The 136,856-nt window shown below is 67.6% G+C and overlaps 2 protein-coding genes and 1 long non-coding RNA gene across 4 annotated transcripts in view; 1 reads left to right on the forward strand and 2 right to left on the reverse strand.

Annotated features, from left to right (window-relative positions):
- The first annotated feature begins 3,600 nt into the window (after positions 1 to 3,600).
- On the forward strand, positions 3,601 to 8,911 carry LOC119232313 (ficolin-1-like). The gene is made up of 9 exons (XM_037494303.2): positions 3,601 to 3,900; positions 4,815 to 4,919; positions 5,484 to 5,537; positions 5,904 to 5,939; positions 6,460 to 6,492; positions 6,794 to 6,921; positions 7,254 to 7,383; positions 7,731 to 7,865; positions 8,664 to 8,911. The coding sequence occupies exons 1-9, from the start codon at positions 3,798 to 3,800 to the stop codon at positions 8,909 to 8,911; spliced, it is 972 nt and encodes a 323-aa protein (XP_037350200.1). The 5' UTR covers positions 3,601 to 3,797.
- Positions 8,912 to 15,081: 6,170 nt separating this feature from the next.
- On the reverse strand, positions 15,082 to 95,572 carry COL5A1 (collagen type V alpha 1 chain). The gene is given in 68 exon segments (XM_037494723.2): positions 15,082 to 17,112; positions 18,668 to 18,901; positions 21,325 to 21,393; positions 23,247 to 23,359; positions 24,072 to 24,327; positions 25,101 to 25,157; positions 25,420 to 25,455; positions 25,933 to 25,986; positions 26,442 to 26,521; positions 26,524 to 26,548; positions 26,787 to 26,840; positions 26,931 to 26,984; positions 27,087 to 27,194; positions 27,793 to 27,846; positions 28,299 to 28,352; positions 29,122 to 29,175; positions 29,421 to 29,477; positions 29,795 to 29,902; positions 30,352 to 30,405; positions 31,060 to 31,103; positions 31,106 to 31,166; positions 31,237 to 31,290; positions 31,941 to 32,048; positions 32,155 to 32,208; positions 32,880 to 32,933; positions 33,506 to 33,613; positions 33,946 to 34,053; positions 34,736 to 34,789; positions 34,882 to 34,971; positions 35,640 to 35,747; positions 36,305 to 36,358; positions 38,161 to 38,214; positions 38,611 to 38,664; positions 39,008 to 39,052; positions 39,829 to 39,882; positions 40,010 to 40,054; positions 43,164 to 43,217; positions 44,906 to 44,959; positions 45,462 to 45,569; positions 46,632 to 46,685; positions 46,817 to 46,861; positions 48,429 to 48,482; positions 49,368 to 49,412; positions 51,456 to 51,509; positions 52,039 to 52,083; positions 52,280 to 52,333; positions 52,712 to 52,756; positions 53,260 to 53,313; positions 54,462 to 54,506; positions 55,100 to 55,153; positions 55,793 to 55,846; positions 56,412 to 56,465; positions 56,899 to 56,952; positions 57,150 to 57,203; positions 57,581 to 57,637; positions 58,112 to 58,204; positions 58,602 to 58,676; positions 60,213 to 60,275; positions 60,457 to 60,498; positions 63,081 to 63,137; positions 63,277 to 63,438; positions 64,022 to 64,252; positions 64,610 to 64,747; positions 65,435 to 65,566; positions 73,738 to 73,900; positions 74,563 to 74,776; positions 77,722 to 77,889; positions 95,446 to 95,572. Coding segments are annotated over 68 exon segments (5,520 nt in total). The 3' UTR covers positions 15,082 to 16,965.
- A 19,779-nt stretch (positions 95,573 to 115,351) lies between these two features.
- Positions 115,352 to 136,856, reverse strand: part of LOC119231264 (uncharacterized) — a 25,465-nt gene continuing 3,960 nt past the window's right edge. The window contains exons 1-3 of one of the 2 annotated variants that reach the window (XR_008549622.1): positions 134,613 to 134,639; positions 120,957 to 121,125; positions 115,352 to 115,414 (exon numbers count right to left, since the gene is read on the reverse strand). This is a non-coding gene — a long non-coding RNA (uncharacterized LOC119231264). Of the gene's footprint in view, positions 115,415 to 120,956; positions 121,126 to 134,612; positions 134,640 to 136,856 lie in introns of those variants that run through there. The other variant, XR_005121894.2, reaches the window with a different exon arrangement.

Consider the following 136,856-nt stretch of genomic DNA (forward strand, 5'->3'; position numbering starts at 1 on the left):
GGGGGCAGGATTGACACACAGCAGGGGCTGGGCCCCTTCTGAGGACCCGGCCCGAGCGCAGGCCAAGCGCTTTCTCGAGCAGGAAGTCTGTGGCTCGGGAGCCAGCCCGGGCGGCTCTGCAGCGAGGGGGTCTAGCTAAGTCCACGGGGCAGCTGAGTGAGTGGTGGCCGCCCGGGGCCACTGGAAGGGCTTCAGGGTCAGAGAGGACGCCCTGGATTGCACGCCGGGAGAGCCGTGCCGGCCTGCGGGCAGCTGGAAGCCTGGCCTCCTGGGCTGCTTGCCCCGGGCATTCCCTCCACGTGGCCAGGCCTGACCAAGCAGTCCGCTGGCGCCAGGGCGGGGCTGGGTGGGCACAGCCCAGGGAGAACGGTCACTCACCTCTCATTCTCCGTCACAGCACCCGTGGACAAGGCGAGGCTGGGGGGGTCACATGGCAGCCGGGCCTACCGCCCAGAGGCTGGGGCTGCAGGGCCCCACGCGGCGGTCAGTTTAGCCACAGCAAGGGGACACGGGGGCTGCATCTTGCCAGAGGGAACCGCAGGCCGCCCTGACCTTGTTTCACTTCCTATTGGTCGTCACTTTTGAATGTCCCTTCTGGACACGGTCTGTGGGGAAGTCGCCGAAACGGGGTGCTTGAGAAACAAGATCCGCACTCCCGGGGCTACGGCTGGGTGCTGGGCGCTGGGCGGGCCCGCGCTGCGAGTGGCCGGCATCTGGTGGCCCCGCGCCCAAGGGTGTCTGGGCTGGGCGTGGCCTCTGCTGGGCAGACGTGGGCAACCAGCCTCCGGGCGCTGCTCAGTGTCCCCGGAGATGGCCGTGTCTGCCCAGCTCGCCCTTCCCACCACCGTGAAGGTTGGTCAGCGACCAGCCGGTCGGGGCTTCCCTGGGCTCCTCCTCCTGGAGACGCGGGGCCTGGCGGGTCACGGGAGGATGGGGGCCGCCCGCCTCGACGGCCAGGTTCTGTGGAAGGAGAGCACCGCGGGCCCAGCGTGTGAGCACGCGCCAGCTCGGGCCTGCACGTCCGGCTCGGCTCCGGTCACCGGGATGCCCAGGACGGGGGCGGGGGGATGGAAGGCGGAGCCATGTGTGTGGCCCGAGCCTCAGCCCTGCCTCCCGACGGCAGGGAGCCGGCGCCCAGAGGCCAGCCCGGGGCTCCCGCGCAGCCACCTCCGTCCCCCAGTGCGTCCCCGGGGTGGCGTGTGCCCAGGGTCACCACGAGGCCCTCGGCAGGGCAAGTTTAAGCATTCAATCCACTGCAACGAGTGGACGTTGGGGGGCCGCTCCAAGCAGAGGGGATCGCGTGCGCCCTGTCGCGGCCCCACCGCCCCTGCACCGCAGAAGACGGCGCGTGACCCCGACCCGTCTCGCCACGGCCGGCGAGCGGCAGCAGCTGGTCCGCAACTGAGCCAGGGCCACGCGTGCCGGCCCCGCAGCTGGGGTGTGGGTTCCCGCCCTCGCGCCCGACTGGCCTGTCCACACACACCCAGCTGAGCCTCCACGCACACCCCCGGCACCCGCCCCCCGTGTCTCTCCAGCACAGACCAGTGGCCGCTGGGGGGCTGCCTCCGCCCGGAGCTAAGATGGTAAGACCAGGAGTGGGGAGCAGAGCTCTCCGGGGGTGCTGCCTGCCGTGCCGTCAGCTGCCGCGCCGCGAGTCTGAGGGGTGATTATCTCCTGAGAGGGAAAGTCCAGTCAGGCTGACGCAGACCATCTCGCGCGAGCGGTCCTCGGGCTGCGGTCCTGGCGGCTTCTCCGGGGCCTCCTCTCGGGGAAGTCGGGGAGGCCGAGGCCAGTCTTCCCGGCCTGTGCCCTGTGCCCCGCCGCCGGCTGGCCTCCGGGCAGGCCAGGGTGGTTCTCTTCCCTGGCCCTGGCCCTTGCTCTCGAGGGCCCTGAGCCCCAGGGGCCGTTCTGTAGCAGGAAGGGCCCTGGAAGGTGGGGTGCCTGGGGCCAGGCGGGGGTGGGGTGGGGAGAGGGAGCCCTGGTGACGGGGGGGGGGGGGGGGGGCTGCATTTTGCCAGAGAGAAACCTTGCAGGGCCGGGAGGCCGCGGCTATGGAGAACCACCCCTGGAGCTGGCCTCCGGCCCGGCCCGACCACACCCACTGCTCTCCTCCCTGGGGGCGGGGGGCAGCTGGGGCACCATCCTCACACGGGCCACCATAGAGCATCGGCACCTGCTCCCCATCCTCGTCACCGCCCGGCCTCACCAGCCACTTCCGCACGGTTCAGAGCCTGCGCAGATGCCCACGCACGCCGGGCTGAGCTGGCGCTGATCTGGGGGTGGCTGCGGGGGTCGGGGGACTCTCAGGTGTGCTGGGCAGCCCAGCGAGCCTCCTGCATGGAGGGGCGTGAGGCCAGCACTGGGCCTTGGCACAACGCCAGCGGGTCCCCTAACGGGGCCGGGCAGGCAGCCCCTGGCCCGGCGCAGGCCCACGCGTCCCCCACTCCCCGTCACGTCAAAGTCCGGCTCATTCCGGACATGCGGTCAGGAAGGGAGGAGACGCCTTCCACCTGCACACCCTCAGCCCCCAGACAGGCCTTGGGGATTGTCTGGGGAAAGAGCGGGGCCGGGCCTGGGCTGCCCTGAAGCCGCAGCGGGCAGACCCTTGGCGCAGACCCTTGGGGCCGGGAGGTCCCTGGGCAGGGCACGCGCTGGCCCAGGCCACGGAGTGGCCGGCAGAAAGGAGCGGCCTGCCCTGCCTCTTGAAAAAAATACTTTCCTTGTGCTGACCACAAGCTGAGGTGACCTCAGCAGAGGCAACTTAGAAAATTCAGGGGCTGGGGCTGCGCGCGCCGGGGAGGGAGCCGTGCTCGGGGGCGGCGGGGGGGGGCCTGCCTGGCGGAAGGGGCCTCTGGACTGTCTCCTCCCTCCGCTGGCGCAACCAGAGGGCCTGTGGGAAGTGGGCGTCCCTGCGGGAGTGGGGAGGCCATCGCTGTGGCGGCTCCTGCTCCCCCAGAGAGCAAAGTTACCATTGCCACAATTTATCGTTAATATAAGAGTGGCGGTACTATGAAAGTACTTTAGTCCCTCTTCCCCTGTGTGCTGGACTGGACAGTCAATGACGGGTAAGATCAGAAAAGATTTCTCACGACCTAAGACAGGCGCAGTCCCCAAGGGGATTTTAATGGTTCCCACCTTTTACCTATGGAAAATAACTGATGGAAAACAAGTCTGGGAAATGTTGAGACACAACCAAGGCATGGTGTTAATCATTAATAGTCTAGGTCTTGTGCTGAAGAAATTCAATTATGGTGAGAGAAACTGGTTCTATGACTTCTCGCAAGTGTGTAACCAAGTAGAACTATAGGAATAATAAATAGTACTAGAAAGAATAAAAATATGATGTTAAAGATATGACAAAAATGTATAATCAAAGTAAGAAATCATAATGTTAAAGAAAGCCTCCACTGGGGGTGTTACGATGAGTTCTTGATTCCTTGATAAATAATCACAATATGTTATGTTATTCATGTTTCACTGCATTTACGATAAATCTGACGTATGATTAACCACATACTGTGAAAAACATATTGAGGTAATGACTTTGGAAATGTATAAAAAGAGAAGGCTGATTCCAATAAAGCGCACTCAGATTTTCACTCTCCCTTGAGTGTGTCCGTGTGTCATTTCTTTCGTCCCTCGCCCGAATTCCTTCGACCACCTTCTGCTCGTTCTCACTCAACCCCTGAGATTGTCTCAATCTCCCGCCGCCGCTGGGCTGGTCCGCGGCACATCGCCCAGGCTCAGCTTCCCCTGCCCTGCCCGAGCGGACGCGCTGCAGTCACAGAACACAGGCCATGAAGCTGGGGGCCGTCGCTGTAGCCCTGGGGCCTGCTGGCCAGCTGCTCCTGGGCCTGTGTGTCCACACTCTGGCCGCCCAGTCTGCTGACACCTGTCCAGGTGAGACGCCCGAGTGTTCTGCCCCACGGAGCGCCCGGCGGCCCGCGTCACAGCCGTGCGTTACCCGCAGGCGGCGGGCACCTGGCCGGGCGGGAGGGTGGGGGTGCGGGGGCCCGTCTAGGGCTGACCGAGAGCCAGGCCCCGTCGGGCTCTGTCTGTGCCGGGGAGAGCTGGGTGCCTTTGCCGCCTGGCCCCCCACCGGCTCCGCGAGGGCCTGGGTCCCCTAGCCGGGGCTCCCGTCCCACTCGGGGGCTCGACGGTGCAGAGTCCGGCGCCACGGCGAGCCGGGTGCAGGCACAGGGCTCTGAAGACAGCGAGGGGCCTGGGGGCAGGCGGGGGGGCCGGGTCGGGCCACCCGGGCCAGCGCGCTCGGAGGGGCAGCCGGAGCTGTGAGCCCGAGGGGAGGCCGCGGCCTGGGTGGTCCTGCGGGGCTGGGCGGAGGGGACACCAGCCCCGCGGCCCGCGCCTCCCCGAGAGCCCACGAGGCCTGAATTTTCTCAGTTGTCTCTGCTGAGGTCACCTCAGTTTGTGGTCAGCACAAGGAAAGTATTTTTTCAAGAAGCAGGGCAGGCCGCTCCTTTCTGCCGGCCACTCGGTGGCCTGGGCCAGCGCGTGCCCTGCCCAGGGACCTCCTGGCCCCTAGTCGGGTGAGGGGCCCTAACCAGACCCCCAGGGCCGACCCCCGGGGCACCTGGAAGTCTACGTGACCTGCTCAAACCCTCCCTCAGCCCCGCCCGCCCCAGGGCACAGGCGCCCCGAGGGCTGAGTGACCCCCAGGACGAGCGGCCCTGGAGCCCGGGCCACCTCCCACCCCATGCCCGGGGGCAGCCTCTTCCCAGCGGCCCTCAGCCGAGAGAGGTGCTGCTGGCCGCAGCACTGCCCCGTCCTGGTGCCCACGGGCTCTGTCTCCCCAGAGGTGAAGGTGCTGGGCGTGGAGGGCACCAACAAGCTGGCCATTCTGCGGGGCTGCCCTGGAGCTGCAGGGCCCAAGGGAGAGGCGGGAGCCACTGGAGCACAAGGTGGGTGCCTGTGCGGGCAGGCGGCTGAGCTCCGCTCTTCTCGGGGGTCCCTACAGCCCCCGGGCTTGTCCCCGGGGCTCCTCACAGCCCCGCCCAGGTCAGGGAGGGAGGCCTTCTCTGGGCTTGGCACGACCGAGCTGGCCCTGCGGACCACGGCCGGTGGGCCTGGAGGCCACGGCCACTGTGTCTCTCTGCAGCTGGGTCAGACCTGCACGGAGGCCGTGGGGGCGCCCCGCCAGGCTCCTCCATCCGGCACAGGCCGTGCCCAGGGCCGGCCCCCGCGGGGCCCGGGGCTGACCCCCAGAGGCTGCTCTCGCTGAGCCCGCGCGGGTACGGACCCTGGCCCGCCCTGTGAGGGTCAGCCGGGACCCCGCTGTGCCCGCCTGGGCTCGGGGTCCTGACCCGTCTGCACCCCTGGCGCCACGTCAGCTGTCCCCCCAGGCCGGGTCCCGGGGACGGCACTCCTGGGGTCGCTGAGCGGCGCGGGGAGGGACAGGCTGGGCCGCGGGCAGAGCGGGGCTGCGTGGGGCTGCTCCTCCCACCAGGATTCTTTGGAATTTGCAGGAGAACGAGGTTCCCCTGGCGCCCCAGGGATGGCAGGACCCCCTGGGCCTAAAGGTAACCACCTGGCACAGCCCGTGGCCGCCGAGCCAGCCTGGGTCTGTGGAGACAGGGTCCCGCACAGGCCACGCAGAGCTAGAGACGGGAGGGAGATGGGGGATGAGGGACCGGCCAGGGCTTCCGATTTGTCTCCAGAGTTCCTGACCCCACGGAGTCTGCGCCCTGGTCAGGGGCTCTCCTCACCTGGGGAAGGTGGGGGGCCCCTCCCGGAGAGCCTGGCACCTAAGCCCTTCCCTAAGGAGCAGTGCCTGGGCCTGAGGCTCCACCAGGGGAACCCGGACCCTCCCACCAGCCCCTCGGGGCGCGGGCCCTGGCTGCCCCGGGACCACCTGGACGCCCCCTGACCCGCTGTCTCTCCCGCAGGGGGCCGAGGGGAGGATGGTGCGCCTGGAGAGAGAGGTGAGCCCGGCCTCCTGGGATGGGGGCACCCTGCAGGCTTTGGGGGGTCTCTCGGGGCCTCGGGCAGCCCACCCCCGCCCAGGGGAGGAACCCGACTGGTGTGCGAGTCCCGCAGGGGCGGAGCCTCTCAGCCGGCGGGTCCCAGGCTGGACGCCGGGCCTGGGCCGTGACCCCGGGGCTGGCCAGGCAGGCCGTGGCGTCAACGTGGCCAATTTACTTACTTTTCCTGATTGATGCTCTAAAGACGCGTCGATCAGAAGAGGCCGAGCTCGCGAGGTCGAGGACAGGTCCGTCCGCGAGGGAAGCCCAGGCGGGCCCCACCCGAGCAGGGCCGCGGGGGGCCGGCAGAGGCAGAGCCCCATGGGCCGGCACAGGGGCCGCCACTCGCCCCGCCAGGGGAGGCCGCCGGGGCCGTCTGCGCGTTGCCGAGAGGGCGGGCGCCGGCGCCCGGGTTGTGACGCGAGTCCTCCGTCCGCACCCACAGGACCGCCTGGGCCCCCAGGACCGCCTGGGCCCCCAGGAGCGCCTGGGTTTGCTCCGTCGTGCGCCACAGGTGACTGACCGCCGCGGGAGGGTGGCCCAGAAGGCCCCCGTGACTCGCCACCAGACCCGGGACCCGGCCGCTCTCACCCTCGGCGCCTTTTCGGACACCACAACGTCCTCTAGGCCGGCGCCCGAGGCTGAGTGGGTCCTGGGGTGGCAGCAGCAGGTGGACAGGGCAGGGCTTCACAGTGGTGGCCGGGGCAGCTTGCCTGGCCAGACCCGGGGCCCCCCCTCCCTCCTGGCTCCCCGCCCCTCCGCCCCAGACTGCCCGGGGCGCCGGCCCTGAGGTCCACTTCCGGCCCCTTTCCCAGGTCCTCGCTCCTGCAAGGAGCTGCGTGCCAAGGGGCACTCTCTGAGCGGCTGGTACACCATCTACCTGCCCGACTGCCGGCCCCTGGCCGTGCTGTGCGACATGGACACGGACGGCGGGGGCTGGGCCGTGAGTGTGCAGAGCTGGGTGGGGCGGCGGGGCCTGAGGGGGGACGCCATGGCTGAGAACCAACCCTCGGCCTCAGGCGCCCCTCCCTGAGGCCCGGAGCGCCAGGGCAGGCGCGTGGCGGGGCCCCTCAGGGGTCCTGGGGTGAACCGCCCCTCTCAGCCGAGTGGCTCTGGCCACTGCCCTCCCTCGCGGAGCCTGCGTTTCCTCGTGCCCGCCGGGTCCACGCTGGCCCTGGGTCGGGGCGAGGGTCTTGGCCGCCTCAGGCGGCCCCGCGTGGCCCTGGCTGGCTGGCCGAGCTCGGCCCACCCTCCTCCCGCCCGCCGACCCTCCAGGTCTTCCAGCGACGGCGCGACGGCTCCGTGGACTTCTACCGGGACTGGGCGGCCTACAAGGGGGGCTTCGGCTCGCAGCTGGGGGAGTTCTGGCTCGGCAACGACAACCTCCACGCCCTCACCGCCCAGGGTAGGCGCCGCGGCCGAGACCGCCCCTGGCCGGCGACAGGAAGACCCTGCGGCAGGAGGCCTGGGACCCCAGGATGGCGGGAGGCCCCTGGGCCAGGGCCCCTCCCGCAGCTGCTGGCCTCTGGCCCCGAGGGAGGGGGGCCGAGCCGCTCTGCCCGCCCCCGCCCCGTATTTAATAGCTGGGCTTCTGGGTCCAAGGTGGCCCCTTTGCCTCCCCGCCCCCACTGTGTCAGATGCCTGGCGGGCGCCGGCTGCAGAGGTCATGCCCTCCCTCTGGGCCAGTGCCCCAGGAGCCCGCTGGCCCCCCTCTGTCAGGGCTGGGTTAACGGCGGGGCTTTCCTCCCACAGGAGCCAGCGAGCTGCGGGTGGACCTGGTGGACTTCAAGGGCAAACACCAGTTTGCCCGCTACGGGTCGTTCCGGGTGCTGAGCGAGGCTGAGCAGTACAAGCTGGTCCTGGGGGCCTTCCTGGGGGGCAGTGCAGGTGCGGGCTGTGGGCGCAGGGGTGGGGTGGGGAGCGGAGCACGCGCTCGGCCAGCTGTGGCCAGCTGTGTCTCCCGGTGACCCGGGCAGGCCCGGCCAGTCCTGCTTCTGTCAGCGCCGATGCACGTCCGGCCTCTGCCGCGGGCACCCAGCTGGTGGGGGCCCAGGTCGGCCGCCCGCCCCCTCAGACACCTGCTGGGGCAGGTCCCCGGAGCGGAGCTCTGGTGGCCAAGCTCTGCAGCAAGGACTTGCCGGCCACGGGTCTGGGCGTCCCTGGGGAGCCCCAGCACGCATCGTCAGGAGGGGCCAGGACGGGGGCCCTGAGCTGGGAGCAGAGCTGCAGCCAGCCGGCCCTCGGGGCCAGGGCCGTGGGCGTGTGGCCTTTGTGCCCTCTGCCCGCCTCTGCCGCCCAGGGAGGGCCCGGAAGGGCAGCTGCCCAGGCAGGATTGCAGCCGGGTTGCAGCTTCCTGCCAGGCGGCTGGGTGCGGCCGCAGGAGTGGCCCGGCGGAGGGCTGAGCTGGACCTGCAGAGAAGCCCCAGGGTGGGGTGGGGTGGGGTGGGGGAGAGGCCTGGATCTGGGAGGGCACCACAGGGGAGAAGTGGTCCAGGGGGAGGTCGCTGACCCCGGTGGCGAGAGGCCGCGCTGGCGGGGGGCGGGGGCCGAGTCTGCGCCAGCAGGTGCCGTGTCCCCCCTCCCCGCCCGGCCACCCCCACGGCCATGGCTCTCCGCGGCCAGAGCGTGGGCGGCGCTGGACACGGCTCGGGGCCGAATGGCCAGCACCCACTTCCCTCCGAGCAGGCGACTCCATGGAGTGGCACAGGGACCGGCCCTTCTCCACCAAGGACCGCGACCACGACGACATCGGTTCCAACTGCGCCGAGGTGTACAAGGGGGCCTGGTGGTACTCGGGCTGCCACACGGCCAACCTCAACGGCCGCTACCTGGGCGGCGCCCACAAGAGCTACGCCGACGGCATCAACTGGAGCACCGGCCGAGGCTACAAGTACAGCTACAAGGTGTCGGAGATGAAGCTGCGGCCCACCTAGCGCCGCCCCGCGCCCCGCCCTGCCCTCCACCAGCCCGCCCGCGCCCCTGGGCCACCCTGGGCCCTCCTGTACCAGCCGCTGGTACAGGAAAGAACGATGATGCTTTCTCGAGCGCTGGCTCCCGTGGTTCCTTGCGCCCTGACCCGCGCAGATCAGGAGCGTTGGTGCGCCCGGTGCAGACAAAGTCAGCAGTGGCCAAGGAGGCCAGCACTGTCCACAGCCGCCAGCCCCTTCCCACCGCTGCCCGCTGGGCACGGGCCCAGACCATCCTCAGACACGGGGGCAGCCGTCAGAAGCCGTCTCTGGGCACGGTGATGGCCACGGGAGGCTTTGGGCCAGCGGGTGACCCCCCCATCCCGCTGAGAGGCCGTGAGGGGCGCTGCTTCCTGTGTCCGTCCCGGGGCTTCCCGAGGAGCCCAGCCCTGGGCCCCCCTCACAGCACCAGCCCCACTCCGGGGACTGGGTGCAGGCCCGAAGGCGTGAGCGGAGCCCCCCGGAGAGGGCGGGCATCTCCCAGCGCTCGGGCCAGGGAGGGGCTTCGCAGAGGGACGTTAACGGGAGACCCGCTGCTCCCAGGGAGGGTCACAGCAACCGGCGTGGGCTTCCTGCCGCCCCAGCGTCTGAACGCCCCGGTGCGCTGGGCCAGTCCTCCGGAGCCCCGAGGAGCGTCTGTGTTCCGGCCTTTTGCAGCCTCTGCAGTCCCTGGCATCCTTGTCTGGGGTCCCACTCCCACCCCAAAGCTCATGAGCGCCCCGGCCGCGTCTCCCCCGAGCCCGGCAGCAGGCCCTGCACTCACAGCCCTGGCGGCCGGTGGGCGGCCCCCGCGGTCCAGGCGCTCTGCCCCTACCCCTCGTTTAATTGCACCCACGCCGTCAGCAGTTCTGGGGGGCAGCCTCTCCGGCGGGGTCATAGCGCTCTGCCCCAGGGAGAGGTGTCCGTGCGCCCCTGACCGGCAGGGTGGGGCGAGGGTGCCCCCCCACACACTGCAGGCTAGGTCGGGACGGGCAGCCTCGGGCCGGGAATGCCTGAAGTTTCCCAAGCAGGGGGGATGGGAGTGCCCCGAAACCCTGGAGTCACGGTGACAGCGATGCGCTCTCCCGAGTGACTGGCTCAGCCTGGGCAGTCAGCTCCCGGCCAGTCACCTGCTCACTTGACACCCCGACTCTCCGCCAGCATCATCAGGGACCCCCATGGCGCAGGCCCGCCCAGGGTGGGGCTCTGGGGCCCGGGCGGGCCCCCGCGGCTGTGCTGGCCCGAGCTCAGTCAGGCTCCGGGGCCGTGGCATGCGGGGCCAGGGGTCGTGCCAGCTGCAGGCGGCCGCCAGAGGTCCTGGGAGCCGGGCCCGCCAGAGCCCTGGGTCTCGGCAACTCCTGCAGGTGCTGGGGCTGGTTCCAGAGCCGCGGGCCCGGCCCAGAGGGTGCTCTGGCCTCTCCCGTCCCGTTTGTTTTGGAGACGGTGTGTCCTTGACGCCCGTCAGCAGCCCCCAGAGCCCTTTCCGAGGAGATCGGGGAGCAACTTTGGACTTGGGGGCACAGTGGGCTCCGCCACCCTGAGCACGAGCCCTGCGGAGGAGCCAGGAGGGCGCCTCTGCGGCCCTGCCCAGGCGACCGGAGGGTCAGGACGGGTCTCCGGCCCGGGAGCCTGGCTCACCCGGGTGCCTGTCCGCACGGCAGCTCGTGGGGCCGCCGCAGCCTGTTTCCGGCTCGCGCGCTGGGTGACCTACACCGCCACCCCGGCGACAACCTGGACACCCTCTTCTCGTGGCCCGCGCCGGACTCCCGGAGGGTCCTATTTGCTGCTTTGGGACAGATGGACGTTGCGGATGGCCCCTGGCTCTCGTGGCTCCTGGCCGGGGCTTCTGCCACGTACCGGGTGGGCGGGTGGGGCCTCCAACCTCGAGGAACCAGATCATTGACCCCCGCCCCATATGGCCCTAGGCCGAGTCCTCAGCCGTGGTGACGATCATGTGGAGAGGCAGAGATCGTGGGCGGCGAAGCCGCTCACAGCCGGAGGCTTTAGGCCGAGGCTGGGGACGCCTGTCCCACTCCCTCCCCTGCCCGCTCTGCCCAGGCCTCCCTTCTAGGCAAGGTCTGGCCACCATCCTCCCACCCGCCCTTGCCTGTGGCCCAGGCGTGGCCCATGGGGCCGGGGCTGAGGGTCAAGGCCACCGGCCTGTGGGAAACCAGACCCTCCCGTGCCTGCCCTCCCTAGACCCGCCCTTCGTGCTTGTCACTGTCTCCAGGCCCCCCACACCCCTCATCTCTGGAGCAGCCAGTCTGGACACGGGGCCCTGCACCCCCAGGCTGAGCCGCTCACTCTGGAGAAAGTGTCATGTCACTGTGACTTGAGGGTTTGGGAAAACTCCCTTCCCTCCCCGTTTGGGAATGTTTAGGCATTTCCCACCCCCAAGGCTGGGGGTCCCGGCCTCCAGTCCAACTGTCTCTGCCTGTGGGCCGCTCCGTGAGGCCCCCTTCTCTCCTGCCTTCCATCTCTTCTCTGTTCTCACTCCAGGCAGTCTCCACCTGAGGCTTTAGAACACAAAACTCAGAACCCAAGGCACAGGCATGTTCTGACGTGTGCAGAGAGGAGCATGGCTGTCTCCTCCCTTGCTCTACACACTATATCTTCATTAATGCAACCTAACACAGATCCATGTCAGCACCACGTTCAACTAGACCCAACTGAAGTCATCCAGCGGGTCCCCTTCAAGCCTCTTTTTGTCAGTTGCGCTTGAGGCACGGATCCCAGGAGGACAGGCAGCCTGTGGTGGGAGGCACCAGAGGCCATTGGGGCTGGTGGGCTGGTCAAGAACGGGAAGCCTGTGGCAGGGTGGGCCCGTCCAGCCTCCAAAGGCCAGCTTATTTGGAGGGTGGGGCGATGCTCCCTAGGTCGGGGAGGGAAGCAGATGTCCTAGCGGCCTTTAGGGTGAGAGCAGTGGCCTGATTGCCGCCCTGACCCACAGACCACATCCCAGGCAAGAGGACAGACCATGGACGGGCAGGGCCCCGCTCCCATGGGGTCCATGCACCACAGAGCCAGCCCACACGGCACAGCCCTGACCCCAGGGTGGAACAGCTGACCCAGCCCAGGTGCCAGGGCCGGAAGCCTCCCAGATTGAGGAACCCCAGGACGGAAGTCCAGGCCCGACCCAACAGCCCTGGGGCCAGGCCTTGGGGGGGGGGGTTGCTGGGGAGGTGGGGCGGAGAGCACAGTGTGGAGACAGAACCCAGGAGAGGGGGCCCGGCCCAGCATGGACAGAGCCCCCGGAGGAGCCGGGAGGGCCAGAGAGGTTCAGGAAGGGGGGACAGCCACAGGTGATCTCAGCCCCCTCCTGGGGGGCTCTGGCCAGGGCCAGGGCAGGCCCCACAGCTCCCAGGTGTCTCCAGGGCCAGCTGGTCCTCGGAGCCCAGGGATGCCCAGCCGGTCACACCCCCCAGCCCATGTGCACACGCGTGTGCCCGCACGAGCACGAGTAACAGCATGTTCACCGTCGCGGGGCGGCCACGCCTGCTGTCCAGAGCCTCCCTGCGTGTCTCTAAGTGCTTTTTTTTTTTTTAAGATTTATTTATTTATTTATTTACACAAGCACTGGGCACAGTCAGAAGCGCGGGCGGGCGAGAAAATCCACCAGAGCCAGAGCGGGGAGCAGAGCAGGCAGAAGGACCGAAGGACACTGCTGAGGGGAGCAGCGGGCGGCAGGAGAGGTCTGCGCGCCATGTGGGACCCTCCTCCGGGGGCCGGGGAGCAGCCGGGGATCGAACCAGCGCTGCAGAGGCTGCGGGCAGCTTCGCAACCCAGCGCTCAACCGCTGTGCCCCCGGGGAGGCCCCTCTAAGTGCTTTTGATTTCAGCTTGATCAAGCTGCAAAAGCAGGAGTCTCCAGGCGTCACGGTCATGGTCCCATAAGACGTTCATCGACATGACTTTTTCGCTCTTGACCCAGCTCTCGAGTACGCAGGCTCCGCTCCCAGCCGCTTCCTCGGGGGGCCTCGGCTCATCTTCCACACAGTGTTGGGGACGCCCGGCCGGCCCTCTGGAAAGCGCCCTGGGGTTCACCGTTTCACTTTCGGCTTCCAGGATGATGACGTGGCCCCTCGGAAGTGATTTCTCAAGGGAGTTTCTCAAGATTCGATTTCACAAGCGCGATCAGCCCGGCACAGCTGCTCCGGAAGGGGAGGGACACGTGCCGGGGCGGGGGAGGGGTGTCCCGCCAGCGACATGGACAGGCCCGGCAGGAGGCCGGTCTCCCAGAGGCCCCGGCAGGCCCCCATCTTGACCTCAGCCGACTCTCGGGGGGACGTGGAAGGGGCAAGGCCCTCCCGCCCTGGGTAGCGAGCTCCGCCTTTGGCATCAGAGGGTTCTGTCCTGGGGCGGGTGGGGTCCCGGTGGGGCCCGGGCACAGACTCAGAAATGAGCGGTGTTAGCTGACCGGGAGGGGCAGGACGTCCAGTGCCCAGGGCAGGTGATGATGAAGCAGGGGGCCGTCGGGTGGGGCGCCGCGGCTCGCTCTGGCTCCCAGGGCTGCCTGCCACGCTCTGCAGCTCGGCCGAGGGGACAGCCTGCCTGCAGGTTTGTAGCCGGGACACTGCAGACACACCCAGGGCGACGCGGGCCTCGGGGCCAGCCAGCCCAGCACTGCCCTCCAGACGGCGAGAAGGCCAGGGCCTCCCGTGGAAGCCCAGCCCGCATGTTCGCCGCGGTTCGGCCTGCTTCTGAGAAGTCAAGACTCGCCTTGGGCCCCTAGCGTGGGGAGGTGCCAGGAAGGGGACCCCAGACTCACAAACCAAGAGGCAAGGGGTTGCCACCTCAGACCCTTCTAGAGTCTCTGCAGATGGCAAGGCAGCCAGGTAAGGGCTCAGCGCTGGCCACGGATGGGCAGGCAGAGGGCAGGGCCCAGTGCCAGTGCAGGTGCCGCTCTCCTCCTTCCAGGGGCCTCGCCTGCAGGGCTGGGCGGAAGGGACGTCCTCCCTGGCCACGTGCTATGGGCTCCCTGGGCGCTGTCCCAGGGCACTCAGGACAGCCGCATGGCTGGCTGGCTTCATCGTGGTGTCCCTGGGTGGGGATCCCGCATACGAGCCCCTCCAGCCAGACTCAGAGGAGGTCTGGGTGCCCCTGGGAGCCCAGGCACATGGTGAGGGGGTGAGGGAGCTGGGAAGCCCCTCGAACTCCAAGTGCCGACCCCCCAGGACAGCAGAACAGCCCCTCCCCTGGCCCCGGCGGAAGGGAAGGCTCAACCAGTCCTGGGGAGGGCTCTGGGGAAGGATGCGTGGGGCGGGTGTGCAGGGCCTCGCTCAGGGGACCCCATGCAGGGCCCAGGAGCCCATGTCGCCTTCCCCGAAGCTCAGGGCCCCCGAGTTCTTGCCCTGAGGTGTGAGCGTCACTGTAACCCCTGGCCGCCGGCTCTTCCGTCCTGGCCGGGCCCGTCCAATCTGCAGGGCAGTGCGGAGGGCGCCGGCCTCCCGACCACCCAGACCAGCCCCCGTGTGCCCTGTGTCCCCGCCTCCCCGCCGCTCTCTCCACTCCCCTCGGCACTGGAGGGGGCGCCCGGCCCACCGTGGCTTCCCGAGCCACGTCTCCGGCCTCCTGGAGCCAGGGAGCCTGGCCTGCCGCTGACAACACTGCGTCTGGGGCCCGTGGGGCGCTCGATCAGGCCCGGCAGCCCCGCTGTCCGTCCCACCCCTGGGGCCTGGGAGTAAAAGGCCCTGGGGGGAGGACGGGGCCGGGAGCCGGGGTCCAGCCAGCCCGGGACGCTGACGCCAGGGGGACGGGAGGCCCCACGCTGTTGGACGCCCGAGGCTGTGGACACAGCACAAGTGACCCCGGGCCCGGCTTCCCAGCCACCGTCGCCGACAGCTGCTGCGGTCTGGTCCTCGGCGACACGCAGACACGGCCACGCCGAGGAAGACGCCGGTCGCCTCTGCTCGCGGGGAGCAGGGCGCGCGATCCAGTGAGAAGCGCCGCGACGGCTCCTGGCAGCGGATCTGAGATCTCCCGGAACAGCCTTCCGTGGGCAGCTCAGCGGTGCCAGCTCGCGTGCCAGCTCGCGTGCCAGCTTCGGGGCCTGCTGGTGTCGCCGGCGTCGCGCTCGCGAGCCCGCCCCGGCCTCTTCCCGCTGGCTGCTCCCTTTCTCGCGTGTCCACGCTTGTGCAAGACAGGTGTTAGGAGGGAGAAATAAAATTACGCCAAAAGAACTTCTGCAAATATAAGAAGCAATTTTATTGCAATACACCGTAGGTACGTGGTTGGGGGAAGGGACACTTTGGACTTCGATGCAAATTAAACAGCTTTGAAGGGAACCGGAGGGAGAAAACGATAGCAAAACAGGCGGGCGGGCGGGGTGGGCGAGAAGTCCAAACAGAATCACATGACCTAGACGCGGGGCGCTGGCCGGGAGAGGCGCGGAAGTCGCTGGGCCTGCGCTCCCCCGCCCCGGGCGCCAGACTCTCCAAGTCAGATCTTCCTCTGGCAAGAGCAAGACTCGATAGGCATGGTGGTTGGTGGTCGGGAGAGGCTGGCGGGCGCTCCCGTCCCCGGGGCCGCGTCGGGCCGGGCCAGGCGGCCCCGAGGGTGTGCAGGGCGGAAGGCACGGGCAGGCGACAGCAGCTTTTCACAGTAAGCTCGGTCCGTGCCCACAGGGTGGCCTCTCTGGCCTCGAGGGTGTTCGCAGGCGGGGCCTCGACGGCTCTGGGGGAGGGGCCCGCTGGCCGCCTGGGGGGACTCACAGTACATTGCACATTCCCCGCCTGCCCAGGTCATGGCGGGCCCGGCACGCGGCGCGGGGCCCACGGCACCTTCCACTCAGTTCTCGGAACAAACACAGGAATTAGCACCACAAACGTTCGGCAAAGGGTACGGTCTGCCGTCCTCACGCCACGCTCAGCCGGGATGGGCCTTTGTAGTGTGTGTGCGTGCATGCGTGCATGTGTGCACGTGTGTGCACGTGTGTTTCCAAAGCGCAGCCGTGCCGCGTCCCCCTGGTGTCAGACCTCGGGACGCTCACTTATCCCTGCGTCCTTGGCCAAAACTCGGATCTGGGGGGCAGAGCCAGGCTCGAGCAAGGTGGGAGCATGAGGCACGGCCGGGCACCCCCAGGGCTGCCTTCAAGGAGATCTTAAAACAGATAGCACCACAAAAGGGAAGGGGACGGGGAAGCACCGGTTTTCATTAACATCTACGGAAAATGTGGCTGCCCTGCCCGGGCCCTCCCACCAGGCTCTGCAGGAAGAAGGGAAAAAGCAAGCAATTAAAATTAATTTAACCCTGCGCTGGAATCCAAGTGCACGCAGAAAGGCAAGGTACGAAATTCTTTGTTTCCTCCCCACTGAAACAAAATCCAGAGCTGCTGGGCGCCCGCTTTCTGGAAGGCGGCAGGAGTTCTCGCTGCCCTGGGCAATGGCCAGGTCAGCACGTGCTCTTGGGGGGGCATTTCTCACCGGAGTCGGGGTGCATCCCGGAACGGACGCCCGCCGTCCCCCACCGTCCCGGGGGCGAGGCTGGGCTCACCTGCCCGCTTGAGAGGCGTGGACTGGACACGTAGGACAACACAACACGAGTATCGACTGAACACTCACAGAAACGAGAGCACCTTGATCCTTCGAGAGGCCCGTGCAGAGGGCGTCCGGCCCGTGACGGCTGCTGAGCCCGGAGGCTCTGGCGGGCGGTGACCTTCACGAGGCTGGCCTCGAGCGTTGTGAAGGTCGGGGAGACGCACATCTTCAAGTCAAATTAAAACAAGGTGGTTTCCGATGCTGCGCCCGCCCGCCGGGCCTCTCCCTGAGCACCGGGGGCAGCGGGCAGGCAGCGTGCGGAGGGGCTGCCCCGAGGAGGGGGGTGTCGACCACCGGGCTGGAGGCGGCGCTGGGGTCTAGGTCATGTGATTCGGCTCTGGGGTGGGGCACACGCTGGCTCTTCCCTTCACTCTCTCTGGGTTTGGGGTCCGGCACGGCCTGGGGCCGGGGCGCAGACGAGGTCAGGGGAGGGGCGAGGGCCTTCACTGTCCAGGACCCCCGCAGACGTGCTGAGGTCACGAGGTTGCTCTGGGGCCGGGGCTGGCTCCTAGCCCAGGAAGCAAGCCGGCCCCACTTCGAATCCGAACTTCTGGGATGCCTCGCCGAAGTCGTTGAACATGATGTCCACGATGGGGACCTGCTCCACCCGGGGGGTGTCGATCTCCAGGACGGTCTTCTGGTAGCCCTTCTTGGTCTGCAGCGGAAGAGGGCGCCGGTGAGGGGGCTCCGGGAGCCACGGCCACTCACGCTGGCTGGAGACACTGAGGCAGGCGGGCGGGGGGCTGGGGGAGGGGGCGGCAGAGGGGCTCGCCCGGGACCACCGCCCATAGCTGTCCAGGGGCGCACCCCAGGGAGCCCACCAGAGCAGCTGTGGGGTTCAGGGTCCCATACGTGCACATCCTGGCCGCCTCGGTCAAGCATAGTGACCTGCGTGGAGGCTCCAAAGACACCCCTCTCCTGGAGGCCCTGGCAGGCTCACCCCGCCCTGCTCTCTCACGGCCGCTGCGGGTGCTCCTGGCACCTCAGGAGTGCAGGCCAGGGGTGCTGGCTCCCTCTGCGAGGCACAGGATGCCCCTCCTTCCCCCACTGGCTCATCACGAAGAGCCACCTGGCCCCAAAGGCCGAGAAGCTCTGGCCTGGCCAGGTCCCGGCCACTTAAGGGAGCAGACCCGGGGGTGACTGGTGGGAACTGCGGCCCCTGGTGCCTCTGCGCCGTGGATTTAAGACACTGCCAGTGGGCAGGCTCCGAGGGCAGCGCTGCTGGGGGCTGGCAGCAAGGAATGAGTAGGGGAAGGGCTTGAAGACAAGCAGGCGGAGAGCCTGGCCCTCCCCCCACGAGCCCATGGAGGGCGCGTCAGAGCGATGGCTCCTCCGAGGGCCCCTCATGAGGCACGTTTTCCAGGGACTGCCCCTTGCCTCCGGAAGGCCAGCCCACCCGGGGAGTGAGCAGCCCACGGGCGTGCTTCCCTGTGCCGTGGACGCCGGCAGCTCCAAGGCAGACGCGGGCACCGGCTCCAGGCCCGGCCGCTCCTCCGGCCCCCTGCTCATGCCCTTCGCGGCTCCCAGGCCGCTCCTGCTCGGGCCCAAGGGCCCAAACAGCCCGAGACATTTTCCTCCTGGCTCCTTGCCGAGCGGACCTCTCGGCCGGCCAGCGTGCGGCGGGCTCTCTCGTCCGCACGCAGGAGGCAGAGGTGAGCTTGCTGCTCACGACCTACTGGGTGCTACTGGGAGCAGGTGCGGGATAGACCTGGACGCCGGATGACCGGGCCGGTGCTCCCGGAAACATCCCGGGACCCAGGCCTCTGACCTCGCAGAGGCCAGTCTCTGCACTGCCGCGTCCACGGAGTGGCCCTCGCGGCCCCAGAGGGGTGCAGGCAGCAGCCTCGCCCAGGCTCCCTGAGCTCAGTGGAACCCGGGCGTGGCTGGGGCGGCTGGCTCAGATCCCGGGCAGGGGCAGGGCACAGTGAAGACCAGGGCCGGGTGGTTTTGACCCGGGGGCCTGAGCCCGCTCTCTGTGGCTCCATTGGCACAGCTGCCCACCCGGGGTAGCACCACCTGTGGCTCCTGTGCACCAGTCCGCCCCGCAGAGCCACCAGGCCGCCCCAACCGTGGAGGGCGCACCCTCCCCACACGCTGGCGGTGGCCGGGCCGGGCCTCCTCCAGGCCGGGGTCCCCATGCTGAGCCAGCCCAGCACTCCAGGCAGAGGCCGCGGGGCGGTGGAGGGCTGGGCTGGACCTGGGGAACTCACCGCGCAGCCGTCCACCAGGGCGCGGATGTAGGGGCTGTTGTCGTGGGACATCTCCTCGTCGTTGGAGCCCAGGAAGCGGATGGCCTTGTCATAGCCGCCCGTGGTGGCGTCCTGCCAGGCCACCGACTGGTAGCAGTTGTAGGTGATGTTCTGCTGGGCAGAGGCGCTGAGCAGCCGCAGGAAGGTCATCTGCACCACGCCCACGGGGCTGCCCTCGGCGTCCACGTAGGAGAGCTGTGGGGACAGGGCGCTCAGCGTGGGGGTGGAGCCCGGTCCCTGGAGCCTGTGCATGCCGAGGCCCACCTGCAGGGAGGGCAGCCTCGCAGCTGCCGCTCTCCTGGGGGCCCCGGCCTCATGTCCTCTGGCCATGTCCTCATGTCCTTTCCTGGCTGCCCCTCTCATCCTGCGGGCTCATTTCACATGCCTCCTCTTCCAGGAAGCCCACCGGGAAAGTGCCCTCATCTACCCAGGCCTGGCTGAGAGTCTCCTGCCTGCCAGCCCAGGCTGCCGGCCCCACCCCTGCTGCAGCCTGGTCTCAGGCCCCCGTGAGCACCGTGGCAGGGCCTGCGTGGACATCCCTGTCATGGGGGCTGGATTATGCTAACAAACACAAACTGTCCGCTGAGCAGTGGGGCAGGCCCACCTGACCTGTGAGACAGCGAGGTCACCCCAGGCAGGAAGCCTCCCAGGGGCCAGGCCGTGTTGCCAAGGGCCAGAGGGCTGGGGTGACCGATGCCCTCCTGGTCAGCATCGGCTGGGCCGTTCCTGCCACTTCTCAGGTGAGCAACCAGGAGACAGAGGGGCCTTCTTGTGGCCTGGGGCTCGGCCTGGCCCGCTTCGGGGGCAGCCTGGCCTGGCTGTGACAGGGCCCTCAATGCAAGGTCCCTTACTGTCCCACAGCAAACCCTGGGCAGTGGGGCGGGGCTCACCAAGTGTCCACACCAGGCCCTTCAGCTGATGCAGGGCACCCAGGGGCTCAGGTTGTTCTGCACCTCTTGGCAAACACCCTCTTGCTGACCCCTCAATGTGGCAGCCCCCAAAGGCCCTCTCCTCTCGGTCAGACACCCATTGGCCTGGGGGACCGCTGTGTGTCCGGGAAACGGAGCAGACCGACATAGGGCCTGAGACCGGCCTTCTACCTGCCCAGCCCGTCCCCAAAAGCCGCGCTGGCACAAGAATTGCCGCTGCCCGCTCTGGGTGCTGCAGGCGGGGGGGGCGGGTCCTGCGCCTCGGCCCGGTGGGCGGACCGGGCGGCTCCTGCGGAGGAAGGGGGTACCCACCGGCTGTGTCGGGCGCTCCTCTGGAGGGAGGTGACTGACTCGAGGAAGGAAGCATGCGCAGGGAGAGGCCAGCGGGTGGCGCTGGACACAGAAGGACCTGAGGCCGGCCCGGGGGGTCCAGAGCAAGGGTAGGGGACCCAGAACCCTGGGGAGACCCTGGTCCCCGAGAGGAAGGGTCCCTGAGGCTATCTTCATGTGGTCTGCTGGGCAGAGCCTATTTCTTCCAGAGGGACTGCCACCCCCGCCCCGTCCCTCCACGCTTCATCAAGGGCAGGACCCAACGAGTGGGAGTGTCCGTCCGAGGCAAGAGGCCGCCTGCCCCACAGCACCCCACCCAGGCCGGCCAACCCAGACAGGACAGTGGGAGGGGGCGGCTGGAGGGTCTCCCAGCCTTTCTCAGTGAGGTGCACAGGCTTGGGGCGGGCCTGTGGCCACTGTCCTCCTGGCCACGCCTGTCCACTCAGCCCGAGCACCCGCCCAGGCCCCTCCCTCAAGGGGGCCCTCAGGTCCTTCTGTGTGCCAGCGCGCTTTCCGGGAGGGAGCGGGAAGAGGCCAGGGCGAGGGCAGACAGCAGGAGGCAGAGGCGAGGGGCCCACGTCCAGCCTCCAAAGTCAGGGCCCAGGTGGGTGCAGCCTTCGGCAAGCTGGGAGAGTGGGTGCTTGGGGTCGAGGGCAGGGAGGGCGTGAGGTGTTAACGCAGCTGCCAAGCCTCAAGGTAAAGCTCGGCCTCGGGTGTGGCAGGGCCAGGGCGGCAGGCACATGGCTGGGGACCGGCGGCCGGTACCGGGGGTCACGAGCCCAGAGCCGGTGCAGCCAGGAGGGACGGCCCTCCCTGGGCCACAGAGGACAAGTAGAGCTGACGAGGGGAGTCGGGGTTTGGGGCCGCACGCAGGGGCCAGCCTGCTCCATCTGGGAAGATCGCACAGGGCGGCTCCTCGCCCGGGGACGCTGGGGACAGCAGTCCACACTGGCGCTGTGGCGTAGGCTCTCGGGCTGACCGGCCTCAGGGACACCCTACTTCCCTCTCGCCGGGGAGACCAAGCTCCTCTGGGATGGGTGTGGCAGGACCAGCGCGGTGGGAGAGGCCGGGACCCGGCCTGGGCACTCCCCGCGGCCTTGGCCCTGTGAGCCTGCGGGGCGGGGAGACTGGGGTCCTGGAGGAGGCGGGAGGGCGAGTGGCCTGGGTTCCGGTCCGCCTGACCGCCTGCTAGGCCCTGGCGCCCGCTGTGGCTCCAGGCGCCCTGGATGCCGTCCGGAGTGCCCGGCGGGTGTGGGTGCGGGCGGGCGCTGGGCGCGGCCCGAGCAATGGGGCCGGCGCTGACAGGCGTTAGTCATGCAGAGCTGAGCGGCCGCGCGGCCGGCGGGCCGCGCCACTTACCAGGGCCCCTCGCTTGTACTGGCTATACCAGGTGGAGGGCCGCTCTTTGGGCCAGCGGGCCATCTTACTCTGCAAGATAGGAACGGGCGGGCTGAGGGCGCCGCGGGGGCCCCGGGCGCCTTACCAGTTTACCACGCTTGAATTCACTGAACCAGGAGCCCGGGGTCTCTTTGGGCCAGGAAGTGATTCTGGCCTAGACACGGCGCAGGCGGGAGAGGGAGAGAAACAGAGACAAGGGTTACTGCCCCTGCCCCGGACGCCGTCCCGCCAGCTCGCCCCGCCGCCCGCTCCCCCACCCTGCCCCGGAGGGACGCCGCCACGCCAGCGCGCCCCGCCCGCCCGCTCCCCAACCCTGCTCCGGAGGCCCAGCCCGCACAGGTCAGCCTCGGGCAGAAGCCGCCACCACCGTGAAGAACCGCAGCTGGAGCGGCCGGCAGGTCCCAGAGGGTCTGGGTGATGCTGAGGGTGACGCTGGGGGTGGCGGGGAGCAGGGAAGGGGGTGAGGGGGCGTCCTCTCACCTGACCCTGACTGCTCTGGGGGGGTGTGTGTGTGGGGTGCCCTCCTGGGGACAAGTGGCCCGGGGGGTGCCCCCTGGGAGCACCAGGAGAGCCTAGGGTGTCGCAGCAGCAGACTCGTCAAACGAAGGTGCTGCTGCCCCCTGGGAGGGGGACCCCCTTGGCGTCTGCTCTCTGCAGGGCCCAGGCTGCAGGCCCAGGACGGCCTAGCTCAGAGTAAGCTGTGGAGTGAGTGGGGGTGAGGGGGACGAGCGGGGGGTGAGCGGGGTGCCTGTCGCTGGGCCTGCGAGTCCCCCGCTCCGAGCGCAGAAGCCGGGGTGACTGTCCGAGTGGAGGGCCCACTCCCAGCAGTGCTGAGGAGACTGGGCCGGACTCGAGCCGGGAAAGCAGATGAGGGGTCCCCGGGAGGGGGCAGGCATCTGCCCCAACAGCCCCTTACTGTGCGCTAGGTCCCGAGAGCCCACTGGGGCACAGCCCACCTTCTGCTGCCCGCGGTGGGCTCGGTGTCAGGGGCACTTGCGGCTCCACCCCCTCGGCCGCCCGGGAAGGGCTCTGTTTGCCGAGGGCAGTGGCCATGGCGGCCCGAGCCCCAGGCTCCAGCACCCGGACCAGAGCCTGCCCTGCAGGGCGACAGGACCGAGGCCCCAGGGACCCGCTGCCCCCGGTGAGGATCATGGCATGTCACAGAGGGCCGGGACGGGGCCTGCTGGGCCGGAGACTGTGGACCCCGGCTAAAGGGTCCAGTTAGACCTGGTCCCCCTGCTGGGTCCAGGGCCAGTACAGCCCGGCCTCCATGCACATGCCCACCACGCACGCCCACCACGCGGTCACGTGCCGTCACACCCCATCGCACGTGCTGTCCACACCCCGCTGCACACGCCATCCACACCTCCTGCACATGCTGCCTACACCCCCGCCGCACACACTGTCCACACCCGCTGCACACGCCGTCCACACAGTCACCACGGCAGCGAGCGCTTCAACGAGCACAGCCAGCAGCGTCTATGGCAGTGTCCCGGGCCAGTCTCGATGAACGAGACCCTCCCTCAGCATAGCCCTGCACGGACAGCTTTATGGAGCAGGCCTTTGCGGGGAGACTCGGGAGGGCCTCGGGAGGGGGCGGCTATGGAGACGCAGGAAAGCCGCCTGGGGCCGGGGCGCCGTCCTCTCTGCTGCCCCCAATCTCACCAAAGGGCCTCAGGTGGCCTGGGCGGGACCCCGGTCACGTAGGGAGGACCTGGGCAGGCAGGGCGGAGATGCCCGCTGGGAACATCTTCTTAAGGTCGGTCTCTGGGGGAGAGCCCTCAGCTTTGAAGCTGAGCAGCCTCTGGTTTTCATTCTCCCCGGGCAACGCCAGCGCTGGCCGGCCTGTGAGAGGGCCCCGGCCGTGAGGGGTGCGGACTCACCCCCTCCGACTTCTTGTCGGGGAAGACGCAGGTGGCCCCGCCGCCCGTGAAGTTGCAGTAGACTTTGAAGGAGTCCCCGGAGCAGCCTTGGTTGGGGTCGACCCAGTATTCACCTGCACCGCCGAGATGGGGGACCGGTTAGTGGGACTGCCCGGACACCCTGTCCAGCCGAGGGCATGCGAGGGAAGGGCCACCAGAGGGCAGCCAGGCCCAATGAAGCCTGGACGTCCATGCACGGGGTGGGGGGCAATGGCCAGAGCCACGGTGACCCCCCTCCCACAGGGGAGGCCTTCACGCTCCCCTGGGGAACCGGGAAGGCCGGTGGCTTCAACCCCGTAGGGGCAGCGCCCCTAACCGGGACGGCAGAGTCTGTGTCTCAGTGATGTCGAGCCAAGGCCTGCGCTTCTGGCCCCCCAACCCCAGCAGGGCGCTGGGCCCCAGCGGGCAGCGCCTCCCGGGCTTGCCTGAGGGCTCACCCTCTCTGCCCTCCCGGCTCGGGGCTGGGGCCTCACACCCTTCAAGATGGGGATCGGGCTCAGGGGAAAGCAGCTACTGGCCAGGTGGCAGCTGGGTCCAGACCAGACCCACCTCTGAGCAACCTCAAAGCCTTGACCTCACCCTGATCTGCCAGCACCACGTCACCTCCCACGCCAAAGCCCTCTCGGCTTAGAGGGGGAGAGGCCCGTGGCCCCTGTGCAGACCGAGCACGGAGGCCCAGTGAGGCTGGCCTACCTGCCCCCTCCCCTGTCCTGGGACTCCATTCTGGGCCCTGTCGCAGGGCCCCCACGCTGTCCCCTCCACCCGCCCTGGGCCCCAGGCCCCCACCGTCTGGGAAGTCGGGGTGGCAGAGCTGCAGGTCCTTGCAGGTGCGGGCGGGGTTCTGCTGGGTGCCCAGCGGCCGCTTCATCTGCTCGATCTCTAGCTTCAGGGAGTTGAGCGAGCCGAACACCTCCTCCATGCCGTCCGCGTAGTCCACGTAGCTCTCGCTCTCCGCCTCGTCCAGCAGCTGGCTGGCGTCAATGTTCCGCCGCGTCCGGGACGCCTGGATCGGCAGGGGCTGGATGACCTCGCCCGGGGGGCCCTGCAGAGAGGAGGCGGTGCGGAGGAGGGATGGGCGACAGGGCAGACGCAGCTCTGCAGCCCGGCCGAGTCTCCCGGGCCCAGCTTCCTGGGCTGGCGACGCCCGTCCACCCAGCACGGGTTCTTCTCTTTCCCGCCTCTGGGCCTTCCACGCTTGGCCACCGCCAGGCCCGGGGCACCAGCCTCAGGACCAGCTGTCGTGGTGCCCGCCCCGGCCCTCCCGCCTCCCAGCCTCTGGTGGGCCCGATGTCACCTCTCTGCACCTCTGCAGCCGAGCCCGGGGCTGCACACAGTGGGGCCGCGGCAAAGCCACGGACGTTGTGTCAGGAGGTGCCAGCCAAGGGCAGCACGGAGGGGAGGGGCTGGCCGCAAGGCGCCCCAGCTCCACCTGCACCGCAGGGCGAGCCCCCAGACACACACACTGCACACACACACGAGCACACGTGCAATACACCCCACACTGCAACAAGACACACGCATGTGAGTACACACATGCACACGTGTACACACAAACTCATGCACACACGAGTACACACAGACCACCCACCCCAGCTGTGCCTGCTCCCTGCCACAAACCGACCTTGCGGGCACAAGGTCAGCAGCCACAGGCGGGCAGGCTAACACCCCCCCCCCCCGCCCCCTCCGCCTCCCCGCACAGGCCCCGCCCCCCGAGACACCAGGCTGGGAAGGTCTGGACGCCACCTTCACAATCAGGCTTCCCAGGGCCCCCTGGCGCCAGCAGGACCCACCCTACTTGCCAGTCTTCAAGCCCACTTACCGGGGGACCGGGGGTCCTGGGTGGCCTGCCTCACCCTTGGGGCCGGTTGGACCCTGGGGACAAAGAACAGCCCTGGTCACGCGGCGCGAGGTGACCGAAACCCGCCGGGGCTAGAGTGTCCGGGCCTCTGTGCAGAGGCGGGGCGCACGGGCAGATGCCCCAAGACGGGACAGGAAGGCAGGGGCCAGGCAGGAGCAGAGACCCCAGAGCCGTGTCCCAGACGGCCCGGGCAGGGGCTGGGGGCAGCTGCCAGCGCAGGGGAGGAAGGGCCAGGGCGGGCGTCATCCCGGAGGCCACCCAGGCCACACCACTTACCGAGGAGCCCTTAGCACCTTTGGGGCCAGGAGGACCCTGTGGGGGCAGAGGGCAGAGCATCAGCCACGGGCGATCCCACCCGGCACCCCCTCTGACCCACACCCTCGGCCAGCCGCTCCCACAAGTCTCTCCGGGACCTCGGCGGCCGCAGACCCGGGAAGGGCGAGGGACTCAGGCTGGGGGGTCTTTGGTGTCGTGGGTCCCCTTCTCGCTAGGGCCAGCCTGACCTGGCTCGTGTGGAACCAGGGTTGGGAGCTGGGTGCCCCCCAAATGCCTGCTGTCAAATGTCAGTACCCAGAGAGGCGTCTCCCCGCCTCTCCTGCCCCCTCAGGAAACCAGGACCCGGGACCCCACTCTCAGCCCTGAGGCTGAGAACCCCGAGGCCCAGCTGGCAGCGAGTCCACCTGGAGGCGCTCGCCTTGACTCCGCCCGACTCTGCAGCCGCGGGCTGGGCCCAGGCCAGCTGCACCCCCCGCCGCCGGGACGCCCTGACCCAACTCCGCAGATACGCACCGGCAAGCCTGGGAAGCCCGGGGGGCCGATGGGGCCCGAGGGACCAGCGATGCCCTGCGGGGACAGAAAGCAGGGGTGGGTGGCAGCGTCCGACCACCTCACTCTCCTCCCTGTCCCTCCCCACGCCCCAGCTCTGCCGCCCCACCCCACACCCCCGCCGGGGATGCGCATGGAGACCCCCTTCCAGGGCCCGGACTTGGAACTAAGAGGCAAAGGCCTGGCGTGGCCCCTCTGGCCATTTTCCGCTGTTGGTGGGACCCGCAGAACAGCCCTGGGGCGAGTGCGCGGATGCCGCCGCGCGTCCGTCCTGCCGGCCTCGACACGGGCTGTGCACACGGGCCGCACTCGAGCCCCTGGGGTCTCGGCCAGCTGGGGGCACAGGCCCGCCTGCCCCCACCAGCGCCCGGGCCCGCTCAGAGTCAGGGAGTCCTGGTCCGTGCGGGCAGCTCTTGGGTGTGGGGTCTCCAGGGCCCCCGCCGGGAGGGGCCGAGCGGGGCCGACTCACGTACCTGCTCTCCCTTGGGGCCGGAGGAGCCCTGGGGGCCGGGGAGCCCGCGGTCGCCCTTTTCGCCCTGTTCGCCTGGGGGCCGATGAGTCCGATCAAGCCGGGGTGGCCCTGTGGGACAGGAAGTGCGCGGAGGCGCGTGTGGGTCCTCACGGCAGCCACCGGGCCACGGCGGGCAGCGCACCCACGCCCCGGCAGCAGCCAGACAGGACAGGCCCGAGCCACAGGCGGGAGGGCTCCCGAGGCCCGGCACGTCCCGCCCGGCCCCTGGCGCCCCGAGTACGGCTGGGCGTGAAGCCGGCGTGAGCAGGGCCCGAGCCACAGCTGAGGCACCCGAGGCCCATCTTACCTTTTCTCCTTTGGGGCCAGAATCTCCTTTGAGGCCAGGGAGCCCTGGGGGGCCCTGTGGGTGGCGGGGAGCAGGATCAGAGTTCTCACCCCCATATCTACCCTCCCTAGCCCCCAGGAGAAGCTTGGGGAGAACATTACTCACCAGGGGGCCGGGGGGCCCATCGGGGCCTGGAGATCCCGGGAGGCCTTGTTCACCCTGAAACATGGTCGACCCTCAGGGTGAGCCCCACTGCAGCCCGCCCCGGCCCCACACCCAGTCCCCCCCTCAGCTGCCCCCCAGGCCTCCCGGTCCACTCACCACGGGGCCGGGGATGCCTCTCAGGCCATCGGGGCCCGGCTTGCCAGGGGCCCCCTGGGGGCCGATGGGGCCAGTCTTCCCAGGAGGGCCTTCCAAGCCAGCTTCTCCCTGCGGGAGGACAGAGCGGGGTCCAGTCACCCTGGCCCAGGACCACTGCTCAGAAGCCCCAGATGCCCCCAGATATCTGGGGTCTGCCCAGAATGCTCCCACTGTCCTTAGGGAAACTGCCCACCAGTTCTCCATCCTGCTCACGGCCGCGGCCACTAGACTCCCAGGAGCCACGATTCCACCACCAGGCGGGTCACAGGCAGCACAGGCACATGGTGCAGGGGGCCCGGCCAGCCCCACCTGAGCGGGCAGAGGCGCCTGGCGCCGCCGGGCTCCCCCATCAACCCCGGGAGAACGCCCAGGTGCCAGCTGCTCCCCCAGTGTCCCTTCTCCTCTGTGCCCCTTCTCCCCACTCCCCAGGTGGGGCAGCCAAGGGGTGGCCAGGTCCAACACCAGGCCCTCAGGCCGGCGGACGGTGGCACTGAACCAGGGGCCCTGGTGCCCGAGGGCCAGGCCACGCTGCCTGCCTTCCGGGGACAGTGCCCAGGTCCAGGCTAGAGGCTGCCCTCCGCCTGCTGGCTTCCCTGTGCCCACCCTTCCCGCCCAGCGCTCACCACGCCGCTCTGCACTGGGAGAGCCACGCAGGCCAGGGCCCTACCTTGGCGCCTTTCTCCCCCTGTCTGCCTTCAGGGCCTGCGGGGCCGGGGGGACCCTGCGACAGACGAGAGAATAGGGTGAGTTGGTGCAGCTGGGGGAGATGGGTGGGCGGGGGGGGGCGCGGCCAGCGAGGCATCCCCGCCATTCTGGACCCCTGGAGATGCCCAAGGCCCCTTTCCTGGGCTGCCTACCAAGCAGCCCGCTTACTGGGGAGCAACAGAGCGCTGTCATTCCGTGCCAAGAACCCCCCGAGTCTGGCTGGCTGGCCAGAAGGGGGCCCAGGGGAAAGGATCTCTGGCCCGTGTTCTCCCCACGAGAGCCTTTCGACAGCCGCTCCCCCAAGTGGACCCGCAGGGCTGCCATGTGACATGTGACGACGCGGAGGATGGGCTTCAAACACGGAAGTGGCTGCGAGCCCGGGGGTCCCCCGTGAGGGAGGGGGCAGAGCAGGCGCCACAGAAAGGGCGTGAGGCTGAAGCCAGGCAGAAAGCCGGCAGGACAACTCACCCTTTTTCCTGGAGGCCCAGAGGGACCCGGCTCACCGGTCGGGCCCGGGGACCCCTGGAGTGGGAGAAAGAAGGGGGGCCGGTGTCAGGGCTGGCAGGTCGGCCCGTGGGCCTGTTTCCATCCATCCCCGCCAGCCCTGATGCGCCCCTGGTGGAGCTGGCGGGAAGGCCTCTGGGGAGGGCAGTGGCACCTGCCTAGGCCCCCACACTCGAGAACGCTTGCCCCAGGTGGAGGGAACGCCCTGCCAGTCTCCACAACCTGCCACTCGACACCGGCTCAGCCTGTGGCCTGCACGCCCCCAGGGGTGGACCCCGGGCCCGGAGGGCACATGCAGTCCAGGTGATGGGCCTGACAGCTCCCCGGGGGCCTGGCCAGAGCCGGTGCCCCCGAGCCGGCGTCCCTGAGCCTTCTCTGCTCACCAAAGCAGGGAAGCCGGCCACGCCTGGGCCAGAGCCCGCAGCCGGCAGCCTCTGCAGGGTTGGGGCAGGACAGGTCAGGCAGGGACGCGAGGACGCAAGGGTCATCCCCACAGGCAGTCCCACCCTGGCCCGGTCCACCCCAGAGTGCCCTCTTGACTTGAAGTAGCATGCCCTAATCCCAAGGTCAAGGGTAAGGCCAGGTCTGCTGCGAAGGGGCCTCCGGGGGAAGAGCCGAGGCAGCATGAGCTGGTCAGGCAGGAACACAGGGAACCCCATGGCCTGGGGGCCGCGGACACCCCGGGGCTCGGGGCACCCCTCCTCCCGGAGGAGCACTGGCTTCCAGCAGCCCCCAGGGAGCGCTCCCGCTCTGCTGTGTCAGGACCCCCAGAGGTCAGGGGACTCACCGTTTGCCCGGCTTCACCATCATCTCCTTTGTCACCAGGGGGACCATCTTGACCCTGTGGGGACAAAAGCGGGGTCCTTCTGCCACCGGATGGCACCCCAAGATGACAGGTGCCCAGTGTGTCCGTCCCCAGCCCCTTGCCAAAATCAAGACCCAGCCAGTGGGAGGCGCCCTCAAAGCCTTTCTCCATCTGATCTCAGCTCGGGGCTACCGGGACCCCACGGCACCCAGGGAGGATCCACACAAAGGACAGCGGAGCCAGACAGGCTGGCAGGGACAGGTGGGGCGAGGGCCTGGCACCTACCGCGGGGCCGGGTTCTCCGGGGGGCCGGGATCTCCAGGGAAACCGACCGGGCCCTGAAAGAAGAGGCACGCCTGAGCCTGCACACCCCGGCGCTGCCGCGCGGCTTCCTTCCACCTTCCAGAACGTTCTGACCACCCCATGCCACGGTGTGCCCTGCAGCCGGGGCGTCCTTCAGGCCGCACAGCCAGCCGGGGGCAGCGGCTGGGGCCAGCCCTGTCCTCTGCAGCTGGAGCTGAGGCCAGACCCGGAGCTTCTAGGAGGTGCTGCCCGGGAGCCTCTCCAGACCCCACCCCGCACACGGCCCCCTCAGGTGCCCCCCCACCCCCCGCGGCGCAGCCGTGCGCCCAGCATGACACCTCAGGCTACTCACGGGGCTGCCTTTGGGCCCGTCGTCTCCGGGAGGGCCTTTGGGTCCAGGGGGTCCAGCAGCACCCGAAGGTCCCGACTCGCCCTTCTCTCCCCTCTCTCCTTTGGGTCCCTGGAGGGCACAGGCTGCGTCCTCAGAGCCAGCCTCCGAGGCTGGCCCTCACATGCAGGGCGTGCTGCCCTCCTCAGGCGAGTGACTGGATGAGGGGCCTTCACCCAGCCGCCCGCTGTGGCCCTCGGGCAGGGAGCAGCCTCCTGGCCCCAAGTACCCGGGGCCTGTGGTGTGCCCACCAAGGCTGCTCTCCTGCTGACCAGCCCCCTGGACAGTGGCCTGGGCAGAGCCCACAACCCGACAGAGGAGCACCCTTCGGCCACGATGGGCACTCACACATCTGCACACACGCACACATCTGCGCGCACACACACACACCCCTGCCACGGCCCTTCCTCGAGTGACATGGGCACAGGGTCCTGACTCCCATTTCCAGGGAGGGAGAGCGAGGCCGAGCGGGGGCCTCCAGCCCAGCATCCTCACTTGCACAGCCCCCACGCCGCACTCACCGGGGGGCCCCCTTCTCCGGGAAGGCCAGGGTCTCCAGCTTCGCCAGGCTCTCCCTGAGGAGGAGACAGGTGGTCACGTCAGGGGACACGTGGCCGCGCCAGCACTAGTGCATCCTCCTTGACCTCAGGCCCGGGTATGGAGCCACCGCCTCTGACCACTCAGGGCAGCAATGGACACATGAGGTGTTTGGTGTCCCTGGGGGCTCCAGGCGAGGCTGGTGGGGGGCATGGGGAGGCAATGCAGGGGGAGAGCGCCCTGGCGGGTGGTGGGGATGGGGGCTGGGGCAGCCCCTGGGTGTTAGGGACAGGGGCTGGGGCAGGTCACGCGGGGCCAGCGAGGGGGGACCCTGCAGCACCCCAGTGCCTGCCCTTGGCTGAGTGTTTTCATTTTCATGCCGTGAAACATGAACAGTGACAGAAGATTTCTTTCAAGTTAGTGGACTGACGTTATAAAGAAAGTTCCAGAAACGGCGTGTGGGGGATGCTAGTGAGGGGTGCACACCCCAGTCCCTCCTTTCATCCTGAGGCACCAGGGTGCATCACAGGGGTGCAGGCGGCAGGGGTCAGGGCACCCCCGCAGGGTCTCCCCTCAGTGCACACCCAGACGGCAGCCCCGCCCCACCCCACAGGCTCCATGGACGCAGCTGGACAGATGGACACCCTGGGGCCCCTCGCACGCACCCTCGCCCTGGAGCACAGGGGCCTCACCTTCTCTCCCACAGCACCAGGATTGCCTATGCCACCGGGGGGCCTTGAGGCCCGTCAGCACCTGGAGAGCCCGAGGGTCCTCGGGGGCCAGGGGGGCCGGGGGGGCCCTACAAGATGGAGAGCATGAGCACAGAGCAGCAGCTACCACCGCCAGCCCGGCTCCCCGGGCACACTTACCATCTGGCCCACGTCCCCCGTCTCCCCCTTCTCGCCTGGGGGGCCCGGCAGGCCCTGTGGGGAGGGAAGCGGAGAAGATCATGGGTACACGCTGCCCACCGTCTCCGCCCATGCCCCGGCAGGGCACCCAGGGCTGGCACCGCTGCCTGGGCACACGAGGGCGAGGCCACCCCCCACGCACCCAGACTCAGCCCATGGGGTGACCAGGCTTGCGCAGAGGAGGGCAGTGCCCCTGCGTCCCCCACATGGGCCGGGCAGCCAGCATCTGGTGAGGCCCCGGAAGGGACGTCATGCTTCCCACAGCGACGAGGGAAAGGAGGGCATGTCACAGAGTCGGGGTGTGGGAGGAGGAGGGGAGCTGGTCGCACCCCGCAGGGCGGTGTGATCCCGACTTTGCAAAAAATAACATGGCACATGGGCGTGAAGGCGGGGTGTGGAAATGCACAGCTGAGGCGGGCGCTGGGGGGCACGGAGGGCCCCTCTGATTTGTTTTCTCCTGAGTAATCAGGTTTCCCCAGCATTTCTGACAAGCGGGGGTCTGCACCACCGGTCAGGGTGATGTGCAGCGAGGCCAGGCTGGGGGGTCCCCTGGAGGCCCTGGGGCCTGGCCTTCACGCCTCCGTCTCAGAAAGGCGGGAGGGAGGGGAGACGTGGGGAGCACAGGAGGCTCACCCCATCGATGCCACCCACCCGCCCATCCTTACCTGCAGCCCCACAGGCCCAGGGGGCCCAGGGAAGCCTCTGGAGCCTTCATCCCCTTTCTGCCCAAAAAGGCCCTGCTGGCCCCGAGGGCCCGGCTCCCCGTCCGCTCCCTGCAGGAGACATGAGGTGGGTGCGGGCCCCTGACTGGAACCCCCAGAGGAACCCCCCAGCTCGGGGACCAGGCCTCGCTGAGGGCCGTGAACCGCAGGTACTCACAGAGGGGCCGGGCTGTCCAATGGGGCCCTGCGGCCCTGTGGGCCCGGGCGGACCCTGTGGGAGACACAAACGCCGCGTCCCGAGTCACAGTGAGGCCAGCGGGGCAGACACGCACGCGCCCCCTCTGCCCTCGTGTGCCTCCACGGACCCTGCGCCCTGGCATCCTGTGGGTGCACTGCAGGCTGGGTCACTGGCCCCCGGCATCCTCCTAGCCCCCCAAAACCTTGACGCGGGCCGAGGGGCCCTACTGGTAAAACAGGCTCAAGGTCAGGTAGTTGGTCCTGGCTGGGCTCCCACAGGGGGACAGCATGGGGGGTGGGAGGGCACGGGAGTACGGGGGGCAGACGGGAGGAACGTGGGACCCGGAGCCCCAGGAGGGCCTGATGTGCAGAGACGGGGGACAGGGCGCTCGCGAGAGCAGGTGTGTCTTTAAGAGAGGGAAACTCTGGCTGAGCCGCGCCTGTCACCGTCTGCCTTCTGCGCCGGAAGCCTGGTGTCTGCGGACCAGGCCTCGGGGACCAGAGTGCCTGCCTGACTGGACATACCTGTGACGGCGCCTGCCCACGTGTGACCACCACGGAGCCACATGTGGGCAGACACACACACACACACACACACACACACACACACACGGTCACACGCACACAGGAGGGAGAGCCCGAGGTCCCGTGACTCCTGGGACGGCCCGTGGCAGTGCCCCCGCCCTCCCCCGCCACCCCGCTCACCTGTTCGCCTTTGTCCCCTTTGCTGCCCTTCTGTCCAGGCTCCCCGATCTCTCCCTGCGGAAGGTGGGGGCCATCAGTCCCGCCCCGGCCAGCCCTCCAAGAAGGCCATCCCATCTGCCGCCGGGTGCCGCCGACACCGGCCTACGAGACAGCCCGTGACGCGAGACGGGCCTCGGCACCGATCACGTGGTAAGGACCACAGTGGAAATGTCACGTGACAGACTGGACGCCCTGACGCCAGAGCGACAGCCCAGCCCTGTGCTCTGAGGCCGGGGGTCGGGCTCCGCAGGCCACGAGGTGACAGTCACCAGGTGACAGTGGGACGTGTCGCACGATCACCGCGAGAGCTCGTGAGGCGCGGCTGCGCCATCTCCCTTGCTGAAGTCCCGGGCGGCAGCTGGAGTCAGTGCCCCTCTGGGGGAAGGGCACCCAAGCGCGAGGCCACGCGCAAAGCCTCTTAGGGCAACTCGGGGAGCAGCACCAGAGCCTCACGGGCAGGCGCAGTGTCCCGAGCAGGCGGGGATGCTCAGCCAGCGGCTGGGACCCCACAGCCAGGCGCAGGTGGGCAGGGCTGCTGTCCCTGCTGTCCCACCTGCCCACCTGCCAGCCGCGCTCCGCCCTCTCACCTTGTCTCCGTCTTCTCCAGGGGGACCCACGGGGCCGGCTGGACCCGGGAGCCCCACGGGTCCCTGCAGGCCATCACGGCCAGCTGGGCCCTGGGGGCCCTTCTCGCCCTGCAGGAGAGAGAGGACCAGGTCAAACCGCTGCCTGTGGGAGCAGCCACGTCAAGGGGCCGGGGGAGGCGGGAAGGACCTGAGGGGCGGGAACCGAGGAGGGGAGCGAGCGGGTGGGCAGGAGGAGGTGCGTCCCTCTCCTGTGGCCGTCCACCGTGGCACCCCAAGTCTGGCCCAGATCAAGTCCACAGCCACGTCTCCAGGGCCCCTGACCCGCCCGCACACGTGGAACATGGCAGAGGGACAGGCTGGCCTTGCTGCCACTCCCTGGCCAGCAGAGGGGCAGGGCCAGCTGGGCAGACACGGGACCCAGCGCCTCCAGCCGTACTCACAGGTGCTCCTTTCTCCCCGGCCGGCCCTGGGGGTCCCTGGGGTCCGGGTCTCCCTGGAATTCCGATGGGCCCAGCGGCACCAGCCGGGCCTCTCTCCCCCGGAGAGCCCTGGGCGGGGCGAGAAAAGGTCAGAGGCTGGGATGTGGCTCCCCAGGGCCTTCCTCAGCAGAAGCGATGGGTCTGGCCTCTGGGGGCCGTGTCGGGTCCTCTAGATTTCCCACTCCCGTAATCCCAAGCACACCTCCGTGCCCCCGAGCACCCGGAGGAAGCCTCTCAGGGGCTCGTCTGGGCAGCCTCCTGAGGCCTCGCCCTTGCCCCTGGGGTGCCCTGCCCAGAGAGCGCTGTCCTCTGCGGGCTCGTGGCCTGCCCTGCCCTGCCCTGCCCTGCGGGCGACACGCGCCAGCCTCCTGCGGCTCCCGGCCCCAGTGCCGAGGCTTCAGGCCTCTCTCGGCCGGAATGTTCCCATCGGGAGGGGTCACTTCATTTAGTGGACAGCAGGTGAGACCCACAGGCCACCCCACAGGGGACAGCCACCACCATGCAGCCCATGGGCCCGGGCGGCCTGGATGTAAGTTTGAGCTCGGAGTGGCAGGGCCCAGTGCTCCCAGCACAGACCGCCCCCCAACCCCACATCCCTCACAGGCCTGCCCTGTTACCAGTGGGTGGCCAGTGGGACCCGCTGCCCACACCCCTCACACGGCCACCTCCACCACAACCTCCACACACCCACGGGCCCTAGGAGGGCTCTGGGGGCGATGGGACTAGGGTCCCCGGGGCCTGCACCACTCACCGCGGGGCCTGGTGGGCCAGGGGGGCCCTCGCTGCCCTTCAGTCCAAGTGCTCCCTGCAAGGCAACAAGAATGCAGTGAGGGGCAGCGTGAGGGGGCACTGGGCCTTGCTGGGCCTTGCCCGGGCCTCCCCGCTGGCCCCACTCACCACTGGGCCCGGGAGCCCGCGATCCCCAGGGAAGCCGCGTAGCCCGGGAGGACCGTCTTTCCCCGGGATGCCGGCGGGGCCTGGGTCACCCTGAAATCAGAACCAGCTCAGGCTGTCTGGGTCCAGCACCAGACCCAGGGAGCTCCTCAGCGAGGCCCGAGCAGGGGCTGGGGCGCCGGCGGGAGCATCTGGGTGTCTGGGGTGTCGGCTGGGGTGGGCTGGGTGTCTGGGCCTCAGCCACACACGCGTGTTACCACCTGGCGAGGCAGGGGGCCCCACGGGTGCCCTTTGTGGCGTTTGCCTCTATCAGGCTGCTCTCGTGCGTGGCCCTTCAAAGGCTGAGAGCCTGTGTTTCTCGCCTACGGCGGAACGAGATTCCGTGGGAATTCCCACCAGTCCCAGCCCCCGCCTGGTGAGCCAGGCCTCCCACAAACAAAGGGGCGCAGCCAGGGGGGGGGCGGGGCCGCTCCAAGAGGCGCCTTCTGCTCAGTCCATGTGGACGGGTGCAACATCTATTTCCTGGGCAGCTGGGGTCAGCAGGTCACAGCCCCAAGCAGAAAGTCAAGGGCGGTTTGACCCCGCCCCCATTGACCCCCCAGCAGGTCAGCTTAGGTCCCCCTCACACTGGGCGAAAGTGGGGTGAGGCGTGCGGCTGGGGAGCGGGTGGGCCCTGGGCCCGCCATCAGAAGGCCAAAGGAGCACAGCCCCTGCCGGCATGACCCCTAGGAAGCCGACCCGCCTGGAGGCTGGCCACTCACCTTCGTCCCTTCCTTTCCAGCAGCGCCCGGGAGCCCCTGCTCACCGGGGGGCCCCGGAGGCCCTGGGTGGCCACGCTCGCCCATTGGGCCAGTTTCCCCCGTGGGGCCCTACGGGAAAATCAGTGTCACTCGGGAGCCAGTGACCCTGGCCTCCACCTAGGGACAGCCCTGGCCACAGGCAGAGGCCCTCGCTTGCCCCCCAAACCTCCACGCTCCTCTGTGAGTCCTCTCCTTTTGGAAACATCCAGAAAGCACAAGATTGGAGTGAGCTGGGTGTGGCCACTGCTCAGTCCCTGCCTGCCCAGTGCTTCCCCTGTGGCGAGCGGATGGATGTGATGGGGGACGCAAGGGCCGGGCCCGCGGCACAGAGCCGGGCGGACAGAGGCCACGTTTCCAGACCCCACGGCAGCTTAGGGTCGGCACCACGTCAGGGCCAGGTTTCCCATGACACGGCCATCACCGGGGCCACCCTGGTCTGGCCCTCGTGAGCCCAGGCGGTCTCTCCTTTTTCCCGAATGAAGGAAACTCCCAAATGTCCATGAGCTTCGTGTGACCTTGGGCACCATGGTGGTGCCCACACCCTCAGATCCTAGGGATCTGCCCTTCCAGGCTCCTCTCTGCCATGTGGGTGGTGGCACAGGTGCCGTGAGCAGGGGCTGTCTCACCTGAGGGCCGACCACGCCGGGGGGCCCTGGAGGGCCGGTCTTGCCTTGAAAGCCCTGTGAAGAGAGAGTGGCCTGTGAGAGCCAGGCAGTCCTGGGCCAGGCCCCCGAGCGCGGACGCTCCAGCTCCGACCCGGGGCCCTCTCCCTCTGCACTAATGTCAGGAGGGTGAGGGAGCTGGGCAGTGAGTTCCAGAGGCCACTGGCCAGTGCGGGGTCCGTGCTGAGAGACAGATTTCAAAACCGTTCCTCTCTGCAGTCGCCGAGCGCTTGCTGAGCCGCGGACATTGCGCAGGAGCCACTGGGCTGTTCCCAGAGCCACTAGGCGCAGGGCCCGGCTGAGGCAGATGGTGTGGAAGGCAGGTCCCAGCGTCCACCCCACCAGGACAGCTGCCCGCTGCTTCAGGACAGCAGCTCCCAGGGGTCCGGGCGGGGTGCCCTGGCTGCCGGGGTCACACCGGAGCAGCCCCTGGCACTGAGCCAGTTGGCCTCGCTGTTTCACAGAACTGCTCGCCCTTCTGAGCACGTGACCAGGGCTTGGTGCAGGCACAATCTGCAGGCCACGGCCGCCGGGTGATGTCCCTCCAGGGTGTTGGGGGACTCGAGTCTGGGGAGCGTGAGGTTGCTCCGAGGCCACGGCGGTGCGGGGAAGAGCACGCAGACCTGCCTGCAGGGCTGATGGGCGGGCGGCGCTGATGGGCCGGCGGCATCCTCTCAGCCCAGCTGGGTCACACACAGCGTGACCACACAGTGTTCTCTGCAGATGGCGCGGGCTTGGCTCGGTGCGCCAGGGCGGCGGAGCTCGGGGGGAGCCAGGGGAGAGGCAGGAAAGGCCCCTGTTTGGTGCATGGCTGAGGGACCCAGCACGGCTGTGGACGGACTCGCCTCCAGCCCTTGCCGGGACCAGCGCTCTGGGCCCCGCCTCGGAGAACGGCTGTGCTCCGACTTTCAGCCTCCCAGGGAGGCCCTTTCCAGAGGAGGCGCCGCCCTGGCGGCCTGGACAGGCTCCCGGGAGGGGCATCTGCGTGGGGGAGGCGCAAGCCCTGCACGCGCAGGCACGGCCAGTCGGCCTCTGCAAGTCTGGCAGGGGAGGGGGCGCGTGGGAGCCTCCACCTTGTCTCCTCAGGAAGTTGCTCGGAGAGACAGGCAGCGTGGAGACGAAGGGTCTTCATTTTTCTCTATAGATAAAAGAGCGAAGTGACCTCCATCCTCAGGCCCGTGCTCCAGCCCAGTGCACCGGGCGGGCGTAGTTAAGAGGCTTCACCATGACGGGCCACAGGGGACGAGGGCTCCGGAGTGGCAGGTTCGGCGAGCCGGGCTGCGAGTGTCCTCCGTCGGGGTCCCCGGGGCCCTGTGGGGCTGGCCGCTCACCCAGGGCTCCGGCTGGCCGCTTGGGGTGACGAGGAGGTCGCCAGGCCATCCAGGCCGTCAGTGTCCAGGCCTGAGCCTCGAGCCCACAGGACAGGAGGCAGGGAGCGACCATATTTGGTGAGATTTTTCCTTCTGCCAAGAGCCACTGTCCATGCCATGCCGACAGGCGGGCACAGCTGCATGGCCACAAGGCTGGCTGGAACCCACGTTGCCCGCACCCCTTGTCCTCACAGCACCGAGGCCAGAGGGTGGGGACAGGCTCGGCGGGCAGTGCCAGCGCGTCCTGAGGTCACGAGGCAGCTGGGGACGACACTGGCTTTCTGGAGGAAGGAGAGGCCGCGCGGTGTCCGGGGCCCTGGCCCTGGCTTTGCATCACCAAGGTTATAAGTGTGACCTGGAGGACCCAAGCTGCCCTCTGCCCCCCTGGCCAGCCGGGCTCTGGACAGGCAGGCTGACCTGCAGAGGGGACAGCGTCCCCGACATACTCACCGTCTCGCCTCTCTGTCCAGGGTGTCCCGGGAGCCCATCCTTGCCCGGAGGACCCTGAGGGAGAAGCACAAGAGACGGTCCCTTCGGGCCTGAGGAGCGGGTGCTTTCCCACCCACGGCCGCACCGGCCCCGAGACTGATCTCACTACGACTGGGGCCGGGTCCAGCCATGGGATCTTTCCAAAAGACAGGGACTGAGGACGTGGGGGGCAGGGGCCAGCAGCTCAGGTGGAGCTCACCCCGGCCCGCCCCCGACCCCACGCCGGCCGGCCTCGTGTGGCTCTTCACCCCGGCAGCCAGGACACGCACGGGCACCGGCCTGGAGCTCCGTATCGGCCTGATCGAGCTCCCCTCCGGGCGATGGACCGGGGTCTGTGCCCCACCTAACCAGGCCAGAGTGGGCTCAGGCCTCCCTCTCCCGCTGGCCGGCGGGGAAAGAGGCATTACTCACCGGGGGGCCCTTTGGTCCAGGAAAGCCTGTGGGTCCTTGGGGTCCATTGGGTCCCTGGGGGCATAGAGGGATGGCTGAGAGACAGGCACCCCCTCCCCGGCGGGTGGGCTGGCACAGCCTCTCCTGCCCCAGGGCTTCTCCCCATTTCTTCCGGCCCCCAGAGAGGAGGCAACCAAGGCAGCCCCGAGGAGGCAGAGCTGGCCCCTCGTCAGGGGTGACAGCCCAGTTTCCCAGTCTCAGCCCCCCAAACTCTGAGACCAGGCCCAGGTGCATGGCGCCACTGCCTTCAACTGGCAGAAGGGAGGCTGTGCTGGGGAGCAGCACCCACCGCCCCAGGCAGGAATCCCACAGCCAGCCCCGCGGTGGGCGCCCTCTCCCGGCCCGGTCAGGAGCTCACCCGTTCTCCAGGGGGGCCGGCGGGACCGTCACCTCCGGAGTTGCCCTGGGGAGGGGGCAGAGAAGGCTTGTTATCGCTGTTCTTATGATGCTGTTTAATGAAAGTCCTGGCCTGATGCCTGGAACCTCACAGCCTCACCCTGCGGCCCCCGAGGGCCACGCGCGCCTGGCTGACCCTGGTCCCAAGGCCGCCGTGCTCCTGCCTCTGCACCCCGCCGCCAGGAGTGCACCGCCTGGGACAGCGTCCTGCTGCAGACGGGGCCCAGCAACAGTCCGTGGAGATAGGACGAGGGGCACCCCCACCCCAGGACTCATGCAGGGTCCAGGGGGAGACCGACAGGCCTCTGGTTCCTGGGGGCTCAACTCAGCGGGCTGGGAGGGCCCTCTCTGAGGGCCTGGCCGGGCAGCAGGGGCATCAGGGCCCTGGGCTGAGGTCCTTCTCCCCAGGGACCCCAGAGAAGAGGGAGCAGGGCTCCAGCACAGGCTGGGACAGGTAGGTCCAGGCTCTCAGCAGGCCAGAAAGAACTTTCTGTAGATTCCTGGCAACAGTTTCATATCCCTGTTCCTGAGAAGCAGGAAAAGCCGTGTCCCTAGCACCGCGTGGGCTTTGTCCACAGGCAGCCGGGCCCTGGGGCCTGCTGGGAGCTGCCCGGCCCTTGGTGTGGGCCTGCTCTGCTCTGCCTCACCTGCAGCCGCCGCTCACGTTCACCTAATTTATCTTGAGGGGACTGCGGGGGGCCAGCTCCTTCTTAAATACCCCACAAATATCTTTTTTTTCTTTTTCCCAGAAGCATCGCAGCAACAGAGAAGACCAAAGCGTACCTTGGGGCCAGGCTTCCCAGTAATGCCCCGGGGGCCTCGCTCACCCCGCGGACCCTGGACAGGCGGAGAGAAGAGAGGTCAGCTCCAACCCTCCAGATGCCAGCGGCCGCCCCCCCACCCGCGTCCCCTATGGCGTGCTCCCGACTCTGGGGACGGCGCCTCGCGCCCCAAGGGTGGTTACCGTGGGTCCTCGCTGTCCCCGGGGTCCCGGCTTGCCAGGCGTGCCCTGGAACCAGAGAAGAGGGCTGGTCAGTGCCCGGACATGCGGTCACCGCCCTGCTGGGTAGGGCAGGCTGTGAGGCAAGGAAGCAGGACACCCCCCTCCCCCCAGCGCTTCTAGGACATCTCTCGGGGCGAGGGCCCCACGCACGCAGTCACAGGCCCAGGGCCCTGCACAAGGCGGTGCAAACCTGATGCTCTCCCTGGCGGGGGTTTCCTGCTCAGCTGGTCTCCCACCTCCGTCCTCCCTCCTCCCCCACACCTGCCTGCCTCGCTCCCCTCCTCTGGGGCGGGGGGCGGGGATCGTTATTGCAAGAAGAGAAGAGAGTCAACCCCTTTCATCCATAATTTACTTTTGCTACAGTTAAGAATATTAGCCATTAAATTTTCAACAGGCTCTGCAGACGCGCGAACTTGCAATTTAACGCATAAATCACACATCCGAGAGCCATTTGCTGCTCTAATAGAATTTAGACGCCTTTTGCTGTGGTGCTTTGCATTTTCCAAGCCACGGCGAGCAAACCCGCTGGATTTCCTCCGGCGCAGAGCCCCAGCGGCTGCCCGGGGAGCCCCCGCCGGCCCCGCCAGGCTCCCACACCCACAGCGGGGGCGGCCCCGGGGTCCTGGCCAGAGGCCTGGGGTGGGTCGTCCCTCCCCCTCCGACCTTCCCGCGGGCACTGCCAGGCCCGAACCACCTCCCAGAGCCCCACTTTGAAATGCTTTAATGAAAGCGTCCCTGGTGGTGAGGGACGGGGCCGCTCTAAGACACAGCGGCGGCCTCCCGCGGACCGCACGGCGACACCCGCCGGCCCCTGGCGATACACGGACGGAACACCCGCTTTCCTGGAGTGCCAGGCTGGCCGCCGGCGGAGACGCCTGGGCTTTGGCGGGTGCGCTCACCGCCACGTCCTCACTCCTGCCCCGCGGACCCACGCCCTGGCCCTGACCAGCCCCACCGCGGGGGCCCCTCCCGCCCCGGCCCGCACCCCAGCCCGCCCCTGACCCTCGGCAGCCTCTGCGGATGCTCCGCCCTGCATCTGCCGCCCCCTGCTGCCCCCACCTAACATTCGGGGTGGGTCACCCCAAACCCCGCCCGCGCCGTCCTTTCCCCACGGCAGCGCCACCATCACTGCTCTCTGGCCCCCAGGAAGGGGCTCCCAAGGACAGGACTGGGGCTGTCCCTGCTGAGCCCTCAGGTGGTGCAGTCACCGCCCCTGGTGCCCCAGCATGCCCCCTTCAGCTTGCAGCCCCGGCGAAGCCCCAGGGAGACCTGGAGCGGAGAGCCCCCCCCCCCCCCCGCCCCACTCCGCTGCCCCGGGACGCACACTTGCGCTCCAGGGCAAACTGGGACCGCCTTCCTTCCCCGGGGAGATTCCCGAGTGAAGGCCCCTCACTCCCGTTCTCTCTCTCTGGGTGGGGAGGGCAGTGTGCCATCCGCCCAGGCCCCGCTCGGGGGTTTCTCCCTGCACACGCAGTGCACGGCAGGACACGGGCTCCGTCAGGTCCCTGCGGGGCCTGGCCAAGCGGGAGGGTCTGGGCTCAGCTCAGGAACAGGACATGCATACAACATAGGCGCGCAGACTTGGAGGTGGGCAGACAGAGGACACATATGCCCGCACGTACACAAAAGAACTAGGTGGGTGGGTGAGTGGGTAGATAAGGGGGGTGGCAAGAAACACACAGTGGTGGGTGGGTCAGTGATGTGTGGATGATGGATGGATAGATGGTGGATGGGTGGATGATGGAGGGATGGTGGATGGATGATGGATGGATGGATGGATGGATGGATGATGGATGGATGGATGATGGATGGATGATGGATGGATGGATGATGGATGGATGATGGACGGATGATGGATGGATGGATGATAGATGTTGGATGATAGTTGGATGATGGATGGATGATGGATGGACGGATGATGGATGGATGGATGATGGATGATGGATGGATGATGGACGGATGATGGATGATGGATGATGGATGGATGATGGACGGATGATGGATGGATGGATGATGGATGATGGATGGACGGATGATGGATGGATGGATGATGGATGATGGATGGACGGATGATGGATGGATGGATGATGGATGATGGATGGACGGATGATGGATGGATGGATGATGGATGATGGATGGATGATGGACGGATGATGGATGGATGGATGATGGAGGGATGGTGGGTGGGAGGGCAGAGAGAAGAACTAGGTGGGCAGAGAGCAGACAGCTGCCCACATGGAGAGCCGCACGCAGCCACAGCGAGGATGCAGGGGAGCATACGCGGGAGCTGTGGAGACAGAGCCCCAGGTGCCCGGAGAGCTGGAGGATGGTCCTATGCTGCCCACTGGCGCTCAGACACGCCCTTCCTTCTGTTGTGTGAAGCTGGCAGACACGCTGCTCGCAGGGACCAGCTGAGAGTCCCCTGCTTGAGGAGAGCTCAGCCCCAAGTGGCAGTGATGGCCTAAGCTTGTCCTCTGAGGAGGCCCAGCCCATGGGTGGGGGAGCCGCAGGGGCCAGGAGAGTGGGCAGACCTCCTCCCCAGCTGGCCCCCCCAGGAGGCTCTGCAGGCTGTCCTGCAAGCACCCGACCGTGTGCCGTCCCCCACCCGCGCCTGTGCACAGGCCAGCGCAGCGCCAAGCCCGGGGGCCATCAGGACCCGCCATCCCGAGAGGCGGTGCCCAGGCACCATGGCCGTCTCCTGAGGAGCTTCCAGGGCGAGCAGAGCTGCCCCAGCTGGCCCCGCCGCCCGTGTCCCCATAACCACACGCAGGGCGGCTGCGGCTCCCCAGTGGGTGCTCGGGGCGGTGGCAGCTGGAAAGGCAAGAGTGAATCTGGGCTGGCAGGGGCGGGAGAACGTGGGTAAGACGTCCGTCTCCGCGCCTTTCAAAACTGGCCCGGAGAGCAGCCCTCGGGCAGAGAGAGCAGTGCCCGTGGCCCCGGGGCCGCGCGGCCTCTCCCAGCACCCCCACCGCCAGGGTTTGGGAAGACTCGTCGCCCTGGTGCTGCTGGCCATCGTCCACGAGGCTCTTGGCAGCACAGTGGGTGAGAAATACACGAAGCAGCCTGGAGACTGTGCCCGCGACGCCCAGACACAGAGCGAGGCCGCCGTCCTTACCCTGCCACCCTTCTCTCCATTGGCGCCCGGGAAGCCAGGGAATCCAATCGAGCCCTGCAAGAGAGTGAGGGATGGGAGGGGGTGAGAGCTGGGCAGGCGGGGGCAGCTGCACAGCATGTGCCGGCGGGGGTCTGCCTCTGGCACAAGCTCCACCCACCCACACACCTACACACCACACACCCACACACCTACACACCCACCCACCATCCACCTGCCCACCGCCACCACCCACCCAATCACCCCAACACGCCTCATCCACCCACCCATCCACCTGCTCATCCAGTCAGCCACCCACCCACCCACCTACCCCTCCCACCCCATCGCACCCACCCCTCCCTCCACTCACTACATCCACCCTCCACCCACCCGCAGCATGACGATCTCCCGAGCACCTCACAGATCCTGGATCCAAACCCAAAGCTGAGTCGGGCCCTCCCTCCCCGCCCTCCACAGTGCTCTCACACCCGCGTCCGTGGGGCGCCAGTGCCCGCGTGCAGCCAGGATGCACGGGATGACAGGTGAGTGCGCTCACACCTGCGAGGCTGAGCCTCCCGCGCTGGTTCTCATGCCGCTCTCTCTCCCGAACACCCACAAACAAAGCCCCGAAGCTTGGAATTCAGATGCGGATGGAAATGGGGCTGTAGGGTCTGGCAGCGATTTAGTTCCAGAGAGCAGTGAAGCCCCCCCAGGGGAGGGTGGGCGTGGCTGCGGGTCTGCCCGGCACCCGCACGCCTGCTGCGTGGACGCCCCGTGCTGTCACGGCGCCCCTTGCCCTCAGGAAGTCACATCCAGGCGGGCCCCGCACTGTGGCTAGATCCTCCCCCGAGTGTGCGCTGGGGCCTCTAAGCCTCGTCTTTCCCTTCCAGGGCAGAGCGCGGCCACCCTGCCGTGCCCACAGACAGGGCCGGGAAGCGACCATCAGGCACAGCCGGGCGCCGGCCCGGAGCTCAGTCTCAGCCCGGGTGCAGGGGACCACGCAGGGGACCACCCGCGCGTCCAGCCACCGCCAGCGACTTACACCGACCGGCAGCTTAAAACCCTGCCCTGGCCTTTCCAAAGCCGCCTGAACTTGGTCTCCCATCCCGGTCTCTCCCAGTTACTCTGTCCTGTCTCCCCAAAGGCTCAAGGGCTTGGAGGGCGAACACGCCACCCCCCAGGGCAGGGCCCCGAGTAGCCTGGACACACAGGCGCAGTGCCAGCGTCCACAGGAGGCCGCACAGCCTAGACGGACACACCAAGGGGTGCCCACGAGCCAGAGGGGGGCGGCGGGCGGCCCAGCCAGCGGGATGGCGTTAAGCACGCCCGCGAGGCTGCTGCTGAGGGAAGAGGCAAGAACAATGGCGAGATTTGAACGAAACATGACGTTTCAGTGATCGGGGCCCAGGGCTGCGGCCGACGGCAGGCACGACTTCCGGGGGAAGTCCTCGCGTCCCCCACGCTTGGGGGCCATCACGCCTCTTCACGCCGCCAGGCTGACGCAGAGCCGAGAGGCGTCCGCACGCTGGAGGGGCAGCCGGTGGGCACGGCCCCGGGTGCCAGGGTGAGGGCCAGCCCTGGGGGCTGCGTGTGTCCCCTCTTGTAAAGACTGCTTAGCCTGCAAGCGCCTCTTTCCCACCCGCGTGGCCACGTGAATGGCAGCCGCGGATGCCAGAGCCAGGAGATGGGCAGCGCCCGCTGTCCGTCCCGCCGTCCAAGGGTGGGGCCCGGTGTGGGCCCCTCCGCAGCCAGCAGGCGGCACGTACCTTCGGCCCTTGTCTTCCTGGGTAGCCCGGCAGCCCCGGCACTCCAAGCTTTCCCTGCGGAAGAGGGCTGCAGTGAGGCCGTGTTCTGCCGCCCACCACCCACCGCCCGCGGTGCCAGGGCTGCGGTGCCAGCGGCCGGAGGAGCGCGGGACCCTGGGAGGCGTCCCGTGCTCCAGAATCAGGTCGGGCCGTAACTCGGCTTAGCCGGAGGCAGAGGCCCCGGCGGGGCAGGAGAGCCCTTGGCTGCGACACCGCCCTTGGCCCCTTCCTGGCAGAGTTCCGGCCTCAGGACAAGGCGGGAGGGCTGGGCCGACCTGGCCACCCCAATGCACAGCTTCGGGGAGTGCCATGGGGCATAGATGGGTGCGGGGCGCCGGGGGCAGCCTCCTGCGCTGGAAGGACGGCTGTGTGTCGGGAGACCCCCACCCTGGCTGCGGCTGGAGGAAGGAGCTCTGCCGGGGGCCCCAGCACCCAAAGACCAAACTCAGGACAAGGAAGTGCCCCTTCCACAAGCGCAGCGGCTGGGGCGGCAGGGGGGGCCTGGCCAGCCTTGTACCTTCTCCCCGGGGGGGCCCAGGGGCCCGGGGTCGCCGTTGGGGCCCCCACGCCCCTTCGGGCCCTCGGGGCCGTCTTCTCCTCTGGGCCCAGGTGGGCCGACCTCCCCCTGCAAGTTCAAAAGAAGGAGTGAGGGGCGCCCCAGTCTCCAGCCCCACATGACCCCCGCCTCTGTCTGGAGGGAGACGCGGGACCCAGGCCTCTGGAGCGGAGACCCCGGGGCTCACTCAGTGGACAGAGCGCCCCGGCGTCCCCGCCCAGAGGAGCGCCGACCCCCGGCGCGGCTCTGGTGCAGAGTGGGGCTGTTTCCTCGAGGCCGCACCCGGACACCTCCCGCGACCTCGGTGTCCAGGCCTCTCACTGAAATGTGGGCCTTTGGCTCACAGAAGTGGCTCAGAATCGCTACCCTCACCCCCCAATAGAACAGAACCCCTGAGCCCCCTGGGCTTCACCTCTGACCTGGGTACGCGGGGTCCTGGGCCTTGGCCGGGCACCAGGCACCCAGGACACCCCAGAAACGGAAAAGCGGGGAGCTTCCCCAAGCCACGGGAGGAGCCCCAGCCCCAGCAGGGAGGGGCTCAGGGGCAGACGGCGTCCCCCAGCGGCCCAGGAGCGCAGCGTGCAGGAGCAGCCGCCGGGGCTGGTGAAGAGGAGCCAATGGCTTCCTGGTCTTGAGCCCTGTTTGTCTGCCGTGAGGTGCGTGTCCCCGAGAAGGGCTTTGCAGATCAGCCACGGAGGCCAGGCCGGACAGACGCGGCCTCGTCCCCACAGGTGCGCTCTGGGGCTGGGGGGCGCCGAGTGGTCTTCCTGCCCACTCCTAGCACGTGTGCCCTCCTGGGGGCCCAGCGTGAGCACTGAGCGTCAGGCCAGCGGAGGAGGCCCTCCCACCAGGGAGAAAGTCCAAGCACAGCAGGCCCTCCCAGCAGCGTGGCTGGACGGCTTGTGAAGTGTCCGCCGGCTGTGGAGGTGCTAACGGCGCTGCCCCTCGAGGCGGGGCAAGGCGCAAAGCTTGCTGGGCTCCAGGGTTGGCACCTTCCAGGCACCTGTGCGGTTGGGAGTAACCACGGCGGCGGCAGCCGTGGCCAACGACCCTGTGCAGGGTGCGTGCAGTGGCCGCTGCAGCCTCCCACAGCCTCCCGGGGGCTTCCGCCTCCCTGCCGTGGGCACTCACCCTGTCACCCTTGATGCCCATGTCGCCCTTGAATCCAGGAAAGCCATCTTCACCCTGGACGGGGGACAGGAGAGCATGTGGGACAGTGAGGGCACCCCACCCCGGCCCCTCTGCCCTCTGCGTCCGCGGAGTCAGCTCTGTGTCCCGGGGCTCGGCAGCGGCTGCTGGGAGGCCAGAACACCCACCTTCTCGCCCTTGGTGCCCTTCAGGCCGCGGATGCCATCTGCGCCCTGTGCAGATGAGAGAAGGAGAGTCAGCAGCCGCACAGGCAAGCCCCCAGCTCTGGCCGCACCCCAGATGTTGCGGTCGGGGTTCAGAGTTTCCCGCTGGTCCGGTGAGTAGAGCCAGTAGAGCTCCGACAAGCCCCTCCCCGTCCTGCCAGGGCAGAACATGCTGAGCAGGACTGGCTGCCTCTGAAGGGGCAGACCCATAGGCTGGGGGGCAAAGCCCAAGCATGGGAGCCCTTCCAGGGAGGGGCTGCGGGCCAGGCCTTCCCTACCAGGGTTCTCTGTCTTATTACCAGGAGCCACCCGGGAGGCTGGGCAGCCTGGGGCAAACCTATAAGTACGTTGGATCCCGAGAGCAGGGAGATGTGGGGTCCAACCTCCTGTCCTTGATGGGGCCCCGGGAGGCACAGATCTGGGGTCTCTTCTCCCCAGACTCCCTGGCACAGTGCCCTGCACACTCCGCCAGCCCATCCCCCTCCTACTAGGTGGGCCAGTGGGCTTCCCGGCCCTTTGGAAACAAGAGACCCCTCCCCAGGCCCAAAGCTCTACCCATTCAGCACCCATGGGGGAGGCCAAGGCACAGGCCAGGGGACGGGCCAGGGCACTGCTGACACTGGGCTGGGTCTCCCTGGCTGTGGCCCCCAGGCACTGCAGGGCGTGGAGCCTGCCCACTGGAGTGTGCCCACTGGATGTGGAGTGTGCCCACTGGATGACCCCACGCCCTACTTGGGCGGGCCACCCAGCATCCCCTAACCCTCACGTGTCCCCAGAGCAAGACCAAGTCTGGCTGAGAAGGCAGTGCCAGTACGGGGCAGGGACAAAGGGGCGGCACCAGCGAGGGCAGGCGGCGGGGCAAGGGAAGCGGGGGGAGACCCAGAGGGACTGAGAATCCCTACTGGGGTCCCCTGCCGGCCCACCCAGCACCTGCAGAGGCGTGTGTGAGTCGCTGCTTGTCTCACCTAGGGCAGGTGTGGGGGGGATGCACCTGAGACAGGTGTGGGGGATGCACCTGGGGCAGGTATGAGGGATGCACCTGGGACAGGTGTGGGGGATGCACCTGGGGCAGGTGTGGGGTGACGCAGAGGCTTCTACAGGTCAGCACAACCCAAGAAAAGAACCAAAGGGCGCCCTTTCTCGGGGCGCAGGGCACTCAGGAGGAGAGCTGGCCTCCTCACAGAGACTGTGGGCCTCGAGGGCTGCTGAGCTGGCTTGGGCTGTGGGCGCCTCACCAGCGGCCGTGTTCTCCCGCCTCCCTGCCCCCCCCACCCCGGCTCGCTCTCGTCACGGCTGAGTCGGCTGGACAGACAGGACATTCGCATCCTGCGACACTTTAAAGCAGACACCGCTGAGGTGCGGGGCGTGGGTGCAGCTGGCCGAGCGCAGGACTTCTACGCGACGGGCTGTGCAGCATGAACAGGCAGAGCCGTCACCAGCGTCACGCTCAGCCCTTACCCTCCAGCCTCTTGCTCGCGCAGGAGAAGCTGGCTTCCCAGGAACCTCCTCCCCGCCCAGGCCCCTTGGACCACAGGCCTGTCTTGGCCTCAGGGAAGACTGGGCTGGGAGATCTCACCTTGACGCCTCGGGGACCTGGGTAGCCGAGGGGACCCTGGGGGCCAGGCGGACCCTGAAACACAGCAGAAAGGCATCAGCTCCGCCTGTCCGGCCATCTGTCCAGCCGCTTCATGCTGTCCCCACCTGGTCCTCCAGCACCAGGCGGAAAGTTCGCCTTCATTGGCCAGTGTCCGTCCAGCCCAAGGGCATGTCCAGCAGAGCCCAGGAGGCATGCAGGGCCGGCCCATGTCAGCCCCATGGATGGGGCCCAGCAGGCTGGGCCTTGTGACGCATGAAGCCCCGAGACAAGGCGCTGGGGAGGGCGGGCTGGGTGTCGACAGGGAGCACCCCGGCTGGGAAGGGACTTGGAGCGGGAGGGCCGGTTGCAGTAGGTGCAGGCTGGGGCGGGTGCCAGCCAGAGTGGCCTCGATCACAAACAGTGCAGGGCACATCTCCAGAACCCATGTCGCCTGGGAACTACAACCAGCTCTGACCCCGAGTCCTGGGCCCTGGAACGAGGGCGTGAGTGGGCAGGAGCCACAGCAGGATGCGCCGGGAAGGGGTCCGCTGGGCCCGGGGCCTCCGGCACCAGGTAACCAAGCTGGAGCCTGGGGCAGGGGCCCCGAGGGGGTCGACCCCAGAGGCTGCTGTGACTTCTGGGAAAGGGGAGGGGGAGGACTGACCCTCAGACCGGGCGCCGGGAAGCCATGTGCAGTGGGCTCGGGTCTGCTGTCCTGGGGGTGTCAGCAGGGCCCCGCCCCCAGGCAGAGCCAGCAGGGTGGCCAGAGAGGCCAGGCCCAACACAAGGGCTCTGCTCTGGGCATTACTGTCCAGCCTGGAAGCCTGATGCAGGCTGAGTCTGCCCTTGCAGGCTCCCTGCCTGGGGCGCCCCTGAGTGAGGCTGAGCCAGAGACCCTCCAGCAGGAGACACGAGGGGCGGGGAGATGCGGGCACCCACCTGGCCTCCTTTCTCTCCGGGCGGGCCTTCTTTGCCAGGATGCCCCTGTCAGAATCAGAAGAGAGAAGGCAGGGCTTGCCCATGCCCGCCTAGGACAGCAGAGCCCCTCTGACTGCCCCCGAGTCTGAACAAAATCCTTCCCCTCTCTGCCAAGACAGAGGCGGCGGGCCCTGGAGTCCCGCACAGCTCCCTCCTGACCCCCTGGCCTGGCCTCGTCCACTCGTCCTAGGTCCTCGCTGCTGCCTCTGGAGAGTGGGCTGTGCAGGCCAGCGGGGACCAGAGCCGCAGTGGAGGGGAGCGCTGGGCACACCTGGCGGGCAAGGGGCAGTGCCATGGGCGCCTCTCCCAGGCAACCCGGCAGGAGAGTACGGTTCTAGGGGACCAGCCCCTGGGCGTCCCCGCCGCTCCTGCTGAGCGGTCACAGCCCACACCCAGGCTCTTGGAGCAGGGGTTAGGGAGGGGGCATGCCACCGGCCCACGTGGGGCCGCCTGGGAATACCCCATCACCTCCGCACTTTCGGGTGGGGGCGCAGGGCCCAGGACCCCAGGGGGGCTGTTATCAAGCTGGCGGGGCCAACTGCTCCATTATTTGAGCTGAGGCCAGTTCCTTTCTCCTTCAGACACATTTTAAGGTGCAAGGAGATAGCGAAAGCGCCAGGCGGGGGTGGGGGGTTGGGTGCAGGCGGGGAGCCCTAAGCTCATTTATTCAAAGTTTTTGAACAGAAAGGGACGGAGAGAAAATGCACCGGGTAAGAGTGATTCGTTTTCCCGCAGAGCGGGGCCGGCCATTCTCTGCTTGCGTTTTCTAATATTCTATAATTACGTGCGTAATGGGAAGATAACAAGGCATACATTATGTGTTTGGGATTTCTTTCTGATTAAAAAAGTAACAGATGGTCCCAGCAGACAATTGGGAATCGATTAAACAGCTCCCGGGCCTGGCCTGCTGGCCCTGCACAGGCGGGGCGTGATGCAGCGTCCGGCCGAGACCTCGAGCTAGCGCGCCGTGGGCCAGCGCACGGCCGCTCCCCGATCCTCTGGCACCCGACTCGCTCCGTCAACACATCTCCACTGCGCCCTGGGGTCTGTTTCAGCCCCCCCTGGTCCTTTCTTAAGCCAGAACCAAGAGGCGCCAGCACTGGCCCCCTGGCCAGGCCCGCTGCCCTGCTGGGAGCACCGCCCACAGTGTTCAGGGCACAGGAGGGAGCTGGGGGTGGGGGGCGGCCCATGGGCCCTGGGTGCCCAAGTAGGGGAGGATGCTGTCCCCCGGGGCCCCTAACCCAGCCCTGCCTGAGACGGGGCGCCTCCCTAGGGCACTTCCCGCAGGCCAGGTGACCGGGCGGCAGAGAGCACTGCGCTGGGCGAGAAGCGCGCTGGGCAAGGGGAAGATGACGGGACGCCTGGCCTGGGGCAGGGCGGGGCGTTTCATTTTGTCATTTATTTATTTTCCTAATTTTCCGCCACAAGACAGGCTTTTCTATAATTAGAAAAAGCAGTTAAGTGGAAATGTAACTGGAAGCACCTAACGACAGTCACTGCAGGTCCCCCCGTGCTGATGTGCGGGGGTGGCCCAGCTCACACACGCAGGTGCACACCATGCACACGCGTGCCATGCACAGAGGTGCACACGCACACTGAGCATTCGCCGCCTCCCCCTCTGCCTTCCCGCAGCTCAGCCTCAGGTGGGGCTGTCACCAGGCGGTCTGATGGGGCTCCCCGCTGCGCACGCGCGTCTGAGGACCGTCCTGCTCAGTGGTAAGTGCTCAAAATACCCTCGGCACACACACTCGGGCCCAACACTGCGGCTGCGCTTGCTGGGAGCCAGCCCGGCCCTCACGGTGAGTTTCGCACACCCCAGCAGAGACCCCTCGCCCAGGCGTCATCACCACCCGCTGGCAGCAGAGCACGTGTCCGAGGCGCAGTGAGCAGGCACTCAGGAGCCGCCCCCATGTCTCCATCCACAGAGCCGGAGGGAGAAAGGGCTGAGGCAGAGGCCCCTCCCTCGGACAGCACGAGTGTGAGTGCGTGTGCATGTGTGAGTGTTCGTGTGTGTGAGAGAGGCAGAAAAGGGGCAGGCAGGGCACTCACCGGGGGTCCGTCAGCGCCGGGCATTCCTGGGAGGCCTGGCTTACCCAAGGGGCCCTAGAACAAGCAAATGCCCTGAGTCCTGGGGCTCATCTCCCCCCAAGGCCACTTCTCAGCACTTCTGCAGAGGGACCAGGCCCCGGCACCAGCAAGGGTGCAATGGGCCGGCTGCAGCCACGCCTTCCCAGGTTGCTGTTGGGACGAGCCACCCGCCAGGCGAGCCCAGGCTCTGTCCAGGTGGGCCCCAGGCCTGCAGGGCCCACCCCCCCACCATGTTGGAAGGATCTCCCAGGGTCACGGCAGCATGCACCTGGGCCCAGGGCCTACTCAGGGCTGCCGGATTCTGCAGAAACCAAACCAAATGAAAACAAACAAGACAAGATACCCAGTGGGCATCTCCTGCCAGCTGGCCGCCCTCCAGAGAGCCGGAGAGCGAGTAAGGGAGTAGACAGGCTCAAAACCACGGGCCAAGACCTGCTCTCTTCACAGTGACCTGACCCCCCATCCCAGAGCCCTGCACTCACCCCAGGAAGGGGGCACCCTCTGCGGGCAGGTGGTGGCCCTGCACCCAGCTCAGCCCACTTACCTTCTCTCCTGGAGGACCGATGGCACCCTGGGGGCCTGGGAGACCCTGGAGGAGAGAGTCAGCAGGAAGGGTCAGGGGCCCTGCCCACTGCTCCTTGTTCTGGCCACCAGCCCCGAGGTCATGGCCAGCTGCGCTCCTCGGGCTGACAGGCGTGGGGGCAGCGTCCAGGGGCTGCTCACACCCGGGCACCCGGGCCTGTCCCCCACTGCCCACTGCCCAAGAGCCCACACCGGTCACTCACCTGGGCACCTGGATTGCCCTGCTGTCCTGGGGGGCCAGGCTCTCCCTGGGGTCCCTATAGGGAAGGAAAGCAGGGGCTCTGGAGGGTGCCTGGACCCGGGGTCCGCAGTCCCTCTGCCCCTGACCCTGACATGAGGGGCAGTATTGCCACACAGCCGCCCAGGAGGGGTACGTGATAGGAACTGACCGGGAAACAGTCCATGTGGCAGGAAATTTGAGCTAAAGCCTCCTGGTACCCTTGAAACAGGTGGGCATGAGGCCCAGTGTGGGCCCCACTCTTGGCCGCTGACCCCAGGCCTGGTGGGGGTACCCCATAGCCCAGCCTGTCCCAGCCCACACCAGGCGCTGGGCTCTGCCCTCCCGTTTGGACGGCAACTAGGAGCAAACCCAGGAAATCGCAGGGGCGGGGGTGGGGGGCAACCCTGAGACTTACCACATTTCCTTTTGGGCCTGTCTGGCCGTCCATCCCTGTCACGCCCTGGTTGAGATTTAGAAAAGAGAGCCCAAGGGCCCGAGGACAGGTGGTGAGAAGGGAAACCGCTTGCCCCAGGAGGCCATGGCAGCATGTGCCGGGCACAGCAGGGAGCGGGGGGCCGGTCAGCTCATGGGCAGGCCCGTTGGGTCCAGGGAGCAGGGCAGAGGCCGGGGGCGATGGGCCAGAACCCACCCTGGGGAAGCTGCCCACTGGGCCAGAGCCTCACAGAAACCTGGGGCTCCTGCCTCCTCCCAGAACCTTCCAGAAGCTGCAGGAAGTGCTTCAGCCAGGAGAAAATAGGGCATCCAGGCTGCTTTTTATCAGGGCAGGTGATACGTGCAGGAAGTGGGCACGCCCAGGCCCCAGGAGGGGTGGCAGGGCAGTGGCAACACCGGCCGGGCTCCCAGTGGACTCAGCCCCCGCCCCCACCAGGTGAAGCCCCACGGCCGGTGTGGCCACAAGCTGGGGAACTGGGCATGGAGGTGCAGGCAGGTGACCAGACTTACGGGAGGTCCAGGAGGGCCGGGGGGCCCCTTTGGCCCCAGTAGACCACGTGGCCCCTGCCAGAGGAAAGAGAGCGGGGCTCGGTGACCCAGCCCCTGCCCTGGGGCATGGGGAGCCAGGGGTGGGCCCGGCACGGGACAAGATTGCCGGGGATCACGGGGCCGCAGGGATGGGGAAGCCACTCATGTTAAGGAGGTCCTTTTGCACCCCTTGGGGGACATAGAGCCCCCAGACTATCCCCTGCTGCATGGCAGCTCTCGTCCTGCCCTCTTGACTGGCTCTCTCCACAGCCCGGCCGCTGGGTGAAGGCCTCTGATGCGAGCGTCCACTGCGGCAGGGACAGAGGGCCGGAGCCAGGCGGGCGGCGTGGCCGTGCGACCAGGGCACAGGGTGGGGCCGGGAGCTCAGCGCTTTCTGGGACGGTCATGGTGGCCGGCAGCGAGGGGCACTTGGGGGCGCCCGTCCCGGCCAGCGCCATCCCCAACAGCCACGAGCTCAAAGATGATGGCCACAGCTGCCCCCAGGGCTCCACGCCAGTGCCTGGGGGTGACCCCCTTTAACTGTGCAGAGGTCAAGCGCCCTTCAACTCTCAGGGCCTTTTCAGAGGCTCTGGGGAAGGCGCCGAAGCTCTGACCACGCTGGTCGCCGTTTCCTCGGAGTTTCAGCGCCCGGCCGCACAGCGCTATTGACAGTGGCCCGGGACGGGGGGCTCAGGCGTGTGCTCCAGGGAGCTGGCCGGTCAGTTCCCCTGGCGCTGGCCAGACCCCGAGGGGCGAGCCTGCCCCCACCACCGCGCAGACGTGGCCCCCGCCCTCCTCGCAGCCGCTGCAGGGTTTCTCCCCAGTGAGCGGCGCCACCCGCACGGCCGCGGGATGAGCTGACAACGCGAGGCTCTCGGAGAGGAGCGGGAAGCAGTGGGAGTCCTTGTTGCCGAGATCTGCTCCAGCAGCAATGCCAGCCCAGGCAGGGGCACGCCCGGAAGACTCCCGGCCAGGTCAGGACGGGTGGCAATGCCGCTGACGCGGGCCTGTGCAGCCTGTCACAGTGGGCCCGGCACCCCCAGACGGTGGGCCTGGCACTCCCACAATGGGCCCAACACCCCCATGGTGGGGCCCGACACCCCACAGTGGGCCCAACATCCCGGCAGCAGCCCCGAGTCACAATAGGAAGCCCAGGGCCTGAGCGTGCCCCGGCAGGGACTTACGGGCTCCCCGGGCAGTCCTCTGGGTCCCACTTCTCCGTCATCACCCTGGGGGAGGACAGCGGCGGCAGGTCAGCACAGCCGGACGCCCGCAGGCAGGTCCCCTCCAGCGGGCCTCGGGCTGACCCCACGCCCCAGCTCCACCAGTCCCCGGGGCAGCCGGATGGGGGCAGTTCCGACTCCCAGGGAGTTGGCGGGGGCGAAGACGCTGCAGGTGAAAGGGGAGGTCCCGACCCTCTCCCGGAAGCCCAGAGCTGTTGCAACAAGGACCCCTCAGCCTGCAGGCGGGGAGCCGCCTGACGCGCAGCAGGGAACCGGCCCTTGGCCGCTGGACACCCTGCCCCGCCCCCGCCCCAGACGTGCAGTGCCCCGGCTCAATCCTCAAGTTTGGGCAAGCCCTCCCTCACTCTCTCCCGCACCCAGCTGCTCTGAGAGGCACCAGGGACACCAGCTCCTTGCCCCAGCACCTCCCCTCCCTGCGCCGGCACCCCCTCCTGGAGGGAGACCCGAGACGGGTGCCGACCCCTTCCAGGCGCTGCGCCGGCTGGAACCAGATCGGGGGCCCAGCCTTTGTGGACAGGGAAGCCCCTTCCTTTCCTGCCCAAGCCCAGGGGAGACAGACGAGAGGCGCCCGGACATACCCTGTCTCCGTCGTCTCCCGGAGGGCCCGGCGGGCCGGAAGGACCAGGGTCACCCTAGGGAGCCAACAAGGAGGGCCATTTTGTCACTCGCGAGCAGGTGACACAGGCTGACCCAGCCCTGTCTGGAGCCTGAGGCCCAGCGCCCCGTGCAGAAGCCCTTCTGGAGCCCCGGGGGGAGGGTTCGTGTCCAAGGGTGCAGGAGTCGTGGCTGAGCTGCCCGAGCCTGGCGTGGAGACCCCAAGCGGGGACCCCGGCCCCCCAGCTGCACGGCGGGCCCCTCTTCAACAGCCCCCGGATAGCTCTCGAATAGCACACGCTGTCCCGGGCAGCTCCCAAGAGAGTGGCCATTTGGGGTTTCCCACAGATGTGAGGCCCTCTAAACAGAAAGAGAATTCTAGAAGGACAGGTTCCTGTTCTCCCTGCACGCCCTCGAGAGGTGGGCCCGGCGGGCTCCCTTGGGACCCAGTGCAGATAAGAGACCACCGCTTGGGCTGACCCACCACTGACCAAGATGTGAGTGGGCATTCGCGAGGGCTCCCACACCTGACAGCGGGCCCGAGGGCTCCCACGCGACAGCGGACCCGAGGGCCCGGCCCCACTCGAAGCCCACGGCTGTCTGCAGGGCTTTGGAGCCAGAAGCGCCTCTGCAGAAACTCGCCCAGCCTGCGCCTGGACTCACAAGGGGACACTTACCCGATGGCCCTTCTCTCCCGGCAGCCCAGCCAGGCCGTCGAAGCCGCGGTCACCCTGCCGGACAGAGGGTTGCTTAGGAGGCCATCCTTGCGCATCGGGCCCAGGACCCTCTATGCAGGCCAAGGCCTTGGGCATCCGGGATCCCCAGCCATGTCCCCCAAACACCAGCAAGGGGCCCAAATGGTCAGGGGCTTCTGTCCCATCACAGACCACACCCCAGATGTGCTGAGACTGGCTGTGCTTGGGGGCCACTGCCACGTGTGTCACGCGTGACATGAGTGCACATACCCATGCGCTGCGCCCCTATATGTGCATGTGCGCGCCTGCACACAGGGGTGCGTGCTGCCCTTCCGTAGGTGAGCTCGACAGTCGGGGCAGTGCTCAGGGTGGCAGGTCCGCCCCCATGCGCCACCCTGAGAACAAACCCCTCCTGGCAGTACCGGGAGCCCCGCCCCTGGTGGAGTGCACCCCCGCCCCCCCAGCCTTCACAGGGTCCCTCCCATGGAGCCTCCAGGCACCGGACATTGGTCACCGTGGCCACACTGTCCCGAGACCAGCAAGCTGGCCGCCGCCCCAGGCAATGAGTGGTGCGGCCCCAGCAGGCCCGGCAGCAGCCTACCTTGGGGCCAGTCTGCCCCGGCATCCCTCTTGCTCCATCACTTCCAGCCCGGCCCTGCAACGGAGGGGCAGACTGTCATCTGCAGCCGCAGGGCCAGCTGGGCCCGGGCTGCTGACCACTTGCGGGCCTCCTCAACTCAGGCCGAGGAAAGGCCAGTGGACGAAGGAGAGACAGGCCCGAGGGTGGCAGTCAGAGCACATGCTGCCCAGGGCAGGGGCACGGAGCGGCCATTCCCCCCAAACTGACGCCATTTCTGGACAGAGAGGCTGCCCGAAGGGGCCGGGCCCACCTGTGCCTCCACAGGGGCTGGGCACGGCGTTAATTAAACGTGCTCTGTACGTGGAATTAACCTTCCCCAGCAGGGGCCGGCCTGACCACGGAGGGCCTGGCCAAGGGACAGGGGGCCAGAGCGGGTGCAGGCGCCGGGGGAGGTGGGGCAGACTCACTGCAGGGGCCCGGCTGCTGTTCCTGGGCCGCGCATACTCACCCTTCTCCCCGGCTTTCCAGTGGGACCAGGGGGGCCCTGCACCCCGCGGGGACCCTGTTGGCATCAGAGGGCAAAGGGTGAGCATCCTGTCGTGTGTCTCCGAGGCAAAGCAGAGCCTTTCCCGGCACCTGTCATCCAGCACGGCCACCGGGCAGCGGGCCAGGGTCACGGCCTGGACCCAAGCGAGGGCCGGAGCTGCCCGCTCCTGCCACACCCGCCCCCGGCGTGTCTCCCGGCAGCAGCCGACGTACCTGTGGCCCCATGTCTCCAGGCTCGCCCTTCAAGCCTCCACTCCCGGGGGGGCCCTAGGGAGACACACCTGGGTTAGGGACACTCAGCACAGGGAGGCGGTGGGGGGCGGCGGGGATGCCGGGGACAGGGTGTGGGCCCCGGGGGTCTGTGGGGGGTCTCAGCTCGGGTGCAGGCCCCAAGGGACAAGACGCAACTCAGACCATCTCTCCTGGTTTTAAAGGAAATTCTGGGCAGTGAGTGGGCACCGGCCACAGAGCCTGGACCTGCCCAGGCGGAGCTTGGCCCGGCCGAGGCAATACAAGGGCAGGAAAATAGCACCCGAGGGGAAGGCACTGCCACCCCAAGGCATGCGCACCAAATCCTCCATCCCCCACACCCTGCACGGCCTGCAGAGGACCGGCCGCCACGCCCCTCCCTGGGGACCACTCACCACAGGGCCGGGTCTCCCAGTAAGACCCATCGGGCCGGCCGGCCCCCGCAACGCCAGCTGCGGAGAGAAACGGGGTCACTGAGAGACGCTGCCGTCCGGCTGCGGGCCGGAGCCGGGGAGTTGAGACCTCCGGGTTATAGGGGCTCACGGGGGCCACACCCACTCGGGGTACCCAGAGCCCCAGCGAAGCACCTGTCTTCTCCCCACCCCAACCCGCCCAGGGGCTGCCCTCAGCCCGTCACCCATGCTGAGCCTGAGGCGCAGCCTCCCCTCCCCGCTGGTGGGAGGCTCGAGCGGAACAGCACAGCACTTACTCCGCGGGCCTTGGCGTTCCCCCAGCCACAGGGCGGCGCCTGCAGGTACCCGGGGGCCCTCCGGCCAAGCAAGTCCCAGAAGAGGCCAGGCTGGAGCCAGAGCCACCCTCAGACCGTACCCGCACCTGCGCCCGCCCCAGTCCGCATACCCCAGCCGGCATCCCCCCACCCACCCGCGCTTGGCTCTGCCCGCCCCTCCCCGGAGCCACTCACTCACCCGGGCCTGCTGGAGAATGGCCTGAGCCTGGGACTCCTGTGCCGAGACCATGGGGCCTTTAGAGCCTGCATCGCCGCCCCCTCCGAACCGGAACTGTGGACGGAAGGCAGGGGTGCAAATGTGGGTGCCCACGCGGACCCCAGTCCAGGTGGTGCCTGTTGGCCTCAGAGGGGTTGGGAAGCTTCTAGCCCCAGCTCCCCCCCAAAAGCCCCCACTCCACCTGCACTGAGCTGCCCGGGACACCCCACCAGGAAGGAAATGGCCGGTCTCTCCACCACAGGCCACGGGCTGCTCAGGGAGGGGGCAGCATGGCCACATCCGCTTCCTCCCGAGAGCCAGGCCCCTGCCCAGGTGCCCGGCCAGCCCCAGCCATGGACAGGCGACCCTGGCCATCGGCGCCCACACCAGTGCGTCAGCACCAGGACCCAGTGGACGCTCTCCAGGAGGCTGCCACGGTGGGCGCAGCTGGCCCTGCCCCAGGGGGACTCACCGGCAGCATGAGCATGGTCCCAGGGGGGCCGGGCAGCCCATCCGCCCCAGGAAGTCCTGGGCGTCCAGGGGGGCCCTGCGGACAGAGGGACAGGAGGGCGGCTCAGAGCTGGCCGCGGCCACAGGAAGGCTCGGGAGCCTCCCGGGAAACACACGGACCAGCGCGGAGCCAAGTCAGGCCAATGGTGCGGGCTATTCCAGGAGCCAGGCCCAGAATGGGGGGTGCAAGGAGCAGGGTCTGAGAGGTGGGGAGGGAGCGGGTGAGTGTCCAAGGGTGGGCAGCCCCGGGGCCACTCCCTCTGCTGTCCCCGCTCTTCCTGCGGGCGTTTGGAGGGCGGGTGGGTGCCAGGGAGTCTGCGCCTGCTCAGATGTGGGGACAGAGGGACAGGGTGCTCGGACACACCCGCTCTTCCCTCATTTAACAGTCTACAGCCCCGGGAGCTTCCAGCTGGCCCTAGCGCGTGCCCTGGTGGTTACGCCGGTACAGATGCCGGCCAGCTGCAGGTCCCAGGAGGGGAGGGCTGCACAGCCGGTTTGTTTTCAGAGGCTGGCATCGTCACCTCCCCCTGCCCGGCTCAGGGGCACCCCGCCGGCATCATCACCCTCCGCCCAGTTCAGTGGGGCCCCGCCGGCCTGCTCACAGCACAAGGCCCCTGCCCGCTCCCGCTGGAGCTGGGCCCAGGCCTGACCACATGGCCGCCAGGCCGGGCAGCTATACTCGGTGGGGAAACACCAGCAGGACCCCCGTCCCCAGCGAGGCCCAGACCCTGGGGCTCCCCTGGAACTCCCCAGAGGGTGTGGAGCCCCCTGGGCCTGAGCTCACACTGGCCTATCTTTCCCCGGGAGGTTGTTCTACCGCAGAACTGCCCACGCTCTGGGGAAACATTGCCTAACGCGGACTACAAAGTGAGAGTCCCGTCCACGGGGCTGCCGGCCCATCTTCCCTCCTGATGGGACCCAGCCCCTGTCCTCGCAGACCCCGGCCGGTCTGTCCTCTGCTCTGGGGGGTGCCAGGCTGGGGTGTCCACACACGCCCGGTTTCCCTCACCCACAGCACAGCTGGTCACCGCTGTCCGGCTGGGCCCATCAGGCCAGGGCAAGTGGCACGATCCCGCAGTACCCCTGAGCTCCACTAGGTGGCAGAATGCTGCAGCCCTCAAGCAGCAGGACGCGCCCCCAGATCGGGGCAGCAGGGGGTGCACCCCCAGATCCGGGCCCCGGGGTGCGCCCTCAGACCAGGGCAGCCGGGGAAGCCCTGACCAGAGCCAACTCCCTCTTGTCTGCTGCTTGCTTTCCAGTCAGGAAAGTGGGGGGGGGGGGAGGGTAGGGACTCAAGACCCGAGGGGTCCCGGGGGTGCGGGGACACGGGGTGCCCGGGCGTGGCGACTGACATGGGCCTGATGAGGGGCTGAGGGATCCACTGCGCGGGGCCCAGCCGGCCTCCCTGGGGACCGGGGACACCGCACAGCAGGGGCAGTGGTAGTGGGGCGGGGACGCTGGGAGAGGAGGGCCCGGTGCGAGCCTCCGGTGCACGTGGGGGCCCCAGTCGCCCCACGGGGAGGCCTCAGGCCAAGCCCCAGCCCTGCGCCCCAGGCGGCCAGGAGCCCCTTACCCGTTCTCCAGGGTCACCCGCTTGGCCAGTGGGACCCATCGTTCCTGGAGGCCCTGGTAGACCCTAGAATCAAAACCAAAGTCAGAGCAGAGACGAGGCCACAGGGCAAGACCCGTCCCACCCTGCCAGGCCAAGGTGGGCCCCAGGACATCTGCAAAAGGTGCAAGCACACCCCCCTCACACGCGGGAGCTCTACGGGGGCGTCAGCACCCCAGCATCCAGGGGGAGCGGGATGGATACTCACGGCAGGGCCTTCTGGGCCGGGCGGCCCCTCTATGAGCATGCCCTGCAAGAGAGAGGCGGGCTGAGCGGGGCCCGGGATACGGGCCGGGCCCGGCTGTAGGGGCTGTGGCGGGGCCAGTCACTGTCGCCCGGCACCTCTTGGCTGTGTCCAGCCCTCAGTGGACATCAGCAACAGGCTTTCCCCCAAGAACAGATGCCGCAGAATCATCGCCAAGAAAGGGGACCCAGAAAGCCCCCCAGGGGAGCATCCAGGCAGGGGAGGAGAGGACCCCAGGATGGAGGTGGGGGTCAGGGTGAAGGACAGATGGGCTCAAGGTGGACGGGAGAAGAGGCCCCGGCCGGGCCCCAGCAGACCAGCTCACTAAGGCCGAGCCCTCCCCCCGGGAGAGGGGGCCGCTTCCCCACCGAGTCCTGGGCACTCACCTCCTGCGGCCCCCAGCCCCTCACAGGCTTACACCTCGACCCGCAGACTCCACTCTCTAGGCGCCCTCCACTCTGACCCCAGGAGAGGGAGGGCACTGGGGCAGCAGAGGGCAGCATGGGCTTCAGCTCTCTGCTGACGGGACCCCGTGGCCGGGCACTCCCCCCTTGTGGCCTCTGGCTCCCCTGCCCAATGTAGGGCACCCTCTCCCTGCCCCCAATCTTGCCCCGTGCGGTCAGAGCCAGGGCAGGGGCCCGCCGCGTGGTGCTCACGTCGGGGGGGCCAGGGTGTCCACTGCCGAGCTGCGCAGGCTGACCTGGGGCCTGCGGGTCCCTGCCCAGCCCTCCCGGGACAGCTTTGCCTCCCATGGGGTCAGCGGACCCGGCGATGCCCTTCTCCCTGTTAACTCTGCCGCCTGCTGGTGGGAGAGGCTGGGCCAGCTCCCCCCCCCCGGCCCAGAAACCACGACACTCCCGGCCGGGGTGACCGAAGCCGCTGCCTCCAAGCCCAGCCCTGGACCGGAACCTGCACTCCCTGCCCGGCCAGCGGAGGCCCCCACTCAGGTGGCTGAGCCCCCAAGCCACTCCTGCCCCACGGGGCTCCCCAGAGACGGAGGCTGTGCGGGCACAGAAGTGGACCCAGAGAGCTCTGCGGTGTGGAGACAGGGTGTCTATCCAACGCCCCGGGATCCTCGGCCCCTCGTGCCTGCTCCGGCACAGGCTCAGCCACGGGAGGGCCCGTGGGGGCGGTGGCCACGTGGGCCAGGGGCAGGCTGTCCTCCCAGACACACCAACCGGGGTGCTCAGGCATCGATGCAGGACGGGGTCCTCCCAGGCGGGGGCCGCGGGGGACCCTGGGGCTGGCGAGGGCAGGGCGGGGCGGGCTGTGTTGTGCCTGCATCGCGGGTGTCTCCATGGACAGGCTCTGGCCGTTCTGGCCCCCAGGCCCGGCTGCAGGTGGCCTGCGCCGAAGACGCCCAGGCTCCCGCCGAGCTTCCAGGAGCCCACAGACAGGACAGACACCGCGGGCAGGCCTGCGTGGGGAGCGGCCGGCGTGGCCCTGGCAGGCTGGCAGGGGCTGGCCCAGTCTGACCGTGGTCACCCCTCCCCAGGGAGGCTGGGATGGCCACCCCACCCCCAGGGGCTGCCGCCCGCATGGTCAGCAGCAGGCCTATCCATCTCTGGGGACGCGGCCATCTGTTCACAGGGAGCAGAGACTGAGGACATCTGGCCGTGCTCCAGGCGGAGGGACTCCAGCTGTTCGCACGCTCGCCGAGGGGCCAGCGAGGGCCCTGTGGACACCTCGAGTGGGCTGGGGCTGGGCGGGAGCGGCACGAGGGCCCGAGGGGGCGGAATCCCAACAGCATCCAGATGGCTCCATGTCCCCGAAGAAAGATGGACTTTCTGGAGACACGTGAGGCGCCTGGGCTGCTGCTGGCCTCCCCGCTCCTCGGCCAGCGCCTCCTCCTGCGCGGGGGGCCTCGGGGAGGGACAGCAGGCGCTGCCAGCCCCCAGCGTCCCGCGCTGGGACCACGGATCCCCCACCCAGGCAGCTCAGCAGGGACATGGGTGCACAAAGGGGCAGCCCAGGCCAGAGTACTGCCCGCTCGCACGGCCCGCCCTCCCTGCCACTGGCCATGGGATGACCCGCAGGCGCTCCCACCTGTGGGTGCTGCCCGCCCAGTGCCGGGGCCTCCAGCACAGAGCTGGGCCTGCCTGTGACCCACGGGCACCTGGAGCCCTGCCACCCACGCTGCCAACAGCGAGTCCAGTGCGCGCGGCCAGTGTCCTCACAGGCTTCCGGCAGCCGCTCATGTCCCCTGACTGATCCACAGCATCTCCCATGTCTCCAGCTGCAGCCAGAGGGCCCCAGGGCCAGCACAACAGGCGAGCCAGCGGTGCCTAGGAGTGACCGGCTGCCCACCCTTGGCCCCTCACTGCCATACCACCCCCAGAAGTGCCGAGTCTTCTTTATCGAGGTAGAGGGGGTGGGCAGTGGAGTGCACAGACCTTAAGAGTGGGGTGACCCCTGGGTGACCAGCCGGGCCCTCAGCCCCCAACAGTCCAGGTCTCGAGCACTCCCGCCCCCCGGGGCTCTCTGCAAGTCTCCGCCACACACAGAACGTGGCCCCCACAAGCCCAGGACTGGGGTGCAGGGCTCCTGAGCCGAGACCCTGCTTCAGAGAGGATGAGGCGCGTCCTTACCGGTTCTATGACGGCGGGTTCTCCTTTCTGTCCTTTCTCGCCCCGAGGTCCTCCAATCTGGGGGTACGGAGCACAGGTGGACAGAATGAGCAGGACAGAGAGGCCAGAGAGCACCACACCCCAACGGCTGACAGAGCCGCACCCCGCACTGCCCACGCCAGCCCCGGGACACCCCCAAAGGAGCCCTCCAGCTCACCCCTTCATAGATGGTGTCCTGGTTGGCGGGCATGCCGGGCCCGATCTCGGACGGGGACACGGTGGGGTCGTAGTAGGAGTCGTAGTAGTTCTCGTCCAGGTTCGGGATGGTCTCCTCCGTGAACTTCTCGTCCAGGTCGTCCTTCCCGTCCCCCGGAGCCGGCTGAGGGTAGCGGGCGGCACCCCAGAGGACGACAGGCCAGCTGGTGAGCCTCCCTTCGCGGCTCCAGGCCTGCCCGCCCAGGACACAGCCAGGGGCCTCCCGAATCCCACAACGCCTGGCCCCGGGGAAACCATCCCCCCAAGGCTGTGCGTGTGTCTGGGAGGCGGCCCAGCCCCCAGGCGGGACAGGCCCAGCCATACTGACACCAGCGGGGTCTGGCCCTCCCTCCCCTGAGGCTCTCAGCAGCTGCTTGGGGCCTGCCCTGCGCCAGCCCCTCCCTGAGCTGCAGGCACCCGGTGAGTGGCCGGCAGAGCCCTCGGGCAGCACAGCCCCTTGCCACCTCCACCTGAGTCCAGCGGGCGGACACATCCTGCCCGTTTGGGGGGGAAACATGCTCCCGGCAGGCCAGTGATGCCAGACCCGTGTGGCAGCCGGGGCCTCCTAGACGGCCTGGCCACAGGGCCGCAGCCAGGGCTGGGGGCCTGCCAGCAGGGGACCCCGACACGCCAGGGCAGAGGCAGAGAGGAGAGGAGGCCAGGGAGCCTTCAGCATGACCAGCCCGGCACCCCGAGAAGGCACTCACGTTGGAGGTGTTGGCGGCCGCGGTGGGCACCCCGGGCCCCGCGCCTGTGTCGGTGGGCCGGTCGGGGCTGTCGGGGCCCTCGCCGTAGTTGAGGCCCTCGTCGGGGGGCGGCGTGTAGTAGTCCTCCACGGGGATGTAGTCATAGTCCCCGATGCCGGGGTCCTCCTCCTTCCCGGCCCCCTCGTTGGCGGCAGGCACCGCAGGGGCGTCCGTGGGGGGCAGGGTCAGCTCCTGCGAGCCCAGGGAGAGACGGCAGCAGCGGGGTCAGGGCCACGCAGCCCCCAGGGTCCAGGGCCCAGACCACCTAGGGGGCTTGAGCTGGGCAGCAAAGCACAAACCAGGGGCCTGGGGACCGGGCCCAACCAGGGGCACGCTAAAGGCTGGAGCTCCCTGGGGACCGCCCCCTCAATGCCCCCCCCCCCCGCCCACGCCTCCCAATGCCACCGGCACCGTCCCCGTGGAAGCCCATCAGCGTCCCTGCCTGTCCTTGCCAGCTCCCCCTGCCCCCCACCCCGCCCCGCCGGCCTCCAGGTCTCCACGCATCACCAGACACCCCCACCCCACAAGCACACGCGCCGGGCTCCAGACCTCAGCGATCTCCGTGGTCTCTCTGGCGGCCTCCACGGGCTTCTGGGTGGGGGCGGGCTCCTTGCCGGGGTCCTCGGGGTCTTCGTAGTAGGGGTACTCGTAGTAGTAGGCCTCACCTTCGCCCTCTCCTTCCGGGTACTGCAGGAACAGGCCCGTGAGGGGGGACACCCATCGGAGCCAGCCAGGCGGGCCAAGTCGCCCCGCTGCACAAGGGAAGCCCGTGGGACCCCAACAGTCCTTCCTGCTCAGCTCCCCAGGGAGGACGCAGGGGACCCCTTCCAAGGACGCTGAGCCCCGAAAGGTCTGTGTGTCCTGACCACTTAGGAGCAAGGGTCAGACCACTGGCCCGAGGGTGGGTGCTGCTGGCCGGGTGACCCTCGGGGCCATCGGGGGCTCCAGCAGGCCGGCTGCAGGCGCCCGTCTGGGGCCACGTCCCGCCCCTCGGGACGGACAAGCAGCAGGGCCTGATCCCCCTGATCCCTCTGCGGTGGGTCAGGGCCCGGCGAGAGGGATGAAGGGGGCGGAGGGGACGGAGGGGCTCCCTGAGAAGTGCTGGGAACAGCCGAGGCGGAGCCGGGCGGGCGGGGAGCCGGCCGGACCACAGCAGGCCCTGGCTGGGGGACTCGCCTGCACTCAAGGCCGCCCAGGGCCCCCGCGGGTGGGCCTGTCGCGGGAAGCCCCCCGGCAGGTCGGGGTCGCTCACAGGCGTCCTTTGTGACCCCGCTGCCCTGCTATCTCCCATCCGGGGTCGCCCTGTGTCGGGCCCTGCCCCGCCCCCGCCAGACCCGCTCCCCGGGGCTGGCGCAGCCGGCGGGCACGACTCACGTAGTCGTCGGGGTTGGGGTCCTGCGACTGGGGGGTGTCCGGGGCGGCCGTGTCGCAGTCGGGGCTGTAGTGCTCGCAGTAGTCGTACGCGGCCCGGGGGTCCGAGACGAAGAGCAGCTGCTGGATGTCGCCCTGGAAGAGGAAGGCCTTGAGCCGGGGCGCGGGGCCTGCGGGCACCCAGACCCGCGAGCCTGCGGCGAGAGCGGCCGGGAGGCCCTTGGAGGAGCGGGCCCCAGCGGGGACGCGCACCGCGGGGTCACCCCGAGGGGGCCGGAAGGCCCACCCACCACCGTCCCTCCGCGCGCGCGCGCGTCCCTCGGCCATCGCACCCCGCGCCGCGCTCCACGGCCGTCATTAAGCACCTACTAAGCGCCAGCCAGAGCACCAGACGCGGGCGTGCCTCAACCCCTGCCTGGAGGGGCCCCGCTGGCCCTGACGCCCGGGGCTCCCCCCCACCCCCCTCTCCCCCTCCCCCCACTTGCCTTCCCCCCTTCCCCCTCTCCCCGCCTCCCGCCCTCTCTGTGTCCCCCACTCTGTCTCTCCCTCCCTCCGTCTCCCCTGCTCTCCCGGCCTGTCCGCTCTCCCTTCCTCTCCCACGCCGCCCTCTGGACGCCAGGGGCTCCCGGCCCGGCTCTTAAACTCTCGGGCAGACGAGACCCATACGACAGGAACCGTGAACCAAAACCACCCGTTTTTATTAAGCAACACGACTTCTAGTTCACACTCCATCCAATTCAAATAAAGTATTTTCCCCGTTCAGCTGGCAGCCTGACGCGTGAATACATGTTCTCCAAATGCCTCTGCTGGAGGGAGAGGCCGGGGAGCCTGGGGCAGCGAGACAGCGGCCGGGGGACCCCAAGCGGCAGCACACTGCCCCCTGCTCCCTGCGGCCAGCTGCCTCCGGGGGGATCCCCTATCCTGGGCACCGGCCACGCCCAGCACTCACAGCCCCCACACGGTGGGCAAGAGGAGGCACAGACACCCCTCCTCCAGGCCCCCCACCAGCCTGGCCCTTGCCAGCCCTGGCTCCCCACTGCCCTCCACCCCCCAACTGCAGGGTGAACACGTGCTGGGGCGGGGGGCGGGGGCCAGGGCCCAGCATGAAGCCCCTTCACGCCGTCGCCCACCTCGCGGCAAACACGCCCCCTCATCTGACCTCAGCTTCCCACAACCTGCCAGGGGCACCTGCACACGCAGACTGTGCCATCTGTTCTGGGTGGGCGCCGCCACCCCCTGGGCAGCCGAGGCTCCGTGTGCAGGCTCACGCTCCGAGCCCCGGGGAACCTGAGCCAGTGCTGACGGGATGCTCCTCTGGACCCTCCTGTGCACCTGACACCCCTCCTGGCAGGGGCTGTACCCCCAGGGTGCCCCACGAGGCCCCGGAGCTTGGGCAGGGCCCAGGGTGGCAGGTGTGGGAGCTCCACCCCAGACTCCCCAAGAGTGCCAGTGCCCCCCTGAGCCCCCCAGCCCCAGCTGCTGCAGAGCACAGAGCAGCCCTGTACCCCCCCAGGCCCCCAGCCAGCCCCACTAAGGGCTGGGTGATGGGCCAGGGCTGAGGGGACCCCAAAGCGCTGCCCTCTGCCTGGCCATACCCCAAACACTCACTCCCCACAAGGTCCAGAGAAGGTGTCATGCAGCCCAGCCCTCGGACTGGGGGCCGCGAAGGGGCTGCCTCTGAGAAGGGCAGGAGGCCCCAGTCCTGGAGGGCCGAGGGCAGGTGGAGGGGCGCCAGCACTCCAGCGTCCTCCAGGCTGCTGCCAGAGCCCTTCTCAACAGCCAGTGTCGACGCCCGCCAAGACTGGGGCCGCGTGGTCTCGGCCCTCATGACAGGGTCTCCCTTGCTGTGCCACCCTGGGAGGCCCAGCATCATGGGCCCCCCTCATGGCTCATCCCTGTTCCGCAGACACACAGCTGAGTCTCAGGGCTCACAGCCCACGTCGGCGACACCTGCACCCCTGCAGCTCCCCGAGGGCAGCCTGGACCCTGGGATGGGGCTGCAGCTCCCCGAGTCAGTCACCTCGCCCAGAGCCCTCGGGGTAGGGCCAGCCGGCCCCTGGGGAACCCCGCTGCCCCAGGCGCACATCTTTCAGTCCCTGACCAAGCCCTCTGTGATTCAGTTTCTCTTCAGGTACCAAGGCCAGCGGTTCACCCTGCGGGGGCCCCAACAGCGCGTCCAGAGAGCAAGTGCCAGCGGCCCCTCCCCTCGCCCGGGCGACCACAGGCTCGGCTTCTCCAGCCCCTCTGCCCCGCTGCCCCCCAAAGCGCCCGGTGCGGGTCACAGGTGCTGCCCTGCTGCTGCAGCCCCCCCAGTCCTTGGCTCTGCTCTGGAGAGAGCGTTTTGCTGAGGGAGTCAGTTCTGCCTTCTCCGATAATGAGATTTGATCCCGGCTGCGTTTCCGCAACGAGCTGAGGAAATGGCAGTTTTCGTTGGAAGCTTCGCAGCCTGGGGCTGAGCGGGCCCGAGCGCGGGCGGCTGCCCAGCTCCCACCCCAGTGCCTGGCGCCCTCGCCACTGCCCGCGCTCCTCTGCCTGGCCACTAGCCCCGCACCCCTCCCCTCCACAGCAGGCCTGGGGGGGCCGGGGAAGCAGCCCCATGATCACTGCAGCAGAGCCTCCGCCCCCAGGCCCCGGGGCACCCCGCCCCGCAGGCTCAGAGCACGCCTGAGGACCCAAGGCGGATTTTAGCCAGACCGTGGCGCGTGGAGACACACATAACCGGAGAAGACCACACCTCGCGTTGGGGGAGGGGCGGCGGGTGCACCCCGGCAGCACACACGAGAGCGGAGTCACCCCTGCTGCACCCCTCCAGCCGCAGATGTGTGCCCTCGCAGCCCAGATGGGCGCCGACCAGCACCGCCGCAGCCTGGATGGGGGGGCCAGGCTGGGCCCCTGAGGGGTGACAAGCGGGGGGACACAGGGCTCCTGAGGTCCCCACGTCTGGGCCACAGTCTCAGGCTTGTCCCCAACACACCCAGCCTCTTGCAAGGGGGTGGGGCAAGACCGGCCCTCACCTTCCCTCCCCATCTCCATTCTGTCATCACAGGCTGGGCCACATCCCGGCAGGTGACACGGAGCAGCCACGCACGCAGGACACTAGGCACCCTCGCAGGACTGACGGACACGGGCAGCCGCCTGGTGCAGATCTCTGACCGCCGGCCCTGAACGCTGAACAGCGCGACCTCCCGGAGCCACTCCCCGCTGCTCCAAGGCTTCACGCCTGAAAGGGCCCCCCACGCACCCCAGCCAAGCCCTGAGGCAGAGCAGCACAGCGAAAACCTGCACTATTTTTCATCCATGAGTCACACAAATGGAAACGGAAAGGCCCTGAGCCAGAGGCTAAATAATTTTTTCCATGATTTTATGAAGCCCACGGAGTCTGAGAACGAGCTTAACGTGCGGAGGGTGCGTTCAAGGATGTTTTCGTGCAGAGAGACACCACTGCCCACTGCTCCACCAAGTCCAGCCACAGTCTGACCGCCCACCGGTCACCCGCAGTCCCGTCCACTCTCACCTGTGCCACCAACTGGTGTCCAGAGGTCCAGGGCCAAGTCTGCTCACCCCTGCACAGGGGCAGGTATGAAACACCACACCTACGTCTCCACCACAGCGGTGGGGAGGGGGACCCCTGTGTTAGCCCCTGAAGCTAGCCCCCAAACTAAGGGGTCAGCACAACAAAGTGGGGGAGGGAACATTGGGTCCCCAAACCAGTCACGGGGCAGCAGAGCCAATGGCAAGGGCCTGACTGGCAGGCCCTTCTCTCCAAAGCCCATGGGCTCAAGCCCACGTGGCTCAAGCCCACGCGGCTAAGCTAGCCCCTCCTTCACTGTTGGTAAAAGAAGATCAGCTCAGCTCATGAGCTACCCTGGGGATAAGTGTGATGGCACCAGAGAACACTTAGTGGGCCCGGCACACAGTGAGGCCCAGAAAAACCATTAACCTCCACCACCATCACCACCATCATCACCACCACCATCACCACCAGCGCACCAGCACACCATCCGCAACCACCACCATCACCACCAGCATGCAACACCACCAGCACCACCCCCACACATCCCCCCATCACCGCACCAACACCACCACCAGCACCAGCACCACCAGCACCACAGCACCAGCACCCCCACCACCAGCACCACACCATCACCACCAGCACCAGCAGCACCACCATCACCACCAGCAGCACCACCACCCCATCACCATCACCACCACCAGCACGACCACCAGCACCAGCACCAGCACCACCCCCAGCACCATCACCAGCACCACCACCAGCACCACCACCAGCACCACCAGCACCATCACCACACCACCACCATACCAGCACCACCCGCACCACCAGCACCACCACCAGCACCACCAGCATCACCACCAGCCCCAGCACATCACCACCACCACCACCACCACCAGCACCACCATCACCAGCACCAGCACCACCATCACCACCAGCAGCACACCAACGCACCATCACCAGCCACACCACCACCAGCACCAGCACCACCACCAGCACACCACCCAGCACCAGCACCACCACACCACCAGCACCAGCACCACCACCACCAGCACCACCCAGCACCCATCCAGCACCACCAGCACCACCACCACCACCATCACCACCCACCAGCACCAGCACCACCACCAGCTCACCATCACCAGCACCACCAGCACCACCAGCACCAAGCACCCACCACCACCATCACGACCACCATCACCAGCACCATCACCACCATCACCAGCACCACCACCATCACCACCCCTCACCATCACCATCACCCACCAGCACCAGCACCACCATCACCAGCACCACCATCACCATCACCACCATCATCACCAGCACCACCAGCACCACCATCACCACCAGCACCACCATCACCACCACCACCAGCACCACCTCACCATCACCACCATCACCACCATCACCACCATCATCACCACCATCACCATCACCATCACCACCATCACCATCACCATCACCACCACCATCACTACCACCATCACCATCACCATCACCACCACCATCACCATCACCACCACCACCATCACCACCATCACCACCATCACCACCCATCACCACCACCACCACCATCACCACCACCATCACCATCACCACCACCATCACCATCACCATCACCACCATCACCACCATCACCATCATCACCACCATAACCACCACCATCACCATCACCACCATCACCATCACCACCACCATCACCACCACCCATCACCATCACCATCACCACCATCACCATCACCACCATCACCATCACCACCATCCACCATCACCCATCATCACCCATCACCACCATCACCACCATCACCACCATCACCACCCATCACCATCACCACCATCACCACCATCACCATCACCACCATCACCACCATCACCACCACCATCACCACCATCACCACCATCACCATCACCACCATCACCATCACCACCATCACCACCATCACCATCACCACCATCATCACCATCACCACCATCACCACCATCACCACCATCACCACCACCATCACCACCACCATTACCTCCACCATCACGGACAGGACACCCCTGCTGGCCGACGGGGTAGCTCCTGGGCTCCAGGCGTCAGGCGCAACCTGGCTGGCTGGACGTGGCCTAGCCGAGACCCAGACCCTCACCTTCACATACGCATGGAGGAGGACGCCTGGGTGCCCCAGGATTGCCAAGGAGGCATCGCCTCATCCCAGGCCCCGCCCCAACCCCAGATACTTCCCGGGAGGAAGTATGCCAGGGGAAGGGGCGGGCCCTGGAAAAGGCCTCTGGATTTAGGAAACCACTGGTGGCCAAGAAACCAGGAACCTCCCTTGGGGTGGGGCACGGGGAGCACATCCCTGGGCTCTGACAGTCCCTGGCCAGCACCCACACCAAGGGGCCTCTGTGGGGTCACACGCACCCCTGGACAAGGCCCAGGGGTCCCCAACAGACCCCAGGACCAGTGCAGCCCTGCCTGCAAACAGTGCTTGGGGTGTGACCGGCTCCATCTGCAAAGCGCCCTGCTTGCTGCAGAGCCTGGACATGGAGGCTGTGGTGGGTCCTCCATCCCCCTCTGGGCCAGACAGGGCTGCAAGGACAGCTCGGGGGACTGGCCCAGCCTCTCAGAGAGCCTGGTGGAGAAGCCCAGCCGCCCAGACAGCGAGCATGGCCTCGTGGAATCTGCCAGAAAGAGCCAACAGTTCAATCCCGTCTCCCTCGCTCGCCAGACCAGGGCCGCAGCACTGCGGGGGCAGCGGCAGAAGCGCCTGGGGAGGCCCCCCAGGGCACAGGCAGTTGCGGTCCCATCCTGATCCTCCCTCTCACCCCAGCCTCAGCCCGGAGGACCCCAACCCTCCCAGGGGAAGGCCCCTTCAGTTGCAGGGGGGCCCAGGCTGGCAGAAGGGGCAGCAGGAGGAGAACCCACGACTCCACGGGGCGCCCTGCGCTGACAGGAGTCTGCCCCCTCCCAGAGTAAAGGTGGGGGTCCCGGGGACTGGTGGCCCCAGCTCTGTGCGGGTTTCCATGTGCCTACACACAGCACACACATGTGCACAGATCACTGGACAAATGCACAACACAGCCGTGCACACACGACACGCGCAGGGACACACTGGCACACTTGTGTGCCTGCCATGTGTGCAGCAACATGCATGTGCATGTGCATGGAGGGACCGCTGACACACACTCACACGGACACACAACAGGAGCACACACGTGCACACTCACTACACACTCACATGCGTGCACACCCACGGCGTTGGCGTCAGGGCTGTGCTGCCCCACCCCACCAGAAGAAATGTCGAAAGTGCAGGCAGCTGGGGAGAACCAGCCCTGCCTGCCCCCTCCCCTACCCCCCGGGGCTGCCCACGCTAGGCCCTCCCTCTCCCGGCTGTGAGGGAAGAGCCTCTGGCTCGGCAGGAAGCCGAGGAAGCAGTAGTTGACTCAGGGACCTTCTTTCAGGTAGATGAAGCTGTGCCCAAGTCGTGAAGTGAAGAAGCATCGCACAGCCCAGGCACAGCCTCCCACTCAGCTCCGGGCAATGCGGGCGACCCCGACCCGAGCCACATGCCACACAGTGAGCCCAGCGAGGCCCCACATCTCTGGGGGCTGCTGCTGCCCCTGTTTTACAAGGGAGACTCCCAGAGCCTCACCGAAGTCGCCTGCTTTCCCTGTCTCTGCCTGCCAGCTCCCAGCACAGCCCCGGCCACCTCCCACCCTGGCCATGCCCGGCTCACCCGGGGCCCTTGGCCATCGGGTCGGAGCCACTCATGGGAGTCGCCACGCCGCAGCCTCAGCCAGGCCCATCGGAGCCGGAGCCCAGACCCCCACCGCCAGCGCAGCACCGACAAGGTGGCTGAGGCGGGACCCTCATGCCCACCCCACACCCCCAGTGGGCAGGCTGTGTCCTCTGGACCCTCCACCTCCAGGCAGGTTCCCCAGGGGCCACCTGGTTCCACCCGCCGGCTGCCCCCACACCAGTGCCGGATGAGGCCGAGGGCAGGCGCGGTGTGGAGTACCCCGCCTTTTGCCAGGGCTCCATGGGCAGCTGCAGCTGTGCCGGGTACACAGGTGGAACAGCCGGTCACAGGGCGTCAGAGCAGCCCATTGGCCCCGAAACCCAGTCCCGCAGCCTGCCCCGGCCAGGGTCCTGCACATGGATGTGCATGCGGGAGGCCAGGCGTCCAGTGTTTAAAGGTCCCCAGGGACACCGATGTGCCCCAAGCCTGGCCCTGGCAATCGCTGGTCACCTGGGATGCCCTACACTGGGCAGCGGGATGGAGCTCTATGGCCCCTGGACCCCAGCCTAGGACACCGGGCAGGCGTGGGGCTCGAGGCCTGCTCTGCAGCCCTGCCTGTCCCCGGGCTCCCAGGGCTCCCCGCCAGACACCCCGAGCAAGGCCGACTCGGGACAGGCACACTCGGCCTCCCGGCTCCGCCCTGGCACCCGCCACGCCCACCCAGCAGGGCGCCCCTCCAGGGCGCCTGGAAGGCAGCAGTCTGCCTGTTTACACAAGCTCGGGCACTCACCAAAGCCCGGGATCCCTCCCAAGCCGGTCCCCAGAGATGCAGATGTGGGGCCTGGACAGAGTGGTCACGGCTGTCCTCGCATAGCCTCTCCTGCCCACAGGCCACCAGCATCCCTTGGGGCGACGGCTGGGGCTTCCGACCAACAGCCGCATGGCCATGTCGAACCCCACAGAGCAGACGGCCCCCCACAGCCCCGCACTCTCACAGCTGGCGTCTGCTGCAGCGGGGGGCGGGACGCCCCTCTCCCCGCCCCCGGCCCCTGCTCTCCAGCCCTGCTCACCTCAAACACTTCCTCATCCAGAATCCGGGTCCCGAAGACGATGATGCCATTGACATCGATCAGGGGGTGGTCGCTGCGGTCGAGGAACTTAGTGGTCTTCTTCTTGCAGTCCAAGATCAGGGTGACGTTCTTCTTGTGGACGCTGAGCGCGATTCGGTGCCACCTGCAAAGAAGCACATGGCCACGGTGAGGGCATCCCGGGTCCCAGCACAGGTGACACCGCCTCCGGCTGCCGGGGAGACGGAGCCAAGAAGCGTGACGTCCTGGCCCGTGCCTGCCTGCGGGCCATCGGGGCAGCTGGGGCCACACGCGGCCAGGAACAGCCACCAGCTCCCCACGCAGCCAGCCCCGGGCTCCCGGGGGCCTGGCTCTGAAAGCTGGCGCTACAGCAGTGGGTGTTCCACCCTCCGACCCCCAGTGCAAACTGCGGAGACAGAGGAGGATTGTGATGGGAAGCAGCAGACTCGTTGGATCCACTTGAACCACTTGGTAAGAAATACATGAGCCACTTCTGGAGGGGCTTCAGAGATCACTGCATGTGGCCCCGCATATCTGAGCCCCAGAAGAGGCGTCCCAGCTGTCAGCACGGAGAGAGTTCTGGAAGGACTGGCCTTTGTGTTTTTCCCAGCCCTTCACTCCCACGTCCCAGGTGTCTGTCACCTGTGCATTTACAGGGGAAGGGAGGCCCAGGCCAGACAGGAGACCCGAGACCGGACCTGGGTCCCAGGCCCACAGGCTGGTGCTCCCCACCAGTGCCCCTGGGCGCCTCGGCACGGTGCGGCCCACGGGCTCTGGAAGGGCTGGCTGCTGGTCGCACCCACTTACTTGCCGTCTGACAGGTTGATGCCCCTGAACAAGGGGTAGTCCTCTGGCCCTGGCCTCCCCGTGTGGTCCTCGTAGAGGAAGACGGGAGAGCGGCCCATCTCCAGGCCCATCTGCTGGATGCCCTGTTCGTTGTAGAGGGAGACCAGGAAGGCCTGGCTGCCCTTCTTGGCTTTCACAGTGGTGAGAATGGAGAAGTCCTCCGGAAAAGCAGATGCTGGAACAAAGGGCAGACATGAGAAGGCAGCTGGGAAGTTCCCACAGCCCCAGAGCACACCAGGTAGGGGTCCGGCCAGCGTTGTGACTTGTGGTGGCGCACAGCCGCCTGCTGCGCAGCCGCCCCCTGATCAAACTGTCCCTGCAGGCCTCCCTATCACCACTTGGCCAAGCTCCCCTTCAAGTGTCACTGCACGTGCAAACCCGATGGTCCTTCCAGCGGGAAGCCTCCAACGCTGTCTTCTCCATCCCCACATCTCAAGACATCTGTGTCTAAATCCTAATGAGAACCTTCTAGAATGTGTGCGTCCACGGGGAAGGGGCTGTTTCTGATGCTTCTGTAGTGCCTAGAGCTGTGCCTGGAGGCATGGGAACCGCTCTGAAGGCCTGGAGGAAGGGGGGCGCGGGGAGGGAGGAGACTGCAGATGTGGCATGCGCTAGAACTGCCTCGCCAAAACAGAGAAAAAGAAAAACAAAATCAAGACCTCCATCCAGATTTTGGAAGAAATAAATCAAACTCCGGGGTGCAGCTGAGTGGGAGTGCTGTTCGCCACACGGACCAGGCGATCTGATGTCGGGGACACCGACTGGGCCACCCTGAAGTCAGGGACGCCAGACCAGGTCACCCTGCCCAGGCCGGGCCACGGGCCGCAGACGCCTCACCATTCTCCCGTGCCCCTGGCCACGAGAGCCCCAGGCACTCCTCCCCAGCCACCCAGGGTGAGGTCAGCGAGTCCCTGCCCGGTTTGCAGGCGTGCTGAAGCCCGGGGCCACGGAGAGCAGGGCTGAGGTGTGGCTGCAGCCCAAAATGCTGCCCACCCCCTCAACAGGCCCTCGGGACCAGGGAAGCCCAAGGGCCGGAGAGGTGTCCACGGGAGAGAAGGAGGGAGGGCGGCCATCTGCCACACCCCTTCTTTGCTGCTAGAACCCGGCCCCAGGGGCCCCAGGAGCCCTGAGTCCAAGGGCAGCAGCCGGCAGCTGCAGTGCGACAGCTGTCCGGGGGCGCCCTCTGCTGGCGGCTCCTGCGCTGGGCCTGGACTGCAGCGCAGGTGCCCAGCAGGGGGCGGGGGGTTGGGCTCCCAGGCACCCGGCCACCCGCCCAGACTCGCGGTGGCTGCAGGAGAAACTCCCTGCTGTGCCTGTGCACCCTCGCAGGACCCGGGGTGCAGACCCTGCCACAGCCTGGCTTCGTGCGACCCTCCAAACGCGGGCCATGCGGCAACCCAGGTCACCAGCTGCCCGGCGGCGTGAGCTCTGCTGTTAGGCTCGGGGGAGAAGCCCGCTGCCAAGCCAGCTGCAGGACCTGGCGGCCCCTCTGGTCAGGGTGAGTGGGCTCTGGGCGTCCAGGGCAGACTCTGGGGGTCCAGGGCGGGCTCTGGGGGTCCAGGGTGGCTGTTTAACTAGATCTGGACCAATGGCCCCTCGGCCTCGTTCCGCAGGGCCTCCTGCCCCCACACTCACTGTCCTGTCTTAGACGGGAAGGGGCCAGTCCCGGCACGCGGCCCGGGACCACCGAGTCAGCCCTCCCAGCTCACCAAGGCGCTGTGGCCCAGGTTTGCAACGGGGGTGTGACACATTTCCTCAGCATAGATAACCTGCAAGGATAAACTCTGCTCGCTAGTAAACTCTCCTGGCAAAAGAACAATGGGTCCTTGTCGCCGCGAGCCGGTCCAGGAGCGGGAGCTGGCCGAGGCTGCCCCCTGGGTGGTCCAAGAACCGCTTCCTAGTTCACTTCTCCAGGGAAGTCGCAGGTGAGGGGGCCAGCGGGGCCTGCCTCAGGCTCCAGCACCCACAGCCGCCCTCGAGGAAGCCGCTCCCTATGGACAGCAGCGCAGGGTCCTGCCGTCGTGGGTCTGAGGCGCCCTTCCTAAAGGTGGGGGCGCGGGTAGGAGCGGGACACGGCAGGGAGGCAGGCAACAGATGCGGGTGAGTGGGTGCTTGTGTGCTCACCCCAAAAGGTAGACATGCTCCTTGTGTCCCCAAAATGGGCCCTGTGGGCTGGCCATGGGGCAGCGAGGCCCTGCAGCGGCTGGACAGCTGCCCCACGACCGCACCCACAGGAGGCTCCTGGGAGCCGGCCCAGGGCCCCCAAGCCTCGCCCACCCAGAAAAAGGCACCTGCCCTGCAGACTCCCGGCCTGGAAGGGCCTGGAAGGGCCTTGGGATCAGTGCTGGCGGGGAGCGCGGGAAGGAGCAGCTGGGCGAGGGTGTCCTGGGGGAGCTGGTGGGGGCAGGATGGACAGACGCCCTACTGTCAAGACTGCCGGCCCTGGGGTCAGCCTCAGGTCACCTCCAGGTCGCGGAGGGAGGGCGCACAGCCTGCCGATGGTAGCAAGCGCCTCTGGGCAGCGTCTGCTCCCCGTCGCTGGGCCCCCCTGAACAGAGAGGGGAGCACCTCTGAAGCGGGTGGGGGGCTGTCAGTCCTCTGGCTCTTCCCCCTTGTAGAAAGCCCAGGTGGGCGGGCGCCTCGGCGCAGGGCTGGGGCAGGGGCAGCAGGGCAGCCTCGCGGCGGCTCCGGCACTGCGTGTAACTCAGAGCGGAGCCCGCACTCGGCAAAATTCGCTCTCTTGCCGGGAGCCATGTGTCTGATTCATGGGTCTCTTAATGGCATCGCTCCCAATTAAGCTTCTGTCTGCCAGCACTTCCTTCCCGGTCACCCTGGGGTTCCCCTTAACCTTGCCGGGCCCCAGGAACCATCCATCCGGGCAGCCCATCAACAGCTGGCGAGACACCTGCTCGGGAACAGGCGAGACGCCCCTGCACGCGCCTCGGTGGTGGGCGGAGCGGTGATGCTGTGGTGTGCTCTCACGAGCAGGAGGTCGTGCTCTCACGAGCGTGAGGCTGTGCTTTCACTGGCCTTGGATGGAGCTCATTAGAAGGGCTCCTCCAGGCCGCCTTCCAGGACGTACCCCTGCCCACACATGCTGCTGCTCCCAGAGGCTCTTACCTGGGTACAGCTGCTTGGTGGGCGCGCTGAGCTGGGCATCCTTCGTGACTCTGTATGCCACGTCTGGGCCTTTGGACGATCGCCGCGTCGCACAGAAACCTGTTGTCTTGGTTATTCCATCAGGCAGGTTGTGAAAATCTAGAACCTTCAGGAGATCTGCTGGCTGGGCTGGAATCACAGAGGGGAGTGGGGTCAGCCACAGAGCAGGTGGGGCACCCCAGGGTGCAGGTGAACTGAAAACCGGCCCTGCCCCGCCCCCGCCCCCCCATATCAAGCTCGCGACACTTGGGAGAAGCCAAGGAACAGCTCAGGAAGCGCAGACACAGCCACCCCAGGGCAAAGCCTGGGGACCCTCTGTGGGCCCCGCATCCCCACACGGCTATGACGCTTTTCTTGTCACTGCTGAGTCCTCAGCTGGCGAGAACACCCAGCCGGGCTCCCAGGACCTCTGCTCCCTGGGCGCGGGTTGACCACCCCAGCCGGGTGGCTGGAGCCGCAGTGCGGGAGCTGCTTCAAGGGAGGCAGCCCAGGGGCTCAGCATGCCTAGGGGCGCGCTGGGCACGCTCCTTTGACCTGCACACAGCGGCCAGTGAGCCCCCCCCCCGGGACAGTTCGCAGTGTACCCCGTTTCCATTCGCCCCCAGACCTGTGCCCACATGGCAATATAGAGCAGAACCAAGGGCAGGGCAAGGGCAGGTCTCTGCACCTCTTTTGGAAAGTTCTGGCCCTGGATCTTCTCCAGGAGCTCCACAAAAGAGGACTGGGGTACCTGAGGGCAGGGGAGGAGCCGCAGGATGGGACCCCCAACAGGAAAGGCGCCTCTGCCTGCCGGCCTCTCTCCCTCCCGTCACCAGGCCCCAGCCTCCGGGCCCCACGCACCCACACCGCCCTCAGGAAGCCGGGCTCTGCGGAAAGTCTGGGCCTGTTTCCACAAGTGGCCCCTGGGGCACAGAGAAGAAACTCAACTGGGAGTCCAAGGACAGAGGATTCCAGCCCCTGCCCCTATGGGATGGGTGACCCGGCCATGCCCCTGCTGGGCAAATGCCCTCTCGCAGGGGCTGCTGGACCTGGGGCACGAGTCTGGGCCAGGAAGCACCATCCCAGCGTCCATCCCTCTCTTCCTTTGCAAAAGAGGAGGCCCCTCTGCTCTGCGGGCCCCACACAGGACAACGCGCCCAGCAGGGGAGGCAGCTGTCTCTCGGGGTGTGGCCTGGGGTGTGGGCAGCGCCTGAGAATGTGGAGAGGCAGTCACCCTCCCACTACCTTGCCTGGGCTCCTGGATCAAGCTGTGCCTGAAGGACCCTCTACACAAGTGAACAATGTGGCTATACACCGATGCCAACCTTGGATAGACTCCCATACCTGCCACCAGGTCAGCACCGCTGCTGGGGGCGACCACACCAGCTCACCCTGCAGGGGTTGGTCCACGCCCAGCCCTCGCTCAGTTAACAGCAGTGCGTGATTCCCATGCCAGCTCCCCTCTGCCGGCTCCTGGGGATGCCTGTGGTCAACTGCTGCAACTGGGGCTCAGCACGGCCACGGAGTGGGGCTCGGAGAGGGGAGCGGCTGGCCATGCACCCACACTACTTGTCCACAAGTCCCTGACAAGAGGACCAGCTGAACAGGACGGCGCAGGCGCACAGGTGCTATGGACAGTGCCACAGAGAGAAGCCCCTGCAGCCCCCCATGACCTGGGGGGGGGTGATAATAGAGGCAGCCAGGTGGGGAGCAGAGGGGCGCAGGCCCACCGCCACTCTGCAGGGCGCAGGCCCTGGAGTCCCTGCCTGCAGGGAAGCCTGCTCCATTAGCAGCTCGACTGCTATCCCCATCACTGGGCAAGGGGACCAGACGGGGTGAGGACTTCCCACCTCTGCTGGGAAACGTGGGCACCCAGCACGCTGAGTCCCCTTGGCTGTCTCTGGTGGCCTCTCTGATTCCCCAGTGCCCTCGGCTCCTCCCCGGGGCCAGGCCCCCATGCCCGCGGCTGGCACTTCCGACACGCTTGGCCCTCAGCTGCCCTGGACACTCGTCCACTTGACTTCAGCAGCGCTGCCAGGCACAGGTGCCCGGACAGCCCGGGCCTGGCCGCGGCCGTGGGAAGAGACGCGTGCCAGCCGCTGGCCCGGTGCAGGGACACAGCAGGCGCTGGCTCGCGCCGAGCCCGGCTCCAAGCGCGGCGGTGGCCAGGGGAGATCACAGCCCTGGGCCGGGCCCTCTTGGGCTCTGTCCCAACAGCCGGGATGCTCTTCCCAGATGCGAGGCTGGTGGCCCTGTTTTCCCCATTGCGGAAGGAGAGCTGTTTTCCAGAAGCCTCTGGGACATGTTTGCAGACAGCAGAGAGCGGAAGCCGCCAGCACACCTTTCCCAGGCCCGAGGCCACCCGCCCGCCGGCCAGGGGTTCCCCAGCCAGGGCTGAAGGCCCGAGCCGAGCTGAATGGGGCAGGAGGCCCGCGAGGAAGCCAGTGGGACGGGCCCTTCTCCGGCCCTCCTCGGGCGCCTCCCACAGCGGCACTTTCTCAGCAGCCTGGCTGCTTGGGCAGGTCGCACGCGGCTGGAGACAGCGCCTGGGCACTGGCACGTGGGCTTGAGCCGGTGTCGGCCCACCCCGGAAAGGACACGGGGCCTCCCTCTTAGAGGCCAGGGAGCAGACGCCCTGTCCGTGTTACTGGAAGGGCGGCCAGGTCACCCCGAGGCCCCTGGGCTCCCCATGCACCCTGCATGCAGGGAGGACAGGAAAGGAGGTCTCCACGCGCAGCCATGTCCACGCGACTGGGCCTGAGGACCACCGAGTGTGAACAAGGCCACCCGGGGCTTCGGAGACCACCCTTGGCCCAGCTGCTCCGGAGACCCCATTCCGTGGGGTAGAGCCACGTCGCCAGGGGCAGGAGCCCTGCAACCTCGTCAGGCCCTGGCCCGGCGGGGCATCCTGCCCGAGCCCTCGGCCGCGGCTCAGAAGCAGGCGCGATCCCGCGGGTCAGGTACCCCGGCGGCCAGGGGGCTGGGCCTGAGCCAGGTCTGGGTCCAGCTTCATGGGGACGGCGGCATTTGCAGTCTGGTGGCACCTCACTACGGCGGTGCCAAGAGGTGGGAGCTCAGCCCCCCCCCCCCAGCTGTCCTGGTGGCCACGAGTCCCTGGTTCCCCGTATCCCATCTCATTCCCTCCAGGCAGCTGCACTCTTCTGCCGGCCCACCGAGCCACCCTCCAGCGGGCAAGGCTGGCACCGGCCCTGAAATCCTAAAGCGCCAGAGTCTGGGGGCCTTGCCCCCCGCTCCAGCATCGGGAGCCCCGCATGCAGCTGCATGGAGATCAGTGTCTGGAAGAGGCCCCAGGACGCGCCCTTGTCCAGGCCTGGGGGGCCAGGCAGGAGACGCAGACTCGGCCCCCGGAGCAGCGAGCCTGGGGGGCCACCCCAGCCTGAGAGGAAAGGCCAGGCGGGGTCTGTGCTGGTGCAGGAAGCACTGCACACCCCGGAGGTGCAAAAGACCCTGGGGAGAGACACAGCAGGAGTGCCGAGGAGGAGGAGCCCAGAAGCCGGAGTGGACAGTGGACGGGCAGACAGACAGACAGATGCACCTTGCGTCGCAGGCACCGCTGTGGACAGAGCTCTGGAGAAAGGGAGGAGAGGCCCCAACCCGAAGGCTGCGCTGCCCGGCCTGGGGGCAAGTGCGCTGGGGCAGAGCTGAACCCTGCGGGGCCTGCACTGGGCAGCCCTAAAGGTGGCAAGTCGCGCGCAGTTAGGGAGTCGACGCTCTGTCAGTAATAACGGGGTACTCAGGCAAGGGGGAGCGCTCCAGCCTGCCCAGGCCGGGTGCAGGGAGCTCGAGGCCTGCCCAGGCCACACAGGGAACCGGCACAGCCTGTGGGCAGCATGGCCGGACTCAGGACCTGCCAGAAGCCCCTCGAGCCCTCTCCCCACCCTGACTCCGGGAGCCACTCATGCTTTTTCTGATCCGTTAGAAAAACAGGCCGCTGGAACTGGAGCTGGCGAGCGCTGCGCTGAATCCAGAGGTCAGTTCTGGGGAAAAGGACACGTCGACAGCCTGAGTCCGCTGGCCGGGAAGGGCGGCTTCTGTTTCTTCGGGGTCTGACACATCGGGTGACGTCCACAGCTTGCGGCGCACACGCTTTGTCCAGACACCGCTCCAGGTCACCATGGCGGACGCTGCTGGGACAGCGGCGCAGCTGCCTGCCCTGACCACTGGGGCCAGAGTCTGCAAGCACAGGGGACCTCTGCCCCGACTCGGCCCCCTGCTGGCGCAAAACCATGCAGGCTCTGAATTCCCTGGGCTGCTGACCAGAGATGACCACGGCCTGCAGGCCAGGGCCGCTGCGCTTCCTCCTCCCCAGCCTGACGCTGTCGGCTCCCTCCCTTGCCTGGCTCCTTGGCAGCCTCCCGGATGAAGAGGCTGGGAGAGCCCCTGCCTCGCTGCATCCCCGCCTGGCTCCTCGTGGCACCCTGTCCCCCCCACCCCTCCTCCTGGATTACGTTTAAAAGTTTAACAGAGCAGCGTGTCATCGCCACTTTGTAGCGACAGTTTGCACAGAACACACCCTGGCAGGTAAATGCACCCAAACGGTCAGCTAGTCGTTTACTTGGGGGCACTGGCGGGCAGCAGCGGGCAGCGGCGTGGCTGTGGCATTGGCACGGTTTCCATGAGCAAGGGGTTGCAGTTAACTTTTATTTCCTCCTTTAGAGATCTTAGTAGCTTTCAACATCTCTACGACGACGGACAAGTGTGGTTTTAATGACAATGGAATAAAAAATTCCAGTAACACCCAGCGGGACGGCGCGGTCCCTTCTCCAGCCGACCTAAAGCACAGAAGTCACGGCCACAGACGTGCTGGTCCGGCCTCCCCATGGGCATTTTACAAGGCCACGTCGGCGCATCTCAGGCACGTCCTGCTTCCCGTCCAGCATTTGCAGCGGGCGGCGCCCAAGCCCCGCCGGGTAAGGCCAGGCTCCGGATCACCCTCGCCCTTTCGGACTGAAAGGTGGACTGAGGCCAGGGATCGTGAGTGCCTGCGGTTCTCCCAGCCCAGCCCGGCCGCCCATGGCCCTGACGCTCTCCTTCGAGAAACCAGCTTTGGAAATAGAAAGCGAGGGCCCCCGCTGTGGGCTCCGGGGAACTCTGGACACAACCAGTGCTGCAGCTTGCAGTGGGGGTCCTGCTGGGAGGGGGGGCAGCCCCGGGGCCCCGCCAGGTCCTGGGTCTCGTGGCCCCGAGCACTGGCCTCCCAAGCACAGCCTCGGATACAGCCCCGGGTTCCGCCGGCTCTGCGTCGGGGCGGAGGAGTATTCCCCAGCGACATGGCCACGCTGGGCAGACCGCCTGGTCGCCCGACCTTGGAGGAGCAGGCTGCGTGGGTCCCGGGGCCAGACACGCTCATGATAACCAGAGCCCTGGCCGCGGCCCCGACAGCGTGGGCACAGGAGCGTGCAAGGACCAGCCCCCAGTGCCCGCGGCCTGTGTGAGGACTCAGAGCCAACCCCATGGTCGTTGGCCCTGGGCCTATGCCACCAGGCCCGGCTGACGCCCGCCCACACCCAGGGGGTCAGTGTCCTCAGGGTAAGGGCTCCCTGGGGTGGGGTGGCTCCCTGGAGTGGGGTGCCAAAACCTGGCACCCCAGTCAGCTCCCTGGAGGGGGCAGGGCCCCGGTCTCACCAACGGCAGGCCCTCAGCGAGAAGCCAGGCTGCGAGAAGGGCCACAAGAAAAGGCCAGAAACAGGCTGGCGAAGGTGTGTGGACACGGAGCCCGGCACTGTGGGAGGGAACGTGGACAGGCCCGCCCCGGGGGCCAGCATGGACGCCCTCAGACCGCTGCCGGTGGATCTGCTGCGGGATGTGGCCACCCACTCCCACTGACTGCAGGGAGGTCTGCACCCCATGCCCACAGCTGCCAAGCTAGGGGACAACCTCGTGCCCAAGGCCAAGGTTCAGAGCTGTGGGCACAGGCATGGTGGAATACTACACAGCTGTGAAAAAGAGAAAAACTTGCCGCCTGCGGCAGCGTGAACAGAAGGGAGGGCATGACGCTGAGACATCAGCGCAAGGAAGATGCGTACCCGGCGGCTTCCCTCACACGCGGGATGGAGCGGACAGAGGAACAGACAAACCCAGAACCCTGAAGATCCAACGGCAGGGCCTGGCTGGCATGAGGGAGGGGTGGGGCCCAGCAGACCCGGGGGGGCTGTGGGAGCCTGGTGCTGGGCGTGGCCCCGGGACATGCGTCTGAAGAGACCCCACACCTCTGACTCCTAGATAGTCCTGTGACCAGGGTCACCTCAATAAAGGAGATATAACAAAGACAAATACGGAAGAGGGAGGGGAGAGGGAGGAGAGCCCAGCCGTCCAAGTGTGTCTGGCCCCCAAATTCACATGTTGAAACCCCAACCCCCAAAGATGATGGCCCCACCGAGGCCCCTGGCCCTGTGCACCTCCTGAAGACACAGAGAAGGGGTGCCCAGGGGACCGCTGGTGGCAGGTGCCCCCTCAACCCCCTCCCTGCCGGAAAGGGCCCTGCGTCCTTCCCTTTTCTGTGTCTGGGCCCGGATGTTTTTAACCGACGCCTTTCAGCCAGGCCAGCCGGCGCAGCAGGACAGGCGCATCCCACGGGGTGGCCGGCCACAGCTGGCCTCTGTGGTCCACACAGCTGCGGCCTCCAGCCCGCACATACGCGGGGACAGCGTCCGCGGGTCCGTGCACCCCGCTGCCCAGCCTCATCCCCGGTGCCCATCCGGCCGAGACTGCCGCGCCTCTCCACAGAGACGGGCTGTCCGGAGAGGGCCGCTCTTCACACCCCCGGGAGACAGCCGGCGGCCGCGCCAGGCTGGCAGCCCCGTTCTCCACTCCTGCGCGGTCCACTCCGCAGCGGGAGGCACTTTCAGCTGTTTGGGTCCTCTGCTCCTCCCAGCACACACCGTTCTCGCCCGGCGGCGGCGGCACACGCGTGAGTGCGTAAGGCAGGGGCTCCCGCCTGCGGCTGCAGGTCGAGGCTACATGCCTCGCACGTTTTAAGGAAGACGCCCTCGCCTGCCTCGCTGCCGCCAGCAGGCCCCGGCCCGACCTGCTGTGTCCCCCGGTGGGTAGGGCCGGCGTCCCCGGGCTCTGCGCGCCCTCTGGGAGGAAGGAGGCGCTCCTCGCGTTCACTGGCGGCTCTTTTCCTTGTACGGGCCTTGCGTGGCTTTCGCCCACCCCGTGTGGCTCCTGGCCTCTCCCTCTCCCTCCGTCCGGAATGCGCATTACGGCTCACCGGTGCGTCTGTCACCTCTTACGCCTCAGGGCTTCTGGGCTTTGCTTTGGCCAGAGAGAAAAGCTTCGCTCTGACGGGCTAAGTTAGTTTTCTTCCCAGCAACTTCTGGGGTTATGTCATGCTGCGCTGACCGTCCTTCCCACCCAGAGATGATAAAACCCCATCACACGTGTTTTCTTCTAGCAGTTTTATGGTTTCGTTTTTAAACGTGACATCTCGGACGCATCTGGAACGCATCGTGATGCAAGAGGAGGCAGGACCCAACTTCGTGTCCCAGAGGGCTCCTCCCCGTTCCGGCCACTTCCATGACCGGCCTTTTCTTTCTCAGGCCACGTGAAGCACCACCTTTATGAAATCCTTAGTCCCCAGGGGCCAGCCCTTACAAGCCACGGCGCCAAGGGCCAGGCCTCCCCCTCCGTGGCCCTCATGGGGGGCGCTCTGCTGCAGCTCAGCTGGCTGCCCCACATGGAGGGGTCCACCGTTCACCCAGCAATCCCGATGTTCTCGTCCCCCAAGTGCAGCCCCCGCAGGCTGGGACCGGCGCCCACAGTGGGATCGCTGTGGTGGAACCCCAGAAGTGAGTTTCCCTACAACAGTCACAACGTCGGAAAGTGGGGAATGAACCAAATACCCAAGGGGAGACACTTTTGTTGGACTTCGGGGGCTCCTGGTGAAGGGAGATACCAGCCCATGAGGGGAGCAGGACAAACGCCATCTCTGCATGGGGACCCCAAGGCTTCACCCAACAGGGGGTGGTGGCAGGTAAAGAACCTGAGGCCACTGCCAGCACCGAGCCCCCGGCTCTCTATCCCTCGTCCTCAGACACAGCAGACGCTGAGTTTAGGGGTGATGGGGGATTTCCATTTGCTTCTTCATGCCTTTTCACAGTCTTCGAAAGGACGCTAATGAAAACGCCTCCATATTTAAAAACACGTACGTCCTTTGCCGTCGTTGTCACGGAAGAAGGACGAGCCGCGGGATGAAGATCTAATGGGCTACTGCCCCTCCCTGGTGTTCAGGCGTCCTCAGTGGGCGAACCCCCTTTCTGCACAGCCCTGGCCTCTCCAGTCCTGATACAGCTGCCACCCACACCCTTAGGCACCCCCGTCTCTCCTCTGAGTGTCCACACTGAGTTCCCTCAGGGGCCCTGGGCAGCGGGCTCACCCCCACCTCCCACTCCAGGCAAACCGCGGCCCCAACACGCCTTCTGAGCCCTGGCACAGATCCCAGAGGGCTCAGGAGGGCACGGAGGGGCCACAGAGCCAGGCAGGTCCACCAGCTGGTCCTGCTGGACCTGTGCCATCAGCCTGACTCCCACTGACCTCCGACGCCCCTGGATCCCCAGCACCCAACTGCACCTCCTCCCTCGGGGCTGTCAGGAGACAAGGCAACTTGGGGAGGCGGAAGTTTGGACAGGCAGACCCCAAGGCCAGGGCAAGGGCCCAGGACTGCAGGGTGAGCCCGTGTGGACGGGCCCCCCACTTCCCCGGGGTCAGGCGGGGGGCCCTCTGTGCAGCCCCATGTGCCATTGGCCCAGGAAGGCCCTGAACTCACAGGAGTTGCCAGGACGTGCTGGCCAGGCTCTGGGCCGGGTCCCTCCAGCACCCCCTGACCCGGCCACACGTGCCTTCCCTGAAGAGGTGCCCAAATCTGCCAGTGGAAATCACACCCCCAGCCCTGCCTGTGTGGGCCCCGCCGGGCCAGTCGCGCGCAGCCAGGAGCACCTGCCGCTCCCAGCTCCGTGGTCTCAGAACTCAGGCTTTGGCAAGAGTGGGGCCCAGAGACGCATGATTAACATCGGATCCAGGAACCCCGCGCCCCAGCCGGCGCCTTGGCCCGTCACCTCCTTCCCATCCAACATGGCAGCTGCCCACACGGCCCCCGCAAAGCCGCAAAAGCCAGGTAGCAGCAAGACCAGGGGACAGCAGGGGACAGGAGGGGAGGGCCCCCAGCTCTCCCCTCCCACTGCCTCCGGCCTCGGTGCCCCTTGCTGGAGGCTGGAAATGCCCCGCCGGAGGGTGCCAGGCCCTGGGAGGAAGTGCCGCGCACCTGGCCGGGGATCAGGGAGGATTCCCAGAGAGCACGGGCTGCCCAGCTGGCACTGGCCGCCTGAGGACGGCAGCCCCGGGCTTTTCAGGGCGTGGGAAGCCGGAGTGAAAGGGGGAGGCGCGCTTCGAGAGCAGTGAGTCGTCAGAGAGGAATGTGCTGAGCGGGAGGTCTGGCATTCCCCAGGGACGAGGGCAGCAGCTGGGTGGCTGCATGCGGGCTCGTGCTGCAGAGAACCAGATCAGGAAGGATTTTCACCAAACGTCTGGAAGGAACCAGACACCCACTTCAGGGAGTTTTTCTTTTTTGCCAGGCATTAGTGCTTAGGGGGAAAGGCAGGCTCGGGGACATGTGCTCGTGGGGGTTGGAGTCTGAGTGGGGTCAGGACCGCGGCCTGGGGCAGGTTCTACCCACTAGGCATGAGCAGCAGGCCAGGGAGGGACAGGCCAGGCCCGGAGTGCTATGGGGGCAGGGGGCGGGTGCGGCCCCCTTGAGCCACCTAACCCACCCAGTCGCCACCCCTGTGCTGGGGGCAGGGCTGTTCAAGGCGAGGGCTTGGAAGTGAAGAAGTGACCTGAAGACCCGCGGGCGGGGCCCAGTCGTGGCTGAAAGAGCCTCTGGGAGTTTCGTGCAGGGTGAGAGGAGGGACCCTGGAACTAAAGGGGCTGGGAAGTGGGTCATCTAGAGAGGACGTCTGAAGAGATTACAGCTCGGGAGCTCACTGGGCAGCAGCTGGGAAACACCAGGGAGGTGGGGCGTCTTGGGGGCATGGGGAGGCTCCTGGGAGGGGGTGAGAGAGCCTTGTTCAAACCCCAGGTCTGCTCGCTGTCAGCCAAGTGCCCAGGGCAGGCCGTGGCGATGCCACCCAGCTCTCAGGGGCATGCAGTGCACATCGGCCGCACGCCCATGGGAGACCCCAGCAGGTGCTCACGCCTCTCAGGCACATGCACGCCCACACACAGGCACATGTGGCTGAGAGCTGGCCCTAGGCTAGGAGGTGCCTGGAGAGACCAGAGGGCACTGTTCTAACTGCCATGCAGAGCTCGGGTCTGCGTCCAGAGGCACGTCAGCCAGGGGACAGTCCCCAGGGCCCTGCGTCCTGGACTCCACGCCAGCAGGCATTGTCCCCTGAAGGGAAGGCATCCTGGGGGCCTGGTCGAGAGCTACCCCAGACAAATCCTCAGCTTCCTCTCTCCTCTGGCCTCTCCAGGAGCATCAAGCCCAGAATACACCCCCTATGCCAGACTGTGAGGCTCCCTAGGGTCCCCCAGAATAGCCCAGGCCTTCTCCTGTCTGCCCACTCTGCTTTGGAGAGCCAGCTCAAACGTGGCAATACCTGGAGCGGGCCAACACCTCGGGCTCACCAGGCACTTATGTTCAGCTCTACACCTATTCCCTGCACCCTCCAGCACTGTGCACTAAGAGAGGGACCAGAGATCAGGCAAACCAGCCTGCATGCGACCTTACTCTCTCACCACAAACCTACAGGTACTGTCATCAGGAAGAAAACAAGGTACAGGAGAAGGCTGGCGCTTTTGAAGCCACTCGAACCACAACTGGATTTTACAATGTCCAGTGGAGCAGGGGTGCAATACCACCCTTGGCCTCTAGGGGCCGCGCCCACACCGGGGCTTCACAGTCATCACCCTCTGCAGCTGCCGAGCATGAGTTCTGCCTGCAAAGTGACCACAGCTGGAAATGCCTAGAAGCACACGTGCGGAATAAGCCCTGTTCCCCAATTTCACACACACTAAAATTGCCATTTTCTCAACAGAATCTGTCTGGGCCACACCGGAGGGGTAGGTGGGCTACCCGTGGGGCCACATTTCTAAGAGATCGGACAGTTCCCTGGGATTCAGGATTCATCCCAAGGGCAAACCAAGAGAACCCTCCTCTCACTGGCCGTCTGGACACACGACCCTGTAAAGGGCCAGCTCAGGCCGGAGCCCCGTGTCGGGTTCCCTCTTCTGCAATGCTGATGGTTTAAAAATGCAGTGCACAGCTGGGTCCAGCTGCGCTGCCCCGGCAAAGGTGAATCCGCGGAGCCCTACCAGCTAACGCTTGGAATACGTGTCGCACGCTCGGCTCGGCCCCGCCCTCAGCCCTGCCCCCACATGTTACAACATCTGGCCCCTGCCCCACCCCCGCACGGCCCTCATGGCGTGTCCACTGACACTCAGCAGGCAGAGCTACCTGGCTCTAACCCCCGCCTAGCGCTCTGCCTTCCCACTGAAATGGAAAAACTGACTCAGCCCGGCAGCTCGGCCCTGACGCAGCGCTGGCCACAGCTCGCAATCGTGTCCCACCTTCTCAGCTCAGAAGTGCGAGGAGAGCAAGGCCTCGGCGGCATGGAGTGGGCGGGTGACCGTGGCCATCAGCAGGCCTCCTCCCAATGCCAGCCTGCCCACGAAGGCCGCATCTGCGCCCGCCTCCCCGGCTCTGCCAGAAGCAACAGCAGCGCAACACACGGCAACAGCCTCCTCGACAGCTCGGGGGAGCGGACGACCATGAGCGCGGAGGTGGCAACCCAGGGGGCCCTGGAAAACATGTTCAGCATCCCGAGATCCAGTTGGACCCCTGGGCCCGGGGCCAGGAGGGCCGCCTCTGGTGCTGCCGTCGCCACCGCACACCCCCGCGCAGGGCCTGGGCATCTGCCCCCCATGAGCTCCCATAACTGCCAGAAAGGGTGGGGCCTGGGGCTGCTCAGTGCCAGCTGCAGCCAGGTCCCCCCAGAAGCAGCCTTGATGTTTATCAGATGAAGACACAGCTGGGGAAGACAGCCCACCACACTCCCCAGAGCGCGTGTGCACACGCAGGGGAAACTGAGGCAGCTCTGCTGCCACTTGCCCTTGGCTGGGGGCGGGGACCTCGTTCTGACCACCGGGGCCCTGGACCGTGGCTTCTCCCACAGCAGACCAGACCCCGCAGCTGGGGGCAAGTGTGCCTGTGGGACCCACACCCAAGAGGGCTGCCGGTCCCCTGGAGGGGGGACTGCTCTGCCCTTGTACCAGCCAGGCCCACAGAGCCTCCACCTGCCTCTCTGCAGGACAGGCCAGCCCCACCTGCTCCAGGGCCACAGAGAGGATCACAGGGTCTCCACAGGTGACACCAGGGCCAGCACTGGCCAATACAAACGGGAGCCAGAGGAAGGACACAGACCGGGCACAATGTCACCTCCATCCACCCAGGGACACCTCCCTGCAGACTCGCCCAGGGACAGATCCAAAAGCCACAGGTCCAGGCAAAGCAGCGTGAAGTCGAGTTGGCCAACACCCCACGCGGGTGTCAGAGCAGCGAGGCCAGTGCCTCCCTCCGATGGGCTGGCTGCCTACTGGCCTCCCTGACTGGCTGGCAGCCAGGCCCTACCTGCTGGGGAATGTTTCATCACCGCCCACTCAGTCTTCACTGCTCGCAGGCCTGACTCCCCCTGACAGCGGAAGCTCCTGTAGGCGGGACGTCACCGACTGCTCACCTGTGCACCTGCTGTCTGGGTCAAGTCAGAGGTCACGGTCATGTCCTGCACGGCCACTCCTGATTTCCCCACCTAGAACCAGCCTCTCCTGCATCCCTTCTGCACAGCCTCCAGGAAAGAAACGCCTCCAAAGCTGAAGCCTCACTCACCACCAGGGCAGGGTGCCCTCCTGGGGCCCAGGCGGTGGGGGGGGTGCCTGGGAGGGGGCCGCCCCTCCCTCCCTCCAGGCTAAGATGTGCACGCCTCTCATGGCAAGAGCACAGCTTTCCAAGGCCAGGAGCAGAGTTTCGTGTCTAAATCACCCCCGCTAGAGGCTCACATATTGATGTCATTTTGTGGCATTTATAAAAAAAAAAATAGGGAGGCCCCTTGATGCGCTGTTGCTGAGGCACCGTCAGGGAGGCTGGACGGAAGCGTGAGCTTCCCTGGAAAGAACGTGGGTCCGGGAACCGCACACGCAGGGCAGGCCCCCACCCGCCGCCAGGGGAAGCCTGCAGAGAAGCAGGCAGAGCGCAGCCGGCTCCTCGGCCCAAGTCACCGTGAGGTGACACGCTCTGCCGGGGAGCCGGGTGCCGGGACGGTGGCGCCAACTAGGCACAGCACACGGTGCCCCCCGGCCCATGCCCCTCGCACGCAGCCGCCCACGCTGCGGACCTCTCTCCGGCCACCTGCGGGCGCGTGGGGGGGACGAGGCCCGGGGTCCCTGCGGGCCATCCCTCTCTGGGACCCAGTTCCTCCTTGTCTGGGGCGAGGGGCCTGAGGAGGAAGGGAAGGGGCATGCAGAACTTGGGGTGCCTCACAGCTGCCCAAGGCCAGGCCCCCAGGCTCTGAGCACAGAAGCCGCTGTCTCGGGGCCCACGAGGGTGCCCTCACTCTGCCAAGTGTGCCAAGTGTGCCAAGCCTGCACAAAAACCCTACAGGAACTCTCAGGTGGGGAAACAGGCATGAAGTGGCCATCTGCACAGCAGGTAGGAGCCAGGTGTCAGAGCCCAGCCGCCCGGCCCTGGGCATCTCCCCGACCTGGCCTGGAGGGCCCCAGAGTGTCGGCCCAGCACCACAGCAGCCCCCCGCGCCGGGAACCTGAAGGCCAACCCTTGGCCATGTGCAGACACCGGCGAGAGGACACCGCAGGCACGCGCGCACAGCACAGGAAGCAGGACCCGGGTAGCACCGCCCTCCTGTGAGTGAAAAAGACCTGTCGAGTTCTCGGACCAGCAGGACCGGTGGGTCCTGCAGTGGCCGGGCCTCAAGGCTACTGAGGGGGGACCCAGCCAGCTTGTGGGGTGTCTGCATCCCCTGTTGCCTTGCCGCGACCCCGCCCCGTGCAGAACACCTTCCACACGTGCACACCGCAGGCCCACGCACACCATCCTCGCGGGAGCTTGTGCCTGCCCGACAGCGGCCCTGCAGACAAGCCCGCCCGCTCCTGCACACCCCCGGCAGTCCTCGCATTTGAAGGGGACTAAGCCCCAGGTGCTCGCGGGCCCCTCCTGAGATGCCGCCCCCGTGTCCGGCCACCCGCCAAGCGAGGAGCGTAGTCCCCGCTTTCCAGACAGGAAGGCTGAGCCCCGGCCCAGCCCCAGCACCCCTTGGAGACAGAGAACTTCCCTCACACTGGCCTCCAGGGTCCACATAGCCCGGGGCCGCGGCTGACCCCTCTCACCCACTGCCTGTCGCCAGCAGACGCCCGCCCCACCCAGACGCCACGTCCCGGGCTTGTCTGCAGAGCTGAGCGGACCTCTCCACCCGCCGCCGGCCTCGCGGGCAAGGATGGGCCAAGCCAGCCGCGGGAGGCCCACCGAAGCGCCCCTATCGCCCCAGCAGCCACTGCTGCCCACACAACGCTCCCAGGGCAGTGCGGCGCTGGGGCCACCCACAAGGTCATGAGGGACTTTCCAGCCAAAGGAGGCAGCCGGGAGCGGGTGGGACAGGGTGTGAGTCTCGTCAGGAAGGGAGCGACTGACAGCACTGGGTGGGCCAATCAGCAGCCCCTCCTCCAGGAAGCCCTCCCAGACTAAGGAAAGGACACTCAGCAGGAAAACGCAGTGAGGTGAGCCACGTCGACGCGGGGGCCTCCCGTCGGCCTGCAGGGCCCAGATGGGTTCTGCGGCTGCACACACACAGCACGTGGGCCATCCGGAGACCGAGGGGCCCGTGGCAGCCGGCGCCTGTTGAAGGCGCTGGACTGAAAAGAAGGGTCAAGGGAGCAAGGCAGCTGCCGGTCAGACAGGACCCTGGGCCCCGGGCTCTCCCGGGCTGGCCGCAGGGGGCCTTGCGGGGAGAGCTGATGGAGGACGTTGAGGAGATGTTCCAACCAGGTGGGGGCCCAGGCCAGAGGCCGGACCCAGAACCTGGGGGCCCAGCTCCCTGATGCCTTGGGGCTCCCAAAGCCGGCCCCTCCCTCTCCTGGCAGGTGGGGTGAGGGCCCAACCCGGCTGCACGCAGGCTGGGCACCCCCAGGTCAGTGCCCGCCACGGGGTGGGTGGCTCTGCAGGCCCTCCAGGGCTCACGCTGGCCTGCCCCATGGTAGCATGAGCATGGGGTGGAGGGTGAGGGCCCCCCCGCCCCACCCAACAGTGAGCAGAGAGGCCGGCCCACCAGAGGCCGGGGCGGGGCGGGCGGGCAGCATCAGTGTGCTCCGCTGAGGGTGTGGCTGGTGAGAGTCCAGAAATATCCAAAGGGTGGGGTGCAGAGGCAGGCTCTGGCCAGCACCCCAGGAGCAGCCCAGAGAAACATGGTCAAGGAGAGGGACCGGGGCCCAGGCCACGGAGGAAGCCCGGCCGAGGCCAGGACCGGGTGGCGCGGGCCCTGGCAGTGACCGCGGCCGCCACCCCTGCAGCCAGCGCCATCTGGACCCAATGAGGGCGGAGAGGGCTGGGGACCCGCTTGGCTCCGAGCCCCTCCCACGGCCCGCCGCGCGGGGAGGAGGACGGGGAAGAGCATGGAAAGGATGTCTCCGCGGCCAACTTGATTGAGTCAGAGGAAACTTAACCGTTTGGTATCTGTCAAGTCCCACAAAACTTGGACAACTCTTCCCACAAAATGATCGCAAAGAGCCGTCACGTGACGGGAGCCGACCAATGGCGTGCCGAGGAGATGACCTCAATTTCCAAATATTGGGGTCATGTTTCACTTCACATCGCCTCCCTGGCCCGTTACAATGTTCAGCGGCCCCAAATGCAATCTTACTTTTCATTCCTTCACACACTTGGCCAAGAAGAAGGTAGAAAAAACAGCCATGTTCAGAGAAAACTCGGAAAACATCTGGTGGATCCCAAAATGGAGACAGGACAGGGCGCCGGCTGCGGCCCCCGCCTCCCCCGCGTCGCGCGTGGACAGCGGCCCTGGCCGCGCACACACAGAGGACGCTTCCCAACGGGTCCCCCGGGGTGGGGAGAGGCTGGGGAGCCCCGGGGAAAGCAGCTTCTCCACACACCTCCACGCACATCTTTGTGGCACAAGCCAAAGGTCCTACTGCAGGCCCCGGGCACCCCAGCCTTCGCTTCCAGAGCCCCTGGTCAGGCAGGGAAACCCAAGAGGGCCAGGCGAAGGGCAGGAAGCAGAGGTGGGGGTGGACAAACGGCCACCCCAAGTCCAGCAAATGCAGTGCCCAGCCAGCGCCCAGCTCAGGGTTCGGGTGTGGCGACCCCCCACCCCCAAGATCCGAGGGAAGAGCATCAGAGGGGCCAGGACAGGCTAATCTCAGTGGCCGCCGGGTCTCCAGCCCACATGTCCGGCCTCACTCCCCGCCACTTGCCTGGAGACCTCCACTGACCCCCCCACCTTCAACTGAGCCCAGGAGACACCCTGCTGGTGAGTCCAAAGCTAAGGCCCCACGGCCCCCGAGTCCAGTGTCCGGCTGGCAGGCTCACCTCGGGGCACCCCCATCACTCAGTGTGCCAGGAAAGGGAAAGACGGCCTGGCTAGCGCGGCATGGAGCCGCCTCCCCGGGCTCCCAATTTTGAAGCAGAAGGTGGGGGGAAGGGGGGCAGTGAGGCCGGCCTGCTCCCTGGGGGCTGGCTGGTTGGGCCGGCTGGCCGCTGAGCCTCCACCCCAGCTTTCTGGCCTCATTCCCCTGACTCTGCCGGGCTCGGAGCCACTGCCCCCCACCTGTTAATGATGTTCACAGGTGACTGGCAAAGGTGATGCCGGGAGGCCCCGGACTGATCAGGAGCCACATGGGAGGGGTGCCGGGCTGTGCCGGGCCTGGCGGAGCCGCCCACCGGGGAGGCCCCTTTCAGGCCAGACCCCTGGCACGAGGCTTCCCACATCTGCGTGTTGTGCTGGCCGCCCAGCCTGGACGCCGAGACCATCTCCTGGCGCTGCTCCACCAGCCCCAGCTCTGGGCAGAAAAGCTGCCCCCAGGGCACCAGGAGGTTTGGGGCAGGATGAGGCTGGGGCTGGTCCACCCTCCGCGGCTCCCCGGTACCAGGGGGCACCCAGAAGGCAGAGTCCCTGGGACAGCAGGAGCTGACCTGGTCTAGAGGCAGGGCAAGCGCCTGGGGGTGCTGCAGGGATTTCCCCCGCGTGCCCCACCCAGGAGCCCCCTGGGGACAGCTGGGACTCGCTGGCCCTTGCCAGAAGTTCTCTCCGGGCTGCGTGGGCCCGAGCTGGGCGCTTGCTGGGAGAAAGGGCACACGTTTCAGGACACAACTTTGTCAGCCTCCAGAGGCGGCCCCCGCTGATCCCCGGGGGGGAGGGGGGGCTTTCCCCAGCAGCGACAGCCCCGCCCCGCGGCCTGGCGCGCGAAGTGTCGGCGGCGCTCCCTCCCGGGCCCCGCCAAAGGCACTCGGAGTCTTGGCCCGAGCATTCCACAAGCCGAGGGGGAAAAGCCCTGCAGGCGCGCAGAGGCCTGAGGCGGCGCCGGTGACAGGGGCGCGGCGGGGGGCCAGGTCCTGGGCCGCGCGCCCGGCGCCTCACCTGGCCCGGCGCCTCACCTGGCCCGGCGCCTTACCTGCGCGGCTCGGAGGCGGCGCCCGCAGCAGCAGCAGCAGCAGCAGCAGCGGCAGCGGCGGCGGGGACAGCAGGGGGACGCCGGGGCGCAGCGCGCCGCGCGCTTTCCAGCGGGTGTGGAAGTCCATGCCGGCGGCGCGGGCGGGCGGGACTCTCGGGCGCGGGGCACAGCCGGGCGGCGGACTCGCGGGGCCGGCACAACTTCAGGAGCTCATGGGGGGCGGCGCCGGCGCGCGCTCTTTGTGGCGGCGGCGCCCGCGGAGGGGCTGCGGGCGCGCTCGCCCACGGGCGGAGGGCTCCACCTGGGCCCGCGGGGCGGCCCGAACCCCGCTCGGCGTGGCGCGCCCCCGGCCGGCGCCTCCCGCCGCTCCTCGCCGCGCCGCGACCCGCTCCCCGCGCGCGCCCGCCCTGAGCTGCCGCGCCAGCCGCGGGACGGAGTGCGGACCTCGCCTCGGGCGCCCTGCGCTCTCCCCCGCGCCCCCCTCGCCCCGGGACGGCACCGCGGAGGCGGGCGCTGCCCGCGCGGGCGGCGAATCAGAGCCCGCGGCCGGCGCGGGGAGGCCGGGCCTCGCCCGCCACTGGGCGCCCCGGGCGGGGGGTGGGGACGGCGGGCGAGTCCGAGCGCGGCAGGGCCGGCCGGGGCGGAGCGGACGCGGGGCGGGGGCGGCGCGCGGGGGCGCGCGGGCGAGGGGCGCCTCGCCGCCGGTGGCCGCGCCGGCCCCCACTGTCCCGCCCGGCGGCCCGCACCTGGGCAGCGCCGGGGAGGGGGCGGAGGGCCGCCCACCCGCGTCCGACCACTCTGGGTGGAGGAACGGGCTGCAGCTCACCCCGCCTAACCTTTTCTTTGACGTGGAGTTGAGGCTCCCCTGCTGGGCGGGGACTGAGCTTCCAGCCCAGCCAGATGGGGCGCCCTCGACTGTCACCCGCCAGGCGGATGGCGCGGCCTCCACGTGGCCCTCACTGCAGAACGGGCGCCACAGCCCAGGCAGGGGTCTGACTGGCTGTAGCTTCCCAAGAGGGTCCCCCAAGGAGGGCGGGGGTTCCCCACCAGCACGCTTCTTCAGGCCCCTGGACAGCCCTCGGCAACAAAAAGGAAGCGCAGAAAGTCACACCCCGTAGGGAGTGTGAGTTGTGCATGTGAGCTGTGCGTCTGTGAGCCGTGTGCATGTGTGCATGAGTCATGTGCGTGTGAGGCGCGTGTGTGAGCCGTGGGAGCTGTGTGTGCACGTGTGAGCTGTACACGTGTACGTGGGAGCTGTGTGTGCACGTGGGAGCTGTACACGTGTACGTGGGAGCTGTGTGTGCACGTGGGAGCTGTACACGTGTACGTGGGAGCTGTGTGTGCACGTGGGAGCTGTACACGTGTACGTGGGCTGTGTGTGCACGTGGGAGCTGTACACGTGTACGTGGGAGCTGTGTGTGCACGTGGGAGCTGTACACGTGTACGTGGGAGCTGTGTGTGCACGTGTGAGCTGTACACGTGTACGTGGGAGCTGTGTGTGCACGTGGGAGCTGTACACGTGTACGTGGGAGCTGTGTGTGCACGTGGGAGCTGTACACATGTACGTGGGAGCTGTGTGAGCAGCGTGCACATGTGTAAGCTGTGTACGTGCACGCATGTGTGCAAGCTCTGGTCGCTGGCCCCCCCTTCCCGCCTGAGGCTGCCGGAGCCTGGCAGTCCGTGGTCCTGGGGCACCCTGGCCGGGAGCCCAGCTCCCCCAGGGCCCAGGGCTGCCAGAAGATGCACAGATCTTGGGATGGCAGCCTGTCCCTGCGCCACCGGTGCACCCCGGGGGAGCTGCGCATGCCTCTGGCCACCCACCCCGCCACCCCTGGAGATCGGACATAATGTGGGAGGCGCTTGGGCTGGTCCCTCAAAGCTGAAGTGGGGACCATCCAGGCCCCCAGAGAGCAGACCCCTTGGGGGCAGAGGGCTTGGGTCTCGGCTGCCGGCAGGCAGCACACAGGGGCCACCGAGCTGATTCATGGCTTCTTCTAAGCTGGCCCCACAGGAGAGGCCCCCTCCTGGCCCTGGGCCCCACCCTAACCCCTTCCCCTGCTGCCCGGCCTCTCCTGGACCCCCTGGCGAGTCCCAGCACAGGTCTGAGCGGCAGTTGGGGAGACCTGCCCCTTGAAAGGCCTGGCACAGTGGGCGGAGGTCACCCTGCTCGGGCGCACGCTTCATGCAACTTCGGCACAGTGGACAAGGCAGGAAAGAAGACTGGAGGCAGCTGTGGCCAGGGGCAGCTCCCGACATGTGGGCCGCATGTGCCAGGCCCATCACGGGGCCACGCGGGGCTGAAGGGTGGACCAGACAACGCAGGACCCAGTTTTCTCCTGCCACCCCCGCGACCTCACAGGGCCGTCCTTCTAGCCCGCCTGTGCCCTCACCTCTTCTCAGACAGGGGTGTCCACCCTGAAGTGAAGATGACACAGCGCTGACTTCAGGCCCGTCTCCAAGTACAGGCACGTCCAGGGTGCTGGGCGGCAGCTCAGGAGCCAAGGGGACACGCCTTGGCCGTCCCGTCTGTGGTCTGTCTGAGAAGTCCAGGGACTGGCGAGCCCTGCTTTCCAGAACAACAGGGGCCTTCTGAGGCTGTGGGAAGGGGCCACGGGGGCACCCCTGATGCTGACGGGGCCTGGTCCGGCCCACCAGCCCGGTTCCTCTGTTGGCTGGGACCCCTCCCCGCCCCCGCAGGGACGCCCGCCCCCCCAAAGTGAGGCCCGCCCCCCAGGTGCCCCAGCCCAGCAGCTGTTCCCCCTGTGCCTGAGCCACCAGCTCCACCCGGCACGACTATCCACCCAGGCCAGAGTCCCTGTCCGCCCCCGGCCAGCATCGCCATTCACCCAGGCCAGTACGACCGCTCAGCCAGGCCAGCGTGACCGTCCACCCCAGGCCAGCGTTGCCACCTGGACAAGCACTCCTCAGCCAGGAGGCTGGGCTCTCTGTCTGGGCGCCAGAGGGCTGTGGACACAGTGAGTCTGCAGTGGCCGGACGAGGGTGCCGGCCGGGGTGGCCCGCGGGCGTGTCTGCGGGGGTCCCTGCCGCTGAGGGTGGGGACGCTCTGGGCGGGGGCGAGCACGGCCCGCAGCAGCAGGCTGGCCCAGATTCAGCGGCGGCGGCCCCGGCTCAGAGCTCACTGACCGCCCCGTCGGAGGCGCAGGCCCTCGTCCACAGCCAGAGAAAGCTTCTCCACGCGCAGGGCTGCCCACTGGACAGCGGCCTGCCCCGGCCTGCTCTCGCCAGGCCCCGTGATGGCGTCTCGGGCACTCCGGGAATGCAGGCCGAGCTCCTCGCGCCGCAGACTCTTTCCAGAGCCGCGGGGGCCGCAGGGGCCTCCCCTCAAGCCACTGCCATCCCGTCCCCTGAGCGTCCCCCACCTGCACCACGCCGGAAGCCTCTGGAGCCGCTGCGGGCCTGGGCCCGGAGGGTGGGGCCGGCTGTGCCGCCCAATGTGAACCCCAACAGCTCCAGCCCCTGTGGGGCCACGCGCCCGAAGGCGGGGCCGGGGGAGGGTGGGGAGGACGGCAGGGCCGGCGGGGACAGGGGCTGAGGGGCAGCGGGGGCTGCGGGGGCTGAGGGGGCAGCGGGGCCTGAGGGGCGTGGGGCCGGCGGGGCGAGTAGCCTGGCAGAGCCCGGGGCCTCAACACGTCCCTCGGTGCCAAACACCGCCTGGGACTGTTGTTTTTTCCAAGAGGGTCTAGTTTTATGTGTTTTCATTTTTAGTATTAAACCAGTGCTTCTAACGGGACCGGCTCCCAGATTAGATTTTCTTCCATAAGAGGAAACAGAAGGGGTGCCGAGTTCTCAACGAGCCTCCCAACCTGGAGGCCGACCCAGCAGCTGCACTCCTGCTCTCCGACCCCCCGGGCTGCGGCGAGGACGCAGGTGACTCGGGCCGGGCAGGGCGGCGGGAAGGGCGGGGCGGGCGAGCTCGAGGAGGGCAGAGGAGGGGGCCGCGGGGCGGAGGGCCGGGGAGACGGGACAAGGCCCGCTCTTCCCCGATCCTCACGGCTCCCGACACCAGCGACACCCCCAGCCGCAGGGGAGCGGCGAGAGCGGCGGAGCCCCCAAGCCAGGGCAGGAGCCCGTTCCCAGCCCAGGGCGCGGGCCAGGGCTCTCCACGGGGGTCTGCGCTGGCACGGGCCTGGGGACGCAGGGGACCCACAGCAGCCGCGGGGAGCCGGCCGCGAGGGCCCCGGGTGGGTGTGCTGGGCCGACCGCGCCCCCGGGCCAGCGGAGGTGAGCTTGCTCGGGGCAGGCCCCCCGTCCCGGCGCGTGGCCAGTGCCCGCGGAGAGGGTCACGGGCGGAACGGAGAGAAAGCAGGTCGAGGCAGAGGCGCGCCCTCGCGCCAGGGAGCAGCTGGGCGCCGGGACGGCCCTCTGACTCCAGCGCCCGGCCCGTGTGCCTGCAGGGCGCCGCCCGGGGCCCGAGGGACGGAGCCGCGGCTTAGGCCGCCTGGCTGCACTGGCGATCCGAGGCCCGAGCTGGGCATGCGGTGGGGGCGGGGCCTTACCCGGGAGTCTGGCTCGAGCCCAGGCCCCTCAGCTGCGCGTCCCCTGCCCCTTGTTGCTGCACCACAGGGGCCTGGGACGAGGCAGCGTCCGCTCAGCCCCCCCGGCTGCCACGCGCAGGCGCACCGGTCCAGGGAGAGGAGGGGTCACGGGCCGGGGGCGGGTCTCGCAAGGGACACGGGGAGGAGGGACGCAGGGAGGCCACAGGGGCAGAGCCTGGAGGGTCGCCTGGCCCGGGAGCCGGGAGGGCGCGGCCCTGCGCACCCCGTGTCTGACCGGCCTCCAGAGGTGGGAGAGAATCGGCCGCTGCTCGGAGGGGTCTGGCCCTGACCCTGCAGCAGTGGGAGCAGCTCGCTGGGCCGGCCGGGCCTCCGTGCACACCCAGGCTCAGCCGCTGAGACCAGCTGCAGCCGGGGAGGGGGTGAGCTATGTGCCCTGCGGGCCACGGCCCGGAGCTCCCGGACCTGAACTCCAGGCCTCCCGGCATCCCCCGGGACCACCTCTCCCGGGGACCCAGGCCCCAGGCAGGAGGACCAGTGCACTGAGTGTGCAGTTGAGGCGCCGGGGCCCAGGCCGGGCCCACTGCTTCCTGCCTGCTGCCTGCCGCGCCCAGGTCTGCGGCCGCCGCCCCTCCCCATGGCTGCCCACCCACCCACTGTGCTTCCGGAGGCCTGGGTGGCGGCTGCGCCTTCCCGCAAACCCTTTGGTGATGCTCCGGGCCCTCGGGGAAGGAGGGGAGCTGGATCTTTCCCTCATCCACCTAAACCCAATGTCCTGAGGGGCGCCATCTGCTCCCCTAAGCCCTGCCCTGGGGCAGCTAAGGACGTCCTTGAGAGCCCAGCTCTTGCACCGGCCGAGCGCCAGGAAGCCCTGCGAGGTTCTGGGCAACAGCCTTCCTCACGCACGTGCATCTCAGGCCACCTCCGGGGTTTCCTGAGCGAGGCCCTCACGGGCGCGACGCCACAGGATGGCCTGGAAGCAGGTGGTGTCTGGGCCAGACCAGCCTGGGCCCGGGGGCTCCCGGGACAGACCCCGCACCGACTGCCACCGCCTCACAGCCTGGCCTGCGGGGCCGGGGGGCGTAGGGGTCACGTTCCCATCACAGCCTGACTGGCCGCAATGGCGGGCGATGTGGCTGTCCCTGCCCCCGGGGCCGGCTCGGACCGCACCGGACGCGCTGCTCTGGGCCTGCAGTCGCTAACTTCTAAAGCACACTTTGACAGAAGCAGGGCCCCGAAGCCTCTCTCTGTAGACACACCCTGCACCCTGCTTTTGCTGAGCCCTGCGCCCGAGCCGTGACGGGGACGGCGGCTGCAGGTGTGGGCAGAAGCCATTCGCTGCAGGGTGGCCGGCCGGCGCGCTGGGACTCAGGGCCGGCCCCGCGCCTTCCTTTTGTGGGTGCCGCGTGCTCGAGCTGCGGGGACTGACGGGGGCAAGGAACGCAGGCAGCTGAGGGGACCAGCGGTGTGCCCGGCCCCCAAGCAGCTCGGCCACTTGCAAAGTCCAATCTTGGAGGCTTAGTGCAAGTAACAGCCAGCGAGTAGGGGCTGGGATCTGCCCAAGGGCTCCCTCCGCGCAGGCCTGGCACCCGGGAGGGCCCACGGAGGCAGGGAGGCGGGGAGGGCCGCACCTGGGCAGCCCCTCTGGCCGGCTGGCGTGGAGCCTGTCCCGCGGGGAGCCCAGGCTGCCTGCGGCTTGAGCCGGCGGGGACGGGGGTGCACGGGGAGGACGGCTTTTCCAGGTGTCAGGGTGCGCCTGGATCGGGGCGGGAGGGTGGGCGGGGCCGGGTGACCTAACTCCACGGCTGACCCACTTCTCCTTCTCCTGGGGACGAGACTTAACTGTTCCAGACGAACGCTGCCCAGCGGCCGTCCCCCAGGTCGAGTGAGTCAGTGGGGGAAAGTCCTGGTCACCCTCAGCGGGGAGCGACTCCCCTGGGTGTCGGGAGGTGCGGAGGCATCCTGGAGACATTTTCAATGGCTCCCTGGGCAGGCTGACAGGCAAGCGCCCCAGCCCACTGGCAGGCCGAGCGGGTGACGACGGGCCTGAGGTCATGCGGGCCTGGAGGCAGGTGAGCCCCTGGGAGCTTCCACCCTGCGCTGCAGGGACAGGCGGGAGGGCCCGGCATCTGGTCAAGGCAGGGTGGACCTGGGGCTCGGCCTTCCTGACCATGGAGTGGCCGCCCCGGCATTTCTGCAATGTCACGGAGGTTTCTGGAGTGTGGACAGTCGCCGTGGCCCCACTGCTATGAGGCAGACTGGACAGTCAGATGATTGGTGGCCCCTTCTCATGTCCACACGCGGCTCCTCGCACGCCCATTCAAACTCACTAAGATCGGATAAAATGCCGAGCCAGCCTCTCACAGCACTGCGCACCTTACAAGCGGCCAGTGGCTTCAGGGAGCTGGTGACCGCCGTGCCCACAGAGCAGGGCGCGCCCACCACTGTGCCCGTCAGCACATCCACGCACCGGGGCTCTGCGGGCGGCCAGTGCTCTCACGGTCAGCTGGGGCGACGCTGGGGACGGGAAGGGCCCCCGGGATGCGAACTCAGGCCAGCACGAGGGGCGTCTACTGCAGGGCCAGGGAGCCGCTCATGCGCTCTGAGCTACGGGGGTCCCACGCTCAGCAGGGGGCTGGTCCTGAGGTCAGAACACTCCATGGGTTTCCTTGTGGCGAGGGCAGAGACCTGCCGCTCACTGCTCCCGTCTCCCGCCCGCCGAGGAGGCTGGATCCCGCAGAGCCACCTGGGGGACATGCCCTGATGCCAGCAAAGCCCCCCACCCTCCAGCGCTGACGCTGCGGGGCCTGCAGCCGGGCAGGGCAGCAGGGCTCCTAGAGGGGTCCTGGGTGGGGCCGCCAGGCCGGCCTGCTGCTTTTGCTGCTCCCCAGGGCTCCAGGTGCCCCCAGTCCTGTTTCTCACCCAAGGGTCTTCACAGCGAACAAGAATCTCTGCTCCACCCTTGAGCACCCACAGGTGGGGGTGGGTGACTTCCAGCTGGGCAGGATGTGAGCTGTTCCTTTGTTGGTGCACAGGGGCGGCACCCCGAGACCCTACACCCCAAGACCCCGCACCCCGAGACCCCACACCCTGAGATCCTGCACGTGAGACCCTGTACCCTGAGACCCCGCATCCTGAGATCCTGCATCCTGAGACCCCGCACCCTGAGAGCCTGCACCCCGAGATCCTGTGGGGGGGCCTACACCCTGGAGCCCGGGACTCGCATGTTCAAGCAGTGCCAGGTGACTCTGACGGGGCCTCCTCACCCAGTGCTCATCCGGGTGCACTGCTCCTCACAGTGCTCAGGGCTGGGCAGAGGCTACAGGCGGGTGAGGGTGACTGGGGGGAGACGCCCGCGTAGGCGTTGCTCACTCACACACGCCCACCGCAGGGGAGTGCTCAGGCGCCTCCAAAGGCTGGGCCCCTCTGTGCGGGTGAGAGGCACCCCAGCCCCTCCCGACGTCGATGCTGCCTCTGGCCCCCTCCAGCCCCCCTCTGGCCCTCGTCTGGACCCCTTCTTGTCCCCCCTCTGGCCCTCCCTCGGGGCCCCCACACGAGACAGCTCATCATCCGGCGCCTCAGAAACATGCCTCTGCGTGAGCCCGGCCGCAGGAACCCCTTCGGCCTCCAGGAGGTCCTCACGGAACAGCCTCCCAGATAGCGTGGGCCAAGGCCGGCCCTTGGCGGTGGACCGTGCAGTGTTGTTGGCGCGTGCAAACGTCCTCGTCGCTGACGCCGCGGCCTGGTTTGCCGTCCAGGGTTTGTGGCGTCGGCCCTGGAGGCAGAGTTCTGGAAAACCCATCAGAGTGACTCAGAGCGGGCTGCACGCCGTGGCACCCCTCCGACCATCCAGCCTGCCCTCCTCACGCTGCCGGCCGTGGCGCCCACCTCCCACCCACGGGAGCCACAGTGGCCCGAGCCCAGCGGCCCCGTCCCTGGACCACATGCTGGTTCCAGGGGACACCGGGCTGCTCCGGGCCCAGTCCGGCCTCGGGCTGCCAGAGAGCATCAGCCTGGCCAGGCGCTGCGGCTGCCAGCGGACAGAACACAGGCCTGAGGGCTCGGCCAGCACCTCACCACAGTACCCCCAGAGTGCTCTCAGAAACCCCAACACTGAGGGGTGCCCCTAGGGGAGTCACGGCAGGGAGGTGGGGGGTAGGAGATGAGAGGAGGGAGAGTGGCAGGGAGGAAAGAGCAGGGGGCGAGGAGGGGCCAGACCGCAGCTATTTTCGGCATCAGGCATCACCCCGACGCAGGGCAGGAGCAGCCGCTCTGGGTGACCCTTTGCGGGCAGCGAGCAGCTGGCATCCTGGGCAACTGTGCCAAGCCTCTCCCCACCACTGTCCTCACCCCGGGTCCAATGTCCAGCCCAACCCCCCGCCTGACCCCGGGTCCAAGGGCCTGATCCCGGGGCTCGGCAGCCTCCTTCCTGACACGCTCGAAGCCGGAGACACGCGTCCTCCTGGGAAGGGAGACCGTCTGGCGGCCAGTGGGAAGGGGTGGACATGAAACGGGAAAGGTTGGACAGTTCCAGGGTCAGTTATGGCGCAGCCCATCCCTGCCCACCACCCGGCCCTGTCTGACCCTGTGCCGGGAAGCCGGCCAGCCAGGGGCAGGGTGGGGGGGCACAGGCCTGGACCTGGCCCCAGGGTCCTGCAGGACAGCCTCCTCCGCCAGCCAGCGAGTGGCAGTGCCCCGGCGACCACAACCCCACCCCGCGCAGGGCGGCAGGATCTGCTTCCCGGGAAGCAGCACATGGCGGCGGCGGTGGATGCTGGACGCGGGGCCGGAGAGCCCGTCCCCGAGAGTCTGTCTCCCTCGCGCGAGTCTCTCCACCCCCCAACAGGACACAGGCAGGAAGCTGCCCAGCACCCACGGAACGTGCCTCCCGGCCCTCAGACCCCACAGAGCTGGGGGTCCCGGATGCTGCTGTGTCCTATCCCAGCCGACCGCTTGGCTGACAGGAGGCCCAGGCGCTGTGGCCTGCATGTCCCAGGCCCGGCCCTCCCATCTTCTCCTAGCCCAGCCCAGCTGCTCTCCATGGGGCTATTGGGAACACCTCCCGGTGCCCCAGTGCCCACCAGTCGGGGTGAGAAGTGGCCCCCCGTGAGGTGTCAGCTCTGCGGCTGACCATGGGCGATGGCTGTGCCCCTTGGGGGAGAGCACAGCAGCGTGCGGGCAGGGGCTGGGCCCGGGAGCGTGGCAGGCACAGCGGTCAGCCCCCACCCCCGCAGGTGGTGTCGGAGCAGCGGGGAGCCCTGCACAGATCCCCTCTGACCCAGCCTGGGTTGGCCTCTGCCCCGCCAGCATCCCTGACCCACATCTCCCCTGGCCCCGAACACCCCTGGAGTATTTCTTCTCTTCCACGCCCTGCTCAGAAGAAAGCTGGGCCCAGAACCCACCCGTCTGCCACTGCAAAGGCGCCAGGCCTGAGGGCATCCAGGCCGCCCGACTGCGGCTGCCCACGAGCCAGGAGGGCGAGGCGCGGCCCCTGCACAGGGGTCACACGGCCCCACACCCACCGGCCCAGGCGGGGCAGGTTCCGGGGACGGGAAGGGAGGTGGCTCTGCACAGACGCCTGCTGACGGGCGGAGGACACAGAAAACGCCGCATCCTTTGGCGCGAGAACCACGATGGGCGAGTGGGCCAGGGAGGTCAGCGACGGCTGAGCAGACGTGGGCGCGACAGGCGGGGCAGCGTGGCATCGGCCAGAGGGTGGACAGAAAACGGCCGGCACAACACGGGGGCAGTGGGGGCTCGGCAGGGCCCTCAGCTGGACATTTCCAGGGCACCCTGTCCTCCGCCCGGGGTGGGGCGTCTACTCCCCTCTGCCTCCCCCAGACCCAAGGGCCGTGAGCGGCCAGCAGTGGAGACATGGCCATGGTGGACGGGCCTGGAGTTCAGAGGCTGGAAGTGGGGGACAGGGGCGGGGGCCCACCCGGGGTGAGGATGTCCATGGAGGAATCTGGGGAGCGTCCTGTCACCTAACCAGGACACCCCCCCACTGGGCCTGCCCCCTGCTGTGCTGGGGGGCGGCTCTAGGCGCTTCGTGTTTTTATTATTTTGTGGTACTTCTTACATGCCCAGATTTAGATGTTTCTGTGGTTAAGTGTAACGTCTTTTAGCTTCTGGGTTCTACAGCTCAAGAGCGGCTTCCCTTGTCTGAGGCTGAAAGTGTTTTATTTTACTTTTGGTGGCTTCGAGGCTACTCTTCTTGGCTCTATTTGGGATCTGGAAGAAATCTTAGCTTCCATGCATCTGCTGAGGTGCCCCAGGCCCCTTGCTAGCTGACCCCCTCGTCCACTCTCATTCCAACACCTTTCTTATCTTTCCTGTGACGTGACAAATTCTGGGCGTGGCCCCGGGGTCCCTTTCTGGTCCCCGGCAGGCCCGCGCGTCCTCGGTGGGGCTGATGGAGACTCCACAGGCGCTGCCGCGCCGCTGCCGGTCAGGCCACTCGTGGTGGCGACTTCAAGCGCAGCCGAAGGGCCACCCAACAGGCAAAGGGCTGACGTCTGCAGTCCACACCGAGGGGCTGGACGTGTCTGCTGGAGCGGCTAATCACAGCAAATGGACACCCCCCTGTCCAGAGGGAGCCGCGACTGTCCACATGGTCCCGGGAGCCCGTCCTGAGTCCCAAGTCAGGGACAGAGGCAGGTGTGCCCCCGTGGCCCGGGGGGTCTGGACGACCCCACAGTCAGGCCTCCTCCTGCCCCCAGGGCGCGCCCAAAGCAGCACCCGCGCCCCACAGCCGTCCTGGCAGCGCCTGGGGGTTTCCAGTGCGGTGACCCGGAGTCAAGCGCTACGGACTTGGTGCTTTCTGGCCTTGGCAGCACTTTCGTCTTTTGGGAAGTGACCCCGGGGAGGGGCGGTCTCCAGAGGTGGTCAGAGGCGGCGTGGGCATCTGTACCCCGGCTGCACAGCCCTCGCCACTGATCCTGCCGTGGAGTTCGGGGCAGTTTTGTTCCTTCTTCTGTCAACTTACTCGTGTTGAGTGAGTGACCTGCTCACTGAGCCGTGAGTGCTTTGCAACGCCTGGTCCAGCAGGGGTGTGAGCCGCAGACGCCCGCTGCAGCTGCCCGCTCACTTCCTGACAGCATCTGTGAGCGCCCAGGGCTTCACGCTTGACCAGATGCGATGTGCGATCACCCCCTTTGTGGCTGGTGCTCCCGGGGCACCCCAGCCATGCCGGGTCCCGGGGCCGCTGCCCACAACGGTGCATGGAGTAGAGGCTGCAGGGCAGCCCCTGTGGACTGGGCTCGGGCCCCAAGATGGCGGCCCCCATGGTGCGGCTCACCCGCCCCACCACTGTTCTGCAGGGCAGGGAGAGGGGGACATGTGAGGGGCCTGGGACATCACCCGTGGCCGGGGCCACCCTGAGGCCGCCCAGTGTCCGCTGGAGCGCTGGCATGTCCCTTCTCTACGGCGGGAAGAGGGCTGGCCCCGTCTCTGGGCCGGCTTGGCCTCGGCGCGGCCTGGCTAATCAACCCGCTGCCCGGATGGAGGAGTCGCACTCGACGCGGGGTCCTGTCCTCCGGGGGGCTGCCTCCCCGGGAGGAATGTGCATGTTTGCCAGCCCCGAAGTGGGAGCGGGGAAGCTCGCGGAGGCAGACGCTCCTCGGCTCCGCTTCCAGAAATTCCACCGGAGGCTCTGGGACGTGAATCATGCTTCGGGTTTGGAAAAAGTTGCAGCATCAAAGCCAAGGAGGCCTGGGCCCTCCTGCGTGGGGCCGCCAGGCCGGCCGGCGCTCCAGGGGGCGGGGGCTGCGGGGCCAGGAGGGTTTAGTCACAGGTCCACTTTCCCAGAAATCTGCATTCGTCGCGTCGACTGCCTGAAACCACACACAGCCGGGGCTCTGAACAATCTCTGAGGAGCCTCGAAGAAGCTCCGGGGACGCCCTGGGATTCCCAGAGCAGCATTCCTCCCCTGCAAACCCAGCAGTGAATTATCACACGGGGGGAGAGCCAGGGGGTGGGAGAGGCCCTCAAATGGTCTGCTGTGCCCCCACCATCTAGCTGTGGACAGAAAGGAAAGGCCACGCCTTCTATGAACAGAGAAACCGAGGCCCAGGCAGGGGCCCCGCCCAGACCCCCACCTTCTCCGGGAGCGCCCGCACCAGCTTGGCCCTTGACATGCGCGCTTCAGCTTTATGGCCGGACGTGCAGACTTCACGGGATGACTGTGCCCCCCAGCCCCCCTCGAGGGGCTTCTCCCGCACCTGTACAGCTTGGGGGTGCCCTCGGGGTACTCCCAGAGTGCCCTGGAGCAAGGGCAGTGTGAGCCGGGACAGCGTCCTGGCAGAAGAGGTCGGCAGCCTTCACCGTGCAGGGGCTGAACCGAGGGCTTGTGTCTCTCTGTACAGGCCGAGTCCAGTGGGCGCTGAGGTGGGCGGGCAGGCTGGCATCCACCAGCCTGGCCCCTCTTGCGGAGGGGCCAGTCAGGGAGCAGTCCTCTACTGGGGTCCCTGCGCACCCGCCGGGGGGACCATGAGCCGGTCTCTGAGCAGCGTGTCTGAGACTCCAGGTGCGGCGGGCTCAGGCGGGAGGGCACCCAGGGAGGGCGAGGGCAGCCCCTGCCTGGGCTCCTGGTCGCTGCTGCGCAGCCCTGTCTCTGCCCCTCGCTGCGTCTGCTCTGTCTCTGTGTTTCCCTCTCTCTGTCTCTTTCTCTCTTCATCTCTCCTATCGCTGTTTCGGTCTCCCCGTCTCTGCCCGTCTCTCCCTATCTCTGTCCGTCTCTGTCGCTCCCTCTCTGTGTCTTGCTCCCGCGTCAGGCACGAGCATGATGTAATCTGCAGCCCGAGCAGCCAGCCGGTGTGTCTGAAGAATCCCATGTTTTAGGTGTTTGGGGGAAAACGACACCGTCTTTCTCACAGGCCCTGGACAGAACGAGCCAAGTGGGCGGGGGGAGGGGAGGTCACCCTCTCCCTGCAGTGGAACCTCCAGGCCCCGAATGGAGTAGCCCTTGGGCGGAGCCGCAGCTGTGGCCGGCCCTCCCTGCCCGCCGCTAACAAGCTGGCATGTCTCTGGGGCGGTGGTGATGGCAAATGCAGACTCAGCTGGAGCGGGCGCAGCGGGCGCCGGCGGCCTCCCCCAACCAGGCTGTCTCGGCACTGCCAGCTGAGACACGTGGTGTGTCGGGCCTCCGGGGCCGTGACTCACAGCTGCCCTGGATCCCCCCACGAGCACGGCCCCTTCTGCAGCCGGCCCGTGGGAAACACCAGGAAGGAGCCCCTCGCGGGAGCTCCCAAAGGGGCTCCTTCCTGGTGTCCTTCAGTGGCGAGGGCGGTGGGGCCAGGGCGCAGGGCCACCCCCTGCCCCAGGTGCTGCCCAGTGCTTGGAGGGCGCGGGCCCAGCGTGGAGCAAGGCGCCTGCCCAGCACCTGCTGTCTCTGTGGGTTCTCCAGGTTGGAAGCCCGCAGGGGCCGAGGGAGAGGGCGCCTTGTGCTCTCTGGAGCCGCCGCGGGACGAGGAGACAGAGAGGCAGGAGTTGAAGCCCGGTCCCGGGAGTCCGGAGGGGCCCATGGAACCCGTGCCGATTGCACAGCCTGGCTCGCCCCACTCCCCCAGACCACAGAGGGGGCCTCAGCGCCCAGAGCACAGACGAGCAGCTTGTCTTGTTTACACGTGGGGAAACTGAGGCACGCCTAGGGATGTTTTGCACAGGCCCTGGTTCCTGGTTTCCAGACTCAAAGTCTGGAACTTTCCCTGTAAACCCCAGCCATCTGGGGAGGAGCAAAAGGGGGTGGCACGCGTGCCATCCTGCAGCCCCAGGCTGAGGCCAGGCAGCTCTAGGAGCCGATGGCCATGACGGCACCTGGGCCCGGCGCACACGTGCGTGTCCTCCACTTCCAGAGCGGGCAGTCAGGGAGCAGGCGCCCGCTGGTGCAGTCCCACGAAGGGCTCCTTCCTGGTGTGGACAACCGCCCTCCCCTCCACCACCACGGGGTCCACAGATGCGCTGAGCTGGACACAGCTCTGACCCTCCTTTCCCGTGAAGACCCCAGCCCCACTGCAGGTCCCTCCCTGGGGACCCTGCAGGCATGACCACCTCCCAAGCCGCCGGAGCCACCGCGAGGGCAGGGCTTCCACCCCCATTCACGCCGCGCCCATCAGGCTCCCAGGCTCTTGATCTGACCGCAACCCCCACCTGTGGTGGCGCTGCTGTCCCAGTGCACAGGTGGGTGGAACCCGGCTCTGAGGCAGGACCCGGCGCCCCAAAGGCCAAGGCCTCCGACTGCACAGCCAAGGGCTTCCTCGGCCCCACAGCCCATCGGCCGGTGCTTTCCAAACAAGGGTGGTGGCGCTGACCGGGGCAGGTGGTGCCACGGCCTGGCCTCATGAAGCACACACCACGGGTACCTGTCGGCTGGCCCCCAGGAGTGAGACTCTGCCCTCAGCTGCTGCCTCACGTGGGCCAGGTCCGACCAGAGCAGACTTGGAGAAGGGGCTGCTGGGGGGCCTCGGATTTCCCGGGACCATCATCCTCACCAAGCCTCGTCACGGTGGACGCGAGTCACGTGAACGGGGCCCTCACAGTGAGCCCGGGTCGGGGCCTGGTTGGGGCACTGGGTTCTGGGGCTCACCCTGTGGGCCAGGAGCTGGGCGGACACCAGCAGTTGAGGGAGGACGGGGAGGCCTGCATGCCCGGGGGCTGTGGCTGGGCACCGCTGCCCTCAGACACGAGCCTGGCCCGGCTCCCCGCAGCACACACCAAGGTGGGGTCAGTCCCCGGAGAGGGAGACGGTTCCTGCCTCACACACCCCTGAAGTGACCCCAAAGTCACATTCGGGCTGGGGTTGCCTCAGGGACCAGCTGCAGGACGCCTGCTGTGTGGGCCTCGGGGTCCCCTGTGCCGTCTACCCACCCCCGGCACAGACCCGGCGGCCCGGGCGTGTCCGGACACACGAGCCCTGGGAGAGTGCCGGGTGCTCGGCTCACGAGTGCCCACACGGTGGCCTGAGACGGAACAGGCTTCCCCTCAACGCAGATGTCCACCCCCAGGCCCCGGGGGCAGACAGGAAGTGACCCAGCTCTTCTGGGAGCAGCCAGGACCCTGGCCGCGGCAGCCCTGAGTGGACAGCAGCCCGTCCGGGGCAGATGCCAGGACCAGACAGGCCGGCAGGCCCAGCGCCTCGCCGGAACTGCGGGCCTGACCTCGTGGACATGGGAGCCGGGTTTCCCGCCACACAACCCCGATCTGCCGTGTTGCACAAGCACGGCCTGGGCCGGGGAACCCAAGAGGGCTGCTGGGAGGAGGACGTTTCCACGGTGAGTCAGAGCGGAGGGGCTCCATGGCCTGCTGCCCTGCCTCCGGGCCATGGCTCCCGCCCGCCAAGGGGCCCCAGGGGGCAGGCAGGGCCGCCGCGGAACAAGGCCCTGGGGAGGCACAGCAGCGTCACAGGCTGGAAAGAAGCATAGCCGAGATGAAGACAGTCCTGTTCCGACCGAGGGCCGAGCACGTCCCCACAGACGCGCCTGCTGCCCGCCAGCCCGGTGCCGCACGGGCCTGCCAAGGAGCAGATGTGAGTGGCTCCTTCCAGAGGGAGGGTGCTTTGGCCCCGGAGGGACACAAGGGGGCCCAAGGGCACCTCTCGGCCAGCACCCTCCACCACGGGACGGCACAGGCGGATTTGGGTGCTGTGCAGGCCCTGGCGCTCCCGGCACTGGGCGCAGGCCCGGCGGGGGGCTCTGGACACGGGACTAGAACCTGAAACATCACCATGCCCGCACTACCTCACTCCCACAGAAAAAGATGCTCAGAAGTTGTCAGGCGGCTAATTCATTCCAGACTGAGTATCGCTACTGTAAATAGATTTCTTCATTATCCTGGGGCATTTTTTTGGCCAAAAGACTAAGGAAAAAGCCAGGAAAGACTCAGTAAGTGTCTGGGCGCGGGGGCGGGGGCGGGGGGCCGGCAGTGGTGAGGTGTGGAGGCTGAAAGCGCAGAGTGCACTCTCTGGCGGGGGCGCCCTGGACAGGTTCCCCAAGAGCCAAGTCCAGAGGAGGGAGACCCACACGGGTGCAGAGCCAGGTAGGTGGTGCGAGGGATGGGGTCACACAAGTGCGCTTGTGGGGGACCAGGAGAGGGTTGTGTCATTTCCAGTCCCCGAGAGGAGGGGGTGCCCTCCTCACAGGCCCCGGGAGGCCCCAGTCAGCAGGGCGAGGGTCCGAGGGAAGGTGTGGTCAGGTGGGCTGGCCGGGTGGGTTGGCCGGTCACGGCGATCTTGGGGCGAGCTGGTCTGATGACCCCAGGGGCACTGGGCAGCTGGGGGACGCCTGGCCCGGGGTTCAGGAGGGAGGCTCACAGGCTGTGCGTGTGTGGCAGGAGTGTTCCGGCTGAGCCTGCAGTCAGGAATCAGTTCCCTCTGGAGAGGGGCCGCCTCTCCATGGCCAGCAAGGCCCCCGAGATGCCCAGACAACGCGGGAACCAGGACATAGTTAAAAAGCAGGTGGACACTGCTCTGGCCGGTGCTGAGGTGTCCTCCCCGTCCTGGGTCCTCCATCTCCTGGCGGTCCCACCAGGCTTCCTCCCTGATGTCCTGGGGGGCCCTGTGTGGTCCCCCAAAATGCCACGCCATCCCCTGGGTAGGCGCACACAGCCTGGGGTCTGCCCCCACATCTAGCGCCTCTCCCAAGCTCCACCCTGGAGGCCCAAGGGGTCCTGATGAGGCCCCGATTCCTCCCTGTTCTTTTCTCCCATGAGCCAAGGTCATCCACGGCTCTGCTGCACCCCGAGTCACACCACCTCAAAGCCACTCCTGACCCCCACCATGCCCAGGGTCAGTCCTGGATTCCCATGGTGGCCCGGTCCCTACGTGTCGCCATAGCTCCAGGGGACCACCCACACCCCTCCCGCCACACCATCCCTCCCGATCCCTGACCACACTCACGCGGGCCCTGGAGGCACTGGGAGGCTCCCCCAGGCCCCGCAGGCAGCGCCCCACCCAGGCCAAGGAGGCTCCCTGCACTGTTGGTGTGAGCACAGTCCCCGGGGCCTCCCCCTCCTGCCGCTCCCGGGCTCCTGGGCGCACCCTGGGCTGGCCGTGGCTTTTGCACGACGTCCTCTGCTCCCCAGCCCCAGCCCCTCCCCGGGCTGCCCAGAACCTTAAGAGGGCCTCGTACCCCAGGTGGGAGAAAGCAGGAGCCAGGAGGCCACTCACAGGCCCCCGGAGTCTCCGCCCAGAAAGGGGGCCCAGGGCAGGCTCAGCACTGGCCGGACCCCAGAGCTGTGGCTCGAGCCTCGCTGTCCAGCCGCGTCCGCGTGCGACCAGGGCTGCCCTGAGCCGGCGATTGGGAAGAGCTGGTTCATCGGCTGAGGGAGCGGCTGCCGCACCGTGTCCAGGCCTGGCGTCCTCCCCGCATCGGAGCCCAGCAGCCTCAGGTGCGGCGAGGCCAAAGGTCGGCAGGCACCTCGCATCCCGGGCCTGCAGGAGAGGGGGCGCCCACCCTCCGAAATGGGAGGCTGCACCAGGGCCCTTGAAAGCACCCCCAGCCTGGCAGTGAGACCCTGGAAGCCCTCCCACAGGGTGAGCCAGTCCCCACATTGAGGGTATCCAGTCCCCAGCGAAGCACATGCTGCCCCCACCCCCAACCAGACTCCCGCCCGGCCCCGTGCCCGCGAGCCAAGAGCACGGACATCTGGCTCCTCTGGGCTTTCGGGAGACGCCCTGGAAACAGACGCCTCCCACGTGACACTAACGGGACAGGAACGCGCTGTCCGAGCGGCCCCGGCAGTTCCTTGGACGCACACAGCCAGCCCAGGCCCTGCCCCCTCTGAGGACGCCTCCTCCCGCAGAGCCCAGGGGCCGGCAGTGCCACCAGCAGAACCAGCAGGGCGCAGCCACCTGCCTGCACGGGGCCCCGGGAGAGTGTTCCGGCTCCGGCTGTGTTAGCTCAGCTTCCCACTTTGGCCATTTATTCCGGAGTGAGCCAGGGGCGGGGGCGGGGGGGGGCTGCGGGGTGAAGTGCCAGGAGCCTGGGCCTGCTCTGCACCCAGCCCTGGGGTGCTCGCCCACACACTGGCTGCGTTGGGCCGCTGCCAGCCTCGCCGGTTCTCTCCGCACACACATGGTACAGAGGCGCAACCAAAGGTCGTGTGCTTTGAGAAAAGAACCTCGACGTTGGAAACATCAGCACGTAGAAAATCCATAAAGACTTTTGGCAAAAGGCGGGCCTCCCTGGTGGCGCAGCGGGTTGAGCGCAGCGTGTGAAGCTATCTGCAGCCTCTGCGGCGCGGGTTCAATCCCAGCCAGCCAGGGAGATTCCCACAGGGCGCAGCAGACCTCTCCTGTCTCCCCGCTGCAGTGCACTTCGGTCCGTCTGCCTGTTCTGCTCCCCGCTCTGTCTCTGGTGAGTCCTCTCACCCCCACCTCTGGCCTGTACCCCAGCTCTTGTGTGCATAAATAAATGTTTTTAAAAAAAAAGACTTTTGGCAAAAGGCAACACGGAATAAAACACGACCTGACATCACCGACCCAGAGGAAGGGCTCGCAGGACTCAGAAACCGAGGACGAGGGCTGCCTTGGAGAGATGTCCCGCTCGCACTCTGCTGCAGCATGACCCAGCGTCCCGCCCTCGGTGAGGCCGACACACTTCCCTTTGAGGCAGGGTGGCCTCGTGACACCTTGGCCAGCACGGCTGAGGCACGGGGTGCCCAAGGCTGGCGTGCGCTCATTTCCAGAGTCCCGCGCCCCAGGAGCGCTGTGGGCCGGCCCCCGGCCGCCTGCTGTGAGAAAGCCCAGCCCCGTGGGGTGCTCCGAGGTCCCAGCTCAGATCCTCCCACCTGCCAGCGCCCATCACCAGGCTCGTGAGCAAAGACGCCTCCAAATGACCCCAGCCCCAGCTGCGTGTCCCCAGCAAGGCCGCAGTGACACAGCAGAGGTGGCCAGGCCCGGCACCCGCCCACTGCGCCTCGCGCCAGGCAGCCGCCACAGCCCCACAGCCCTCCTGGCCGCTGCCCCGCCCCGCCCTCCTGGGGGTGACCACCGGCCTCGGCTCACTGCTCACTCCGCGTCGCGCATAATCACGCAGCCTGACAGCAGAGTAGGGCTTCTCTGCTCGGACATTACAAAAGTGGAGTCACACGCTAAGTATTCTTTCATGTCCGGATTTTGTCCTTCCCAATTCTTACGTTTATCCATATTGTTTCCTGGGGTTCCGTCTATCGGGGCCATGTGGGGCTGGGCCTTGCTTGGCCCTCACCCCGTTCTGTCCTTCCAGAAACCAAGGAGTGGAGTCCAGGCTCATGGCCGTGGACCCGCCCCAGGACCTCCACAACATCCCATCCCCCGACGGCCCAGGGCATCCCTCACCCTCCACCCATGGCCCCCAGACCCCAGAAACCTCGGCACCTGCAGAGCTCAGGGGGCAGCTTTCCTCAAGCTCGGTCTCTCGGCCTTGAGTCAGCTGCAGAGCCTCCAGTGCGGACCTGGGTGTCCTGTTCTTCTAGTCACGTTTCTGTGGATGAAAGAGACTTTGGGGAAGCATCTGAGGGTGGGGTACTTGCAGGGAGACCATCCTGAAGCGTTTCCGACCCGCCCAGATTTCCTGGGAGGGGAGGGTGAGCTCAACCCCCAGCGGCCAGCTCCCGTCCCCTTGCTGATCTCCATGAAGCCGAGGAAAGGACTTTGGGGGCTCTCAGGCTGTGGAGATTTGGGGAGGGGTCACCTAGAGAGGCGAGAAATCCCCGTGCCTGCCCGCACCCCTACCCCCCACCTCTGCACCTGGTGGCTGACGCCTCCTCTGAGTAGGAGCTGCTCCCGGCTCTGCTGCCCAAGCACAAGGAGGGCCCTGGAGGGGCTGGGCTGTGGTCTGCAGCCACGAGGGCAACACTGAGTGACGAGGGGTGGTGGGCGGCCCGGTGACTGTGGCCGGCCCGGCCAGGCTGGGGACCATGGGACATGCAGCGTGTCATACGTGGAGGGCGGTCTGGGGGCTGGACCCTTCCCCTGATGGCATCTTGGGGAGATAAGAGTCAGAGCTGAGTTGACTGCCCCAACAGCCTGCCGAGCCTGACCCGCGGTCAGCGAGGCGCCCGCACCTCAGCCGGGACCGGCGTAGGACAGCGGCAGCCTCCGTCCAGGACGCGGCGAGCAGCCTATCAAGGGATTCTGTGCCGTCCTTGCACCACCCAGACCGCGGCCAAGCGAGCTGGCATGATCCTGCCACCTCCGCCACGCACGCGCGTCCCTGGCCGGGTTCCCCACATCTGCGCGGCTGTGCCAACTGCTGGGCTAGAAAGCCACGTCCGTGGGACAACAGCCGCCGAGGGCACGCACACCAGGGAGCCCACAGCCCGGGGAGGCAGCGGTCACCGGGCCTCACGGTAGGGCGGGGCCTCCTCCCCACCAGACACGCCTCCCAGCTCTCGGCTCTCTGTGCCCTAGTGCCGAGCTCAGCCCACGCCAGCCTCACCGGCTGGGGACCACCGGGCCTCTGAGCTTTCGGGTTAATTCCAACCCCACCCGGGTCCCGGCCGCCAGCGCCTGCAGCGGGGGACGGCGTAAGAATGGGCTCGGCCTCCTGTCTGGTCTCCAGATGCCGGCTCCAGACCTCCCTCCTTCTCAGGCGATCTCTGTCCTGCCCCAGGGCCCGCATTCCACCCTCGTCCCCTGCAGACGGAGGCGCACGCCAGCCACTCACGGGTATCCTCACGGGCCCTGAGCAGGGCGCCGTGCTCGGGTGGTCCTTGCTGCCGCTGGGGCCCACAGGGTGCCAGGAGCAAGCAGGCAGCAGACCCCAGCCCCTCTGGCCAGGCAAACACATCATCACTGGTGTTTGCCACACGCATGTCTTCCCCTAAGGATCGAGTGACCCAGAACCTTCCAGAGACTCTGTAGTGCACTTGGGGGCTGGGACGCTGCAGGGAGCCCCCAAGGCCCCGGGGATGGGAGTATCAGGGAGGAAGGGCAGTAGACTCGGCCTCTGTAGGCGTCTGCCCAGTACCACTGGACATCAGCGCCTGGCTCTAAGGGGAAACCCTAAACGACTGAGAACATGGAGGGGCCTGCCCGGCCCCCGGGGCAGCCGATGTCCGGGAGGATTGCAAGGGGAAAGGCAGAACCCGCCCCCGCTTGCCCGACCTCCCACAGCCAGCAGGGCCGGTCACTGGCCAAGGCTGGGTCGTGGCCATTCTCGGCCAATGCCAGCTGTCGGGCCTGGTGGCACCTTCGGGTCCTCCCACCCTTCACAGATCACGTCCCCTTGGCGGTGCTGGCCCAGCCCAGGGAACACTGTCTGGCCGGGGCTCCGCAGACGCAGAGCTCACACGGCCAAGCTCCTGCCCCAGCCTCCCCCAAGCTCCCGTGGGTGGCCCGTGCCCCGCGCTGGGGTCTGGTCCCAGTGCCAAAGCCCCAGGCCGCCCTCAGGGAACTTGGGCCAGGCCAGCTGGTCCACAGCACAGCACGGTGAGCTCTCACCTGCTAGAGGGGCAAACTGCCCGGCCCCTGAAGGACCTTGGAAGGAGAAGGCGCTGGAATGCTTGGGAGGCCCGGCCTGACGCTGGGGTCGGCGTGTAGCACCCTGGCTGGGCCTCGGTCCTGTGGGCAGGTTTCTGGGAAGGGTGCCCAGTCCCCAAGGAGCCCACCACATCTCCAGGAGCCCACCACATCTCTAGCTCCTGGTGTGCCTGTCCCTCCCGGCCATCCCATAGGGCAGGGGGACAGAAGGGTCTCCCACTGGGCCTCCCCGGTGGCGCAGCAGTTGAGCGCTGGGTTGCGAAGCTGCCAGCGCCCGCGCCCAAGGCGCCGGTTCGATCCCAGGCTGCTCCCCGGCCACCGGAGGAGGGTCCCACATGGCGCGCAGACCTCTCCTGCCGCCCGCTGCTCCCCTCAGCAGTGTACTTCGGTCCTTCTGCCTGCTCTGCTCCCCGCTCTGGCTCTGGTGAATTCTCTCACCCTCCCGCACTTCTGACTGTACCCAGTGCTTGTATAAACAAACAAACAAATAAATAAATAAATAAAGCATGCCTCTATACCTGCCCTTTAAAAAAAAAAAAAAAAAAGAAGGGTCTCCCACTGACCGGGCCTCTCCGGGTCAGCACAGCAGGCTGTGTGGGGAACCCAGGGCCCTGCAGGTCAGCCCCCAGTCCCTTCCACTTAACTCAGCTGCCCAGACCCTCTCCTGGGAAGACGCAGACCCTCGAGGCCCTTGCTTCAGCTGCACAGGTAGGGGTATCTGGCCGGGCATCTCTAGGGGCTGCGACACCGGCCCTGGGTGGCTGGCACCACCTGAGAGCTGTCTGCCAGCATCTGCCACCGCCCAGCCTGGCCTTCCGATCCCTGCCCCCTGTGACCACCGCTATCACTGGTCAGCTGCACCCTGGTCCACCACTTACCAGGAGCCACGGGCCCCGGGCTCTCGCCACGGGGACAGCAGCATCCTGCGTGAGCAGCTTCTGATTTGGCGACTGATACTGCGGGCGCTGTCGGGGGGGAGGGCAGCCAGCCTTCGGGCCCTCGGAACACCCGCTGGCCACAGCGCCCCTGTGTGATGAGCCCTGCTGCTGCTGCGCCCTGTGCCTGAGCGTGCCTTGTGGCTGTGAGTGCCCGGGGGGACCCGGGCCATGACACCCCCCAGTCCTACGTGGCTTGACGGGTCCCTGCTTCCTGCCATTTCAATTTCTCGGCCCATTTCCTTCTCAGCTCAACTCTGGTTGCTCTCCAGCTGGCACCCTCCTCCAGGGTCTCGGCCAAGGTGGGCGGGAGCAGCAAGGGTGGCGGTGGGCAGGAAGGGCACTCTGGGCCCGGAAAGAGAGGCCTCAGCAGAAAGACCCGGCTGAGTAAGGTCGGGCTGGTCCCCCCAAACCAGGCTCCGTGGCCACAGTCACGGCCACAAGCACATTTTTAGACTGTGAGTCAGCTGCTAATAGAGTGATTTTCTTAATATCCCAGAAGGAAGGCTGATTTACAGCCGTTCTCTGCAGTCAGGGGGTGGCCCGGCAGAGGCTTCGGGTGGGAGGGAGGAGCCGGGCCCCCAGACCAGCCGCTGTGTGGTGGGTCAGAGAGAGAGGTCAGGACCTCCTGCTCCATCATCCTGGGAGAGGGCTCCAGGGGGCCAGGCGAGGACGGCCTGGTGCTGTCAGTCAGGTGCCGTCCTGGCGCTGAGGACCCCAAGGCCCATGTCTGTCAGCGCTGACAATGAGTGACCGGTGCACCCACAGAAGCTGTGTCTCCGCCTCCTGTGCTAGATTTTGAGGCTGGGAAAGATGGACCTCCTGTGCAGAACAGGCAACACGTGTGAAAAAGAAAGTTCCAGATGGAGATCGTGGTGGATGTGTCCCCCAGGAGCCCCTGAAGCAGGGGCGAGATGGAGAGGGAGGCTGGAGGACCAGGCCCCTGCTTCGGAGGACTCCAGGCCGCACGGGCTGCACCCCGCCCTACGTGGGGCTCTCCAACTCGAGCATGGCAGGCCAGGGAGGCTGATGCAACGGGGGCTGGTGCAGCCGCGCGTATCAGCCTCCTCGTCCCAGGGGACCAGCCCCTCACTGAGGTGCCTCCGCAGGCAGCTCCCAGCACTTCTGGGGACTCCACTGGGGCAAGGGGGAGGAGGGCCTAGCCCTGGCTGCACAGGGACCCGGTGACCCAGCGTCCACCCTCTGAGACGAGGAGCCTGGACCGGGCCCTCCCCAGCCCAGCCACCCCCAGTGCTGCGCCAGGATGCGCGCTCCTGCCGACGGCCCCACACCGGCCACTGATCAGCCACAGGTCTGCCCTGCCCTTCCCTGTCCCTCTTCACACAGCCCGGGACCGCCGGCCGGAGCAGGATGGCCGCCACTGCCCCAGGCTGCAGACGATGCTGGGAGAGAAGCCGAAGCTTCTGGCGCCAGAAAGGAGGGGAGAGGAAAGGCCGGTTCACAGAGACGCTGGATGAAGCAGGACCGACGGGGAGGGGTGGCTGCCACCGACGCCGATGAGGACAATCCTGGTGGGGACTGACCCGTCCAGCAACTGCCAGCCCTGCCGGTCCCCTGTGGCACAGGTGGGGTGGGAGGTTGTCCAGAACTGCACCACGGGCCGGGCAGACCCCGTTCAGCTTGGAGCCCTGGGGCCCCTGTCCGGGCGCACAGATGTTTCTCCAGGGACGCGGGGACAGGGACCTCTCTCAGCAGGCGGAAGCCTTGTTGCCCAAGGCGTGCTGAGGAGGAGGGTGGGCCCAGCCTGTGGGTGGGAATGACTGGAAAGGCCTCTGTGGAAAGTGGCCCGGGGGGGCCTTAAAAGACTGACGGTGGACACGCCGCAGGGCGGCAGCCCGCTCTGGGCGTGCACTGAAAGCTCGAAGCCTCCAGCTCAAACCCCCTGCTGCGCGCTGCACGCTGCACCTCTTGACACCAGCGCTGCCCCAGGCCCGTCAGGACGGTCCAGAAGCCGGCCCAGCCACACCGCGGCACCACTCGGCTGCAGGGAGGAGGGCACTGCCCCTCACCACGGCACGGTGGGGGCACGAGCTGGGTGTCCTGTGTGCGTGAGTACGGCAGAGACTCCTGCGAGACGCACTGGCAAGCGACAGAGCGACAGTGACCGTGACCACAGCCACCCACGCCTGAGTCCCCGAGGCTGAGAACGAGGCGGGGTGGCCGAGCGTGGGGGCGGAGGGGCTTGGCCTCGCAAAGACAGTCCTAAACGCACTGGGAGAACATCCGGACAGCCGGGCGCGGGGAGCTCGCACACAACTATGTGGCCCAGAAGCGGGGCGAGGGCCCAGTGGTCGCGAGGACACAGCACTGTCCCTGCGAGGCCCCGCACCAGCGGCCAGTCCCTAGGCAGCTTCTGAGAGGCAGACGCCACAAGAGACTCAGGCACTAAGAACAAAAGCTCCGCTGCCACCAACGGGCTCCGGCGCCCTGAGCCGCGCCTGCAGGGCCCAGGCCCAGAGAGAACACCCGTCCGCGCGGGGGTGTCAGGTGGCTGCTCTGAGCTCCAGCAAGCAAGGAAGACCAGACAGCAACCCGCCAGCTTCCCAGTGCGCCCACAAGAGGAGGGGGCGCCTCCGTCCCACCTACCTGCATCCCCCGAGAGCAGGACAGCTGCCACTCGGGTGGCTCCTCTGATCGCAGTGGCTGCATCGCTGTCTTTTTTCCAAGATACAAATTTCAGGGCCCAACGCAGGAGAAGCTGTGCGGCCGGCAAGTGTCACGGCCACTGCTCTCTAGATTCTCCATGACAGCTCCCCTTTGCAAAGAAAAGAAAAATCTTTATTAATGATGGGAAGAGAACACAAACTTGGCCCAGACAGTTCACATGAAAACCCAAGCACCCAGCTAGAACAGTGGGCAGGATCCCCGCCAGAGCTCCCAGAGCCGCTCCTGACAGCCAGGCGGGACCTCCACCCTGAGTGGACCCCACAGTCAGGCGAAGCTGCAGAGGCCCCCACCACCGGCCTGGCGGTGCCCACCACGGCCTACAGTTCCAGCCAAGCCACTGCGTGCGCTCCAAGTGGAGAAGGGAGCCCAGAACGCACGTCCCCCAGGCCCAGGCGCTCCAGAGCACACGCACCATGGTGGAGTGCAGGGCTGGTGCGTGCTCCGGGCTCGCCACACGTGCTTCCCTTTATTTTGGCCCAGTGTGGGGCGGGGGGCGGCTTTTCTTCCACAAACCACCCCAAGGACTCTGGAGGCAAATGGTAACCCAGCTTCTCCAGAAACCAGGAGGGCCAGGCACAGCAGTACAGACTGGAAGGGGAACCCCAAGGGGATGCAGCCCACACCCCCAGGAAGTGGTGGTCGCGACGGCACAGAGTGGGAGGCGGCCAGCAGCAGGCAACCGTCTGAGGCCAGCCGGTGTCAGTGGGGTGCAGTGTGCTACCCCAAGCTGTTGTTTTCCCTGCAAAAGGACCCGGGTGTTCTCCAGGGGGGCCGTTCCCCAGGGGGGCTGTTCCCAGGTGGGGTGTCCCCTGGTGGGGTGTGTACCTTACAAAGTGAGTGGGTGTGAGTGGCACGAGGGTGGCCCAAGCCACGCCCATCGGAGACCCAGGCGAGCTCAGGACAGGGTCAGGGCATGCCTGGGATGCGCACCCGGCAGGGTCGGCGATGCCCTCCGGTGCGCAGGCTCACCCTCCCTGACCTGTGCGTCTGAGGACTGATCATTGGGGTGCACAGGCAGAGCCCTCTCCCCAGACTGTGCACAGCCTAGGCTCCCCGCTCTCCGAGCTCCCCTAGGCCCCCGTCCCAAAAGCTTTCCCCAAACCCACACGTGGGCAGGGAGACCCACGCCGGAGGGAAGGTGCCATGGGCCAGGGAGCGCAGAGGCAGGCAATCCTGGGCTCTGTGTGCCCTGCCGGCTGCATCCCCCACCGGGCCCTGCGCGGGGCGACCGTGCCCCCACACCAGCACCCTTCCTGCAGCGCGGGGCAAGGCGGCTATGGCCCTGCGACCGGGATGGGCTTGTGCATGTGGCACACGGGACTCCATGCGCGGTGCGTGTGCTTTTCATTAGCTGCGCGGAGCCGCGGGGACCGACTGTGCGCGGACGCCTTCCAGGGGGTGCTGGAAGGATGAGCTGCACGTCAAGCAGCCGCGGGGAAGACAGCGGCTTCCCAGAGAACCAATGGAATTCCTGACTGGGGCTTTCGAGCGCGCCAGAGCCAAGCTTCTATTCCTCCAGGAAAACATCTGAGAGTCCACTGCAAACGGCGAGGAAATGGTTCCATGTACACACCGGGCAGCCCGCCTGCTGGGCGGGCTCTGCGGACCTGGCGGACGCGGCGCTCCGGACAGTTCTCAGCGCGGTCTCAGGGAGCGAGACGCGGCCCTGGGCAGAACAGGGTTGGGTCGTTTCAGACTTTCCTGGAGCCCCGGGAGGCCTGAGCCTCTTGGGCTGCCCCCGCCTGAGCGTGCAGACCAGGGGAAGGGGTGCCCCGCGGTCTCAGTGTCTGTCACGGCCCGGACTCCCAGTGACCGCACGCGGGAGCGCGGCGAAGGACATGGCCCCCCACAGGGAAGGGACGACAGCCGAGCCCCCCCACCCCCTGCCCTGGCCCCCGGAGCCTGGCCACGCAGGCAGCACCCGAGGGGGAGGGGCTCGGCCACACAATCGCCGTGTTCAGAGCTGGGGAGGACGCTGACGGCCGGTTTCCATGCCGCTACCTCACCAGGAAGGAATGCAGAGCCCCCAGAGCACATGGCCGCCTCCGTCATCGGCCTCTGCCCAGCGCCGGGAGCACACCGGAGGGGCCTGCTCGCTGGGAAGAGGCAGGTTTCCCAGCAGGGTCCACTGGCCAGGGGGGGTCCCCCCACCCCACACCTCCTGGGCAGTGCAGGCCGGGTCGAGAGCAGCCACAGCCCAGCCACACACGCTCCTCCACTCGGGTGCAGGGCGGGGCTGATCCCCCAAGGCCGGCCGTGTGACCCCAGCTTCTCCTTGTGACTTCAGCTTCGATTCTGAGGGGCTGGGGGGGGCACATACACTCGCTGCCTCATGAGACAGCCTCTGAGGACTTCTGGGGGGTCTCGCTGGGGGCGGCAGGCTCCTACGGCCGTGGGCATGCAGCCTGGAAATCCGGGGACCCCGGCAAGACCTGACAACTTAGCAGGGTGCATCTTAGTAGAAGCATGCGGGGACTTAGAAAAATGTCTTTAAGAAGACGCGCGTCACGGAAGCTGCAGGAATCCGCGCCGCGACCTCTGCCGGCGGTCAGGAGGTGCCCAGGCCCCCGATCCGGCAGCCGGACTCCCTGGGCCCACGAGCCCCCGCCCCACGTCCCTGTGCCCACCCCACAGGACCGCCCCCTGCCTTCTAACGCCACCGGGGGGCTCCGGAGGGGACGATCAGGAGCGCGGCAGCCCCTTTCTCGGGCTCAGCGCTGCGGGCCCCTCGCCCCGGGCCTGGTCTGGTTTGCGGCGGCCCGTCGGCCATCTCTGAGAAGAAACGCAAAGCAGCTGCTTGTGTGAAGGAGCCGACTCCGCCAGGCAGGAGGACCGGCCCTCGGGGACAACGCCTCCTTCTGCGGCCTGCCTCCATCCACGGGGAAGGGCACCCCACGTGTGACTCACGCCCCCGGAATTTTCAGGGTGCCTCCAGGCTGCCGGGGGGAAGCTCAGCTGCTGAAGGCGGTGTGATCACCCTGTGTGCCTCCCTGCCCAGCCCAGCCCTGGGGGACCCTTCCTTCCTGCCACGTCTGCTCTCCGCTCCTGTCAGGGACACCCACTGGGCACCGCTCTCTGCAGAGATGGTAAGGGGAGCGAAGGGGCCTCGCTGCCCTCCGGGCCAGCCCCGAAGCCAGCCGCTTTCCCACCAAGAGGCCAGGCCAGCGTGAACACAGGGAGGAGCACGCACAACACGCTCCCAGCCCCGAGGAGCCAAGCACCGTCCCCGAGGGACGCACGGGTCAGCGCGACCGGAACGTGAAACATGACCCAAGACGCCAAGGCTGGAAGAAAGAGGCCCCTCCAGGGGGAGGCACGTGAAATAGGATGTCGGCCCTCCGAAAAGGCAGCTATTATCTTACTCGGTGAAGAGCGCCTCTCCACTCAGCCGCATCAGCCCACGAACTAAAACGCCAGCGGCTTCTCCACGCGGCGTCGGAGGGCACCGGACAACTGGGCGCAGAAGGTATAACTAAACAACGAGGACACCCCAGAAAACCCCGCCGTGCTGGCGACGCCCCCAATCGGCCCTCTGCTATTAAAGCCCCCACTTTAAACAGCTGCTGCAGAGACCTGGGCCACCCGTGGGGCCCGGCAGACCCAAGAGCCACCCCGGGAGGGCCAGTGGGCCTTGGGGGTTGGGGACGGGTGGTCCTGCCAATGGCGAGGAAAAGCTGCAGAAGAACTGAACCCCCACCCCTCCCACCTAACAAACCCCCAGAGGAGGCCTGACCCAGGAAGATGAAACCCTGCCCACATGGGGGATCGCGTGTGGGTTCACGATGTATAACGTGGAGCAGACAGCGCCTGGAAAGGGAGTGACGCAGGCCCGGAACCCACAGAACTGGCCCTCGTGTGAGGCGGCGGACGTGCAGATGCTACAGGAGCCGCGGGCGTGTGCGCGGACGTGCACCTCACGCAACACACACTTCACACGCAGAGACCATGTGGCAAAGAGAGAGGCCTCGGCCCCAGGAAGGCAAGGCCCGCGCCGCCACAGCCCAAGAGCTCGCTCGCGGGTAAGGAAACAGGCGCCGACGCAGGGAGAAGGGCCGGCGGGGACCGCTCCGCACGGGACGTCCGGCCTCCTGCTGGCGGAGCGGGAAGGTGTCCGCACCTGCGCTCTGAGGGGCAGGGCCCCTGGGCGCTGGCATGCAGCCCGCTGGGCGGTCTGGTCCATGGGGATGTTCCAAGTGCACCCTCGACCTCTGGTCAAGCCCCCTAGGGGTCTGCTGTCTTGACAGCAACAGGCCAGGGTCCCCCCGCATGGTGCCTTCCATCCCCTCCATCGTGACGCAGCCCAAGAGACCTGGGGCGGGGGGTGGGGGGTGGCCCCGGGGCTGTCTCCCGGTGGCGGCCTGGGGCTGGGCGCACAGAGCGTGTGTGCAGTGCCCTGCACCCTCCTCCCGAGGAGCTTCCGGATGGCTCTGCTCGACTAAGCACTCTGACTCACAGCACAGTGTGGGGCGCCCCGGCCCTAAGCGGTGCTGTGACCCACGGGCCCGTGGAGTGGAGCACAGGAAGCTCCCAGGCCCGAGCGCCGGCCTGTGCTCCGGGTTGCCGGCTGGCCGAGCCGCAGCCCCGCCCCGCAGAGCGCCGCTTCCAGGCCGGACTGCCAGGCGCTCACAGCCATTTCCAGGAAGTTACTTGAAGCCCGTCGTAAAAGTTTAAGAGTTGCGAGTGTCCCCTCCCCGGTTCCGGCGCTGGAGCGGGTCCAGATCGGCTCCCACACCCTTGGCGGCCGTTCAGGGGGACTTTTCCCTCCAGCTGACCCAGAGAATCAATAGGGGGCTTGTGTTGCAGAAGGGGGCCCTGGTCACTGAAGGCTAGTGTGGCGGCTCGCGGAGGTCACGGCCCCGGCCCCCGGCCCTGTTGCTCACACAAGGCTTTGCAAAGCGAGGCCCTGGCACCCTTCAGCCCCGGGAGCTCCCAGGGCTCCCTGGCCGGGAACCTTCAGGTCGGGGGGGACCCACCGCAAGGTTCTGGTGCGCCCGTGGGGGTGGGGGTTCCCCGTGGGAAACGGGGGAAGAACCTGCGAGCGCACCCTCGGGAGGCCGTCAGCACTGGCCTCCGCGCGCGAGGCCGTCACGTCCCACAGAGAAGAGCCGCGGCGGCTCCGCGAGTGACCGGGCGCTCCCCTCCCACACCGGCCTCGGCATCCTCACATGCGGCCCTGCGGACCGGCTCCTGCGGATCCTGTGGCCCTTCCAGCGGCTCTTGGGGTGGGGCCTCCAGGGGCAGGAGGAGGCAGGTCAGAGGGGAGCGCAGGGGAGGGGAGGGGAGGGGAGGCCGGAGGACTACGCCCACCGGCCCGGGCCCAGTGAGGAGGGGCGGAGGGCGGCCTGGGCGCCACGGGCAGGCCAGCGTCCCCCAAGGAGGCCAGAGCCAGGTCCCCAGCCACCGGCCAGGCCTCGCTCCCACGGCCACAGCTGGGGAGCAGCTGTTCACATGTGCACCCTCCCCACGGCCCCCACATCCTCTGCCTGGAGAGCTGTTGCTCCAGTTGGAATTTCGTTCCAAATGGTAAATATTTAATTTCCATCTGTGGGACTCGCAGAGATGATTTTAGCACAACGTGGAAATACCTCTGGCTCCTCGGTTCAGCCAGGAGGGGAGACGATGGGGGCGCTGTGCAGCCAGAGGGCACGCTGCTGGCAGCACATCTGCGCCCTGACAAGCCAGGGAGCCGACCCCGCCCCGGCCGGCTGGGAGATGACCTCACCGGGGCCAGGCGGGAGCCAGGCACATCTGGCCCGCTCCCGCCTCCCTGGCCGCGCTCGCACGCAGCTCCCAAGCCCTCGCTCGGGGAGCACGCAGGAGTCCTGGCGGGGGTCCTGGGGAAAGTCCCTCGCCCCCCCCCCATGCCTGCTTCCCTTCCGTGACCTGGAGCTGGGAAGCAACCTACTCCACGATTGTTGGGGGCACTTGAGGAACGACTCCCTGTTAAATGCTTATCCCACCGCTGAGACACACCCCCCGGCCGAAGGGGGGGAGTGCCCCCAAGGGCCCGGGGCGGCGCCCGGCGGAGGCGCAGTGCCCACTGACCCCTGCAGCAAAATGGAGCCCACAGGCACGTCCTGACCCAAAGCGGACCCAGAAGCCCCCCGCCCCGGGGTCTCCTCCCCCCTCGGCTGCCCTGCGCCCTGCCAGAGCCCCTCCAGGCCCCGCCCCCAGCACTGCTGCCCCGGGCGCCTCACAACTGGTAGATGGACGGGGGCCTGCGCTCGCTCCAGCCCCTCTGGCCCCTTCACAAAGCTCACACCCCAGAACAGCTGCCTCGTAAAGGCGTTTTTCATTAATTTCCTGGAAGATGGTGTCTTCGTTCCCACATGATGGGTCTTGGGGGACCCGCGGCCGGAGCACCCGCGCTCCAGCCGGCCGTGTACCTGGCACCTGCATGGACTGACCGCCCCACTGGCTGTTATATCGTCTCCCGCCTCCAGGTCTGGCGCCAGGTCTGGCAAAGACGCCCGCTGCTCTCCTGGGGGCGAGACTCCAGCCCACGCAGCTCCAGGGCCGGGGCCCAGCGGGCCTGAGGACCCTCGCTGGGCGGGAATCAGACCCGGCTCCAGAATGTCCTCAGATGCCCACTCCCGGGCCGGCCCGCCGCGCAGGGCGTGGAGGGCAGAGCGCCTCCAGCCCTCTCCAGGCTCCCATAAACCGTAGCGAACGGCAGGCGAGCAGGGTCCGTGGGAGACGAGGGCGGGGTGGGGATGAAGTCACGGCCGGGAGCCCAGACACCACGCGTGGCCGCGGCCGCCACGTGAACAAACGGGCTGAGGCGGCCGCGCCCTCTGCCCCCGCGCCAGGGAGGCACCTGCCGCCCTCCGCTCTGCGCGTGGCCTCCAGGTCAGGGCGCCAGAACCCTGGCCGCTGGCCGGTGACCCGGGGCGGCCGGCCCCGCGCCTTGGTCTCCCCGGCTGCAAGGTCGAGTGAGAGCGCCTCTCCCGGGAGACGCACACCCGGGAGCGCGGCTCGCAGAGCTCTTGAGCCAGCACCGGCACCTTCCTCCGCGCCGGCCACGTCAGGAAACGGCTGGAGAGGCCAAGGAGAGGGGCGGAGGCCACAGCCGGCGGAGGCCGGAGCATCTTCCTCTGCCCAGATGAGGAGCCGAGGCCCGCCCTGCCCAGCAACCGGGCGCTTAAGGCAGCGTGTACCACCCACCCCGGATGACCCCAGCCCTGCCCACCCGGGGCCTCGGCCCGTTGCGCTCGCTCTCGTTGGCCTGGCCTCCGTGGGCACCTCCTTACGAGCACGGGCCCTGCGCCCGGCGGCGTCCTGTGCCTACAGGGATGCTGCTGCCTGCCGAGGACAGACGTGCGGTGGCGGCACAGGCGTGGACGGGGCACCGAGGGCCTGCCGTGAAGCCCCGTCACCGCCGTGTGCGTGGACGTGGCCACGGGTGCCTGGGCTGCACCCCCGCGGCAATTTAGAGCAAATGACCCCACGCGGTGCACACCCGGCAAACCAGAGGACGGGGACGTTCACAGCAGCAGCCGGTGCAGGGGACACGGGCACGGCCGACGGCGAGCGGGGGACACGGCTCAGCTACAGGAAGTCCTGAGACCCGCCACGCTGCAACCGGGGCACACACTGTGGTCCCACAGCACACGCCCCCCTCACGTCTGGAGCAGGGATAGCCAGAGACAGAAAGTAGATCAGCGGCCGGGGCGGGGGGTAGGGCGGGGGCGCGAGGCACAGACTGGGCTCTCCCCAGCGTGGGCGTGCAGTCCCCACGCAGCCTCCAGCGGAATCACGCGCCACGGGCCACTTGGGGCAGCGGCCTGGGCCAGGGCCAGCCCATGGAGCCCAGGGTCTATGGGGTCCACTGGGGCCCCACAAGGTTACACGGCTGCATAGAGGAAGAGAACATTCTGGAACTGGACGGGCAGCAGCCATGCGCCAGGCTGACTGTGCGAGGTATCACCACACCATCCACTTTAAAAGGGTCACCTTCACCTGATGAGACTCACCTCGGGCAGGAGCGGGAGCGGGCAGGCACCCTCGAAGGATGGGCAGCCCCGGGATGCGCTGGGAAATCGGCCCAGGACTGCTGCCCCCAGGGGTGGGACCGGCGAGTGTCACCCCCGTCAGGCTGGCGGGGCTCTCCAGGGGCTGAGGTCTGGGGAGGGCTCCAAGGGGTCGGTCAAGGGTGGGCGCTGACAGTTTCTCCCTGGACACCCCTGGACACTGGCCACACCCAGCCTTCTCCCCAGGGAGCACCTTTCCCCTGAAGGCCTGAGAACCATGCCCCCAAATGTGCTCTCCCCAGAGGCCGTAACTGTGTCACCTCAGAGCGAAGGGGGCTTCGCAGCAGGGGGGAGGCATCCCAGGGAGGCAGGGGCTGCAGGTACCAGCGTGGGGTGGAAGCTGGGGGAAGGGCCCCAGCCCAGGGGAGCCCTAGGACCTGGGCGCCAGGACGGGCTCCTCCCCACGCCTCCGAGGGAGCCCTGCCTGTGGCTCAGGACCCCCACCCCAGAGCTGGGGTAACACGGGCACCGACGCTGGGCACCCCCCCAACTCGCTGCTGTTTGAAGCCACTAAGCCTGGCGGTCTGCACGCAGGCGCCTGTCCAGGACGCGGAGCCACACATCGCCCCCCACGTGCCCACCCGTCAGGTTTCGTGTTTGCCCACCTTGCTCTGCGGGACGTGTAAGAGGAAACGGGCTGGGGGACAGCTGTCCCCAAGTCACACTGTGAGGACAGGAGAGGACGCAGGACCCCGGTGGGCTGCCGGCCCCCAGCTGGGAAGGGCGCGCAGGCAGAGCCAAGAGCATGGCTCCGGTCAGCTGAAGGCGAGCGGCCAGTGTCCGAGCGGCCAGCTGTCCGGGCCTGCTTCTTCACCCTGTGGCCAGGACAGCGCCACTGGGAGGCCTAGGTGCCCGGCGCTGGCCCCCAGCCCGACTCAGGTGGGGTGGTCACCCACACAGCTTGCGACCTGGAGTCCGAGCCGGCCGGGCCAGGAGCTTCCGAGGCCTCAGTTTCCTCGAGAGAGCGCTGGGCCCGGGGTCCAGGCTCCCCGCGCTGGACATGGCCGCCCTCGCGGTGCGCACTGGGCTCGAGGGGCCCGGGCTCCGCCCCGTCCCGTGGTCACAGGCGGCGGGAGGCAAATGTTGTCCCGGACGGCCAGCGCGGGGTCAGCCCAAGGAGCCCTTGGCTGGGCCGGCGCAAGCGCCACCAGCAGCAGCTGAGCTCGGGGCCGCAGGCGGGTCCCGACAGCCAGCAGGGAAGCGGGACCCCCTCACTCGCCCCGTTCCTGCTGGGCCCGCATCCCCCACCCCGCCTGTCGAGTCGCGCCAGGATTCTGTGGATGAGGCCGTGGCTCTGGGACCCGAGGCGCCGGCCCCTCCTCACAACTGGGGCGCCTAGTGGAGCCGCCAGGGCCGCCAGGCCGAGAGCCGCGATGACATCACCCTGGCCCAGGAGGGGCTAAGTGGAAACAGACGGGGCCCCAGCCCCACCAAGACCGCCTCGGAGCAGCCCACCGCCCCGGGGGCTCGAGGCGACCAGAGGCTCCTGGACGGCTGCCCCATCCTGGCACCCACAACCCTCGGCCTCTGCTCCCCCACCCCCCCGGGCCGAGAGGGTCTCCCCAACCCCACACAGGCTGAGTGCCAGCCTGGTCTCAGGAAAGGCTGCCCACAAGCACTGGAGGGGCCGGGGTCTCCTGCTCGGGGTCACCTCTGCACCTGGTGGGGTGCCTATGCCCCCGTGGCGTCCAGCTCGGAGACTGCACGGGAGATGTGCCTCTCACAAACTGCCCCAAAGAGGCGAGCCTGGAGCCAGGACGCAGATGGTGGGGGGAGGCGGGGACTGCGCTTGAGGGGATGGAGTGTTCCAGAACTGAGCTGAGTTGGGCTGCAGGTGCTGAGCCTGCACACTTCAGAGGGGCGGCTGCCATCTCCATGCAGCTGGTTAAGCAGCAGAAAAAGCGCCAGGGGCAGCCGGGGGCCTGGCGCCAGCACTGCCCCTCCCAAAGCCCATCAGGTGGCCCCAGGGCATCTGTGCAGCCTGGCTTTCAACACAGCAGATGGACAGACACCGACCGCTTCCTGCTCTTTGTTGCTGCAACCCCTCCTGGGCCTTTCTAAGAACCTCAGACAAATGGTATGAGGGTCCCATGTGAAAATGGGGGAGCCGGAGCCCAAGGCGGCGGTGAGCAGCCCCAGAGCCCACATTCTCCGAGGCTTCCAGAAAGCCGAAGCGCGGCCGTCAGGCAAAAGGAGCGAGAACGCGTGGCTCCTCGTCCTCTAGCACGGCCGGGCAGAGCAGTTCCCGAGCAGTTCGAGGACCAGGGAAGGAGGAAGGACGTCTGCTGAGTTAGAGCCCAGAAGGGTCAGGGCCCCAGCAGGAATACAGCCGCAACCATGGCGGGTTCTGCCAGGTAAAAAGCTGCACGTTCACAAAACTCCCCAAAGTCCAATGCGCAAAGAATGGCAAGCGAAGCCCGGACAAGCGAAGCCCTTGCCGGGACCCATTCGACAATGCCCTAGGCTGCCCTGGGGAGGGAAGGTGTTTCCCCTCCTTTCAAGCTTTAATTATTTTTCTGACTTTGATGAAAGAAATCAAAGAATAAATGGAAAAATATTCCATGCCCATAGAACAGAGAATTCAATATTGTCCAAGTGTTCAAACTCCCCAAAGCTGCCTCCAGATTCACTACAATTTCTATCAAAATTCCAAGGGCATTTTCCACGAAACACAACAATTCTGAAATCTGGGAGAAAAGACACCAAGTCGTCAAAGCAATCTTGAGAAAGAAGATACAGCTGGAGACATCCTTCTTCTTGGTTTCAAAGCATGTTACAAAACTGTAATCATCAAAACAGTATGGTACTGGCACAAAAACAGGCATAAGCATTAACAAAATAAACCAGAGCACCCAGAAATGAATCCATGTATGTACGGTCAATTAATTTCAATACAGGCTACGCACTGTAAACAAAGAATACGCAATGAACAAAGGACAGTGCACTCAGTAAGTGGTGCTGGAAAAACTGGACAGTCATACACGAAAGGTTGAAATTGAATCCTATCTCACGCCACACACAAAAATTAACTCAAATTGGTTTCCCACCTCAGGAGAGCATGAAGACACCACCTCCATGAGCAGTGAGGGCCAGGGTGGGGTGTCCCTGGAAGATGAGAGCCCCCATGGGCTCTGCAGCAGACCCCCACCTCCTGGTGACTCGGTGGAGTCCCTCCAATTAATTAGGACCTAGTGACCCTGGACCATGGTGGCCAGAGACCAGATGAACCAAATGCTAGTCCCCCAAACCCAAATAAATTCACCGTCATCCTACACCCCCAGGGCCCCCACAATTAATTTACTGATGACAAAGGTGGAGGATGGCCGTGGTGGGGAGGCCCTCTGGAGCCAGAGCAGGGAGCCTGGAAGCAGAGGTTTGGGGTCTGGGTTGGGTGCAGGTTCCATGTGGGATGTGGGGCTCCTTAGCCCTGAAGGACAGGGATTCTACATCCCTCCTCTGGCCTGATGGTCACAGAGCCTGCCTAGGCTGGGAGCAGAGGGTTACGGAAGCTGACCCCACTGGGGGGAAGAGGGGTGCGAGTGAGTGTGTGTGTGTGACAGTGGGCTTCTGCCTCGTGGGCTGGACTGGCACTCTCAGTGCAAACAGCACTGGTCCAGACAAGAAACTGTAGGTGCTGGCAACCTGGGGACCTTGTTTGCATTGCCCCCCTTGTTTGCTTCAGTGACCCCATCCCAGTAGCTGTGATGGGAGGGATGATGAGTGTCCTCCCACTGTGCAGCCCCAACCTGGGAGTCATCCCCGAAAGGTCTGCATCCCTGGAAACACCTCAGTTCTAGAGGGGGTGGTGCCACTGGACATAGGACCATGTCCAAAGCCGTGCCCCCCCATGGGCCTGCCTTGGGGAGATAGCCCTTCCCGGGGAGGCGGCCTCTCCTCTGTTCCCTCCCAGCTCCAGTTTGCAACAACACAGGGTCTCAGGCTCGGGAACAGCTGGGCCCCATTCTGCTCTGCTCTCAGCACCGATGAGTCAGCCCCTGTGGGACGCCCACAAGGACAAGGCTGGCCAGCAAAGGCTGCAGATGCCACGTCCCCGTGTCCCCACATCCCCCTCTCCAACAGCCCGGGAGGGCCACCCTGGCTCAGCCCCAGGGGCTGCGGGGCCCCTGGACACACCCTGTTGTCCATCCTCCTGGGACTCCCGGGAGGAACAATCTGAGGCAGGATTCTCGCTGGAACTGGTCTTCCGCATGCACCCCCACAGAAGACAGGGAGGGAGGATGGCGAGGACAGAGGCCCCTTTGGGCCCCAGGCCCCTCCACGATCCCTCCACAGGACTCCCCTGCCCCAGCTCAGGGGGTCTCAGAGCCGGCAGAGCAACCGGGCCTCTGTCCCCGTCAAGCTCAGGCGCCCACACCTCTCCCCTGTGTGTGGGTACGGGGAGGCCTGAGCTGTGGCTGCAGGAGGAGGCACAGCACAGCAGCTGAGCCACGTCAGAGCCAGAAGGGAGAGGCCCCCGCCTGGCTCTTCAGGGGAAACCCCCAGCTCCCAGCACTGACCGCCTGTGGGGTCGACAGCAGCTGGCGGGGCAGGGGGGCATCCAGGATTCACTCCTGGAGCGGACAGTCCAGGGGTCAAGGAAGAATCCACAAAATCACCCCCACACAGAGCCGGCCTCAGGGCTGGGGTGTGGCACACGTGGCCCCAACCGGCTGAGGAACATTTGGAGAAAGCGAGGCGGGGCAGGCCGGCGGGTGTGCAGACAGCAGCCCACCACCTCCTGAATCTGGGGTGGATCCTCCCATCGTGCCCGCGGGTGTGGGCTGGAGGCTGACACGGGAAGGGAGGGCAGATCTGATGTAGCCTGGACTAGATTCCCAGCTACCCCACAACGCGCCTGCCTGACACCCCAAGGTGCCCAATGCCCGCGGGCTCCACCCAAGTGGCCCCCTGGGGGAGGGCGGGGGCCAAGGTGGCCCTGAAGCCCGACGCACAGCCAGGCTGACTCTGGGGATGCCCTGCCCGGACGGCGGGAAGGTCCCCGAGCGAACAGGGCGAGGGGCTGGCCCCGGGAGCAGCGGGGGACGAGGCCTCAGGCCCAGCAAGTGGCCTCAGGCAGGGTCCGCGCGCGGCCAGCCGTCTCCAGGGCGAGGCCCCCGGGGTCACAGGCACGTGAGCTCCGGGCAGCGATGGCGCGAGGGGCGGAGGGAGGGCGTGGGGCGCTCCAGGCCCCGCCGAAGCCCAGGGCGCCGGCCCAGCTGGGGGGCACCCGCGGGTCCCCAGCCCAGCCCAGGCGGCCCCCCGCCAGCGGCGGCACCATGACGGGGTCCCCTGGACACACCCTCCACCCGCGCACCCAGCGGGGCTCCCCCTGCGGCAGGGGCAGGAGGCACGAGCCCCAAAGCGGAAAGGCCCACCGCTCTGTCGGCTGTCTGGGGCGACTCCCCCGGGCCTGCGCCACCCCGCCGCTGTGGCACCCCAGGGGAGCGGGGTGGCCTGGGGGCGGGGGTGGGGGGAGGCGCCCGGAGAGGTCGGGAAGCGGGGGGAGGGGCCCAGGGACGGGGGATTGACTGGTGGGTGCTCCTACCGCAGGCCGGGGCGCGCTGAGGGCAGGCCGGGGCGCGCGGAGGCAGGCGGGGCGCGCGGAGGGCAGGCCGGGGGCGCGCGCTGAGGGCAGGCCGGGGGCGCGCGCTGAGGGCAGGCCGGGGCGCGCTGAGGGCGCCGGGGGCGCGCGCTGAGGGCAGGCCGGGGCGCGCTGAGGGCAGGCTCTGGGCGCGGGCTCTGGCGTCACACCTGCTTGGCTCAGCCCCGCCCCTGCTCCCAGCAGCCCCTTCCCAGAGCCGGGGGCAGGGCCTCCAAGGCATGCTGGGAGTTGTAGTCCTCGTGCATTTGCAGCCTGGAGGTGGGGGTGTGGGGTTCACTCAGGAAACGCTGTCCCCCAGCAGCATCTGCACGTTGGGGAGACCTTAGCACGCTTCCGGGGGAGTTACTCTGCCCCCCAGCCTCTGCCTTTACTGGGTTTGTCTCCCCGTGGAGCTGCTGCTCCATCACTCCAAGCTTCATGTAAACGCATTCAGGCTGCGAACCCTGCCGCGGGGTTCAGCTACGAGCGCCCCGAGGGGCGCCGCAGGCGCCCCGGGCCTCCCCTCGGACAATGTCGGGTGCAGCTGAAGCCGGGGGCCGAAGCCACAGGCCGTCCCGGTGGCGCCCCCGGGAGCGGCGGCGGGACCCCGGGGAGCGGGCCGCGGTGTTGGGGTGGGGGAGACCCTCGCACCAGCGGCGGCGGCGCTGCCGGGGTTCGGGGTTCAGCCTCGGGGATTTCAGCGTTTTCGGGTCTTCGGTGACTCTGGGGCCGGCGCAGAGGGCCGGCAGGGCGGCCGGCAGGGCCCGGGGCGGGCGCGGGCGAGGGCGGACAGCGGCCTGCGGGGTTCGCGCCGCCCCGTGTCCTGCCCGCCGGGGCGTCCCGGCCGCCTGGTGAGGGGCGCGGCCGCCTGGCTGCCCGCCCGGTCCACGGGGACGGGCCGCGGGGAAGCGGCCCTGGGCCCGGCAGGTCTGGCGGGACCCGAGTCACTAGCCTGAAAAGGCAGCTGGTGGACGCCCCCCGAGGGGCGAGAAGGGGGACCTGCTGCTCCCCGCTGCCCGCCGCCCTCTCCTCCCGCCCCCAGAACCCCTGCCCCTGCCGCTGCCCCTGGGCGCGGCTCCCAACCCCACCTGCGGTCTGTGACGGCGCCCCGAGCCGACCAAGCCCCCTTTTAAACTTATTCTATCACCCTCGCCTTCCCTCCTCGTCTTCCCCCGCCAGACCTTTCGGGGCCCCACCGGCTCTTGGTCTCCCCGGGCTGTTAGTGAGCCCCGCTGTCGTTGCGCCCCGAGCCTGCGGCCTTGCGGGTGTGTGCCCGGGAGGAGCTGGCCGGGGAGGAGCTGGCCAGGGCAGGTCAGCTACTGGGCGTGTCCTTGGCCAGCGCGAGTGCCCCCGCCTGGGGTCAGAGCGCCAGGGGACACTTCGGGAGGCGAGGCGGACTCGAGACCCGCCGCGGGTCGGCCTGAGGTCTGTGCTGGGCTCCGGCAGCAGCGCTTTCCTCGTTGCCTGTCGTGGCTGCTGCAGGCTGCAGGCTTCCTGCGGAATGCGCCCGGGGCCCTGCCTTCCGTCTCTTCTCCCGGCGTTCTTCAGCAGAGCCTCTTCCGCAAGGCCGCCTCTCTCCATCGGGCCTCCGCCAGCAGCCCTCTCCATGTGGCTCCGTTTCCTCTCGGGGCGTGCAGTTACCCCAGGACACATCGAAGCCGTGTTCCAGCACCCTCCCCGCAGGGAGCTTCCCGGACACAGTTACAGCGGCAGGAACAAGCTCTGCTCTGTCGGCGCCGTCCAGCGCCGCGGCCTCGGCGTGCAGCGTGGCTGTTTCCATCACTACGATTCTTCAAAGGGTCAAAGAGCGAGGGCCTTGGTGTGCACGGGTCAAGAGGGATGAAAGCGCTCCGGTGAATGTAAGTGAAAACGCAACCCAAATGGAGAGGCCTGTTCTCAAAAACGTTCAACCCCGCGGGTAATTCCACAGCCCGCAGCGCTGCGCCCGGCCCAGCAGCAGACGCGAGGGCTTTGAAACCAGCGCTGCCTCCGCCGCGCTCTGTGTGTGTGTGAAAATATTTGGACATTTTGACAGCTCCATTTTTGATCTCTATTGGCTGCCGCTCAAGCTGGTTAAAATGCAGCCAGGACAAAGCTCAGCAAAGATAACTCTCAGACTCTGAAAAATATACTGGGCAGGGGAGGGGGGGAGGGCCCGGCTGGGGAGGAGGGAGCCGGTGATGGCGCTGGAGTTGGCGGAGGTGAGGG

The sequence above is a fragment of the Talpa occidentalis genome, unplaced genomic scaffold (genome assembly GCF_014898055.3).
Source record: "Talpa occidentalis isolate TD23 unplaced genomic scaffold, MPIMG_talOcc4v2.1 talOcc4.7, whole genome shotgun sequence".
Lineage (NCBI taxonomy): Eukaryota > Metazoa > Chordata > Mammalia > Eulipotyphla > Talpidae > Talpa > Talpa occidentalis.

Coding starts and splice junctions, on each gene's coding strand:
- LOC119232313 (XM_037494303.2), top strand. CDS start 3,798: ATGAAGCTGGGGGCCGTCGCTGTAGCCCTGGGGCCTGCTGGCCAGCTG. Junction 5,538..5,903: donor AGGACCCCCTGGGCCTAAAG/GTAACCACCTGG, acceptor TCTCTCCCGCAG/GGGGCCGAGGGGAGGATGGT. Junction 6,922..7,253: donor CGGACGGCGGGGGCTGGGCC/GTGAGTGTGCAG, acceptor CCGACCCTCCAG/GTCTTCCAGCGACGGCGCGA.